This window comes from Staurois parvus, unplaced genomic scaffold, assembly GCF_062004578.1.
Source record: "Staurois parvus isolate SC_StPar_1 unplaced genomic scaffold, SC_StPar_1.0 ptg000163l, whole genome shotgun sequence".
In the NCBI taxonomy this organism is placed as follows: domain Eukaryota; kingdom Metazoa; phylum Chordata; class Amphibia; order Anura; family Ranidae; genus Staurois; species Staurois parvus.
Genome location: NW_028317959.1, coordinates 31,844 through 153,739, shown reverse-complemented (window position 1 = coordinate 153,739; position 121,896 = coordinate 31,844). Strand labels below are relative to the sequence as shown.

General features: G+C 41.6%; 2 protein-coding genes across 2 annotated transcripts; one reads left to right on the top strand and one right to left on the bottom strand.

Annotated features, from left to right (window-relative positions):
* Window positions 1-742: 742 nt before the first annotated feature.
* Window positions 743-49,764, bottom strand: LOC149462973 (uncharacterized). Its single transcript, XM_089676036.1, has 9 exons — window positions 49,534-49,764; window positions 49,205-49,268; window positions 28,737-28,886; window positions 25,531-25,671; window positions 23,090-23,227; window positions 21,755-21,874; window positions 7,177-7,323; window positions 4,709-4,852; window positions 743-1,100 (listed from the first exon to the last, which is right to left on the bottom strand). The coding sequence occupies exons 1-9, from the start codon at window positions 49,762-49,764 to the stop codon at window positions 892-894; spliced, it is 1,344 nt and encodes a 447-aa protein (XP_089532162.1). The 3' UTR covers window positions 743-891.
* Window positions 49,765-112,263: 62,499 nt separating this feature from the next.
* On the top strand, window positions 112,264-120,666 carry LOC149462972 (phospholipase A2 inhibitor and Ly6/PLAUR domain-containing protein-like). Its single transcript, XM_089676081.1, has 5 exons — window positions 112,264-112,396; window positions 113,594-113,722; window positions 116,455-116,601; window positions 118,948-119,091; window positions 120,282-120,666. Exons 1-5 carry the CDS (start codon window positions 112,345-112,347, stop codon window positions 120,419-120,421), a joined length of 612 nt encoding a protein of 203 aa, XP_089532207.1. The 5' UTR covers window positions 112,264-112,344; the 3' UTR covers window positions 120,422-120,666.
* The last annotated feature ends 1,230 nt before the right edge of the window (window positions 120,667-121,896 follow it).

The window sequence follows — 121,896 nt, the reverse complement described above, 5'->3', positions numbered from 1 at the left end:
CCCAATCCCCTCTCCTAGAACAAATCCGCTCCTAATCCCCCTCATCATTCCCATTACCCTTCCCAATACAAATAGACCCCCATCTCCCCTCCTGTACAAACCTCTCATCTCAGCACAAATGATTGTTAGTCCTCTCATCTCAGCCCTCCCCCACCCCAGGCAGGAAACCAGGTGGAGGTGGAGGGTGTGCTCTCACTCCTGTCAGTGGAGCAATCCTCCATACAGCAGATGACACAGGATCGCTCTTGGATCGGGCTGTACACAGTTTGGCTAGCCCACCCCCAACTCCTTCAATGACTGCTGATCTCTCGACTGCAGGGAACCAGGGAATGAATAAAAAACTGAACATGCCGATGTAAGAGGGATCCTGTGTTATTTGCTTTATGGAGTGTCACTCCACTGACAGGAGAAGAGAGCACAGCCTGCACCTCCCACCTCTCTCCTATCATTTCTCCTTTGCAGGCTTCACTGCTCCAGGCTGCTCTTCCCTTGTCCCAACTGGGAGTGCAGGGATGGAGGAAGGCACTCAGTGGTCAGGCATAGTGTCCATGGCAGGGGGGCACAACTGAAATCTACGGGGCATTGTCCACCCCAGCACCCACCTAGGTCTGGCCATGACGGAGAATAGGGAAATCAGTGGCAGTGGCTGCACCCTAAGTGGCAGTGCGCCCTAGGCGGCCGCCTAGTTTGCCTTGTGGTAGCACCGGCCCTGATACCATATCACATTCAGGTATTAACACTCTTTGTACTTAATAAAATTCATTTAATAATGCAATAACGATAACTAAGGTGCATTGATTTGTTTTCATTTATAGCTGCCTGGACTTGGTATTTAAATGCATATATAACTAGATTATATGGAAATATTTTATATCCTCTTGGAGTTGAGGACTATATGTCAACTTTGAAGACACTGAGAGCAGTTACAATACACATTAAGGAGGTGTAAATCTCACTGCGAGGTGTGATCACACTATTACAGATGATATCCGTCTTGATGGTCTTGTAATAATGTCCATTCGGAAGCACCAGGTTGGATCCGGCCTCGCAGATATCATCCGTGGTGCAGCCGTGTAAGCTTTCCGTCACCGTGTACATATCTGTAAGAGGGAAGAGAGCAGGTGTAGGGACAAATATGTCAGATCTTGCACTTCCATGAACTATTTCACTGCCAGAAGCATTTATGCATTCTTGTACACATGTTTAAAAAAATCATCATTTTAATCCTGAAGATTAGTTAACCCCCTGTCACGGAGCTGGTCCTTCCTTCCCCATCCTCCAGGTTTGCTGGCTGCCACCTTTCTGTCCCATCCATGCTGGGACTTCTAGTCCTCTTTGTCCCTGACACAGGCAGACCTCAGCAGCCCCTCACCCCCCTGGCTTGCAGCCTGGCCTCCTGCTGGAGGAATCCACAAACAGGCCATCTCCTCCCTTCCCCCTCATGCTGGAATTCCTGGGCAGGTCTGGAGACCTGAGAGACAGGGCCCGTCGCCATGGTAACCCGATAGGAAGTATCCGGTTACCAGCTCTATTCTTAAGGGTGAGCAGGAAAACCCCCATTGTGTTCTTCTGGCTGTGTGTGTGAGGGAAGGCTGGCTGAGGGCCAGCTTCTCTCATCCGAAAATCCCCCGTCCTCCTCCTCATCTCCTGGACTGTCTGTGCTGCCTGGAATCCCTGCACTGTGGAGTGATCTTCTGCTGTCCCCGTGAACCTGCCTGGATCTATCCCCTGCCTGGACTTAACCCCTTGTTCTCCGTGAACCTGCCTGGACTTAACCCATCCCTGCCTGGAGCCTCCTGTGTGGACTAACCCTGTGGATTACCATACCCCTGTTGTTCCATATTGCCTTCCAGAGAACTGTACTGTGTTGCTGTGTCTGGTGTGGATCTGTGGACTAAAGGAACTGTTGTCTGTGCCCCAAAAACCTCCCCAATAAAAGCACGTTGGGTTCCGTGCAATCTGTCTCTGTGTGCTCTCTGGTTCTCTTGACACCCAACTCAACTATTCATTATTTTCTGAAGGCAGAAATCCTGGAGAGTAAAATAGTTGTAGTTCCTATTTTTGTATGACGCCATATTAATGCAACGGTTATCAAGCATAAATTTCAGTGAAAAGACACTAAGGCTAGGTTCACATCTATGCAGTGTGCATTTGAATGGTTTCTGCAGTGCTTTTTTCCGGTGCGTTTTGAGTCTTTGCACATGTGCCTTCAATGCATTTTGATACTTTTTTTCCAATTTGTTGCTGGGCAGAATAAAATGCATCGAGCAAATAGATACCCAACATATCATGTTTTAAAACTGGGCACGCCCGTAAAATTATGGCGAACTTTGGTACCCTAAATTTTCCATAGACTGTCAGGGCTCCGGGTATGACCAGAGGTGTGTGGACTGACAGAGGGAAACGCAGGCTTCAGATATAGTATAAACAATATAATTTATTTAAGACTAAACAATACATAAACACAGTGCAAGACTAAACATAAACACAGTGCAAACAAACCAAACCAAAACCTCCAACAGATAACAAAAGAACAATACTAAGCGTAGTCGGGCAGGCCAGGTCAGGAACAGTCAGGCAGACAAGGTACAAAGGAGCAGACTGGAGAGTGGTCAGGAATAGCAGAGGTCAGGACAGGCGGAGTTCAATCAGGGTCAGGACAGGCGGAGTTCAATCAGAGTCAGGGATCAAGCAGGATCAGACAGGAAGCAGACAGGATGCAGGTACAGGGGCTCTTGGGAAACATACACCAAGGCCCTGACTGCAAGTCTGGCCATTCCTTATATGCACCTTCTGCAATCAGCCTCAGGTGTTTTGGCTGACTGCAGGAGTGAGCCTCTGGTTGCTGAGAGCACCCGCTGGCCAGTCCTTGTACTGCAACCCACAAGACAGGTGAGTCCCACCACTATTGGCGAGTCCATTCCTGACATAGACAATGCTTTAAAAGCCCCAACAGATCCTAAATTTAGAGTTTACCGATTAATATTAGACCTAGAATTATTGCTCTCACTCTGGCATGTAAGGCGATATGTAACATGTACATCACAAGCAAAGTTTTTGTAAGTAGGTGCCCCCAATGGGTCTGTTAACTTCCTTATGTACATTTGCTTGAGGACAGGGCAGGCACAAAAGTGTGTGGGGTTTTTGTTTGGGGGGGGGCAGGTTAATTGCTTGGCTTTAACTTTCTTTTACATACTCTTATTTTTTGCACTAATTTTATCACTTATTTATATTATATAGGGGACAAAAAGTATTTCTTTGTGACAAGTTCTCTTTATTGAGACATAAGGGGTCTAATAAACCCCTGATGCTTCTTCTTCCCTATATTAGGCTAAAGGAGCACAGTTCATGTTCAATTAGTTTCTTTGCTGGTCACAGCGGCCAGAAACCAGAAGGGACACTATGACTTCTCAAGTGACTTCTTGAGAAAAGGAGATTAAGGGGGGATATGATCAACGTGTATAAATACATCAGTGGGCCATATAGTGAACTCGGTGTAGAGCTACTCACCCTGAGGTCATCACAGAGGACAAGGGGGCACTCTTTCAGTCTGGAGGAAAAGTAATTTAATCTCCAAATACGGAAAGGTTTCTTCACAGTGAAAGCTGTGAAAATGTGGAATAGGTTCCCTCAAGAGTTGGTTCTGGCCAGCTCAGGGGATTGCTTTAAAAAAAGGCCTGGATTCTTTTCTACATACACAGAATTTAACTGGATACTAACATTTATAGGTAAAGTTGGTCCAGGGAATATCCAATTGCCTCTCGGGGGATCAGGAGGAAATTTTTTTTCCCTGCAGGAGCAAATTGGATCATGCTTTGCTGGGTTTTTTTTGCCTTCATCTGGATCAACTGTGGGTATAGGATTATAATTTTTTTTTTTTAATGGTTGAACTGGATGGACTTTTGTCTTTTTTCAGCCAGACTAACTATGTAACTTGGCTTACAGGTTCTTTGCTGCTAGGGGCGATCAGTGAACAGAAGTTCGCAGGTCTCTCTCCCATTTGGCGACACCACCATGCTGGTCCCAGGTCTGCAGGTGGGACAGTGGAGCCTAGGACCAGCATGGTGGTTGCACAGGGAGGGGCAGGGTCACACTCCCAAAGGTTAGAGCCACTTGATTGCTTTGGTCAGAAATCCAACAGTCACCCTGTGTGTAAACCCCAATGCTGCCACCAACATAAGCCTTATTTTTGTGGGGGGGGTTGAATAGAATAGACTTTTGATCTTCTATTAGACTTTTATGGCTGTGGAAATTCACCCTTCTTTCCTGTCCCCAAGAGCATCTGCCACATTTTAGAGTCCAGCCTACAGATAGCTGGTGGGCAGCGCTGGTGCTATGATCATTCTGCATTGCATAGGAAAATACAGAGACCTAGTGATGACATTACTGAGTCTAAAAATAAGGTATGTAATGAGTATGGAAAAGTTTTATTAAAAAATTAGATGGCAAAATGCAAACAGATCATACTTTAACTTCAAGCAAGGAAGTCAATCCCATCTTAGATATACAGATGATCAGCAGAAGGAACAGTTATATATTAGTAAATTGACTTCAATAAACAGCAAGCAGGTAACAAATGGATAATCCCCTACTTAAAAGTGTGACAATAGTCTCACATAAAATGTACAGTTACTGAAAAAATATGTTGATTCATAGGTTCTATGTATCTGTGCAACCATTATCATTTCTCCATATGACATGTTCATACCTTGCTTTTCGGTCCTCATATAGTGTAAGCAGCGTTTCTCATTCCCGATGCATTTTAAATCACTGCGGCCAAGACATCGATCAGAGTTGGGGACAAAGCAGGCCGGACAGATCACCCCATTGTTTTCAGTGTCAGTAGATGGCACTAAAGACATGAGAAGGGACAGTCAATACAATGAAAAATGTATTATTTATTTATTTCAAGTACTTATATAGTGCTGTAGATTACACAGCACTTTACATATATATATATATATATATATATTGTACATTCACATCAGTCCCTAACCCTCAAGGGACATACATTCTAAGGTCCCTAACTTACATTCACACATACACATACTAGGTCCAATTTACCTACCAGCATGTATTTGGAGTGTGGGAGGAAATCGGAGTACCCAGAGGAAACACACACAGGCAGAACGTGCAAACTCCAGGCAGGTGGTGCTGTGGTTGGGATATGAACCAACGGCCTTAGTACTGCCAGGCGGAAGTGCTAAACATTTAGCCACTGTGCTGCCCATGTATTGAAACAGGGACCATCTTCAACTTGAAATAAAGCTCAAATCCAGGAAATCTCCACCTGAACTGCAAGAGCTAACTGCTTGTTTAGTGTAGGAGAGAGGCAGAACTCCTTACCTTTCCTGAACTTCCACTACCTGAGCGGATGGCACTCACCCATGTTCCAGTGGTGGAACCTCCCTTGGCATCATCACATCCAATGGACCCTGACTTGGTCTTGATGACATCAGGATGTTAGATCATTGGAGCATGGGAGAGAAGCTGTGAGGTTCGGTATAGCAGTGCAGAAAAATCAGTAAGTACATTTTTAACAAATATGCTGGACTCTAATTAGTAATTAAAGTAGAACTATAGGCAAAACTTTTTTTTTAACTTTAAATAGAGCAAAGAAGGGTTATAACCCCTGTTCAATTTTCTTTTCACCATATGTGTCTTATTGTAGAGATTCCCCTTCACTTCCTGACCCATAGCCAAACAGAAAGTGAGAGGAAATCCTTGCAAAAAAAAGAAAGATCTAGTGTCCCTATTGGAAGATTTCTCCTCTTTTACTTTTCTGAGGACAACCCAAAATGTGGGATTTTCTTTTACTTTCACTTTCAATGATAATGGTAAACAGGACAAATAGAGAGGGGGAATCTCCTTAATGAGGGCACAGACTTCAATAAAAACTGACAGGCGTTCTAACCCCTCTCCACTCTATCCAAAATAAAAGTTTTGCTTTAGTGATACTTTAGCCCTGCAGGAGCACTGGTGCTTTAATGCTGAACTCATTGCCAAAAACTAAATACACAGATGAAATACGTATACGTGTATGTCAGCTGTTTCAACGTGGTGCCATTCTGTGCAGGACTGGCCACTGCTGGAGGAACAAAAGAGGAGGACCTGTGTTGTCATATAACTGGACTGAAAGCCCATGGAAAAAGGTTTATATACATAAATGTAGTTAGAAAAATTGGTGAAGGGTGCTTCAAGGTGGGTTGGAGCAGGAAACGGTGGAGAAAACCTGGAATTGTGCATAAGGTCCCTCATGTTTGAGGCAGGACTATTAATACTGCTTATCTGCTTATATTTTTTTTATGCAGCAATTATCTTGTATTATATCAAGATGAGAAGTGACTCCTGTCTACATCATCATTACTAACCATGGAAAAGGGTCAACATAGGGAGTTGTTACTCTTGCAGAAGTTTAGGGTCAGGTGTTGTAGGGAAAATCCAAAATGTAAATTGTGCCCAAGCAGTACTCTGAAAATGTACCTCTTATCTACTGAAAAATATTAGTGCACTTCCTAGTGTGTGAGCGTGCCTAGGCATTACTGTTCTGTAGCCTCGTAATGTAGATGTACAGTATATCTGAAGTGTGAGATCTAAGGCACTGCTGCCTCTGACTGACAGTCCCAGGAGGTTTGGAGTGAGATTTGGTGATGTCTCTACTGTACTGCTCACTGATCTCCTGGCTGGAAGCTCTGATATCCAGAAGTAAAGTGCTACGTCTATTAATATGGCAGCCTCCACACAGAGGCAGTAAACGAAAAGTCATGGAAAGTCAGTATTGGGGAAAGATCAGCTGGTAATACTGATGACTAGTCTTTTGTCTTCTGTCTGCATCCTTTTTGGAGCTTCTGAAATTCTGTTTGTTCCCCATGCAAAGTTTTATGGTTTTTAACTTAATAAAGATACATTTTTGTATTAGTATGGTCTCCCACCACCATACTTATCTTAGTTTGTGATTACAGTGGTAAAAAATGTAATCTTTTGTACATTAAGAAGGTTCTTTAGTAGTCCTGACATTGGGCCTGGATGCATTTTTATACCTGGGGTGACTCTTTTTTGGTGGCTCTTGTAAATGCCAAACAAAGACATGCAAATATAAATTCCAAAGGTCCATTGTCATCACTTGACAACAATGTATTAAAAAGAATTAGGCCTGCTTTTATAATGGCTACCTACAGGTTGGCAAAGGTGATGTGCATATATTCTGGTCACAGCAGGTGGTGTTTATTAGGATGGTTTTGGTCGAGCTTCGGATAGTTCCAGCACGGTTGCATTCAATGCTTTTGCCACATCGCTTGGTTATCTCAACTTCATCTCTCCCATCTGAAACAAAAGACCTCACTGTAAAACTTCATCTAGACAAGGGTTTCTCAACCATGGTTTCATGGAACCCAAGGGTTTCTCCAGAGGTTGCTAGGGGTTCCTAGCAGTGAGCAATTTCTGAGACTCAGATAAGTTCCCACTGACACCATTGATCTTTGTAGTTACATTATCTGTAAGGAGGTAATTCTTCCCAATGACCACAAATGTAAGGAACATTCTTCCCACTAACCATCACACTAATGTATCATGAATTGTAGTATATAGTATAGTAATTTTTAGCAGGGTGTTCCCTGAGACCGGAAAGGTTGAAAAGGTTGAGAAAGGTTGATCTAGAATAATATCTGTGCTTCCTTTCTGGATAGCCCTCATAACTGCTTATATATCCCAATATTATGTTCCAAGAAATTTTTAGTGAGTCGCTATCATTATTCAGAAACCTCATGAATTGTAAGCTTTCAATTTCTTTTGGGTTATAGCACCTTAGATTTAAGAGGCACATTTATAAACATTTGCAGAGCTATTCATCCTATCAAACTAGACATGTGCAGAACGAAAAAATGTGTTTATGTTTGTTTCAAATCGTTTTGTTAAGTTACTAATTTCATTCTCTTGCATTCCTAATGAAATGCATTTAGTTTCGGGGTTTTTTTCATTTTCGACCGGATTCAAATTTTTCCAGTAGATTTGAAGTATTCAAATCGAATTTGAATCAAATTTGAAATTAAAATATCGAATGGATCTGAATTCATTGTGAAGAATAACTGATTCTATTCTATTCGTAATTCAAATTTTGGAAGATGGTTATATTGTTTCTATTATATTCTTTTGTATTCTGTTCTTTTTAGTTCTATTTTTTCTCTTCTGTTCTTTGATTTTATATTCTATTTTTTTTTATTCTATTATTTTTTATTCTATTTTATACTATTCTTTCATTTTATATTCTATTCCATTCTTTTCAAAATTTAAATTGTGGAAGATGGCTATATTTTTTCTGTTCTATTCTTTTATGTTTTTCTATTCTTTTTAATACTATATACTTTTTTCTATTCTATTATTTTCTACACTATTCCTTTCTATTCTATTTTTTTTTCTATTCTGTTCTGCTTTATTCTATTCTATTACTTTAATTTATATTCAGTTACTTTATTTTCTATTCTATTCTATTCATTTTTAAAAATTTTCTATTCTTTTCTGTTTTATTCTATTCTAATTTTTTTGAATCTCGGAAGATGGCTATATTCTAACTCTAATACACATAGTCTTTGAAGGAAATCAGCAATAGTCAGCAATATGTTTATATTTCAAATTCGATTTGAATTAGATTCAAATTTTTAACAAAATGTTGTTTCATTATTTCGGATTCATTTACATTTGTTACTATTGTGACTCGGAAAATTTGAATATATCCAAATCTTTGAATAACAGAAAATTCATCCAAATTTTGATTTGGAATGAAACTAACTGCACATGTCTATGTCAAACTGCATGTACATATATACATGCAGTTTTAGAGGATGAATAGGATAGGATGTGATTTTTATAAACATCTCTCTATCGTACTTCATATGAAATGAAATAATGGAAAATTGAATGCCAGATACTTACCGTAATTTTCCTTTCCCGACGAGCTCCATGTCAGCACAGCTGGGAACTAACTAGCCACACAGGGAATGATAATGCTACACCCTTCTCCATTATGGCAAAAAGCAGAAAACAGGATGCCTCTGCCAAGCTCAACTGTCATTAACCACTTCCAGACCAGACACTTTTACCCCCTTCCTGACCAGGGCAATTTTCAGCTTTCAGCGCTATCACACTTTGAATGACAATTGCACAGTCGTGCAACACTGTACCCAAATTAATTTTTTACCATTTTTTTGAGACAGATAAAGCTTTATTTTGGTGGTATTTTTTCACCGCTGGGATTTTTATTTTTTTTGCTATGTAAATGCAAATGTCCAAAAATTAAAAAAAAAAGTGTTTTTTTATAAAATTTTGCAAATAAATAATATTTCATCATAAATCTTTGCCAAAATTTATTCTGTTATATTTTTAGTAAAAAAAAATCCAAATTAGTTTATAACCAAAAATTATAATTTTTAAACATTTTAATTTTATTTTTTTATATTATTATTTTTATTTTTTTTTTACATACTGTCATCCTAGCAGTACAGTGTCACCATGGTGACACTGTACTACTTGTGGGGGGCGATGAAGATTTTTTTTTTTTTTTTACACATTGCTTTTACACCCATATAGGATGTAAAAGCAATCATTTCTCTTTCTCTCTGTGTGCATTCTTGCACTCACTGAGAAGTACTGAGTGAGCTGTGATTGGTCACAGATTGTCACATGGTACAAGGCTGTTGTGAATAGCCTTGTACCATGTGACCTCTGTGATCATTCACAGATTTCACACGTAGTAAGCAATGATGTCACAAGTGACATCTTGCTTACTACTTTGCATGTGATCACTGATTGGCCAATGAGTGATCACATGATCGGGACCTCGTACAGAGGTCCCGTCCGACGATCGGTGTTTCACTGTGTCCGAAGGACACAGCGGGCACCGGATCGCGGTGCTGCGCGCTCCCTCGGACAAACAGGGTGCGGAGAGGCCGTTTTTAAACGGCCACCCGACCCTGCACTGCCACCGTCCGGCCGTTTATATGCAATGGCCGGTCGGGAAGTGGTTAAGACTGCCTTGTAGATAATGTCTCGGAACACTCAGCCTGCTGCAGCTCACAAGGTTGAGACCCTTCAAGTGGACAGTGATGTGATCCCACTGGCACAGCCAACCCTTTCAACTTGTAGGCCAAGTAGATGAGCTTCACCAACCAAGAGGCAATAATCTTGTTGGAAACTGTACACAATCCATCTGGAATGACAAACAAGTGTTTCGACTTCCTGATGCCAGATGTCACATTGATGTAACATTTTAAAGCTTGGCCCACATCTGATGGGCTAACTTCTTGGGTACTCCCAAGAGGAACATAGGCAGGACAACTTCCTGTCTGGGATGAACTTAAGAAACGGTTCTTTAAACCCTAGGGCTGCCAATACGAACACTCTTCTGGTTGATGTAATTGCCACCAGGAAAGTAGTTTTCAGCAAGAGGTACCACAGGGGGCTACTTTGATTAAAGAAATTTGATGCAAACAAGTCCAACACCAATGGGAAATCCCACTTTGCAAACAACAATCCCTTAGGTAGGTTTCAACCAAGCTGCAGTTTGAAGAACAATATTATTGTGTGTTGGATGCCCACTGTATGCTGGTGAAGGCAGACATAGCTGCAATGTGGCCCATATCGTACTTATGCATAAACCTAAATCAAGTCCCAACTGCATAAATTTCAGCATATGACAGACTTGTGAAGAGCCCAGCCTTGGTCAGCATTCTACTATAGGCACTGTTAGTGATGTTCTTCTTTGCTTTCATAAGAGTATTCACAACCTTTACAGAGCACCCAAGAATTGTTAGCCTCTGCCTCTCAAGACCCAAGCCGTGAGCTTGAGCCTGTCAGGTGTTAGACAAATGGGACTTTGGAGAAGATCCGATCTACTGGCAGAGGGAGCAGATCCTCTAACAATCTGGGATCACCACCAGAACTATCACCTGTCCTTGCCACAGCCTCAGCAGAAAGCTGAAAATCAAAGGGAGAGACAGAAAGGCATAAGCTGTCCTGGAGATCCACTCTGAGATCAGCACCTCCACCAACTGCTTGTGCATGCTGGACTCTGAAATAGAACTTCAGCAACTTGGTGTTGTCTGAGGATGTGAACAGGTCTACCTCTGAAAGAAATTACCAACCTGTTAGTTCTTGAAAGACTTGCAGCAGTCTGGACCATTTATTGTCGTCCAGGATTGTCATGGATAAATATTTTGCCTAAAGATTCTTCCGACCGGCACATGGGCCGCGGATAGCTGCAGGATATTGACTTGGGCCAACTCTACAATCGGAGAAACCTCCTTCAGGAGGGAGATACCGAGTTTCCAGATGTAGACCACAATCGTTGTACTGTCTAACTTCACCAGGACTGGTCCACCCTGGATGGGGTGACTGAAGGCTAGGAGAGCCTGAAATTCCGTTCTTAACTCCAGGATGTTGGACACCATCTTGAACCTTTGAACCTTTGAAAAAGGCTATTGTTCTTGAGCCTATTGCTTCTGAATGAGGACTCTCCAAATACTTTGCTGGTGTCTGACTGCACCACCAGCCACTAAGTCGTCAGTTGGGAATGACATCAAGATTCTGCTTCTCCAGCCACAAGTTTTGTCTCGTTTTTATACAGGGCATAATCCATATCTTCTGATGGAGGCCCTCTGACTGCTACCAATCTATAAACTGGACTTCAAAGGGGGTAAGAATACAATGGAGCCTACCTGACCTGCTGGAGTGAGGCGATTTATGTGGCCCAATCTGAGACATGAAGAATGAAAAGATGTCCCAAATATGGCCTGAAATGCTTGCCTTGAGGGGCCATGTGTCCATTACCAAAGCTGTACCCATGTCCAAAGAGGAGCCACCAAGTGCCCATAAGACATGTATGGATGGCACAATCCCCAAAATACCAGAAATCATTCTGACATGAAGCTCTTCACTGACTTCTTGGATTATGTACTGGCTTTTTCTTTGACTCCCAGCCAGAAATGCAGAAGCTACCATTTCTGGGGTAAGTGTGGAAACTGACTCTTGAACTTCAGTCTTCTTTAACTCAACAGACGTTCATCTTAAGGCAGGAAACCAAACTGACCAATAATAATGTAGGCTTCACCTTCTAAGATCAAGAACAATGCAGTGACTGCGTACATCCTTGAAGGCCACAGCATCTTCTAATAGTATCTTGTATCTGGCCAAGCCAATAAGGGACACACAAACCAAAGGGGTGATTCAAATCCCTTGACATCCTGCTGTGACAACATGCTCCAATCACATAGAGCAAGCACTTGATTCAGTCACCATAAAGATTTTGTCAAGCAAGCCTTTGCAGGCACTTTAAATACTTTCACAGCTTTGCTTCTATTTAAAGGAACTTCATGAACCTTACAAAAGGAGGAATCAAAAATGTGGACAAAGATTGTCCTCATCTTCTTGTTCAGAAGGAACTGAAGAGGATTGATTGGCTTGAGAAGGCTCTGAGACCAGTTAAAATGGTCCTAAAAGGAAGACTAGACTAGGCTTAATTAAGTGTGACAACTTGGTCACCATCATTTTAATCACTGTCTACTTACATAAAGCAGTAAATTATACAGTCATGTTCATCCACATGTTTTATGGACAAAGCTGACAAGGGTTGAAGGTTCCCAGACTGCTGATTGGCAGAATATATGAACCCTTCACAAGTTGAGTGGAAGCAACTCCTTTAAAATGTATTAACCACATGGTCACTGAATGTTATAACTTGTTAGGTGTCAACTTCTTTATCCCTGGCTGCTTGAACCATCAGGGCTCATACAGTCATGCTCAACCGAATCTTCTTTTGGAGGAGTCTGAAGAGGATTGTTTGCCAGGAAGGCTAGGAGACTGCTCATTGATAGAATAGATAACCCCTTCACTTCTGTAGAGTGTATTAGTTTAATGTGACAACCTGTTAGGTGTCATCATCTTTTTTCTAGGTTGCTTGAACAAAGCAGTATTCATGCAGTCATGTCCATCCGCATCATCCTCTTTGGAAACTTTGAAGAGGGCTGTTTCGCCTGGGAAGACTATACAGCTTCTCATTGCCAAAACAGATAACCATTTCAAAAGGTAAGTAGAAACTACTCCTTTAGACATATGTTTATTGAATGTGACATCCTGTTAGGTGTCATCACTTCTATCCCTGGCTGCTTAAACCAGCAGGATACATACAGTCATGCTCGTTCACATCTTCCTCTTCATGGAGTATGAAGAGGCTGTCTTGCCTGGCAGGGCTATGAGACTTATAATTGCAAGAACATATAACCCTTTCACAGGGTGAGTGGAAACAACTCCTTTTGAGCATACTAGCCACTTATTTAATGGATATGACAACATGTTAGGTGTCATCATCCTCATTTCTGGTTGCTTGAACAAAGAAAGATCCATACTGTCATGTTTATCAGCATCTTTCCCTTTGGAGAGTCTGAAGAGGGTGTTTTACCTGGGAAGGCTATGAAACTGCTCATTGTTGGAACATATAACCCCTTCACAGGATGAATGGAACACTTACATTCATATACATCATACAGTCATGTTCATCAGGGTTCAGGGTTGTTTTGCTTGGGAAAGCTCTGAGACTGTTCATTGCCAGACCAGACAATCATTTCACAGGGTTTTGCCTGCTGCTTAACAAAGCAACTAAAACAAATATTATTTTAATGAAGTAGAAAATAGCTTGCTAGGTAACAAACCCTAAAGGATTAACAACTGCTAGACGGAGGTTGAAACTGCATCTTCCAAACACAACCCTGAAGTCACCAGCTGTTCAATGAACCAAACCTTGCCCTAGCCGAGGACAGGACATGATGAAAATGTTTTGTTCAGAAGAGCAATATAAAGGTAGGAGAGCACAAACAAATATAAAAGAATGTCCTATACTCCAACAGGAAATGCTGGCTACAGTAGTCATCCACAGGTGACTCCTCTACCTACTCTGGAAATGCTGTTTTTTTTTAGGGGGTTGGCATAATAACACAACAGTAAAGTAAACATGAGAAGCCACCACCAAGTTAATGCCATGTGTGAACAGACACAGTATTACTTTGTGCACCTGTTATGCAGAGTACTATCTGTGGAGGAGCTAAGCTTATGCACAGCAGCTGCAGGGAGCAAGGCACAACAATACCTAGCAATGCAGCATTCATTTGGATACAAAGCATTTTAAATTTAGCTCACCCAACCTCTGCCATCCGACTGCAAACACTGGCACTGCACTGGATCCTAGGGCAGAATCTGCTGACACCGCTGCCCACTTTACATGGACCCAGAGAACCCCAAACAAGGCTGTTAGACATGATAAAAGCTGCAGACCAGCAGAGGGCCCCCCTGAATTATGGGTCACTTAGCCGGTACACCAGAGACCACAACTAGCTGAAACCCACATGCATGGGCGGTCAGCCAGCCCTTTAGACCAGCCAGGTAGAGGTGCACACCTAAGTCCTGAACATGGGATGAAAATAGAGTAACGCCAAGGCTGCAGGTGGGCTCAAATATGAATTAAGTCCTGGAAGCATGGGGCGGGGATCCCGGGCCCTTACCCAGCTATGCTGACATGGATCTGTCAGGAAAAATGTTTTGGCATCAGACTCATTCTAGTTACTTTTTTACATTTACATTTTTAACCACTTCTTTTTTTCACATTTTTATATGCAGATTACCAGTGTATGTCTGTTTTTATTGAAGGGGAAGTGTTCTGTTGTTTATTAACCAAATGAAAACCAAGTCTATTCTGACACTTCTCTCCTACATATACAAATCAGTATTTTTTGCTAGAAAATTAGTTAGAATCCCCAAACATTATATTTATTTATATATATATATATATATATATATATATATTTTTTTTTTTTTTTTTTTTTTTTTTAAGCAGTGGCCCTGAAGATGAATAATAACTGGTGGTTGTGCAGTGTTGCATGTCACATGGTATTTGCACAGCAGTTTTCATATGCAATATTTTTTGGAAAAAATACACTTTAATTTTAATGCACAAAACCACAATATAATACCCAACTGTTTGGTAAAGTATAAAAGATGATGCTAAGCCGACAAAATAAATATCTAACATGTCACACATTAAAATTGCGCACACTTGTGGAATGGAGACAAACTACAGCACTTAAAAATCTCCATAGTTGACTTTTTACAAGCCTTTACAGATTACCAGTTTAGAGTTACAAAGGAGGCCTGGTGCTAGAATTATTGCTCCTGCTATAACGTTTACAGCAATACCTCCCATGTGTGGTCTAAACACAATTTACATATGCGTGCGCAACCTAAGTGTATGTTTACCCTTGCACATGAACACAAGGGGCGGGGGCGCTTTAACATTTGTATTTATTTGTTTGTTTATTTTTACACTGTCCCTTTGTTTTTTTTATCACTTTTATTGCTATCACAAGGCATGAAAACATCCCTTGTGATAGCAATAGGCATGACAGGTCCTCTTTACTGTGAAATCTGGGGTCTATTAGACCCCAGATCTCTTCTCTTTCCCTAAAAGCATCTGGTCAAACCAAGATCAGTTTGACCAAATGGTTTCCCAAGCCAAAAATGGCTTGTTTACATTCTGGAAGCTGGAAGTGGTTTCTTACACCATAGAGATGATCATGGAAGATCTGGTCCCTGGTCAACTCTATGGTAAGCCAGCACAACTGCTGGCTTCAGTCCCAGGCTCCCTGGTGGGATGGGAGAGTTTGGAGATGCAACGGAGGGAAATGAGGGGAGGGGGCATACTCCGCCTGTAAAAGCAATCCAGCAGCCAGTTAAAAACATAATTAAAAGCAATCCAACGGCTCTAAAAAAAATACTGGGATGATGCCTGCAGCAGTAGGCATTATCCTGGCATAAACATTTCAACCCTGCGACGTACTGGTACATCGCAGGGGCTGAAGGGGTAAAACGGATGCACTGGACAGGGCTAATAACACTGCTTGGGATTTCAGTGCAGCAGGGAAACTGTATTCTGAGCACCAGATAATGTCACTCCAAAATGTCCACTCTTCTTTAATCCTCCGGTCTCTATTCGGTGCCTACCCTGAAGCATGTCCCTGTTCAACAACAGTGCATCCAATGTCATCATAGTGCCTAAAAACTTTATTCAGGTAACACAGATGCAGAACAATAACCGCCTGTTATCCACCTTTGCCGACATATTTTGCACAAATGGAGAGTAAGCCCTTTGGAGGGAAATATGTCCTAGTGGATGGATGCAGGGCTGGTGCTTCCACTAGGCAGCTGCCTAGGGCACACTGCCACCTAGGGGTACCTGGGTGCAGTACAAGCCACCACTTTCTCTGTGTGGCCTATGGACCACTTGTATGAACTCTTCATTTCTCTGCAGAGTCCCCCTCTCCTAATACACAGGGAATGATGATGGAATGGTGGTATCTTTACTCTACTCAATCGTCTCACAGCTTGCCCACACACATGATCTTTTAGTACATACAATGAGGAACAGAAGTATTTGAACACCCTGCGATTTTGCAAGTTCTCCCACTTAGAAATCATGGAGGGGTCTGAAATTCACATTGTAGGTGCATTCCCACTCTAAGAGACAGAATTAAAAAAAAATTCAGGAAATCACATTGTATGATTTTTAAAGAATTTATTTGTCTTGCACTGCTGAACATAAGTATTTGAACACCTAAGAAACAGCAAGAATTCTGGCTCTCAAAGACCTGTTACTGTGCCTTTAAAAAGTCCACCTCTACTCCACTCATTAATCTAACTTAGTAGCACCTGTCTGAGCTCTTTAAAGACACCTGTCCACCCCACAGTCAGTCAGACGCCAACTACTACCATGGGCAAGACCAAAGAGCTGTCAAAAGACACCAGATACAACATTGTGGACCTCCACAAGGCTGGAAAGGGCTACGGGGCAATTTCCAAACAGCTTGGTGAAAATAGATCAACTGTTGGAGCAATTGTTAGAAAATGGAAGAGGCTAAAGACGACTGTCAGTTTCCCTCGGACTCACCTCGTGGGGTATCACTGATGATAAGAAAGGTGAGGAATCAGCCCAGAACTACAAGGGAGGAGCTGGTCAATGACATGAAGAGAGTTGGGACCACAGTTTCAAAGGTCACTGTTGGTAGAACACTACGCCATCATGGTTTCAAATCATGCATTGCACGGAAGGTTCCCCTGCTCAAGTCATCACATGTCCAGGCCCGTCTGAAGTTTTCCAATGACCATCTGGATGATCCAGAGGAGGCATGAGAGAAAGTCATGTGGTCAGATGAGACCAAAGTAGAACTATTTGGTCTAAACTTCACTCATCGTGTTTGTAGGAAAAAGAAGGATGAGTTGCATCGCAAGAACACCATCCCTACTGTGAAGCATGGGGGTAGTAACATCATGCTTTGGGGTGCTTTTCTGCGAATGGGACAGGGCGACTGCACTGTATTAAGGAGAGGATGAATGGGGCCATTTATTGTGAGATTTTGAGCAACAACCTCCTTCCCTCAGTCAGAGCATTGAAGATGGGTCGTGGCTGGGTCTTCCAACATGACAACGACCTGAAGCACACAGCCAGGATAACCAAGGAGTGCCTCCGTAAGAAGCATATCAAGGTTCTGGAGTGGCCTAGCCAGTCTCCAGACCTAAATCCAATAGAACATTTTTGGAGGGAGCTGAAACTCTGTGTTGCTCAGCGTCAGCCCCGAAACCTGACAGATCTAGAGGAGATCTGTGTGGAGGAGTGGGCCAAAATCCCTGTTGCAGTGTGTGCAAACCTGGTCAAGAACTACAGGAAACGTTGGACCTCTGTAATTGCAAACAAAGGCTTCTGTACCAAATATTAACACTGATTTTCTCAGGTGTTCAAATACTTATGTTCAGCAGTGCAAGACAAATACATTCTTTAAAAATCATACAATGTGATTTCCTGAATTATTTTTCAATTCTGTCCCTCAGAGTGGGAATGCACCTAAAAATGTGAATTTCAGACCCCTCCATGATTTCTAAGTGGGAGAACTTGCAAAATCGCAGGGTGTTCAAATACTTCTGTTCCTCACTGTATATATATACATAGATAGATATATATATATAGATATAGATATATATACATAACAGTATTCCCTGCAGTAATGAAGAATCAGCTCCCCCTAGAATGGGAAGTCTCTGATTGGAGGATCGGTCCGTAAACACACTGGCACACACGATCCTTCAGCTGTAACAGAGAGCGGGCTAGTGACCAAATGGGGCATGTCCAGTGCTGGCTCTGCCTTCTTCTTCACAGCTAGAGCCAATCAATAGGCAGGGGTGTGCTCTGGTTGCAGGGTTAATCCCATGTGAGTAGGATGATCGGGGCCCGATGTGTATGAGAGGGAAGCGGTGTAGTGCTGGGAGGCCGCTTGTCCTCACTGAGAGCTGCAGCCTGGACTATGTACCCCGGCAGGAGCCATCAGAGGTGAGCCAAGCCTAGGAGGATGGCGGGTTATGGAGGTGACAGGAAGAGAAGGGGGGAGGACCATGGTCAGGGTGCGGGAGCAGATGCCTCATCATGAATGACCTTTCAGCTGAGGGGAGGGCCGCAGAAGGGTTAGGAAGAAAGGACAGAGGAAGTTGCTGGGTGTCTGGGAACAGTGCTCCTTCCAATGTTCCTCTCAGACTCACTCCCTTACTGCAAGCAGGAGGGCGGCTGTTGATCACTAAATACATAAGAGAGCAGCACTTAAAAAAGTGACACAATCATAAGAAAACAGCGAAAAGTGTGTCAAAAAATAGTTCATCCAAAAATAAAAGAAAAGTCCCAGAGGCTGTGATGAAACAAAAGAAATCCAAGGACAGTTGTCATGTCACCAACCACTACTACAGAAGACTTACCAGTAAGGCATGACCCCCCCGGTCAATCGCACTTTGTTAACCTCCCTGGCGGTATTCCCGAGTGTAGCTCGGGGTAGAGTTTTAGTACCAAAAGCGGTAACCCCGAGCTACACTCGGGCTTACCATGCGGCGCTGCATAGGGAGTCCCTGCAGCACTTACCTTGTCCTTCGCTCCCGCGATGTGTCCCCTGAAGCGTCCCCGGCCATCTCCTCCGGCTGATGTCGGCATCCGGCTTCTATGTTCCGGTCCCCGTGACGTCGGGACGTACGGGCGGCGGCAGCGGCGGGAAATTTGAAAATTTTAAAAAATGTCATTTTTTTCAAAACACATTTTTCACAGTAAAACATTGCTGTTTCAACCCATTTCACATACATATTGTCCCTAGTGCTTTGTCCTTTGCCCTGCCTACATTTTGTCTGTCTTTCTGCCTGGAAAAATGTCCCTTTAGGTCAAAAGCGGTTTTAGACCAGCTAGAGAACAGCGATAGTAAATCAGAACCACTTGCAGAATTGAGTGATAATGATTCGTGGGGAAATTCGTCATCAGACACTGAAAACGATTTTGCGACTTTGCTCAGCAATGTACGAACTTGGCGCTCTATTTCAAATTTCAGTGTTTTCGGTTTGATTATATTATTGAATTAAATGTATTATTATTATATTATTATTTTTTATGATTATTTATTAAATTATAATTTATGATTTCGTGTTTCAAATTTTATCATACCCGGGATGTTTAATAGACTCTTGTTCGGACAGATTTCAGTGAGTTATTCCTAAAAATTACAGCCTACAATAAAAAAACTACATATTTCCATGCAAAATAATGGTACCGCTTTCAGCACCAAAAATCTGAAATAATCATACCGCCAGGGAGGTTAAACAATCCAGAAAGCCGGACACTAGAATCCTCCTCCAGATCACCAAACAATGGACCTTTCAGCTCTCCAGACAGGACTTGTTTGATCCCCAAGCCAAGAGCCAGTTGAGTTGGGCTGTTGATCACTGTGGAGTTTTGTAACTCTCTTTTTTTTTTGTTTCTCTATCTGATTGATTAATACAGCTACATTATATTTGGTTAATATACATTTTATCGTTAATACTGGTGCTGGTGGAATCTCATTGTACTTTTTTTTGCAAATTAAAAGACAATTAGTAGTTTTATGTCTTGTTGATTTAATATTTTGTACTGTTTTTAATTTTTTTTTTTGGGGGGTGCAAGATAGTCTAGCACTGGCCCTGGGTGGATCACAGGCGGGATGTCATGTTGAGGATCAGTGCTACTTGCATACATTTTTTAAGTATCGTGACAACTTCAGTGTGTGGCCCATTCACACTGTAGTCGAGCAGGGACGCACTCCAGGACAGGCGCACGATAAAAATCAGAGGATTAAAGAGGACTGGAGATTTTAGAGTGAAAGGGCTGCACAACAATGAAGTCACGGAACGTAAACACTTTATTTAGGTAGCACAAATATAAAACATGACTTCCCCTCTGTCAATCCCCTGCCCCTACGCATTGTTGAGCGGGAACACACTCCTGTGCAGGCAGGCATCACAGACTGGAGGACTAACCGCTTGCAGACCTTAGAACATACCTGTACATCCTCATGTGAAGATAGGTATACCAGGATCATGGCTGTAGCTGCAGAGTTCACTCTTAATTGATAACCTGTAAAGGCTTTTAAAGCACCGCCTATGGAGATTTTGAAGTACCGTAGTATGTCGCCATTCATGGACGTGCAAAATTTAAAATCTTAACATGTTTGGCATCTATTTACTTAGAATAACATCATCCTTTGTATGTTACCAAAACTTTTTTACAGTGAAAAGGCTGCACAGAGATGATGTCATAGTACTTAAAAACTTTATTTAGGTAGCGTAAATATAAAACATGACATCCCCTCTGTCAACCACTTGTCCCAACGTATTTCACTCAATACATTGTTGAGCCAGAACACACTCCAGTGCAGGCACTCAATAAAGACAGGAGGACTAATCGCTTCACACCTTAGAACTTACCTGTACATCCTCATGTGAAGGTAGGTATACCAGGATCATGGCTGTAGCTGCAGTGCTCACTCTTAATTGATAACCTGTAAAGGCATTTAAAGCACCGCCTATGGAGATTTTTAAGTACCGTAGTTTGTTGCCATTTCATGGACATGCAAAATTTTAAATCTTAACATGTTTGGTATCTAGCTACTTAGAGAAACATCATCTTTTATATGTTACCAAAAAAATGGGTATTATATTGTGTCTGTGTGCACTAATTTCATTTAAGTGTATTTTTTCTTGAAAATGTTCATTTGATAAATGGCTGCACAAATATCATGTGACATTAAAAAATGCAACAGCCACCATTTTACTCTCCAGGGCCTTTATGCATACAATGTTTGGAAGTTTGAAGTAATTTCCAAGTAATAGCAAAAAAAAATGGTGCTTTTAGTATGCATATGAAAAATGTCACAACTGGCCTTGGCAGCAAGTAGTTAAAGAGGTGCCGAAGCTTTAGAGCAAAAGAGCCACAAACCAATGATGTCACAGTACTTAAAAACTTTATTCAGGTAACATAGATCCACAACATGACATCCTGTCTGTTATCCATTTGGTCCAACATGTTTTGCCCAAATGGGACAACTCATGGAGAGTAGTGATGGATAAGCTCTTTAGGGGAAACTGCATCCAAGCTGTAGGATGACAGGCAGGATATTGTGTTGTTGATCTGTGTTACCTGAATAAAATTTTAACTTGTGCTGTCATTGACTTGGCCCTTTCCTTCTGTATAAAAACTATGTTGTCAGCTCAAACACAAAGCTACAAGCTCTGCTGGATCACTCTGTATTTTTCTGTAATTATTATTACAAGCTCTTGTTCCTGCAACTTATTCATCATATTAAGTAAATACAGAATACAAATTTACCATATATACTCCTCATTCTTTCGAACACACAGACATCCTCATCGGGCGAGCACAAATATGGAGTGTCCACACAGTTATTGACATTGAAATCATGACATATGCTACACCAAATGAAATGACCTGGAAGAGAAGCAGTTACAAGTCAATTTCTATAAACTATAGGTCAAAGAGAGTTCCAAATGAAAAATCCTTAGGAGTTTAAAGTCTTTATTGTTCAACTGGTTACAAGTGGGGCAAAAGACATCTAACACATTTCGAAGGACACACAATTCTTGTTCATCAGGACTGGGTGAAAATGAATGCTAAATGGACTCAAAAATACTCCTAAGCCTGCCTTTACACATACATGAACTTTAATGAACTTTAGTCCGTAGGGTTCAATATTTAGTTGGCCCCGCCCTTTGCAGCTATAATAGCTTCAACTCTTCTGTGAAGGCTGTCCACAAGGTTTAGAAGTGTGTCTATGGGAATGTGTGACCATTCTTCCAGAAGCGCATTTGTGAGGTACTGATGTTGGACGAAAAGGCCTGGCTGGTGTTCTTTGGGTTAAGATCAGGCCAGTCAAGTTCCTCCACCCCAAACACTCATCCATGCCTTGGACCTTGCTTTATGCACTGGTGCGCAGTCATATTGGAACAGGAAGGGGCCATCCCCAAAATGTTCCCACAAAGTTGAGAGCATGAAATTGTCCTAAATGTCTTGGTATGCTGACACCTTTAGAGTTCCCTTCACTGGAACTAGGGGGCCAAGCTCAACCCTTGAAAAACAACCCCACACCATAACCCCCATCCACCAAACTTTACATTTGGCACAATGCACTCAGGCAAGTACCGTTCTCCTTGCAACCGCCTAACCCAGACATGTCCATCAGATTGCCAGACAGAGAAGCGTGATTGGTCACTCCAGAGAACACATCTCCACTGCTCTAGAGTCCAGTTGCGGCGTGCTTTACACCACTGCATCCGACGCTTTGCATTGCACTTGGTGATGTAAGGCTTGTTTGCAGCTGCTAGACCATGGAAATCCATTCCATGAAGCTCTCTACTCACTATTGTTGTGCTAATCTGAAGGCCACATGGAGCTTGGAGGTCTTTAGGTTTATTGATATATATATATATATATATATATATAGTGTGTATATATATATATATAGTGTGTGTATATATATATATATACACTGTATATACAGGGAGAGAGAGAAAATAAGTGGCATAGTAATGAAGGGATATCACCGGCAGGTACTCAAAGTGATTAAATTAAAATGAACTAAAGTCAATAGGTTTCCCTTAATGCAAATTTCACTTTCATTGTAAAAAAATTGAAGACTTTACTCACCTGGTGTTTGATCAGGGTTGATGTTCACTTTAGTGCAGTAATAGTTTTCTATACCCCTTGGTCTAATTAAAAATCCCAAATCTCTGTCCTTTTTGCAGACATTCTTAGTTGAGCAACCGTTGCTATGAACTGGATTAACTGTGATAAGGAATTATAATATAAAATCGGTCAATCCGCTGATTTTTTTTAAGATGTAATACAGGTATGCAGATCATTGGCTCCTGTCTAATCTGACTCTAGTATCTGTGTGTATGCATGTGAGACAGGGACCTTAGATCAGTGGTTCTCAACCTATGATGAAGGAGTTATTCACAATATGGTGAAGGCTTTCAACTACAAGTAGCGAGATTTTGTCCTATCCGAGAAGAAGCAGGATGGGGACTTTTTTTGAGTGCCAACACATAACCAACTGTAGTCCCCCTTACATTTTTATCATTTGATAGAGTGGGAGAGGATTAACCATTCCTACAGGCCTCTATAGAGGTACAGTGAAGTATGAGAATAGGAATAACAGAATAAGTGAAACCCCCAAAGATATATACCCAATTATTTTATTGGATGTTGTTTTGCAACCATCAATGGCCAGCCCTGGATGTCCATGACCCTCACTCTTGCCCCTCTCTTTTGGTCCTGTGCCTGTTCTGGGGATATTTTGAAGTGATTGTTTCTTGGTTTAGCTCACAGTCATGTGTTTAGAAATAGTTTCAGCTTCTCCTGTCAGCTGAGGGTTAGCAAGTCTTTTCAGATTCCAAGCTGTTCCCTTCAGCTGAGGCTTAATGAGTCTTCTCAGACTTCTAGTTTCTCCCATCTGCTGCAAGGTAAAGAGTCTGGCCATGTACCTCCTATCTGGATTGGTCCTCAGCACAGGAGGCACCTTATTTAAACTTCAACAGCCTGTACCTCTGTGCTTGTGATAGCATTTGCTTCCTGGCTCCATGTTTGCTTCCCTGCCTGACCACTGCTATTATCTTGGATTCTTTTGTTGCTGACTTGTGCCTTGTATGTGGATTATTCTTTGGATTTCCAGCAGAACTTGATCATGAATTGTTAACTGGACAATGCATGCTAGCTACCAGCACAGACCTCAGAACTGAATGTGGGCTATGCTTGCTTGCTACCTAGCTTGGCCAGTCCCAGGATACCACTACCAACCACAGTCTACTTGATACCACAGATATCCTTCCTTGTCTTGGCCTCTTAGTCCCAGTGCCATCTGGCCAGAAACAACAGCACACAAACTGAGAATGTATTCACAGCATGCAATGTAAGCCCCTCCCAACATGTTTTGCTAACCAATGAGCATCGTCAGGAGTTTGGGGTGTGTGTGGAGCATTGGTTATGTACATTGCATGGTGTAAACACATCCTCGGCTTGTTTGTTATATGCTCGAGCCTTCTTGGATCTTGTAAGTACGTCTTTTTTTTATAATACAGTGATTTTAAATGGTATAATACTATTGTGGCTCCTGTGGTTATCTTTGGAGGGTGCCGGTACGACAACCAGTGTCTGTTCATGGTACAAGGAACCACATGGTGGATTGCAGTAGATCTTGTGCAAGGGCACACATACTCAAGCATATATTGATCTCTGCAATTGAGATCTCATCATTTAGTAGGAGGTCATCTATGTGTAGTGGAGGATAACACACTGACACCGTTGTCTATGGATTGATTTTCATTACATCAATTATGTGGACTTTCTTTTAATCACTTTCATAATATGGACTTTTGTTTGTTTATGCATTGTGTATAAATGCAGAGTTTTTAGTTTGTTTCACATGAACTGTTTTTGTGATTGATTCTATATTATATTATGTACTTGGTTTTTTTGAGTAGTGCACCATAATTTGTGGTTGATTGTTTATGGCACTGTTTGGGCTATTTTTGGTTGCAGCTCTTATTCTATAATATTTATTTCATTTCACCAAGCTCAAGGTATTCCCCAAGGGTTGAATTATATACTATGTGCAAATGATAAAACTCCACAATCATGGTAGAGACAGCTTCAATTGTGCTTCTAAAGAAGCAGAATGTATCTGAGAAACGCATTGAGAAAGCTTCCCTCTTCATTGCCACATTAGCAGACAAATGATGAAGAAGAATGATTAAAATGTATAGTATGCACAATCATTTGACTGAGGAATTCAATGTACAAACCTATCAATAGCTAATGGGTACTGGAGGGAAATACCTATAGTATTGAAACTGAAATAAATATTGATGTATCTGAAAGCAACAATTTTTTAAATGTTTTAATGTGATATGCTATCTTCTGTAATATTTCTATAGGCTTCTTCAGTGCCCGAAAAGTCCTTCATCTTTAAATATTTTTTTTTTTTGGCAATACCACACACTAGATGTGGTACCACCTATCTACAGCACATCTTCCACTTAATTTAATAGAGTATGCAGTAAAATTCAGTCTGGTCTGCCTTTACTTACCAAATGCATTTGTTCTTCTGAAAGCCAGGCAATATTTTTCTTCCCCGGTACACTGCATTGAATACTGGGCTGTACACTCTTTTACCTTGGAGTAGCAGGCAGGGCACAAAACGCCATTCTTGGTGGTGTTATCTACTTTTACTTCAAGTAGCAACAGAAGAGAACAGAAAGATTTTTGAAAGTGTGAGAGATATATAATATATAAAGTAAGCAAAACCGTCATTACTGTATATTTGCTCTAACAGTCAAGATCGGTAATCCTCTAAGCATGACTAAAGTATTCTTCAGCCTTGGTCCTTCTACTAACCAATAAAATAATAACAAGGACTGTGTGACAATGGTTTAAATTGCCACAGTAGCCATTTTATTTACAAAATAAAATAAATAGCATAACATTAAAGTAGTATTAAAAGCAGTTAAAAAAAAATAACAATGGTTTTGCACAGAGAAGCCCCAAACCTCTTCTTCTCGGGTCCCCTGCCGCACTCCTGACCTCTCCCTCCTGCCCCCAGAGCAAGCATCTTGCTACGGAGGCACCCAAGCAGGCTCACCACCAAGCCACAACTCTGTCCATTTACACAGAGAGCTGTGGCTCAGCCCCAAACCCTTTCTCTCATTGGTTCCTGGCTGTGATTCACAGAAGCAGGAGCCAATGCCTGTCTCAGTCAATGAGAAGGGAGAGTTCCCAGAGAGATGAAGCTCTTGTGCACATAGCTGGATTGTAATGGGTCTCAGGCAAGTATTGGGGAGCTGGCGGATCTGTTGCACACAGAAGAAATTTTACCTTCATGCATAGAACCTTCACCCTTTACAACCACTTTAACATAAACAATATTCAATAGATGAGTTTGACAATGCAACCAGGAAGGGTACAGCTTATAACTAGTGCCCCATGTCCTCAGATGTGTCCCAAAGGGCTGTAAGATATTACAAAGTCATGTGTACTTATTTTTTTCCTGGGGGACCTAGCTCCTGAAATAACTCCAATAATAAACCAAGTGGAACCACCATATTCCAGATAGGCCCCAAGTTTTGTAACAATTTAAGTATTCGCTGACCCCCCCCCCAAAGACTCCCTCGACCCACCTAGTTGCTGTGAATTTTTTTAAGGTAAGGTTTAATACCTTTTCACAACCTTTGATTTACAATAAGTCTATGACAGGTGAGTGGTGGAACGTCCTCACAGGAACAACCCTTGCATGTACACTGCACATCTGATCTTCAACCACCAATCTGGTAGGGCCTACACCCCTTCCATATTGAATTCACAATTTTTAACCTTTTTCTGACCTTTTCTTCCCCTTAGTAATGCAGGCTTTTCCATCCATTTGCTCTTTTTCCAGGTTTCAGTAGAATTGTCATTGCCTTACTGGTGTTTGTGTTTTCCTTTAATTGTGTGTTTAATTGTTTTTATTTTTTTCTGTCTATTTGCTTTCTCTGTGCAAAAAAACAAAAAAGAACCATTAATAAGGCTAACGAGGGACTCTTTTTTTTTGGAACAAGAATAGGCCCAATATAGTTAAAACAGGTTTAGGTAAACTTCAAGAGTGAGGTTGAGCTTGGGTTCAACTTGGGTTTGGAAAGAAGGAAGCTGTCAGTGCTGGACCAATCAGGTGTGGAAGAGGTATTCCCATCCCAGCAGCTGCACATACACAATGGAACAGAGATGTTCATGACACCATTTGCCTAATAGAGCTACATGGCCATAATAGGCCATAATAGGTCAATATCATTGACCTAATGGGGTTTATTTACTAAAGCTGGAGAGTCCAAAATCAGACTCCCTTCTGCATAGAAACCAATCAGCTTCCAGGTTTCATTGCCAAAGCTTCATTGAACAAGCTGAGGTTAGAAGCTGATTGGTTTCTATGCAGAAGGGAGTCTGATTTTGGACTCTTCAGCTTTAGTAAATAAACCCCAATATGTCCATGTGGCCATATTAGGTAAATCATTGCTCAGCTGGGGAGCAGGTAAAGCCCCATCTGCTCCTAATTGGACCAGCACTGACAGCTTACTTCTGGGTTTGGCTGAACATGTGTTTCAGGCTGAACCCAAGCTCATCCTTACTCAACACCCATTTATAGTCTGTTGCACCACAGAGAAACTACCTAAATGTTGTCTTCCCTATTGACTCAGCCAGTTTTCCTTGAAATATTGAGAAAATGAATACTCTCAGTTTCTCTTATCTTTACCAATCACACAGCCCAACAAAAAAATCTTTTCTTGGTGCCTTGCTTTTTAGACCTGTTTATTGGGGTTATTTGGATGCTAATTCAGAAAATTGTATTGTCTAGACTGCCTCAGTTCTAGTTTCTTAGATATGTTATATACTTTATCGGTAAGTTTTTTAAAAGATCTTGTGTTACATAGTTTGTGTTTTTGAGTACAAGTTAGCAGATAGTGAGAGTGTTTACATACTTTCAACTGTAATTTGGAAAAACTGGAGTCTAAAGAGTGAAAAGCAGGCTACAGATGGTTTGAATTTCAGACGGCTTTGCAGGGTCAGGGTGAGTTTCAATCTATGTATGGGCGGGCTGATTTTACCCAAGTCGATCCACCGATACTCTACAATCAATATAACGGATTTCTAGCATGTGATTATTGTCAGCGGCTATAGCAGCTAACAATAATCACTGTGTTCTCCTGGCAGAGACAGTTCCCCGCACTCCCTGATAGGAGAACACAAAAGCTCCATGGAAGGGATTCTCCCATCAACGCTCAATGTATTCATGGGGAATCAAGCGATTTTCTTTCCAGCTATGGCCTGCCTTAGTTATTAACTGTATTAAAGTTATGATCATATAGGTGTTGTATGTATATTGCCACTCATATAGTTTTATTTTTATAGATCGACCAACGTAATGGTTATGGCTACTTTTTATGTGTTTCCTTCATGCTACAAGGAGATTAAATATAAACACTACATTAAAATAACCTGATTTTGATAGGCGAGAGTGAACAGCGGTATGTGACATTTATGCTGTATCTCAAAAACTAGGGCTGATAGGAAAATATTGGAATGTGGGTCAGATATACCCAGGAACAGGTCTAACATTCAATGCACCAAAATGTTGTCAATATTGTGCAGCAATGTTCAATGTGCCAGAAACTCATTGTTAGTTCACAAATGTCATCCATATTGTATGAAAAGTTTAGGCAAGGAGCATAATATCTAAAAACTTTAATGTTTTAAACTAAACCCTTACACAATGGCTGTACCGGTGTGCAGCCATCTGTATTGCAGCAGGTTGTACTGTATGAAAGCTTCTCCCCAGGCGAAGAAATGCTCTCGCTCGTGTTGCAGTCCTGTATCTCCAAACAAAGCCTTTTAAAATAGACTTCTTCCTCATAATCATCTATGAAAAAAAACAATCTTTATTCAGGAAAACAAACTGTAATATATATATATATATATTATTATTTTTTATTTTTTTTAAAATATATATATATATTTACACAAGTAAATATAAATGAGCATTTATTGTCCTAATATGGCCACATGGACATACTAGGTCAATGATATTGACCTATTATGGCCATGTAGCTCTATTAGGCAAACACAAGTACAAGTAGCTGTTTGCCTGGCGTTCAGCTCTAAAGGTAAGACAAAAGTTCTTTAGCAGTCTAGATGAATACAGCCTACAAATGCTTCTCATATGTTTGCTGGCTGCATACTGAATCAAATTATAATCAACAGTGCAAGCTGGAGCTTGTCTCTTGGACCCAGGATACTGTGGTGGCATACAAATTAAAGAATATATAGTTACATAGGTACATAGTTGGTAAGGTTGACTAAAGACCAGTCCATCCAGTTAAGCCTGTGTGGGTGTGTTCATGGCAAAAATACTATTCTATATCCCTGTATATTGTGTTCGCAAAAATGTCCATCTAAGATTTTTTTGTTTTTAAACCATCAATACTACACTGATTGTAACACTTACCACTTTGACAGTGAAAAACTCCCTACGCAGCTTAACCACTTGCCCTCAGAAAGATTTACCCCCTTTCCTGACCGGGCCATTTTTTGCTATTCAGTGTTGCACTATTTCAACTGGTAATTATGAAGTCATGTAATGGTGTACTCAAACAAAATTTATGTCCTTTTTTTTCACACAAATTGAGCTTTCTTTTGGTGGTATTTGATCACCTTTGGGCTTTTTGTTTTGTTCGCTATAAACAAAAAAACAATGTTTTCTAATTTCTGTTATTAAAAATATCCATTAAACTCAAATTTCATCATAAATTTAGGCCAAAATGTATTTGGCTGCATGTCTTTAGTAAAAGAAAATCCTAATAAGTGTATAATAATTGGTTTATGTGAAAGTTATAGCTTCTACAAACTAATGTATAGATACTGGAATTTACGCCTTTTTTTGCTATACGGCACTGTGTTAATTCAACTGGTAATTGCGCGGTCATACAATGTTGTTTAAATTTATGTAATTTTTTCCCCACAAATAGAGATTTCTTTTGGTGGTATTTGTTCACCTCTGCTTTTTTTTTTTTTTTTTTTTTGTGCTATAAATAAAAAAAGACCGAAAATTTTGAAAAAAAAACTATATTTTCTCATTTCTGTTATAAAAAATATCCAATAAACTCAAATATCGTTATAAATTTAGGCCAAAATGTATTTTGGTACATATTTTTTTTAACAAAAATGTGTGAAAGTTATAGCTTCTACAAATGATGGTATAGACACTGGAATTTACAAAGCTTTTACTTTCTGACTGCCTATCACATTTCTTTAGGTGCTAAAATGCCAGGGCAGTACAAACACCCCCAAATGACCCGTTTTTGGAAAGTAGACACACTAAACTATTTGCTGAGAGGCATTTTGAGTCCATGGAAGGTCTATTTTTTTCCACGAGTTTTTGGAAAACTATTTATTTATTTATTTATTTTTTTACAGAGTTGTCATTTAAATGGTATATTGCTCACACATGACATGAGTATATTCGGAATTGCAACACAAAATATTTTCTGCTACTTCTCCTGAGTATGGGGATACCACATGTGTGAGAATGTTTGTCAGCCAAACTGCATACTGGAGCCCAAAATCCAATGACCCCTTTGAAAGCCTAATGGTGCTTAAATTCCTCATTTCACTTTTCACCACCTATCCAGTTTTAGAGGCCCTTAAATGCCAGGATATCACCCACCCCCCCCCCCCCCCAAAAGACCCCTTTTTGGAAAATAGACACCCCAAGGATCTTGTGGCAACAAAAAAGATCTGCAAAATACTCTCCATGCCTCTTGTCAAATTCCTTGGGGTGTCTATTTTCCAAAAAGGGGTCATTTAGAGGGGGAGGGGTTGTATTATTCTGGCATTCCAGAGCCTCCAAAACTGTGATAGGTAGTCAGGAGGTGTAATGAGGAAATAAAGCGCTTTAAAAGCCTGAAGGTGCTTATTGGATTTTGGGGTCCTGTACTTGGCTAGACTGCCAAAAAGTCTCTCACATATGGTACCCCCCTACTCGGGAGAAGTAGCAGAATGTATTTTGGGGAGTAATTCCACATATAGCCATGGCATGTGTGAGCAATATATCATTTAATTGACAATTCTGTGTAAAAAAAAATGTTTTGTCATTTTCAAAAAACTTTTGGTAAATGATAAATTCTTCTATTGACTCAACATGCCTCTCAGCAAAAAGCTTGGGGTGTCTACTTTCCAAAAAAGGGGTCATATGGGGGAGGGGGCATTTTATGCCCAGTATTAGAAGCTTATGCCACACATCAATCAATCTTCTAACCACTGGAAGACCAAGCCTTTCCTGACACTTTTTGTTCACATGAAAAAAATCTGTATTTTTGCTAGAAAATTACTTTGAACCCCCAAACATATATATATATATATATATATATATATTATTTTTTTTGTTTGTTTTTTTTGTTTTTTAAAAGCATTCACTCTAGAGAATAAAATGGAGGGCATTGCAACTTTTTATTTTATGTCACTTTTTCAAACGCAAATTTTTTGGAAAAAATACACTTTTTTAATTTTAATGCACAAAAACACAATATATTGGCCGATTGTTTGGTAAAATATAATAGATGATGTTATGCTCAGTAAATAGATACCAAATATGACAGGCTTTAACTGTGTAAAAACGTCCACAAGGTGGCACTGCTGGGCAAAATCACGTTTTCAAACGTCATTTTGCAAAACAGGTAGGGGGCGCACACGAGGCGTGCGACCGCCCTACCCATGCCGGTCATTACCCGCCGGGTCCCGGCGATTGCCGGTAAACAGTGACACAGAGCACAGCTGCAGTGTTTACACTGCAGCTCTGCTCCCTGTCAGTTCCTAACACACTGTCACGGAGAGCAGGGATTAGCTTTCTGGGACAGCTTGTTCCCGTGAAGCACACACCCCCGCCTCCTAGTAAAACACTCCCCTCACACAGTTAACCCCTTCCTCCCCAGTGCCATTAGTACAGTGTCAGTGGGTTTTTTTTGCACTGATCACTGTATTGGTGTCACTGGGGATGTCAGTGAGTTCCCCCTCAGTGTCAAAATGTCCGCTACAGTCCCGCCATAAGTCGCTGATCACTGTTATAAATCGCTGATCACCGCCATAAGTCGCTGATCGCCGCCATTATTAGTATAAAAAAAAATCCCAGTATCTTTCCCGCCATTTGTAAACGCTATAACTTTCACATAAACCAATTAATTTACACGTATTGGGATTTTTTTAGCAAAGACATGTCGCAGAATACATTTTGGCCGAAATTTATGACAAAATTTGATTTTTACATTTTTTTACTGGATATGTTTTATAGCAAAAAGTCCAAAATATTGTTTTTTTCTCAAAATTGTCAGCCTTTTTTTTTTATAGCACAAAAAATAAAAAACGCACAGGCAATCAAATACCACCGAAAGAAAGCTCAGTTCGTGAGGAAAAAAGGATGTAAATTTAATTTGGGTGCAGTGTTGCATGACCACGCAATTGTCAGTTAAAGTAACTCAATGACGTAACACAAACTGTTCTGTAACCGCTTATATACAGTATATACATGATTTGTGTTCCCGTGGTTTTCACACCCCTCCCAGATAGCGCCAGATTGCCCGTCAGTACACCAGTCATCACATTTAACCCCTTGATTGCCAGGAACACGTTCATGCACAATAAACCTCCATTGCTAGTATAGTGTCTGAACAGATCAATGTCTTTGATCAGATCAGCACTATACCAGCGTTTACATTAGTAAAGCGCCACCAAAAACACAGTGTTAGCGGGATCAGCCCCGACTCCTGCCAACACCTGCGTTTAGCCCCTATGCTTACCCCCCCACCTTCTCCTCCAGCAAGTGCAGTGTCAGTAGGTCACTGTCACTTGATACATTACACACAAAACCGAATTGTTTGCAGAATCAGGCCTGTACTCTGTTAACACTTGCCGGTAAATTTTGATGACTCTCATATGCAGCAGAGTGCCAGTACTAGTGCTGCGCTACCTTTTGGTGAACTGGTGACACCAGCGGTCTAGTACATCCTGGTCTTTCACATATCTCTTAGATTGTAAGCTTCCAGGATCAGGCCCTCCTAACCCTCTTGTATTGAACTGTATTGTTGCTGTATTGTCTCCCGTTATACTGTAAAGCGCTGAGCAAACTGTTGGCTCTATATAAATCCTGTATAATAATAATACCAGCACTGCAGTATGACTTGGTGACGTGGCAAGTCCCTTAAGTCCAGTACAAGCCGGTGCGGTGGCGAGCACAAGTATTGTCCCGCAGCCACCAAATTTAACTAGTCCCCTTGATTTTTCTGGAGCTGTTTTTCAAGGAATATCTGTATGCGCTGATTGTGGATCAAAGCAATTTATATGCGCAACAATTTATAACCGATAACCCAAATTCAAACCTTGCCAGACCAGTCGCATGGAAACTCATTACGGTTTCCGAATTTAATTTTTTTTGGGCCTAACCCTCAACATGGGCATTACTAAAAGAAATTAATTGCGGTTGTATTGGTCCACAATCCTGATTCATCATATGCCGTGTTCTCTGCTGTCATGGCCAGGCATAGATATGAGACTATAATGTGTTTTATGCATTTCAATGACAATACACTCTGTCATCCTCGGGGTGACCCTGAATTTGATTGGCTCCACAAAATTCAGCCCCTCGCAAATCACCTTAACCAAAAATTTGCAGATGTCTATACTCCCCAGCAAAACATCTGCGTTGATGAGTCCCAGATTAATTTTTATGGCCGCCTTGAATTCAAAAATTTCTCCCCAGCAAGCATGCCAGATATGGGATCAAGATGTAGAAGACCTGTGAGAGGACAACAGGCTATACTTATAAGTTTCGGATTTACAAGGGAAAAGATAGTCACGAGAAGCCCCCCAGATGCCCAGACTACATGGGAAGCAGTGGCAAGATAGTTTGAGACTTGGTGTCATCCTTTTTCCATATGGGGTACCACTTATACGTGGACAATTTTTATTCAAGTGTGCCACTATTTAGACATTTGTACAATCTTGGAACTGGCGCATGTGGCAAAGTGTGACCTAATGTGTGCCCACCATTAGAAGTGGGTGAATGCAGGGCGGTATATTCTAATGGTGGGCATACCACACACTTTTTCTGGCAGAGATTTCTTCTCTTTTTTTCATTCAGCCCACAGGCTGCATACAAAAAAAAATAGAACATAGCATATACACCCAACAAGGATCAGCGACGTACAGGTACATCACTGGACTTTGAATGGTTATACCAGGATGATGCCTACAGGTGCAGGCATCATCCTGGTATCGTTTTTTTCAGCCAGCGGATTGCTTTATCGTTTTTTTCAGCTGCAGGATTGCTTTTACAAGCAGCGGGATATGATGCCCCCCTCCCCTGATGCCTTCCACGGCCTTCTCGGGCAGTCCCGTGCCATCGGGGGAACCTGAGAATGCAGCCGGTGTTTCTGCCAGCTGACCATAGAGCTGATGGGAGACCAGAATGGTGCCAATCATCTCTATAGTCTAAGAATTCGGAAGCTACAAGCATTTCATCACTTCAGTTTCGCAGGATATAAACAGCGCCATTTGTAAATTGGGAAAGCATCTGGTCACACCGATCTTGGTTTGATTAGATAATGTAAGGGCAGAGGAGATATCTAGAGTATGATAGACCCCAGATTTCTCAAAAAAGAATATATGACAATGCCCATTGAAGTTATACGGGATATTTGCATTCCCTGTGATAGCATTAAAAGTGATAAAAAAAAAATGAAAGGTACAGTGTAAAAATAATTCAAAAAATCAAAATAACTTAAAAAAAAAAACTTGCCCCTCCCATGCAGGCACACCTGTGTGCACAAGCGTTGACCCTGTGCCGGTATGTAAACAGCGGTTGCACCATACATGGGAGGTATCACCGTGAACGCCAGATCAAGGGCAGTAATTCTAACACTAGACCTCCTCTCTAAATCTAAAATGGTAGCTTTTAAAGGCAGTTTGTCGCCATTGCGCGGGGCATGCGCAGTTTTAAAGAATGTCATGTTTGGTATCTATTTACTATAGATTACTATTTACTATATACTATATAATGGCATACCATTATATTTTATATTTTACCAAATAATTGGCCAATCTATCGTGTTTTTGTGCATTAAAAGTAAAAAAAAGTATTTTTTAAAACAAAATTGCTTTGAAAAATCGCTGCGCGAGTACTATGTGCCATAAAAAATTGTAGTACCCACCATTGTATTCACTAGGGTGTCTGCTTTAAAAAAATATATAATGTTTGGGGGTTTAAATTAATTTCCTAGCAAAAAATACAGATTTGTTTCATGTGAACAAAAAGTGTCAGAAAAGGCTTGATCTTCAAGTGGTTAGAAGAGTGAGTGATGTGTGGCATAAACTTCTAATGCTGGGCATAAAACCCCCAAACCCCCAAAACGACCCCTTTTTGGAAAGTAGACATCCCAAACTATTTGCTGAGAGGCATGTTGAATCAATAGAAGAATTAATTTTTTTACCACAAGTTTTTGGAAAATGACAAAAAAATTTTTTTTTTACACAAAATTGTCACTTAAATGATTTACATCTCACAAATTCCATGGGTATATGTGGAATTACTCCCCAAAATACATTCTGCTACTTCTCCCGAGTATGGGGGTGCCCCATGTGAGAGACGTTTAAGTACGGGACCCCAAAATCCAATAAGCACCTTCAGGCTTTTAAAGTACTTTATTTCCTCATTACACTTCCAGACTACCTATCACAGTTTCGGAGGCCCTGAAATGCCAGGATAGCACCTAACCCCCCCAAATGACCCCTTTTTGGAAAGTAGACACCCCAAGGAATTTGATAAGAAGCATGGTAAGTATTTTGTAGATCTCATTTATTGCCACAAGTTTTTGGAAAATTAAGAAAAAAAACAAAAAAAATGTTTTCTATTTTTTTTCTATTTCAAAACCTTTTGAGAAAAAAATGAGATCTGCAAAATACTCACCATGCCTCTTTTTAAATTCCTTGGGTTGTCTACTTTCAGGGCCTTTGAAACTGTGATAGGTATTGAGGAAGTGAAATGATGAAGTTACGCACCTTCAGGCTTTCAAAGTGGTCATTGGATGTCAGGCTCCTGTATGTGGCTAGGCTCCCAAAAAGTCTCACACATGTGGTATCCCCATACTCGGTAGAAGTAGCAGAATGTATTTTGGGGTGTAATTCCACATATACCCATGGTTTGTGCAAGAAATAAATTATTTAAATGACAACTTTGTGTAAAAAAAATGTTTTTGTCATTTTCCAGAAACTTGTAAAAAAAATAAATCTTACATGGACTCAATATGCCTCTCAGCAGATAGCTTAAGGGTGTCTACTTTCCAAAAAGAGGTCATTTGAGGATGTTTGTATTATCCTGGTATTTCAGCACCTCAAGAAATGTGATGAGCAGTCAGAAAGTAAAAGCTGTGTAAATTCCATTATCTATACCATAGTTTGTAGATGCTATAACTTTCACACAAAGGAATAAATATACACTTACTGGTTTTAACCAAAAACATGTAGCAGAATACATTTTGGCCTAAATTTATGACGAAATTTTAGTTTTTTTGGATATTTTTTATGACCAAAATGAGAAAATATTGTTTTTTGTTTAAAAAAAATTTTTCTTCAAAAATATTTTTGTTTATAGTGCCAAAATTAAAAAGTGCACAGGTGATCAAATACCACCAAAAGAAAAACCAAATGAAAGTGATACTCGTGAGCTAAAATGTGGTATTCTCTCTGTGCAAAAATCTTATAAAAGTGTGAGAATTAACAAATATCAATAAAATTTTGATGCATCAACACTAAACACATACTCATAAACTGTGTAAAAAAAAAAATTTAAATTATATCTATATGTGTCGCTCTCCACAATGTATATTAAATAAATCATAAACATATAACATAAAGTAATATAAAGGTATAGAAATTAATCCATTAGCTTATATATCCAAAGAAAACAGTAGTGCAAAAAAAAAAAATGTGCTTCAAACAGTGCAATAGCTGTGCAAAAAGCATATAAATATATAAAAATATATAATCATAAAATATTATAAAGTCCACTCTGTGCTTCAAATCTTGCTAGTGCCAATAAAAGTGCCCTGCAACACTCTCGGTGCTAAAGAAAAGGTGTACGCTCACCTATTAGCCAAACTATATGGCTAATAGCGCTTTTGTCCTATCAGGACTAAGTGGTATTTTCCATGCTGAGTACCGTATTTTCCGGCGTATAAGACGACTTTTCAACCCATGAAAATCTTCTGAAAAGTCGGGGGTCGTCTTATACGCCGGTATACGCCGAGCCAGTGTCAGGGCTGCACTTTTTCAAAGGGGCGGCGCGGCGCCGCCCCCCCTCCTCCTCCAACGGACACTAAGTACAGGGGTGGGCAGAGGGGCTACTGTACCTTACCTGGCTCCGGTCCCGGTCCCACGATGATCCGGTCCAGGAAGCACGGCTGCGCCTTCTTTCAGTTCGGCCGCTCGATAGTTGCGCAGCCGCTCGGCTCCGCCTCCTCACCGGTGATTGGGCGTCAGCACTGGAAAGGCACACAGGCCCTGCAAAAATCGAGCGGCCGAACTGAAAGAAGGAGCAGCCGCTCCTCTCCCCCACTGACACTAACGATGGGGCACTATTCCTCCTCCACACTGACACCAACGATGAGGTACTGTTCCACCCCCACTGACACCAATGATGGGGCACTATTCCTCCTCCCCACTGACACCAATGATGGGGCACTATTCTCCCCACTGACACCAATGATGGGGCACTATTCCTCCCCCACTGATACCAATGATGGGGCACTATTCCTCCCCCACTGACACCAATGATGGGGCACTATTCCTCCCCACTATTCTCCCCACTGACACCAATGATGGGGCACTATTCTCCCCACTGACACCAATGATGGGGCACTATTCTCCCCACTGACACCAATGATGGGGCACTATTCTCCCCACTGACACCAATGATGGGGCACTATTCTCCCCACTGACACCAATGATGGGGCACTATTCTCCCCACTGACACCAATGATGGGGCACTATTCTCCCCACTGATACCAATGATGGGGCACTATTCCTCCCCCACTGACACCAATGATGGGACACTATTCCTCCTCCCCACTGACACCAACGATGGGGCACTATTCTCCCTACTAATACCAACGATGGGGCACTTTTCCTCCTTCCCACTGACACCAATGATGGAGCACTATTCCTCCCACTGACACTAATGATGGGACACTATTCCTCCCACTGACACCAATGATGGGGCACAATTCTTCCCACTGACACCAATGATGGGGCACGATTCCTCCCACTGACACTAATGATGGGACACTATTCCTCACACACTGACACTAATGATGGGGCACCATCATTGGTGTCAATGGGAGGAATAGTGCCTCATCATTGGTATCAGTGGGAGGAATAGTGCCCCATCATTGGTGTCAGTGGATGAAATAGTGGCCCCATCATTGGTGTCAGTGGGAGGAATCGTGCCCCATCATTGGTGTCAGTGGGAGGAATAGACCCCATCATTGGAATACCATACTGAAATAGCATACTATATTGAAATCAAATCTGATGTTTTTTCATTTTTATTTGGTGTGTGTTGGAAGAGGGGTAGTCTTATACGGCAAGTATAGCTCAAACCCTATATTTTAACAGGAAAAGTAGGGGGTCGTCTTATATGCCCAGTCATCTTATACGCCGGAAAATACGGTAGTTGTTTCCAAGTTCGGGTGGATAGTCTTGTACTACCAACTTTCTCCCACCGGGGGTCTCCCTCACTCCTTTCTAGCCACACTGAGCCTTAGTGGATGGATGAGGCAAAACTCCCCTCTTCCTGTACAAATCTGTGTATTGCTTCCACCTCCCGGTATTTTGGGATATCATGCAAAAGGAAGTAACAATAGTGCCTTATCCTTTTAAAATTAGGTGCTTTTTATTAAAGAAAAATTGCGCACTCACACATTATAGTGCTATTTCAAACAAATGTAATGTGCCCAAATCCTCTGTTTGTACTTGCCGCAATCCGCATCAGCGTTGTGACGTCAGAGCCCCTCTCCTACGTGTTACGCCACAGGGTCACGTGGCTTCATCAGGGGGATTCATATCTATGCCTGGCCATGGCAGCAGAGAACCTGTGCATATGATGAATCAGGTTTGTGGACCAATACAACTGCAATTAATTTTTCTTGGTAATGCCCATGTTGAGGGTTAGGCCCAAAAAAACGTTAAATTCGGAATAGGTTTCCATGCAAATGGTCTGGCAAGGTTTGAATTTGGGCTGCAGGCGATAAATTGTTGTGCATATCAACTGCTTTGATCCACAATCCATACAGATCTTCCGTGAAAACCTGCTCCAAAAAAAAAAATTGCCTGTTTCCACCTGAATTCTGGGTTGGGCAGTGAATGAGGGAAGTATGGGTGTTGCAGAATTTATAGGCTGCCAATGAGGATTTGCAAGCACATCCGGAAGGACACTATGGGCTTTATGGGCCTGTGTTTGAATTCTTGGTGGCTGCAGGACACTACTTGTGCTAGCCACAGCACCAGCTGTACTTACAGGATTTGCCACGTCACCAAGTAATACTGCAGTGCTGGTATGTAAAAGACCAGGATTTACTAGGCCACTGGTTCTCGCCAGTTCACCAAAGCGTAGAACGGCACTAGTACTGGCGCTCTGCTTCATATGAGAATCATAATGCAATTGTAAAACCTCAGCAACCTAGGAACGGTGTCGGGTATGCCTGACCTTAGCAGGGACCTCTATCCCATCTGAGCTTTCTGTCAGGGTGTCGCTGTTGTCTACAGGTTCATATTCTGGGCCTGATTTTGTCAGTAAGTCTTCCTCTTATCTGACATGCTCAGAATCCTGTAGACCTCTTCACTAGAGTACTTTTTGTTGGACATTTTGGCCACTAAATTTATAGGTTTCTAGTGCGACGCACTGGAAAAAAGAACACCTGGCTGTCAGGGACTACTTGAACTGCTACATAAATTTACCTACTAGTGCTAGCAGAGATCAGGCCTAATCTTGCTAACCCTGCAGTTTTGTTTGCAATGTGTCAAGTGACAGTGATCTACTGACATTGCACTTGCTGAGGGAGAAGGGGGGTGAATCGATCAGCAGGTCCAGGGCAAACATTATTGTTCTGAATCTGGTGAGTGATCAGTGCTGTACCGATTCACAGCACTGCCGGGCCAGCGGGCGCGTGCACGCCCCCTGCCCATGAACACCGCGGGAGAGCGGATCACGTATATATACATTATTTTGTGCAGGAAGTCTGCCCTGTAGCAGTAAAACTGCTATCGGGCAGAGGGAAACTGGTTGAGGCTAAACCACCAATTTCATTGAGTGGCCCCGTGTCTTATACTCCCTGAGACTGAATAGTTTATTTCTTATGTTAAAATCACCATTGAAGCATTTGTTTAGTATATTGCTATCACATCTCCTCTCAATCGTCTCTTCTCCAGGGAGAATATGTTTAATGTTTGTAGTTGTTCCTCATAGCTGAGGTCTTGCATCCCCCCTATTAACTTTGTTGCCCTTCTCTTTACTCTCTCCAGCTCAAGCACATCCTTCCTGAGGACTGGCGACCAGAACTGAACAGCATAATTCAGATATGGCTGAAACAAAACAAGAGTTTTATAAAGTGGTAGGGTTATACTTTTATCTCTTGAGTAAATACCCCTTTTTTATCCATGCTAACATTCTACTAGCTTTGCTTACTGCTGCTTGGCATTGCATGCCATTGCTGAGTTTGTCATCTGCTAGGACCCCCAGATTTTTCTCCATCCTGAAATCTCCCAGAGGTTCTCCCCCTAGTGGGTAACTTGAGTTCATATTTTTAGCCCCCAAGTGCATAACCTTACATTTATCAACATTAAACCTCATTTGCCACATAGTTGCCCAACTGCACAGTGCATTGAGGTCGGCTTGTAAGTTGGAGACATCCTGTAAGGATGTTATTCCACTGCACAGCTTGGTGTCATCTGCAAAGACTGAAATGGGATTTTTAATCCCAGACCCTAAATCGTTTATAAATATATTAAAAAGTAAGTGTTCAACACTGAACCTTGGGGTACACCACTGACGACCCCAGACCATTCAGAGTATGAATCATTAACCACTACTCTCTGAATACGATCTTTTAGCCAGCTTTCTATCCATATACTACATACGGATCTTTCCAAGCCTGTAGATTTTATCTTACACATTAGCCATGTGTGGGGAACTGTGTCAAATGCTTTTGCAAAATCCAAGTATACCACGTCTACCGCCACCCCTCTGTCCAAGTATACCACGTCCACCACCACCCCTCTGTCCAAGTATACCACGTCCACCGCCACCCCTCTGTCCAAGTATACCACGTTCACCGCCACCCCTCTGTCCGAGTATACCACGTTCACCGCCACCACTCTGTCCGAGTATACCACGTCCACCGCCACCCCTCTGTCCAAGTATACCACGTCCACCGCCACCCCTCTGTCCAAGTATACCACGTTCACCGCCACCCCTCTGTCCAAGTATACCATGTTCACCGCCACCCCTCTGTCCAAGGTTTTGCTCACCTCCTTGGCGACACTGTACTACTTGTGGGGGGTGATGAAGATTTTTTATTTTATTTTTTACACTGATTGCTTTTACACCCATAAAGGATGTAAAAGCAATCATTTCTCCTTCTCTCTAGCTGCATTCTTGCAGCCATTGAAAACTACTGAGTGAGCTGTGATTAGTCACAGCTTGTCACATGGTACAAGGCTGTTGTGAATAGCCTTGTACCATGTGACCTCTGTGATCATTCATAGATTTCACATGTAGTAAGCAATGATGTTAGAAGTGACATCTTGCTTACTACTCTGCATGTGATCACTGATTGGCTAATCAGTGATCACATGACGGGGACCTCGTACAGAGGTCCCGTCCGATGATCGGTGTTTCACTGTGTCCGGAGGACACAGCGGGCACCGGTTTGCGGTGCTGTTCGCTCCCAGGGAGCGCGCACAAGCAGGGGGTCGGGAAAGCCATTTATGGCCACCCGACCCTGCACTGCCACCGTCCGGCCATTTATATACAACAGCTGGACGGGAAGTAGTTAAGAACTTTGCCATCTCTTTGTCCCCAGTCACCCACTCTAGTGTATTTTGTAAAGGGCCTACATGCTCGTACTGGGCCTTTTTACCATTAATATATTTGAAGAATTTTTTGGGGTTGGTACTGCTATCTTTTGGAATCTGACGTTCGTTTTCAATTTTTGCGGCCTTTATTTCCTTTTTGCATATTCTGTTGTATTCTTTGTAATGTGTGAATGATGATAGTATTCCTTGATTTTTATATTATATATAAAAGCTCTTTTCCTATTGCTTTTTTAACTTTGGCCATAAGCCACAAATGTTTGATTTTTAGCTTTTTATACTTGTTGCCCATGGGAATATATTTTACAGTGTGTTCACATACAGTCTTTTTGAAGAACTACCGTTTCTGTGTTGTGTTCATTAATGCCAATATTCCCTCACAGTGTAAGCCTTGGAGAGCAGCTCTCAGCCTTGGAAAATTAGCTCTCTTAAAATTGAGCGTTGTTATTTTTTCCGTATGTGCTTGCTGTTTACAGCTAACAATAAATGAAATCATGTTATGGTCACTGCTACCCAGATGTTCTTTTATATGGACATTCGTAATAAGCTCTGCATGGTTTGAGATTACCAGGTCCAGCAGAGCATCATTCCTAGTAGGGGCCTCTATGAACTGTACCATAAAAATGTAGTAGGTTTAAAAATGTTTGCCCTTTAACTGTTCCTTCAGTACCATTACTCCAGTCAACTTCCGGGTAGTTAAAATCCCCCATTATTATCACTGTCCCAGCCCTTGCAGCCCTTTTGATCTGTGCAAGGAGTTGAGTCTCCACCTCCTCATTAAAACTGGGAGGCCTATAACAAACTCCAGTGATTACCTTTGTAGTACGCACCCCCATGTGCAGTTCCACCCATAATGCTTCAGCTTCATCACACTCTCCATCAACTAGGTCCTCTTTCACACTCTCTCTGAGATCACTTCTCAGAGATAGACACCACCACCTTTCCTATTTACCCTGTCTCTCTGAAAGAGAATATAGCCAGGAATATTAATGGCCCAGTCATGTGAAGAATAATCTTGGATATAGTCCCTTATCTCCTTCAATCGTTTACATACCATTGATGTTAAACTGACTGGCCTGCAGTTTCCAGGTATGTATCTCTGCCCTTTTTTAAATATGTAAATCCAACATTTCAAATTCATGATATGTACAATACCTGCCTTACCATGTATTTCTATTAAAAAAGCATTCTGTTCTCTTAGTATTGCTTCCTTTGTGTAAACTCTCTGGTGTTCCTGCAAATCTCTTTGCTTTCCTATTAAAAACTTACCACACTAGGCATGAGAGCACAGCATGGTCAGTTTTCTAGCTCTCCTCTGATGATCAGGCTTCTGCTGACGTGCTCCCCTGCACAGCCATTCACGGAGATCAGTGTGCCACTTTGTCTCCCCCCCCCCCCCCCAGCTCTCTGAGCTTCTTATGCAGCTGAGATCAGAGTTTATGTGATCACTACAAAATGGGAAAAAAAGTATTCATAACGTTTTTATACATACTGTATCCACAAAATTTTGCTGTTAAGTAAAATAAGTATTTGATCCCCTACCAACCAACAATCATTCTGGCTCCCACAGACTGGCTATGTGCTCATGTGGTACACAGATTAGTCCTGTCAATTTAAGACCAAGCTCCTAACGACAACTCATTATTGTATAAAAGACACCTGTCCACAGAATCAGTTTCTTCCATTCAAACCCCACCACCATGGGTAAGGCCAAAGAGCTGTCAAAGGATGTCAGGGACAAGATTGTAGACCTGCACAAGGCTGGAATGGGCTCCAAGACCATCAGCAAGAAGCTTGGTGAGAAGGAGACAACTGTTGGAGTGATTAATCATAAATGGAAGAAATACAAAATAACCATCAATCGTCCTTGGTGTGGAGCTCCATGCAAGATTTTGCCTCATGGGGTAAGGATGATCATGAGAAAAGTGAGGGATCAGCCCAGAACTACACAGGAGGAGCTTGCGAATGATCTCAAGGCAGTTGGGACCACAGTCACCAAACAAACTGTTGTTTACACAGTACGCCGCCATGGACTGAAATCCTGCAGTGCCCGCAAGGTCCCCCTCCTCAAGAACGCACATGTACAGGCCTGTCTGAAGTTTGCCAATAAACATCTAAAAGATTCAGAGAAGGAGTGGGAGAAAGAGCTTTTGTCAGATGAGAACACAATTGGGCTTTTTGGCATTAACTGAACTCGCCGTGTTTGGAGGAAGAAAAATGCTGCCTTTAATCCTAAGAACACCATTCCTACAGTCAAGTACGGAGGTGGAAACATTATGCTTTGGGGCTGTTTCTATGCTAAAGGTACAGGCCGACTTTGTGTTGTATTGTAAAATCTTGGATGAGAGCCTTCTTCCCTCTGCCAGAACACTGAAGATGGGTTGTAGATGGGTTTTCCAGCATGACAATGACCCAAAACATACCGCCAAGGCAAAAAAGGAGTGGCTCAAGAAGAAGCACATTAAGGTCCTGGAGTGGCCTAGTTAGTCTCCAGACCTTAATCTTATAGAAAATTTATGGAGGGAGCTGAAACTTCAAGTTACCAAATGACAGCCAAGAATCCTTAAGGATTTAGAGAAGATCTGTAAAGAAGAATGGACCAAAATCCCTCCTGAGATATGTGCAAACCTGGAAACCAACTATATGAAAGTACTCACCTCTGTGTTTGCCAGCAAGGGTTTCTCCACCCAGTACTAAGTCATGTTTTGCTTGGGTATCAAAAACTTATTTTACTCACTGACTTGCAACTCAATTTATAACATGTGTAGTATGTGTTTTTTTCTGGATTTTTTGGTTGATATTCTGTCTCTATCATTTAAAATACACGCTTCACTCCATTGTAAGTGGGCAAACTTAAAAAATCTGCAGGGGATTTTCCCCGCTGTGTATATACACTGCTCAAAAAAATTAAAGGAACACTGTTTAATCATAGTATAGCATCAAGTCAGTTAAAATCCTGGGATATTGATCTGGTCAGTTAAGTAGCAGAGTTGGTTGTTAATCAGTTTCGGCTGCTTTGGTGTTAATGAAATTAACAACAGGTACACTAGATGGGCAACAATGAAACAACCCCCAAAACAGGAATGGTTTTACAGGTGGAGGCCATTGACACATCCATTGGATTGCCAGACAGAGAAGCGTGATTCATCACTCCAGAGAACAGGTCTTCACTGCTCTAGAGTCCAGTGGCAGCATGCTTTACACCACTGCATCTGATGCTTATTGCACAGGTAGCAACATATCACAGTACCACACTTGAATTTACTGTGCTCCTGAGAGTGACCCATTCTTTCACAAATGTTTGTAAAAGCATTCTGCATGCCTAGGTGATTGATTTTATACACCTGTGGCCATGGAGGTGATTTGAACACCTGAATACAATGATTTGGAGGGGTGTCCTAATATTTTTGGCAATATAGTGTATATATACTGTATTATCCTTTACTCCCTCAAAATTTCCCTGGTAATTATTCCTAACCCGCAAATACTTTGGCAATGCAAAATGTATTTCTCCTGCCAATAAAGCTTATATGCAGTTGAATGATAGATAAGGAAAAAAGGAAGGAAAGAGAAAAGAAAGAAGGAAAGAGAAAAGAAAGAATAAAAGAGAAAAGAAAGAAGGAAAGAAAGAGAAGGGAGAGAGAGAGAACATGAATTGAATAATTTGGAGCATGTGTTGAAAGGTTTAGTGTAGTATAGCTTTATTTTGGGTTTAGAAAGAGAAAGAGAGAGAGAGAGAGAGTGAGGAAGAAGAATGAGAGAGAGAAGAATGAGAAAGTTAAGAGACAGAAGAAAGAGGGAGAGAAGAAAACGAGAAGAATTAGAGAGTGAAAGAGAAGAGATATAAGAGGGGGGGAGAGAGAGAGAAGGGGAAAAGAGAGACGAGAGAAAAAATAAATTCAATAATTTGAGGTATGTGTTGAAAGGTTTAGTTTAGTATGGCTTTATTGAGGGTTTAGAGGAATATGAAAGAAAGAGAGAAAATATAGGAAAAAAGAGAGAATAAAAAGAGGAGAGAGAAAGAAGAATGAGAAAAATGTGAAAGAAGACAGAGAAAAAGAATAATGATAAAGAGAGAGAGAGAAGCTAGAGAAAAGTAGAAGATAAAAAGAAGAGAGAGAGAGAGAAAAAAGAATGAGAGCACAAGAGAAGATAAAGAGAGATAAGAAAGAGAGAAAGAAAAACAGAGAGTGAGAGAAGGCAGAGCGTGAGAGAGAGGAAAGAGAGAGAAAAACAAGAATGACAGAGCAAAAGGCGAGAATATAGAATGAGGAAGAAAAGAGAGGAAAGAGAGAGCAAGAGAACTATAGGGAGAGTGAGAGAGAGAGAGAGAGAGAGAGAGAGAGCGAGTGAGAGAGTGATGGAGAAGAGAGAAAGAGAAAAAGAGACATAAGATAGAGAGAATAGAGAGAGAGAAGAGAGTGAGGAAAGTGAAGAAAGAGAGAGAAAATGAATTCTAGTTGAAAAGTTTAGTGTATTATGGTTGAGTTGTGAGATTAGTGATTGGATTTAGAACAACCTTACCTGGTTAATGGCACAGTTAGTAAAAAAAAGACAATTTTGTATGAATGATACAAATGTCTCTGTAGGCAGAACTCACATTTTGTAGAGGAAACGTATATAGATGCACAGACTTCCCAATCTGAACAATTGTGTTCATAACCCTGGCAGTACAGCTCTGAATGCTGTGGACCATCTGGATTGTAAACGAGTTTTTGGTGATTTTTCAACATCTCCTCGCAGAACATACACCTGAGAGCAGAAACTGACAGAAAAGGAATAAATACAAAGAAGTCTGCTAACACATGCTAGATTGCTGCATAGATTCATCAGCAAAGAAAACTGTATGGAAACAGAAGATAATTGATACACTGGGCAAAGCAATCACATTGTGTAGAATAAATGACTGTGTGGACTGACTTTTGGAAATTAGGGGATATTACTTGGTCACTAATATAATCATTTCTTTTATTATTGTATTAATGTGGCAGTATACCTCTAACATGAAATATGAACAAAGCATATCCCTTTATAGTACATACTTGTCTCAGTCCAGAGCACTAAGTGTAATTTCTGCCTGCTGCTTCGTACCTGCTATCAGCATGAATAAATTCTGACAAGTTTTCCTCACACCAAGAGAAGAATTATAACAGGGGAGGGACCTCCAGTAGATTGCCAGCCTCAGCTCTGTTCCTGTGAGCTGTGTGGAGACGGGGTGTGTCTCTTCCCTCCAATCAGCTCTCAGAGCTGTCCTCAATGAGCTCAGTTTGTCATTTCAACACTCTGCTTCCCTTTTTTCTGAACTCACAGGCAAGCTTTATAAATTCAGTACTTTAAAAGGATGTAGAAATCAGAACACTGCAGATAAACAGGTACAACTTATGTAGGATGATTTGTTTCATCTCTGTGTATCAACTGAGACCAGTCACCTCACTGTGTATATGTGAGAGTTCAACACCCCTTTAAAGCTGAACTCCAAGCAGATATAACTGATCCTAAGTAATGCAGCTCCCCTTTAATTAACCCTTTCACTCCCTAAGTAATGCAGCTCTCCCTTCATTAACCCATTCACTGTCAGAGCTGTGTTGTTTCAAACATACGTTTAACTGCCTAAAGACTGGACGTTTTCACCCTCTTCCTGCCCCAGGCTATTTTTTTCAGATTTCAGAGCTGTTACACTTTGAATTAAATTACTCATGCAACACTATACCCAAATTAAACTTTTATCATTTTTTGAGACAGATAGAGCTTTCTTTTGATCATATTTAACCACCACTTTTTTTTTAGCTATATAAAATGGAAAAAGACCAACATTTAAAAAATAAAAAAAGGTATTCCATTATAACATTTGGCAAATAATTAATCTTTCTTCATAAATTTAGGCCAAACTGTGTTCTGTTACATTTCTTTGGTGAAAGTAAATCAGTGTAAATTTTGAAGTTGTAAATTTTTGTCAAAATTGTTTGTAAAATGAAGAATTTAAATATTTTGTTTGTTCACAAAGTCATTTTAATTTTGTTATAATGGGAAAGTGCAGCGCTAAAACATGAAAATTAGTATATAATGTCCCCAATAATATAGGCATATCAGTGACAGTCTATATGGTGAAGACAATATGGTATAATGATCCAATCCAGTGGCGGTGCTCCCAGTGATAAGGTAAGAATCACGCATTCACCAGAAGCGTAATTCAAATACGCAATGTGTAAATCAACACGGATCTCCTTCACAGATATAGGTCCGGACTGGAACACAGGATAATTCTCCCTCAGGGTGGTAAGGTTATGAGCCCTCAGAGATGTATGATGATCCAGCTGGCCAGAGGTCCCTTTAAGGGATAGGTGGGTACAGGTGCCTGCTTACAGGAGCTTTCCTCTCTGGATACAGTGGACAGATGACTGGATCACAGCAGGGCTCTATAAATAACATAGCTCCTTGTCGATTTTCAAGATGGCTTCCAGCCAGTCTTGCCCAGCTGAAAGATGGCCACTGGAGGAATGCTTGCCCAAACCAAAGATGGCCATCATGTGAGCTCTATCCAGTTCACATGTTCAGCATTATGTAGACATTCAGCTTTTCCTTCCAAAATGACCACTAGAATGAACACTGGAACCCAGTGCAGCTGCAGCCCATCTAAGAGAAGATGTAACACATAGATTATGAGGACATTCACAGATAAATTAAAAAAAAATGAGAAAATGTACTTGTCTTGGAAATGCGGTGTCACAGTTCAATGGATCCACTCAATCTGAGATCACTTCTGAGGAAAATAGCACTGGCTGCATTGCTGTATGTAGGGCTTGTTAGCGCCAAATGTTTCACCCCAAAAGAGCCACAGAAGGGGTTGCCTGCCTTATCAGAGTATTTAGCACCCTGAGGTCAGGGGCTGCACTACAGGAGAGGCTGAACGTGCACGGAAAACCACTAAAGACGGCAGGTAAGGGTTTCTTCCCTCTACACAGGCTGTGAGTTCATTGAAGTCAAAAAGGAAAATTTTCTTTCTGATTTTCCTTTTTGACTTTTTGACCAGTAATGGGAATCCATTACTGCAAAGTAACTTCAAGAGAGGACGCAAAGCTCTTCTGTTATTTAGGATAATGGGCGAGAGGTCCTGGAACAAGGTCACCATATGTTCATTAAAAGTAATCAAGTCATTTTGATGAGCTTTAGTGAAAATCTCCTCTTTTAATATATGTCTGTAGGGAACAGATAATATCCCTTGGGGGTGCAGGATCAACAGGGGGAGCTCTCAGGGCCCTGTGTGCTCTATCAAACGAGATATGCGTGTCAGCCGGACTTTCTAGGAGATCATTGAAAATCGGCCGCAGGGCCAACTCCGTTTGATCAGATGTTCTTGCCTTTGGGACCCCCCTGACCCTGATGTTGTGTCTCCTTCCCCTGTTATCAAGGTCCTCTAAGTAGAGATTGATCGCACTTAGATGATCAGAATGAGAGTCAGTCACTTTCTCCAACCTGGCAATTGCCTTATCCCTTCTTATGCCAGCTCTTTCCATGCCCGCCATCTTCTCCGTAAGAGCCAAAATATCCGCCTTCAGCTCGGTTATAGCAGAGGAGAAGGTATTTGTGTCCGCTGCTGTTTTGGTCATGTCGGAGAGCAATAGAGGGTGGTCAGGGGTGTCTGTGTCTCTTACCACATCCTCCGGGGCGGACTGGGATTCCTACCTGTGGTATTCCTCTCTCGGATCCAGCACCATCATTTTGTCCGAGGCTTCGGCTTGTCTGAGTGTCGACTGAGATTTTAAGATGTTGGGCATGCTACGAGCACTGGAGGTAGTGGAGGATCGGCGAGGACAAGAACCGGAGTGGTATCGGGTGAGTTTGCCCACTGTCTACTGGGGTAAAACCGCCAGAGGCAATGCAAAGCCGGGGTTGTACGGAGCTCCTCTAGTGTTCGTCTATCCACTCTGCACGCCAAGCCACTCCCCCTAAATTTTTTAAGTTATTTCTCACACACAAAACACAATCTGCTATGCCTTCCGAGTATGGGGATCCACATTTGTAAGACTTTTCACAGATGCACAGGGAAGTCCAAAATCCAAGGAGCACCTTCAGGTGTTTCAGGAGCATAATTTTTCTGACCACCCATCATGTTTTTGGAGGCCGTGGAGCACTAGAATAGTGGGAAAACCTACAAAATGGCTCAATTTTTTAAAGAAATCACTCCAAATTATTTTCTGAAAGGCATTTTAAAATTGTTCTTTTTTGCAACAAGTTTTTGGAAAATGCAGGAAAGAAAATTAAAATGTATTTTTACAGACAGTTGTGAATTAATAAAATATTTCTAACACAGATCATAGGCTTGCTTAGAATTACACCCCAAAACATTTACTCTAAAAAAGCCACGTGGGTTAGGGGCGTAAGATGTAGGGTGGAGCTAAAGTGATGTCACTACCGGTCCGGAGCCAAAAAGCCAAAGTCTCTGTTTGTAATGCTGGTATAGAATACGTGACTCATACTTATACTATGAATGTGTTTCTAACTTCGGTTTGTGCTATTTCATCTTGATTAAAGATTACTAAACTATGGGAGGCTTCCTTTTTCTTCCTTAGTGAGTCATCTGCAGAGTGGGTGGAATGGTGCTGTTTATTTAAAGGGGATGTGCTGCCACCATCTAAAGAGTACCTGTTACACTATTTATTTATATAGGTCCAGGAGTCAGGTAAGCGGGCATTCCTGACAGTGGTACAAGTTTTTAGTTTATGGTGTAATTGTATATGGAGCACTAATTCAAGTATTCAATTTCCTGTGAAACACTAGATATTTTATCACAAGGTTTTTTACATGTTATAATTATATCCAATTGATGATCATATGTCGCTGGACTTCAAGTGGTTGTACCGGGTTGATGCCTGCAGCTGCCGTTTTTTAAAGCCGATGTATTTAACTAGCCTCTGGATTGCTATTACAAGCTGCATTTAGTAGTGCACAGAGTTTTATTTTTATTTATTTTTCTACCCCAGGGAAATTTTTTTCTTGCTGTAGTACAGTTTAAATTGCTGGCAAATCACATTCTTTGCCAGCTTATTAAAAAAAAAAAACAGCACACAATTCGCCCACACACAAAGATTTCCCAAAACACATAGCAAACCCTTGAGAGTGGGGTGTTTTTTTTAAATCAATTCAATACTGCGCACTTTGACCCCCCTTAGGCTTGGTTGACATCTGTGTGGGTGGTGCCGCTGCGGATCCGCACGAAAATCCGCGCAGTCGCACCAACCGCACAGAAGAGTGCGGACCCGCGGGCAGGTGTCATTAGTTCTAATGGAACGCCACCCACACTGGAGAATAACCGTACTGGAAACCGAGGCGGGCTGCGCTTTAAGAAGAAGTGCAGGGACTTCTTCCCTGTGTGTACTGAGGCACGGGAGTCCATTCAAATGAATGGGCTCTCATGCCTGCGCAAAATGAGGCCCGCACGGCCGCAGATATGTGAACCATGGCTAAATGTCCAGGCCAATTTTCAGCTTTCAGCACTGTCGTACAATTGTGCAATCATGCAACACAGTACCCATATGAAGGTTTTATCATTTTGTTCACACAAATATAGCTTTCTTTTGTTGGTATCTAATCACCACTGGGTTTTTTTTTTTGTTTCTGTTATAAAATTTTGCAAATTAATGATTGTTTTTCATAAATTTAGGCCAAAATGTATTCTGCTACATTTCTTTGGTGAAAATAACCCAAATCAGTGTATATTATTTAGACTGTAGGAAAGTTATAGAGTCCACAAACTATGGGATATATCTGAAAATCGATGTCCTGGCGGCCTATCTCGTTTCTCAAGGTCCAAAAATGTCAGGACAGTACAAATATCCCCCAAGTGACCCCTTTTTGGAAAATAGATAGTCTAAGGTATGCAGTAAGAGGCATGGGGAGGTTTCTGAAGTTGTAGTTTTTTGTTGTCATTTTATTTTAAAAAGAAAAATCACAATTTTGTTTTATACACTGTCACCAGTGCAGTACAGCGTCATCATGTAACTGGTGTGATGGTGATCAGGGACACTGACTGGTGACAGTATAAAAAACTTTTAACACACTGTGACAAGAGCAATATAGTGATACTATAGTAGCATTGTACTACTCTGGGGAAGTAGTACTGAGGATTTTTTTTTTTACACCTGGTTATGATTGCTTATAGCAGTGAATTTCACTGAACAGAGAGCAATAAAAACCTGACAGGGGTTCTAATCCCTCTACTCTATCCAAAAGGAAATAAAATGTTTTGCCTTTAATTAAACTTTAAGTAATGCCAAAGTAATCACAGAATATCAGAGTAAAAAGGTCTTTGCAGAAAAATAAATATTGTTCTGGTCTATAAGAGGTAGGTGTGGGAACAATGTGTAATGTGGTTAAAGTGGTTAAACTAATCTTGATCCTAAATTTGCTAGAGTAAAAAAAAATTTATATATATATATATATATATACACAGTATTACACACATACATATATTAAAAAAGTGGTTATTAAATACTATCAAGCTCTATCTGTCTAAAAAAAAGCTACAACATTTCTTTGAGTACAAATATATATATACACACCCTGATCAGCCATAACACATGACTATATCATCACAATGGCATCTGAAGTGGGCGGAATATATTAGGCAGCAAATGAACATGTTGTCCCTGAAGCTGATGTGTTGAAAACTGAAAAATAGACAAGAGCATTTGAATGACTTAGTCAGAACAACTCCAAAAGTGCAGCTCCTGTGGGAAATTCACCCGGTCTGCAGTGGTCAGGACCTACCAAAAGTGGTTCAAGGAAGGAAAACAGGTAAATCTGTAACAGGGTTGTAAGTGGCCAAGGCTCATTGATTCACATTGTGGCGAAGGCTGGCCAATGTAGTCTGATGCAATAGAAGACCTACTATAGATCAAATTGTTGAAAAAGGTAATGCTGGTTCCAAAAGAAAGGTGTCAGAACACAGAGCATAACAGTTTGTTGTGTATGGGGCTGTGTAGATGCAGACCAGTCAGGGTGCCCATGCTGACCCTTGTCTACAGACAAAGGTGCCTACAGTGGGCACATGAGTGTCAGAACTGGATCACAGAGCAATAGAAGAAGGTGGCCTGGTCTGATGAATTCAAGAATGGTTTGAGAACCACAAAAATTAGTTTGAGGTGTTGACTTGGCCTCAAAATTCTCCAGATCTCAATCCAATTGAGTATCTGTGGGATGTGCTGGAAAAATAAGTCTGATGCACAAAGGCACCCCACCTCACATTTTACAGTACTTAAAGGATCTGCTACTGATGGCTTGGTGCCAGATACCACAACATACTTGCAGAGGTCAAGTGGTGTCCATGCCTTGATGGGTTGTGGTGGATGGTCATAATGTTATGGCTGAATGGTGCCACAATGCTATGGATGAATAAAGAGGTCTTTCAAGCGTGTAAATATTGTTATAATCTATGAGTGGTATATGGGTTTGGTAGCAATTGATTGAAGTAGTTCCACAGATCTCCTGCCCACACGCTCTCAAGTCCCAAAGCAAGCAGTCATTCAAAACCTCAGAAAGTCTTCACTTACCTGTAGATAAAAGGACAGTGATGGTGCACAGGGCAAGGAAGGTCGCTTTCATTGTGCTGATATACCCGTGAGAAGGAGACCAGCTTTCAACACTTACAGAGCACAGACAGTGACTGAGAGCAAGTGACTGAGACATTCTTGAATAAGAAAATATGACAGCTCCTAAGGGACCCAGGCTCATTGTGAGTGAACATAAACAGGCGATAGAGTAAGAGCACCTATAATTTACACCTACATATGCAGATCTGTGCTGCAAACCTTGCTTCTCAATCAACTACTGCTCTAGGTTTTACTTATTTTAATAGATTTGACATAATGAAACGAAAGACATCCCACAATGCCAAACTAAATCAAAATCATTTCTCATTGCCCTAACTAATCGATTAATAGATTTCACTATGTACAATATAAAAATAACACAACATACAAATATATTTTTAAATTGTTGGTTTAGTCGATATTAAGCCAAAACACTAAATCAATTAATAAAATGTCAAATCTAACAGTACTGGTCCCAAAGTCAGGTTATAAAATAGTGCAGTATTAGTTAAATATATGTAAACCCCCAATATCAAAATCTTAACAATAAATATATATATATATATATATATATATATATACACACACACACACTCATTATACAACAAAAAGTATTGGGACGCCTGCCTTTACACGCACGTGAACTTTATTGGCATCCCAGTCTTAGTCCATAGGGTTCAACATTGAGTTGGCCCTGCCCTTTGTTTGCAGCTATAACAGCTTCAACTCTTCTGGGAAGGCCGTCCACAAGGTTTAGGAGGGTGTCTATGGGAAGGTTTGACCATTCTTCCAGAAGCACATTTGTGAGGTCAGGCACTGATGTTGGACGAGAAGGCTTGGCTCGCAGTCTCTGCTCTACTTCATTCCAAAGGTGTTCTATCGGGTTGAGGTGCAGGCCAGTCAAGTTCCTCCACCCCAAACTCACTCAAAGTGGAGATTGTGACATCCCTGCCCCACCAGTGGTGTCTTTAGGTTTTGTGCTGCCCTGGGCAACACAAAAATTGTCCACCCCCCTCCCCTGCGGAGAGAGCTTGACACCAACCAACACCCCCCCTCCCCCACCCGAGAGAGCCTTGCACTACCATGAACCCCATACACCAGCTGCCCCCCCTGTGCCGGAAAGAGAGAGAAAGACACTCACTTTCACAACTCCGGACATCCCCAGGAACGAGAGGCTCTACAAGCAGTCCATCAAACAGTCCGCAGTCTCTCTCGGTTTCCACCTGGTCCCCATGCGGCATGTGTCCCTTCTTCCATCTCTTCTTCCAGGGGGCCGCACTGCCCCCCCTGAAAAATGCCACCCTAGGCAAATGCCTTGTGGTAAATACGCCCCTGTGCCCCACCTCTTGTCCAAATCAGAGAATGCCTGGTATTCATTGAGAAATAGCGGCCATTCCAGGCCAGTAACCCCCATTGTTGTTGCTATGCATCAGGGCGTGGGACCCGGAATACAGCAGAGATCACTGGTAGTAGTGGCGATTTTGCACTTCCACAGACGTCCCACAGGTACGGCATCAGCATGAGTACATTGGACTAAGCTGCACCAATATACAGGTAAAACTCGAAAAATTAGAATATCGTGCAAAAGTTAATTTATTTCAGTAATGCAACTTAAAAGGTGAAACTAATATATGAGATAGACTCATTACATGCAAAGCAAGATAGTTCAAGCTGTGATTTGTCATAACTGTGATGATTATGGCTTACAGCTCATGAAAACCCCAAATCCACAATCTCAGAAAATTAGAATATTGTGAAAAGGTGCAATATTCTCGGCTCAAAGTGTCCCACTCTAATCAACTAATTAAGCCATAACACCTGCAAAGGGTTCCTGAGCCTTTAAATGGTCTCTCAGTCTGGTTCAGTAGGAATCACAATCATGGGAAAGACTGCTGACCTGACAGTTGTGCAGAAAACCATCATTGACACCCTCCATAAGGAGGGAAAGCCTCAAAAGGTAATTGCAAAAGAAGTTGGATATTCCCAAAGTGCTGTATCAAAGCACATTAATAGAAAGTTATGTGGAAGGGAAAAGTGTGGAAGAAAAAAGTGCACAAGCAGCAGGGATGACCGCAGCCTGGAGAGGATTTCAGGAAAAGGCCATTCAAAAGTGTTGGGGACTTTCACAAGCAGTGGACTGAGGCTGGAGTCAGTGCATCAAGAGCCACCACACACAGACGGATCCTGGACATGGGCTTCAAATGTCGTATTCCTCTTGTCAAGCCGCTCCTGAACAAAAAACAACGTCAGAAGTTTCTTACCTGGGCTAAAGAAAAACAGACCTGGTCTGTTGCTCAGTGGTCCAAAGTCCTCTTTTCTGATGAGAGCAACGTTTGCATCTCATTTGGAAACCAAGGACCCAGAGTAAGGAGGAAGAATGGAGAGGCACACATTGCAAGATGCTTGAAGTCCAGTGTGAAGTTTCCACAGTCTGTGTTGATTTGGGGAGCCATGTCATCTGCTGGTGATGGTCCACTGTGCTTCATTAAGTCCAGGGTCAACGCAGCTGTCTACCAGGAGATTTTGGAGCACTTCATGCTTCCTTCCACAGACGAGCTTTATGGGGATGCTGACTTCATTTTCCAGCAGGACTTGGCACCTGCCCACACTGCCAAAAGCACCAAAACCTGGTTCAATGACCATGGGATTACTGTGCTTGATTGGCCAGCAAACTTGCCTGACCTGAACCCCATAGACAATCTATGGGGCATTGCCAAGAGAAAGATGAGAGATTTGAGACCGAACAATGCAGAAGAGCTGAAGGCCGCTATTGAAGCATCCTGATCTTCCATAACACCTCAGCAGTGCCACAGGCTGATAGCTTCCATGCCATGCCGCATTGAGGCAGTAATTGCTGCAAAAGGGGCCCAAACCAAGTACTGAGTACATATGCATGCTTATACTTTTCAGAGGTCCGATATTGTTCTATGTACAATCCTTGTTTTATTGATTGCATGTAATATTCTAATTTTCTGAGATTGTGGATTTGGGGTTTTCATGAGCTGTAAGCCATAATCATCACAATTATGACAAATCACGGCTTGAACTATCTTGCTTTGCATGTAATGAGTCTATCTCATATATTAGTTTCACCTTTTAAGTTGCATTACTGAAATAAATGAACTTTTGTAGGATATTCTAATTTTTTGAGTTTCACCTGTACCTATGCAATAAAATCCATACCTGCAATTCTGCATTACAACTTAAGAAAAAAGAAAACATGAAAAAAAACACTATTTTAGTGAATAAAGAAGATTGTGCCACTGCAATAAAAAGTGAGTTGAATGTTGTTTAGCAGTTTACATGCCTGAAGCTATAAAACTAATCTTCTCTCTCTTGGGATTGGATATTGGTACATATTGCAAGCTACACCTGCTTCTTATGTTTTTGTTGGCTGAGCTGTGACGTGGATATTTGCAAGCTGATAAAGCCGAACTCCAGGCATGCATAATATACACAGAATAATGCAGCTCTGCATTCATTATTATTATTTTTTTTTATTTATATTTGTAATGCAAGGAGTATACATACCTGAATATGACCTGGTATATTTCCACATAGACACAGAGTAGGTAGTCCCATTGGTATGGGTGACACCAGCCTATACTCTCCTAGTACCCCTTTAGGTGAGTGGTCTACATCATTGGAGTCTTCCTCAGCAGATCTGTTGGCTGTGGTTGAGTCTCCAAAGTGTGGCTCATGTGGCAAAAAACAAAATTCCTGGCTGTGATTTTAACCATTCTCCAAGATGAAATAAAATATTTTGGCTCTAGGTACACTTTAAGGTACAACTATTAGCTCCAGCAATGGTACAAAAATATACAAAGGCTGAGAACATCCCTGCCTAGGAGTGGCCTCAAACTGCGATGTGGTGAAACAGGTCAGGACTAAGAGGTTGGAGATTAAAGAATAACCTACTGTAAATTTACAGATAGTTTGTAAAAATCATCAGATTTTCAAACTGTCTGTAAATGTCCATTACAGGCATCATGTGCCCGTAAAAAAATTGCTGCAAGCTGGCTTCGGAATTGCATATGCACTCCCACTGCTGTCTCAGCCAATGAAGAGAGCGAGTCCCAGGATAGCCGAGTGCACATTGCTGGATCGAGAGGGGGTTTAGGTGAGTATTAGGGGAGGCTGGAGGGATGCTGCACAGAGAAGGTTTTTTACCTTCAGGCATAGAATGCATGAAGGTAAAAAACTTTGAGCCTTTACAACCACTTTAAGAGTACTATAGGTAGAAGAGCACATGCGGTTTGAAGTTCAAGGGCACCACATCCCAATCAAATATACCGATTTGATCTCTCTTATATTAATTTTTTTGCACTAGAACATGTACCACCTCATGAGAGAGGTGGCAATGTAGATAGGACACTGTTACAATGTGAAACCAAGTGGATCCATTGTTTTGCTGCCGTTTCTGGGCCTCAATGATAACATTTGTTTTAAACCATTTTTATAATTATAATATCTTCATAAGTGGCTATTTGTGATAATTTGCCCTTGGAATCTTTGTTGTACCTTTGATGTACCTTTGATGTCTCTCTTCGATGCTTCTCTGCTTTTGTTTTTTTTGTTTATGGTCTTGAAACATAGAACATACATATATATAAGTGGCGTTTTCCATTTCATGTATATTTATTGTAAAAATCCTCTAGAAATGATCATTTTCCCTGTTTGATGGACAGGTGCAGTAAGGGAATTTGATATGGTTAATTCTATGGTTCCCTTGACCTACTTTATTTGAGCTTTCATAATCTACATAATGATAGTTTGTTTAACTGTCATATTTTGAGAATGATAACTTTTCTTCACATCTGATGGCTGATTTCTCTGGTGTGCGTGGGGGCACCATGGTGAGGCATTTGGTCTATGGGTATATGGCCCTGTGATAAAGGTTGCCAAAGATTGATGCCCTCATAATTAGTCCTGCCTTGTTGCCCTTGACCAAGGAGTAGAACAATTGAGCTATGGTTAGTGCCTCATTGTTTCATCTTGAGGTTTCAATTTCCCGCTGTCATCAGCTCAATGACTGATATGTATTTGCTTTGCTCAGACCATTGGTCAATCTACTCCAGTATGTTAGATGTATTTTCCAATATGGCGGTGATGGAGTCGCCCCGCATGTGCGGTGACATAGTTTCTGGTTTGGTCAGTGTGCATGCGCGGTGACATCATATGCGCCTGCAAGTATACAATCCAAACACACATGTCCCTACATTAAAAATGGCTGTGTATATAAGTGGAGCTGCAGAGACTGTCGACTGGAACTGAACAGAATTGGCAAGGGAGAATGTCACAAGCACACCAAGGATCACCAATATGGGTCGAAAAGTTTTAATGAACGATCACATAGTTACAGCAAGCATATGTGCCTGCATACTGCCGGTGATGTCAGATGCCTCTGTGGATGGGAGAGGTATAAACTGGCGGTCTTGGTGGCAATTAATCGCTGATGCATGGCACTGCTTGAATTGACTCCTTTTATTTGACCCAAACTTTGCTGACTTTACTGGTGAGTTATTAGGGAAATTATTTATGAGTGTTTTTTGACCTCCTGTAGTGCAATAGGAATACCCTTTTGGGCTTAGTGACTGAATTGTTTCTCTTTATATTTTTCTGGGTAGATTACTCCGGATACTACTTACCTTACAGTCTTACCCATTGCTTGACAATGGAGGTACTTATCTTGTTTTCACCAAAAGTTTTTTCTTCCTGGATATACTTCCTTTTTACATCCTTACTTTGGTATGTGTATAGGAATTAATGATTTAGTATACTGAGGAATAATACTCTTTCAGTCATTTGACACTAGTACTTATCTTTTTAGATGAATTTGTGCCTCTCGTGTCCACCAATATACCTCATTTTCTGGGATTTCTGTCAATTCATGCATGAAGCAAATTGGTTTAGATTAAAGGCAATTAATTCCATCAGTAACTTTGTTTTGATAAGTGACTTTCCAGAGGATTTAATTTTCAAACTTGTTGTAGTATTAACATAAAATTTTGGAAATTGCTTGATGTTTAATTAATCTATTTCATATGTGCAAATATATTAATTGTGTATGTTTGTAGATTTTTTTATTTTTTTGTTGTATCCTTGTGCTTAAAAATATTTTTCCTATAATTTACTGAAGAAGCCATGAATGGCGAAACATGTTGAGAATGGAAGATAACGTACTTGTGAAACATATGGATGCCTGTATTTGTTTTTAAATTTTCATCTTGCATAACTTGCAGAATTTATATATTCCGAAAATAAACAATATGTTTTATTGTAGTTTGGTATATGTGTATTTGATTTTGGCACCCTAAAAATCCCTTATTATTCAAGTTTTGAATTGCATTTTTAAGAGCGGTCAGCTTTGATAGTCTACTTATTTCTATCATACAACATACTATTAATTAATTGAGTTGTTGGGAACATGATAAATGACATCGACTTTGCTTTGGCATTTTATTCATAAACATCTGGAGAGGAAATTCTGTTCAAAATTCTGATACGTCACCACTTGAAATGAGCGATGCCACAACATTGAGCATAGATTCAAACTGGAGTTTGAACTTCTTCATCAGTTTTTTAAACTTTTTTTATGCTTGTTTGTGTTTTTCACATGTCTTCAGGCTTGAGCATGTTTGTTTTAGCTAGTTACTAGGAAAAAGAAAACCAATTACTAGGAGACGGATAATCAAGAAGTTGTACAAAAAAATATTTGTTTTTATGTGTTTTTCCAGTGCTCTCATTGAAGCATATGGGAACCATAAATGTGAGATCCTGCCCCAAAGAAGCTCCTGTACTTTTTCTAGCAACTGGCAAAATTCTTAAAGGGACACACAATTGCAGTGTGAGCAGGGACTATTGACATGAGTGGGATTTGGGACCTGTTGAGTGTTGTCCTAAGCAAGACAAAAAGGTTGGGTGTGACCAGTGAAGACTCAAGAAGGCCAGTAAACATTAGGACAACTTTAATTGTACATGTTCTTTAACAACCTGCTTATGTTCACTAACCATTCTCTAAGCTCCAGTCCCTGAGGACGAGCCATAAGTTTTCAGCTAAAATAAGGCTCAGGCTGATGTTCTCAGTCATTGTCAATGCTCTATACGGGATGGAAAGCTGACATATTTATCACAAGCACATCAGCACAATGAAAAGGAGCTTCCTTGCCCTGTTCATCACCTCCTTCCTTTTATCAACAGGTGAGCAAAACCTATATTAATGATTAACAAGGATTGATAAAAGGCTTATCTTTCTATCTGCAGGTTACGTATTAAAGTCTTGATATTTTTCATTGAGTAAATAACAATGGTTGATTGGTGAGAACTAAAGCTGAAATAAAAAACCCTAGAGGGAACATTTTATTGTAGAGGAGACATTGTAAGTGTGTTTTGCCAAAAATTGGCTTTCCATATTCTTTAGCATGTACATGCCGAAGGAATGGTCCCTTACCAGTCCTGAAACACTGCACATGAAAATGTGATCATATAACAATAAAGAATTTTGCACTTGAAAACAAGCTTGTTGGTGTACCGGTAGCAGATTTTGTCCATGTTGCTCCACTGACAAGTTGGGAATCATCGCAGCACCATTTTAACCACATGGTCAATTCCAGTATGGTGCGTGAAAAGGAAAATAATCCATGTACAGCACCTGTGGTATATGTGCCGTGCATTGTACAGTCTACTCAGTGTGATCCTGGATAATGGTAACTTCAGCAAGCATGTACTGGAGTTACACCTAAAAACTCCCCAATGGCCAAACAAGCAAGATGCCAGTCCAGAAGAAGAGAAGGACAAGATGGAGACAGAACAGCCTCAGAGAGTGTGGAGCAGTGGTCAGTGGAGGAGGGGAAAATGTGTAGTAGGTTGGCCATTAAGTACAAGTGCACTGTGAATACTTGCACAATATGCGACAAGTGCCATTCCATTCTTTACCTCAACACAATTTAGTTCCTATTTAAGAGTCAAGGCCACCAACTGTCCAAAGAAGTATGGTGCGGTATAACTACTCACTTCAATATTCCCATCCTACAGTATCTACCTGTTGATTTTAATAGTAACACCACTACCTTCTAGGTCCCTTAATAATTCAAAGATACCCAAAGTCTTGCAGGATATGGCTTCACTATACTCCTCTTTCATTGTTTAAGATTTTTACTGCATTCTTTTGGTGGGCAAAGTAGATGGAAGTTTCACAGCAAAAGCTCTGTACTAATCATGGTGCTGCAACTTAGGTCACTAACAAGAACTAATCTTTTTTAAGTGTAGGAGCATTGGTCCTTATGTGTGGTCCCTTTGTGATATAAATACAATTATAGTTAAAAAAAGTGTAAAAAATGTAAAGCACTAAGAAAAACCCTCCAAAAATGTTGAGCCTGCAGCTCCCCACGTAGAGTACATACATATGTCACTGCACACATCAGGGGCACCTATGCACCAAAAAATACATTGCTCTAAACATGTTACATAGCACCACACACATTGGAGTGAGAACAATAATTACAAGGATATTATGCATAGTTACAGCAGAGCTCCACCCAAAAGGGGAAGTTCTACTTTAAGGCTTTGTCCCCTGCTCTTCGTTAAGGAGTGGCACCTTTGGGGAGCAGGTACCCGAATTTGACAGGTATCTGCTCCCACTTCTGGTGTGATCACGTAAGCGCACGTTGTCCTCCCCCCCGCCCTCTCCATAGTCTTCTGGGACACATGACAGAAGACTACGTGATCATTCACAAAGCAGAGCGCTACTCACGCATGCACAGTGGGCACCCAGCTATGAAGCCACAAGCTGTCAAAGCCGGGTGCCGACATTGAAGATGATAGGGAGAGCAGACAGCCAGTGAAAACAGCCATGGTGAGGACACCGCTGGACCGAGGGACAGGTAAGTGTTTGTATTTTAAAAGTCAGCAGCTACAGTTACAATTACTCTAGAAGTGAAAGTGTTAATAATAATAACTGGGTCTCTGGTGTGGAATTTACTCTATATAGCCCCATTTGCTAATAAGACTGATGTATAACACAGAGGTTATTTCTTATCCATTTTTATCTCTTTTTCTTATTTCAGTACAGGGGCGGACTGACAACTCATGGGGCCCCCGGGCAATAGGGGATCATGGGGCCCCTGTGTCCTTGCCCAAACTCAAAAAAGCCTATGAAAAAGGTACCAGGGGCATCTCATGGGGCCCCCTACTGACCCCGGGCCCTCGGGCAGTGCCCGAGTTTCCAAATGGTCAGCCCGCCCCTGTTTAAGTGTCTTCCTCCGGTTGCACTTTCTGCAGTGTGAGAGAAATTCCTAAGTACTGTATGACATGCCAGATGTTTTTTTGAGTAATGCTTATTGCCAAAGGAAAGTATTACCTTGTCCATCAGAGGATGTCTGTGAATCTATCTTTTCATTTTCCTTAGCATGTGAGTTTACATAGAAATCTAAAAGAGTGATGGCAGATAAAATACAAAATGGTCCATCAAGTCTGCCCCTTTTCCCTTTATTTTTTTTTTTTACTTTTTTGTCTGAGTATACATCTATATTTGTACCAAGCATGCTTAAGTTCACTTACTGTAAAAATAACATAATGCTTCCAAAGGTTAGATTTGAACGTTCTTCTTACTAGTTTGAGGTCATGTCCCTGTGTTCTTGATCGTAGATTGATATTGAACAAAGTTCACATGATTCATAAACATTGACATCCCTTTTTGGAGGTCTTCTTTTTTTTCCATATTTTCCAATACCTGGATACATAACCATAAATAGGGATAAGCTGATGCGTCTGGGTTCAGTTTGCAGGCCCTTTGTAAAACTTATTGTAAAGTCCAAAAAATTATGGACTTTAAATCCTACCCCATTGAAGTCAGGGGGACTTTCTATAATAGAGCTAGAGATAACAATAACAACTTGACAAGGGTTCTAACCCTTCCCCTATCATATCCAAAACTAAAAACTTTTTGGCTGGTGATCCACTTTAAGAACAAATAGGACCCTTGATATGCCATCAGTAGTGGGCCCCTTCACTGCCATTTTACTCACCTTTTCTTATTTTCAGAACATAAGTAGTATAACACAAGAACAAATGTAGCTAGCCAGCACTGGAAATTATTTCACACTAAAATTCAAAAGTCAAAACAAAATAATAGAGCACCTATGCCTTAAACTTGGCAAAACATAAAGATACATAAAAACGGTGTCATATATTGTATTATTAGAATTGTAGTGCTACTTTCATGAGGGCCATTGTGTTGTGGAAACCCCTAAGCTTTTTTCTGCACAGCCAGACAACAGGAATTTCTCACACAATCTTGCATCCAGAGACAGTGACCAGTCCGTGACTTGGTTTTGATGTTTTATTAAGTGAAATCAACTTGGATAGGGAAATAGGAAATATGGGCTGCCCAGTCGGCTTGAATCAATGGAAGTGGGACACTTCCTTTCTAAGTACAAAGGCAGATCCTGGACTGTTCTTTTCTTGAAAGCCTTCTGTCATGGCGGATCAGTAGCAACTGCCCCTTATGGGCAAGGAACTAGCAGCCCCTCAAAAATCAGCTTAGCTTCTCTTGACTACATGCAGGGATATGTCTTCTCCCCCTCTAGATCTGCTCCCAGCTCCACGTCTGCAAACACCATCAGCTCTCCTGGCTTCTGGGAAGATCTCTCAGGGCAAGGGTAAAGGATTAAGCCAAATGCTGTCCTTAGAAAGCTTGCTACATGTGGCAGTCTTTACTCTTGTGAATCCAAGAGAGTGCTGCTGTACTCACTCTGTCCTCCTTGCTCCCTGCTGCTCCAGAACTCAATCCCATTTACACCGCACTGTGGAATGTATCCTCCTGAGCCAGCCTGACTCCAGCCTGGAGGCCACCCACCTCCTAGTCCGAGGGGACCCCTCCCAGGCACCGACAGTCTCTTCAGCACTCCATCTTCCACCCGACTCCCCTGTCAGCCTGACTTTCCCATATTTATGGGCCAATCCACCACTCTACTATTAGGTCTTCACCCCTTCCTGATTACTGACCTCAATCCCAGACTCACACAGTTACCATGAATCATACACCTACAAAATATTACACTATTCTAGCAGCATACTAGAGGGTGCTACATAATAGTCCTAAAATACAAAAGTCTAAACCATTCGAAAAATGTCTTTAAATTCTATCATTAGTAAGATTCCCACCACATGCGAGGTACAGTAGGTGCACTCCCAAATCTGTGTGACTATATCGTTCACCTTCATAAATAGACATCTTACAACAGAAAAGGTCTTTAAGTGCATTTGTCATCAAGAAACATCTAGAAAGAATTCTCATTCACTGTTTCTTTCCATGATGGCAATAGCTCAGGAAAGAAGGATAAATCATAGTGTTCAGTGTTGTTATATAAAAATATTTCTAAATAAAATAATTGCACTCAAAAAATACAGTGCTTCATACAACAAGAAGTACAATCAGGGCCAAATCTAGCCTGTCCGATGTGAGGGTGCAGTAAAAAATGTGAGGGGGCAGAGGATGGGAGGTCAGCAGGGCAGAAGGCAGAGTTCACTGCTGGCAGGGCAGAGGACAGGGGCACTCCTCCTTCTCCCATCTCTGCACTGCACACAGCCTTGGCACAGGCAGCAGAGCTCCTATTCCCTAAACAATGAATACCTGAGATCAGTATAGTATCAGTCAAAGACAAAGTAGTGTCAGCCTAGGGCAGTAGAATGTCAAACTAGGGCGGAAAAGTATCAGAATAGGGTAGTATTGTGTCAATTCAGGGCAGCGTAGTGGCATGTTAGGACAGCATCGTGGCAGGTTGGGGTTGGCTTTGGGGGTGGCACAACTAAAATCTGGAGGTGCATAGCCCACCCCAGCACCCCCTAGATCAGGCCATGAGTGCAATAATCCAAAGTGTTCATCAAAGTACTCTCCACATCATACAGTAATCCAGTGTTCACATTCTTCACCCAAGTGCATCAAATCTGTTCACCTTTAGTAAATGCCCCTTATATTATAGGAGGTCCAACAGAGCTTCCAATGTATAAAGAGAGGTACAGTATATCTTCCAATATAGTTACATAGTTAGTCTTGCTGAAAAAAGACAAAAGTCTATCCAGTTCAACCATAAAAAAAAAAAAAGTTATAATCCTATACCCACAGTTGATCCAGAGGAAGGCAAAAAAAACAAGCAAAGCATGATCCAATTTGCTCCTCTGGGAAAAAAATTCCTTCTTGATCCCCCAAGAGGCAATCGGATATTCCCTGGATTTACCTATAAATGTTAGTATCCAGTTATATTCTGTGTATCTAAGAAACAATCCAGGCCTTTTTTGAAGCAATCCACGGAGCTGGCCAGAACCAACTCTTGAGGGAGTCTATTCCACATTTTCACAGCTCTCACTGTGAAGAAACCTTTCCATGTTTGGAGATTACATTTCCTTTTTTCCTCCAGACGTAAAGAGTGCCCCCTTGTCCGCTGTGATAACCTCAGGGTGAATAGCTCAACACTGAGTTCAATATATGAAACGCTGATGTATATGATGTGAATGTACAATATATATGTAAAGCGCTGCGTAAATTGATGGCGTTATATGAGTACCTGAAATAAATAAATACATTTATACATGTTGATCATATCCCCCCTTAATCTACTCTTCTCAAGAGAGAATAAATTCAGTTCCTCTAATCTTTCCTCATAGCTGATCTCCTCCATGCCTCTTATCAGTTTAGTTGCCCTTCTCTGTACTTTCTCAAGTTCCCCAATATTCTTTTTGTGGATTGGTGCCCAAAACTAAACTGCATATTCCAGTTGAGGTTTTACTGATGATTTGTACAGGGGTAATATGATATCTCTCTCTCTCTGGAGTATATACCTCTTTTATTACAAGAGAGGATTTTGCTCGCTTTAGAAACCGCAGCTTGGCATTGCATGCCATTATTAAGGTTGTGATCTACCAGAACCCCCCCTTCTCCACCATTGATTCCCCCAGTTGTACCCCCCTAGTATGTATGATGCATGCATATTTTTAGCCCTCCAATAATCCCCACAACAGGCACCTCAAGGGTTAATCATTTCACTCCTTCCTTGCAAACAACCATATTTCGTAAATAGACTTCTTACAAGAGAAAAGGTCTATAAGCATGCTTGTTATCAAGGAAAGAAAGGAGGGTTTCATCACTGAAAAAAGACAAAAATCCATCCAGTCCAATCAGCTTGGTATTGCATGCAATTATTAAGCTTGTGATCTACAAGAACTCCCAGATCCTTCTCCACCATTGATTCCCCCAGTTTTACCCCCCCTAGTATGTATGATGCATGCATATTCTTAGCCCCCAAGTGCATAACCTTACATTTATCAACATTAGACCTCATTTGCCACATAGTTGCCTAATTAAACAGTGCATTGAGGTCGGCTTGTAAATTGGAGGCATCCTGTAAGGACGTTATTCCACTGCACAGCTTGGTGTCATCTGCAAAGACTGAAATGGGATTTTTAATCCCAGACCCTATTTTGTTTATAAATATATTAAAAAGTAAGGGTCCCAACACTGAACCTCGGGGTACACCACTGACAACCCTAGACCATTCAGAGTATGAATCATTAACCACTACTCTCTGAATATGATCTTTTATCCAGTTTTCTATCCATTTACATATAGATTTTTCCAAGCCCGTAGACTTTACCTTACACATTAGCCGTTTGTGGGGAACTGTGTCAAACGCTTTTGCAAAATCCAAGTATACCACGTCCACCGCCACCCCTCTGTCCAAGGCTTTGCTCACCTCCTCATAAAAAGAAATCAGATTTGTTTGACAACTTCTGTCTTTCATGAATCCATGCTGTCTGTTGTTTAAAATATTTTTTTCCAGGAAGAACTCATCCATGTGGTCTTTTATTAAACTCTCCAGTATCTACCCAACTATAGAAGTTAAACTAACAGGTCTATAATTACTTGGCAAAGATTTTGACCCCTTTTTAAATAAAGGCACCACATTGGCCTTACATTAGTCCAGTGGTACTATGACAGTCATTAATGACTTATTTTCTTCCCAAAACAACAATAGTGAGTGCAATAAATAAAATAATTGCACTCACAAAAATGCCATGCTTCATGCAGCAAACAAGCGCAATAATGCAATGTTCATCAAAGTGCTCTTCACACCGTGCAGTAATCCAGTGTGTTCACCCTGCACCCAAGTGTACCAAATCCGTTTTCCTTTAGCAAATAACCCTTAGATCACAGGAGGTCCAACAGAGCTTCTGAAGAGTAAAAAGAGATATCCGTAACTTTCAATTGGCTAAATCCTCCCCACACAAGGAATGGAGGAGATCAACTATGAGGAAAGATTCGAGGAACTGAATTTATTCTCTCTTGAGAAGAGGAGATTAAGGGGGGATATGATCACCATGTATAATACATAAGGGGGGATATGATCTCCATGTATAATACATAAGGGGGGATATGATCAACATGTATAATACATAAGGGGGATATGATCAACATGTATAATACATAAGGGGGATATGATCAACATGTATAATACATAAGGGGGATATGATCAACATGTATAATACATAAGGGGGGATATGATCACCATGTATAATACATAAGGGGGGATATGATCAACATGTATAATACATAAGGGGGATATGATCAACATGTATAAATACATAAGGGGGGATATGATCTCCATGTATAATACATAAGGGGGGATATGATCAACATGTATAATACATAAGGGGGCATATGATCAACATGTAAAATACATCAGTGGTTCATATAGTGAACTCGGTGTAGAGCTATTCACCCTGAGGTCATCACAGAGGACAAGGGGGCACTCCTTACGTCTGGAGGAAAAGAAAATTAATCTCCAAACACGGAAACATTTCTTCACAGTGAGAGCTGTGAAAATGTGAAAAAGACTACCTCAAGAGTTGGTTCTGGCCAGCTCAGTAGATTGCTTTAAAAAAGGCCTGGATTCTTTCTTGATACAGGGAATATCCGATTGCCTCTCAGGGGATCAGGAAGGATTTTTTTTCCCAGTAAGAGTAAATTGGATCATGCTTTGCTGGGTTTTTTTTTACCTTCCTCTGGATCAACTGTGGGTATAGGATTATAACTTTTTATGGTTGAACTGGATGGACTTTTGTCTTTTTTCAGCCAGACTAACTATGTAACAGACAGTTCAAAGGTTAATCATGCCACTCCTTCCCTGCAAGCAACCATACTGAAAGAGAATGGAGAAGAGGGCCCATAGTCACAATCTCCTCCTCCTTCTCCTGACCTTTCAAGGGTTCAGGTGTTGAGAAAAAATGGAAATCAATAGTTAAGTACTGCAGATGAAGTTTATTAAAAGTCAAAATTCTACTTACAAAGTTCCAATGTTAAAATTGCATGTAGTATCAAACGCTACTGTTGCTGGCTCCAGCAGGTGTGGGTCATGTCAGTTTTGGAACGTCATATTTATTTATTTATATATTTTGGTTATATAGGTGATTGGATACACAGCACAACATATTTGTTAGTTAAGTATAGTACACAATTGATGTTTTGAGTATAGCTGTAAATTAATTGTTTATTTAACACTAAGCACAGTGAATAGAGATTTTTTGCTAACAGACCCTCGTTGGGAGGTACACTAACTGGTTAACTGACACTGACATCACTTGTGACACAAATACAGAGACCAGATATAATACTGTACATTGTCATTGCACTTATGATGCTGACTGGGAAGGAGTTAACATCAAGGGCAATCAAGGGGTTAACTGTGTGTCTAAAAAGTGTAATGTGTGTAATATATGCTGCTCTTGCTAAGAGATTTGGCAGTTTTTTCTCCCTGTTTTGTAGGGAGAAGAAGCAGCCAGATCATTGATCTGTGTACAGAGCCCTGTGTGTTTGTAAATACCGGACTCTGTGCTGTGATTGGCTACAGCCTATCAGCAGGTTAATGACCAAAATCACTGGCCAGGACCCCCTGACAAAATCACACTGTAGCCAGTAACAGAGCAGGTCAGCAAGGGGTGCGCACATGTTCACACCAAACCCAGAAGAAGCTGTAGGCATGCATGTTCATGATCCAGGCTGGCTGTAAATGGACTGAAGTCGGGTGGCAAGCATTTAAGCTGTCATCTGTAATCTGCACTGACGAGTCTGAAACTTTTTGAGATCATGGCCCAGTGAATTCTTCCAAAACCTTCCATGCCCCAGCTGAAAAAAAATAAAGCTTATACTCACACAATGAAAGTATGAGAATGCAAAACATGCATTGAAATGCTGGATGGTTCTGGATGGGGCTGGTTGTCACTGTGGTGGAAGATGGAGGTTGTGAATTGGGTTGGGAGACTAAGCAGCAGACCTGGTGGCCCTGTAGGGGATGAAGCTGGGGGGCACTGTGGGACACTGTTAGAGATTGGGGTCACTATGGTGGACTAGAGGCACTGTGGAGTCTGAGGGCTCTCATGGGGCTTGGGAGCACTATGCGGCACTATGAGAGGTTGGGGGACATTGAGGGAGCTTAAAGGATCTGCAGCTGGCTGGAGGGCACAACCCAGACATGGCCCAGTGTTCGAGAACCACTGATCTACACAACCTTTCTCCCTTGTGAAAAAGACATAAAGAGTGGGGAGGTGTCTGTTGTCCATATCAGAAAAGTAATTTAGGATTACAATGCTGCTGCCCCATGGATACAGTACGGTGAGTAAACATCATCAAGCTGGGCCAGGAAGTGTTTTACTGGCAGGATCACCAGATGGAAGCAAAGTAAAAAAAAAAAAGGAACCCCAACATCCAAGGACTGGTAATCTGCAATATATTACATTTTAGTTTTCAGGTATAGATTAGATACCCTTTTAGATTAAGAGGTGGTATAAAAGGTGGTACTCACCTGTAGACAGAATAAGGCAAAGGTGCACATGATACAGAAGGTTCCTTTCATTGTGCTGATATGTCTTTGAGAAGGATTCCAACTTTCCACACACATTACTAAACATGACCAGAGGCAACCAGCTCTGACACTGAGCTGAGAAGCTGGAACAGGTCTTCTGGGATTCGAGCATATAAAAGGGTTAGTGAACATAAGCAGGTTGTAGAAGAACACCTATAATTACTACCTTTGCAGAAAATTGCCTTTCTAAGTGAAGCGCGTCCCTGTTATGGCAGCCTGCAGTAATGGATGGCGAATGTTATCCATGCTAATAAAAGCTAATACTGTCCAAAGAATTGTCCAGTGCCCATGTTAAAGATAAAGTCTGGATCTTAAAAATCTTTTATTTGACTATAATCCTTAATCGCCACAAGGGATATGCAGTGCTCAGCATAAATGAGTACACCCCTTTTGAAAAGTAAGATTTTAATCAATATCTCAATGGACACAAAAAAAATCTCCAAAATTTTGACAAAACTGAGTTTTATAGAACATTTGTTTAGCTCATTACATGAAAGTAAGGTTAATAATATAACTTGGAATACAAAATCTCCAGTTTTACTCAAATTAGTTGATGCAAAAATGAATACACCCCACAACAAAAACTACTACATCTAGTATTTTGTATGATCTTCATGATCTGTTAGGACAGCACCAAGTCTTCTAGGCATGGAATGAACAAGTTGGCGACATACAGTATTGCAACATCTATTTTTTTAAATTTTTCAAAAACAACCTCTTTTAGAACCTGGATGCTGGATGCTCAACTTTTCTCTTCAGAATTCCCCATAGGTGTTCAATTGGGTTCACATCCGGAGTCATACTTGGCCACTAAAATCACTTTCACCCTGTCTTTCTTCAGAAATGCAACAGTGGCCTTAGATGTGTGTTTTAGATCATTGTCATGTATGTTGGAAAAGTGCACGACGACCAAGGGCACGGAGCAATGGTAGCATCTTCTCTTTCAAAATAGAGCACTACACCTGTGAATTCATGATACCATCAATGAAATGCAGCTCCCTGAGACCAACAGAATTCATGCAGCCCCACAGAAGGACACTGCCACCACCATGTTTCACTGTAGACACCATGCATTTTTCTTTGTATTCCTCAACTTTGCAATGCCATACAGTTTTGAAGCCATCAGTTCCAAAAACATTTATCTTGGTCTCATCGCTCCAGAGTACAGAGTCCCAGTAGTCATCTTCTTTTTCAGCATGGGTCCTGGCAAATTCTACACTGGCTTTTTTGTGCAAAGGCTTTAGGAGAGGCTTCCTTCATGGATGACACCCATGCCTGACATTCCTCTGCAGTGTACGCTGTACTGTGTCACAGGAAACAAACACGCCAGTTTGGCTTTCTACTTCTTTAGCTAACTGCAGTGAACTTGCATGGTGATTTCCTTCAGCTCTTCTCATCAGAAGACGCTCCTGTCAATGTGTTAACTTCCGTGGATGGTCTAGACATCTCTGTGAGATGGTTGCAGTTCCACCTTTGTTGAATTTTTGTATCACTTTTGCTACAGTATTCTGACTGATAAGTAAAGCTTTGTTGATCTTCTTGTATCCTTCACTTATCTTGTCTAAAGAAATTATTTTCTTTCTCAGGCCTTGTGACATTTCTCTTCCAAGTGATATCATTGCTGACAGCATGAAATGGGAAGGGGCTTTCTTTGTTACGCAATGCCCTTTTATAATCAACTTTCTGCTGGACACCTGTTTAACCACTTGAGCTCCAGAGGATTTACCCCCCTTAATGACCAGGCCTCTTTTTGCTACTCGGCACTGCACTAATTCAACTGATAATTGCGCGGTCATGCAATGCTGCACCCAAACGAAATTTATGTCCTTTTTTTCACACAAATAGAGCTTTCTTTCGGTGGTATTTGATCATCTGTGCGCTTTTTATTTTTCACGCTATAAACATAAAAACGCCAAAAATTTTGAAGAAAAACAATATTTTTTACTTTCAGCTATAAAAAATATATAGTAAACTCAAAGTTGGTTATAAATTTAGGTTAAAATGTATTCTGCTACATGTTTTTGGTAAAAAAAATCCCAATGAGTGTATAGTGATTGCTTTGTGTGGAAGTTATAGCGTTTACAAACTATGGTATAAATACTGCAACTTACGCCATTTTTCTGCTATACAGCGCTGTGCTAGTTTAACGGACAATTGCGCGGTCATGCAATACGGTACATAAATGAAATTTACATCCTTTTTTTCCCCACAAATTGAGCTTTCTTTTGGTGGTATTTGATCGTCTGTGCGGTTTTTATTTTTTGCGCTATAAAAAAAAGGCTGACAATTTTGAGGAAAAAAAAACAATATTTGGGACTTTTTGCTATAAAACATGTCCAGTAAAAAAAAAAATGCAAAAATCAAATTTAGTCATAAATTTCTGCCAAAATGCATTCTGCGACATGTCTTTGCAAAAAAAACCCCAATACGTGTAAATTAATTGGTTTACGTGAAAGTTATAGCATTTACAAATACAGATACTGGGATTTTTAGTTTTTTTTATACTAATAATGGCGGCGATCAGCGAATTATGGCGGCGATCAGGGACTTATGGCAGCGACCAGCGACTAATGGCGGGACTACGGGACTGCGGCGGACATTCTGACATTGGGGGGTACTGACTTGGGTCACTGACATCCCCAAAAACACTAATACAGTGATCAGTGCAAAAAAAAAAAAACTGACACTGTACTAATGGCAATGGGGAGGAAGGGGTTAACTTTATTTTGCAGGGAAGGGTTATAGGAGTGAGGGGAGTGTTTTACTAGGGGGCGGGGGGGTGTACTGGGCGGGACAAGGCTGATGGAGAAAGAGAAACTGTTCTTTCTCGATCAGCTCATCCTCGAGCTGACAGGGAAGTGACAGACAGCACAGCTACTGCAGCTGTGCTTTCTGTCACTGTTTGCCGCCGATCACCGGAACATAGCTGCTAACGAGCGGCTGTGACCCGGCGACTGACATCTGCGGCGGTGATCCGCAGGACAGATAGGGCAGCGGCGCGCTTCGCGCACGCCCCCTATTTGTTTACAAAACACACGTCTTAAAACTTGGTTTTGCCTGTGAGTGCCGCCCTGCCGCCGTATATGTACAGTGGCTGGGCGGCATGTAGTTAATAAATAATTAGACTTGCCTGTATTTGAATTCTTGTTATTTAGGATTTTGTTGTCTAAAATGCAGCTTTACTCCTAAGACTTTCGTTGGGGTGTATTCATTTTTTGCAATATGGCCTTGAAAATACTTTTTTGTGTTTGCAAATTAACAAATCTTGTTTTCAATTAATGGCCAGCATTTGTGGCAGTATTTTGTTGTATAGTGTCCCACAGAAAATGTGGATTCTCAAAGGAAAGTAAAGTTTTTTTGACAAATCTGTTGGGGTGTACACTTTCACTTAGATTTATTGCACAGATCTGGAGGAAATACACAAAGTACACCAATATTCAAGGAAGAATACACATGGCTTTATCCTGAGTGACTCATAATACTGCTGCATCTGGGTGAAGGTTTATCTGTATTCAGGTGTAGCCTAGTGCTGGTTAACTTATCTGTGCCACCACCAGACATTTATAATAAGGACTTTGAATTAATGCCCCCTCTAGTGTCCAGCTGTAATAGTGACATTGTGTGTAGTGGCACTGAGAGAGAGGAGGAGGTTTGAGTTCTAGCAAAGTGGTTATTACCAAAAAAGGTATTCTCATAAATGTTACTTACTGTTTGCTGACTGAATAATTCTCAGTAAATACTCAACTGCATTACTGCATTCAAGTGTCTGTGCAATTGTTTCCTGTGTGCATTATGTCTGAACCCAGGGTGTCAGAGGTGTCAGGTGGCTTGCAAGGTCAGGGCAACCTTTGCAAGTCCATGTCTTACAGTGGCCCTTTATAAGGGCAGCGCTGCACAGCCAAACAAGAAAGGTTCTGGGTGGATAGTATGAACCAAACAGGTGAGTAGTATGAATATGGATGCAGCTCCAGCCAATTAAAGGGAGTAGTGCCCCTGAGGATGCTGGGTGCTAGTATTTATATTCAGTGAGCACGTGGAATCGAGGTTCTTCAACCTTCTTCAGAAGGAAGTTCCAGCTAGGGAGGTGGCTGCCTCCACTGGCACATGCTGTCAGGAGGCCTTGGGTGGGCGACCTGAGGGCCTGAACACTGAAACCCAGGTTGCTTTTGAGAGCTGACTGAGGGGGATGTGTACAGATTGTGTCTGGTATCACGGAGGAAAGTGACCTTCAGCAAGGGCCTTGTGAGTACAAACCGTTCGAGAAGTCTCTAGAACTCACTGGGTGGGGGTGAGGAATGACTGGTCTGTATGCTTAATGGATCTCAATCAATCCCCAAGCAGGAGGCTTGGCAAGGGTATGGGACAGCCTTTAAGCATTGCTAAGTCTGCTCAGTAGCAGGAAGACTTCAGGTGGAATTAGCCCCCAGAGTGTGGGCCACCTGTGCAGCAGAGAAGGAGAGACCCAGCAAAAGGCCTGGTAGCAGCCACCCAATCACCAGCTCATAGACAAAGGACCGAGTGAGCAATCCTACACCCCCTGGGCCAGTTAAGGGGAGAGAGGCACTGGATTAGCTTTTTACCCAAGACTGTACACATTAAGGTGGCAAGCACTGAATCCCCTGCCAGGGATTACTTCAGACAGCTGGGTGAGGAGGAGATATCATCTGGGGTCTGAGGAGGAACTCAAGGAAAGGCTGGCTAGCTTCTCTTATAAGAGAAAATTATTTTTTTGACTACGTGTATATGGTTCTAGGAAAGTTGTCCTTATTGTCACAGTTCCTTTTGCATCCCATGTACACCTTCAATCCTTTAATAAAATCCAAAAAAACAAAGCTCAAGGACTGTTTTCTGTCTCCTGGATGCAAGTCTGTGAGGAATGCATGTTGCCTGGCTGTGCAGGACTATAGGGGGACCCAAAATTTCAGTAACTCCTAAGGGGGTAGTGCTACAAATGCACTAGGGTAAAAAAAAAACCTTGTGCCTTTAGAACCACTTTAAGGCTTGTACACACTATAAGAAAATTGTACAAACATTTCCATATGAGGAACGATTGGTTGATTATCTGTTCGTTAGTATAGGGCTTTCGAAAGCTGACTGAAAAAAAGGTGCACGCTAGAAAAGTGTTATCACATGTGAAAACATCACTGTCATTCACTCGATGTATACAATAATTGTATGGAAATATTCAAATAGAAACAAACATGAATGATCAGAATCAAAGAACGGCCTGTAAGAAGGTGGCAACGAACATAAAAGTCATACACGAGAAAGGACATTTACCTACGTAGGCTGAGAATTTTCATAAAAGTTAATATTGTTGATCACATCATGATGATAATCTTTGTGGAAAATCTGATGATCATTCATTGTTTTCTCATAATGTGTACTAGGCTTAAGTCCAAATATCATGGGCACCTCTCTGGACTCCTATGCACATAGTGGCCAAGATGCCCCATGCTTAGGGTTGCCACCTCATCCCTTTAAACCTGAACACATGTTCTGTGGCTGATTAAGGTGGTAAATAAACTCACTTAGTGCCTTATCTGCATTAAATTAGCCTCAGTACCTGTGTAAAAATTATGTCTTCGGTTTTAAAGGGATGAGGTGGCAACACTACCGATGCTGCCAGTGTAATGGTTCAATGAACAACGAGAAGCACTTCTTTCTTATGGTACACCTTACTGGAAGAAGTCGCTTCAAGTGCGCTTCTCATTGGTCAGCATGTTCTTTTGGCTGTGTTGACCAATCGGTGCTTGCCATTGTTAGCCCTATGATGGATACTCACTCTGGGTCTGGGTATTGCAATGTATGGAATGCTACACTGGCAGCATGGGACATCATGGCCACTACGTAGCATGATCCACAGGGGTGGCCAAGATATTTGGAGTTAGCTTATCATTTAATTTTTCATGAAAAGGAAAACATAGCCTTTAAAGACTTTCAAACAAAATGAGTTGACTCAATAGTGGCAAGGTCCAATGTTTTGAATGATAATTTTTCACAATTTTGAATGAATGTTCAAATTAAATTCTACTGGTTTGTGGTCAACATGATCATTGCATTGCATTGTTAATCAACCCCCATGTCATAGTGCAGTCCTGAGAGCCAGTACACAGTTTCTGTCATTCCCTTGTGAGGAGCATTGATTGCCCTCACCAACGCAACCTGTGCTCCACCATGATAAGTAGAGGGCTGCTCTTTTCCTGCTGTAGCTAATGTGAACCTGGTGAGCTGTGCTGGGTAAGTGGAACTGGTGGTCTCAGTTTGAAAGGCTGTGTTGATTAGAAGACAAAACTAGCAGCTTTTGGCAAAAAAAAATTAATTATAGTAAATGCCCCTTTTTGAATGCAGGTGAAAAATGTGTATTTGTTATTTTTTGTTGCAGGAGCCTGTGATCAGCAGATTGCTGGTCCCATGAAGGTCTCCTGCAGACCTGCCAGTGTATCTGTATTCCCATACATCCTGTACAGGCAAGCAGATATACTGACAGGAAGAATCTATGAACTATCACATTGAGAACTACTAGCCGACAGCCGCTAAGACTGTTGGACTTGTATTTCTTTTATTCTCAGAACTCTGTGAATGAATGATTTGGCAGTGTTCATGGAGCTGGCTGTGTTGTTTTTAAAGAAATGACAGCTTGTATGTGAAACTTCTCCCTGTACTGCTGTCAGGAATTGGGCAGTGGCTGCAGCATTGGGAACATGTTACACCTGTTTAACCTTAAAGTGTATAAACCCCAACTCTTTATTTTTATTTTAGATTTTTCCATGCTTTATTATGGAAATGGGAACACTAAAGGCTCACTTACACTTGCTGTTTGGGGGGGGGGTAGTTAAAGACAAGTTTTTACTGTCCCCTATCCGCCTCCCTTAAAATGAAGATGGGATTGTTCCACACCTTCCAATTTTTTTTGAGATACGAAAGAGGGACACCTGCTAGAAAAATGTATGTAGGCAAAGGACACCCCCACCCCATTACATGAAGAATTATTACACAAAACCACACAACTACAGCTTTATATTTTGTTTTTTGTTTTTGTTTTTTTTTTTGTTTTACAAAGGTAACCATTTAGAAACTAGCTGAAATTTGTTTAGCTTTGTAAACCACTATTTTGATATAGTCCGTTGTTTTTTTTTGTTTTTTTTTTTTTTATATACAAGTAAATTCATCCAATCAAGGAACAATTGAGGCTAAAGGGACAGAGGGACTTTGTTCAAAAGGGAGGACAGTCCCTCCAAATTGGGAGCTATGGTTGTAGACATGCCACAAGCAAAATCTGTTTGATTGACTTTTTTTTTTTTTTTTCCTCCCTTCAACGCACCTCAATGCATGAAAATATATAGTAGCTGTCTGTGCTTTTTTTTTTTATGCTTTATAAGGCACCATTCACACTAGTGTGATTTCTCTTGCATGTGCCGTTGTGCATGGCAATGTACATCCTATTCTCTCTGGTGCTGGTTTACATCAACGTAAAGTGGTACAGGTGCTTCTTTTGGGGCAGCAAAGTATGTTTTTAGCTCCATAGACCTCAATAGCCACACCTGAGAGAAAAAGAGTAAAGTAAGGCTTGCCATAGGTGTGGGGTCCCCCCCCCCCAGCCAGTAGTGTGCTGTATTAAGAAAATCAGATTTCTCCATCCATACAGGTGAGGAATAACGTCATGGGGTGTTGATTGGTTGCAGATCAACAAGTTTTTCCATTTTTGTCTATTATAATGAAGTCGATTTTGAACAATCAACTTCTGCCAAACACGGATGGCGCCATGCTGACTGAAATTCAGCTGGTCCCAGCTGAACTGTCTGACTTTCGATCCTTCTAGCACCAGCTTAAAGCGGACCTTAATCAGAAATCTAAGACCTGTTTGATAACTTCAGGCTGGCTCCCTTTTCCAGGTATAATGATGTAAAACATTAAACTTAAGTCCCTATACTGTTTAAGATCCAGTAATACACGGTTTCACCCTACTCTGCACATTCTCAATTGCTCAAATTTAGTGCTGCTCAGGACTTCAGCAAAATGACAACCTCCAGCAAAAGGAAACAGGAGCAATGCTGGAGGCAATTTATAGCACACGCTAGTTTTGGCAGAATCTTTTATAAAATTATTGCTATAGAACACTTTTATAAAGTTATGGTTAAAGTTCTGCTTTACGCTGGGTCCACACTAGCCTGCAGGCTGGTTGCGGGTGCAGGAATCTCATCTGTTCACCCACCTGCAGATGAATCGTGCTGCTCTTGTGAGATCCGTGGGCTGTCATTCATTCTGAATGGCATCCCAGCCCACAGCGTGGTCGTGTTGTGGGATCCCCAGGCTAACCGCATGATCAAAAAGACCATGTGGTTTCCCTGTGGCCTTGTCTTCAAAAAAGGCGCGTATATGCGGCACAGCAACCTATTCAAATAGGATCTCGCAGCCCGCAATAGTGTGAACCAGTGGGGGAAGCAGGCGTGCTGCAGTGCTCCATGGATTTCCTGTTACCCTAAATAGTAGGTAACCAGTACCTGTGCACCATGCTTTGATGATCACTTGTAAACAAAGAATTGGGTTGGAAAAGACTGGTGACAAACATCTTCTACAGTTGAGCATCTTTAGTATAATATCTGTAGCACTACCCTGTGAGGGCCACTGTCTTTCTTGTGTAGCACCCTCCTAGTTTAGGGGAGCTAGAGTCCTGATCCTCAGTGAGGAGTAGCCTGGGTGTAATAGCCAGAAGGTCAAATTGCGGTCAGGAGCTGAGAGGCTCTGCAGGCTGGCCCCGCTGGAATTTCCCCTGCTCTAGGGCTTTGGAGGAAGGCCCCGGAGACAGTTTGTGGATCTGAGGAGTGGCTGACTTGCACTCTTGAGGGATCCTAACAAATCCCCTAACAGAAGGCTTGGCAAGGGGCTGGACACCTTAAGTGTTGCAGCCTGCTCAGCTGCAGGAGAGTTCGATGGAAGATATGAGGCTGCGAGGAGTCCTAGTGAGATGAGGCCTACCTGCAGGCCTGAACCTGTAAAGGGAGAAGCTCAAATTCACTGGCCCCCAGAGCAAGGACCACCTGTATGGCAGGGAAGAAGCCGCCCAGCTGGAAAGGCCTGGAAGAAGCCACCAGTGGTACAGCAGAGAATCTTGAGTAACCCTGCACCCCCGGGGTGGATAGGGGAAGGAGCACTCTGGTGGGAAACCAGACTTTCCACCTACCAGTGACTGTACATCGCTTAAAGTGACAGGAACTGGATTCCCTGTTCAGGGATACCTCCAGATTGCTGGGTGAAGAGAAGTTCAAGGGTCTGGGGTGGTAATCCTAAGGAAATGCTTGCTAGCTCTTCAACAAAGACTGTGCTGCAGAGAAGTATTGTAAATTGTTCCAGGAAGTTGTTCTCAGTTTATTAGTTTCTTTGGGCATCCTGTACACCCCTAACCCTATCCCAGTTCAAATCCCCTAAATAAAACCACAAAACCAAATTCAAGGACTGATTTCTGACTCTGAATTCCTATGCGGAAGTGTGTGTTGTCTGGTTGTGCAGGACTACAGGGGGACCCAAATCTTCTAGCAACTCCTAAGGAGGTAGTGCTACACTTGGTACCCCTAAGCTCTGCACAGCCAGGCAACATGCATTTTCTACACTTTCATCCACAGCCGGTGAACAGTCCATGAGTTTGGTTAATTAAGGAAATAAAACTTGGATAGGGTATTGGGGATTAAGGGTTACCCAACTTAATTGAATCAAAGCATGAGGACAACTTCCTGTTTACAGAATCAGATCAGTAGCAACAGCCCCTTATGAGCGAAGTACTCATAGCCCCTCTGAAATCAACTTGACTTCTTGTAAACTATATGCAAAGATGTCTCCTCTCTCCTGTAGAACTGCTCCCAGTTCCACAGCCTGTAGACACTACCAGCCCTCCTGGCTGCTCTGAAGAACTCCCAGGACAAGGATAAAAGATTAAGCACAGCGCTGTCCTTTGAATGCTTGCTACATGGGACACTCTCCTTTTGCGAATCCCTGGGTGTGTTGATGTACTCGCTCTGTCCTCTTTGCATTCTGTTCAATGTTGTACTGCTGAGGATCCTCCTGAACCAGTCTGGAGGCCAGCCAGCCCGTCCCATCCTGACCTAGGGGACCGTTCCCAGGCCAATGACAGTCTCCTCAGCACATCTTCCACGCAACTCCCCAGCTGGCCTTACTAGCCCATATTTAGGGGCTGGTCCACCACTCTACCAGGGCCTCCAAAGCTGGGATTGGCTGGACTCCCACAAACATGCTGATTAGGTCTCCACCTACTGGCTTCATGGTCCTCCTGAACCTTTGGAGGCGATGGTCTCAACCTGTTAAGTCACCCAGCTTGACCTGCAGTAACCTGACCTAATTGGACTCACGCAGTTACCGATATATTTGTATACAATGTTCTAGTAGCATACTAGAGGGTGCTACATGTATACTGTAACGTGTGTAGTGTGTTCTTGTTTTTGTTAAATAACTTGCTGTTTTTTTTTGTTTTGTTTTTTTTGTTTGCTCCTTTCTGTTTTTTTAGGTAGCCGTGGCCTTTTTCTGAACTGAATGTCTCATTTCATTATGTGTGGTCTCCTCCTTATCTGCATTGTGTTCAGCATGATTTCTACAGGTCAGTTCAAGTGTTTGTAATGGATCATGGAGTTGCTCCCCACCCCCATCAATATTTTGCCCCATTTTTCTCTTTTAGTCCTTAGGTCTGCTAAACGCTCTCAATCAAAATTAACTATTTTTAATACTTCTGCTGCTAGCATTAATAAACTGATGGGAAGGTATAGTATATTATACGTATTTTAAACTTTCATTTCTTCAGTTGCCTTCTGGCCAAGGCCAAAATGTCATGTATCCCAGGTGTCTTCATGGGCATTCTTTTTCTTTCATCTGGAGGAGGGTTTTTCTCCGCTTGGCACTCCCACATGCCTGAAAGGGCAGATGGATTCTAGGAAGTAAATACTACATGAATGGGAGGGAGGGGCTATTTTTTAAAGTGATTTCTCAATAAAATAAAGCATGGAGACATGGATGGGTTTTTTTTTTTTTTAATTAAAATTTAATTGTATTTGTTCAGATACAGTTTAAAGTATAACTGAAGGCAAAGTGTGTTGTGTGGGGGGTTTTTTTTCCAGCACTTTGATAATTGTGCTGTCATGCAACACTGTACCCAAACCAAACTTTTATCTTTTTCTTGGAGCTTTCTTTTGGTGGAATTTAATCACAGCTGGGTTTTTCTTAGTTTCTGTTCTAAACATTTTGTTAATACGTAATTTTTTTTCACTGTGTGCTGTCGAGGCTGCACTGATAGGTGGCACTGATGGGTACTGATAGGCATCATTGATGGGTACTGAAAGGTGACACCGATAGATAGCATTGGTGGGGCTACACTGATTATCAGTATGGACGTCCCTTCTGAGGAATGCCACTTACCAGCTCTCCTCTCCTCATGTCAGCATGAGGAGAGGACTGCCGATAACTGTCATTTTCTGTTTACATGTGATTTTGGGGGCGGGAGGGGGGAGTCATATGAATTCCTCCTGCCCGTCCGTAATTTCCCTATACAGCAGGTGGGAGGTGGTTAAGGTAGTAGAGAGGTATTAGAACCCCGGTTGTGGCTTTTATTTTAGCATGTTCTCCATTAAGGAGACTCACCCATTTGTTGTCTTTAGTGTGACCATCAAAAGCGAGAATCTCAAATTTTGGGTTGTCCCCAGACAGAGGGGAAATCTTTCAATGGGGACACTAGTTCTGGTGACAAGAGATTCCCTATCCTTCCCAGTTTGGGCTGTGGAAATTTACCCAATGGGGCACAGATAACAAAAATAACCCAGCAGGGGTTATAAGCTTCCCTTTATCCAAAATAAAAAGAATTTGCCTTTTTGGTTTTACAGCTTTTTTTATTGCTTGACAATATTGCTTAAAAATACAGGTAAAAGCAAATTCAAGTATATTAAATGCTTGCTTGTGGCTTTATTTTTTTTATTCTGGAAACTTTTTTTTTTTTTTTTTTTTTTTTTTCTTGCACTGTGCTTTTTGAATGTGTTAGGAAAATATAACTTCAATTTCCTAGAACAGCACCATCCCTCCGTCCATGTCATAGCCCTCTCCTCCTCCTCTGGAAGGGTCTATGCTGGCCCAGATCCTTTGCCCCTCCCTTTACCTCACTACCTTGTGTATAGTGACTGGAGAGGAATACTATAAAGTGTCATGTGAGTCTGTTGGGGCTGCTGACATCACATCCAAGATGACACCCAGCAGCAGTCTCGGTGGCTTTGGATTCCCATACAAGTGGATTTTACAGGTAAATAACAGGAACATTTAATTTACTTAGGCTGTTGGGGGGGAGATTTTTTATTAAATTAATAGGTTACAGGATTCAATTGAAGTATTCTTGTAAGATGCTATTATTGCTTTGTACTTGTCCCAACATTGACAAGCTTGTTCAAAAGAAGATGAATGTGGTGAGTGTGGTTCCCCCCAAATCAATAACTCTTTAACTCTGTTTTTGTCTCCTCCAGGATTCTCTCTGTTCTGTGTTCACTGTTCAAATAAGGTCAATGCAAGTTGTACAGGAGTGTTGAAAAACTGCTCTGAAGACCAGCACTGTGTATCCACAATAAAACAAACTATCTTTTTCGGTAAGAGTCATTTTGATCGTTTTACAAAATGCACTCAGTAGCACAACTACAATTTTTATTGTCCTTGATCAGATAAGACAAGATGTGGTGACTAAGACTTACGGTCATAGATCAAAGACTCGGACATGGTGGCTATGCCTTGGTCATGATCAAAACAAGGTGTGGACATGACTACTCTGACTTGTGGTCGTTGATCAGATTAAAGACGTTGCCACTACTAATGGCCATAGATCAGATAAAGACGCAGTGACTACGACTTATGGTCATGATTAAAATAAGATGTGTACGTGACTGTCTGGTCGTAGTTCAGATAAAGGACATGGCGACTGACTTGTGGTAGTAAGACAAGATGTGGATATGGAGATGTAGCACTACCTCCTTAGGAGTTGCTGAGTTATTTTCGGGCCCCCTGTCACACTGAACCCCACTCTGAAAGCCCAACCTCTACTGACACCACAGTACTCTTCTTCTGACCAGAGTAAATTATCACCAGAAAATACTCGTACATAGACTAGAGTGAACTGGTTTGTTAAACTTGACTGTGAGCGCAGTAGAACAGCATGAAGTAATATGTGCACATAATGGCCGTTCTCACCCTTAGCAACTATAAACAAAGAAACAAGACCTACAGCAAAATCTCAATTGGCACTGCAAGGCCTGCTATTCAGTGTTTTAGCCCAGAGCCTCAAGTCTGAGATTTCTTGTCCCCAGTGAAAAACTACCAAGGGGTAAAGCTAGCTTACTTCAGGCCCTCAGAAGCTGAGGCCAAGGTTCAAGTCTGAGATGGGGGGGAAAGCTTTTTTTTTTTTTTTTTTTAGGAGGGTAAATGTCCCTTCACTGTAGTGAAAGATCTTATGTGCTCTCATTTGGGCCTAGTTGGTGCGCTACAAAAATCCAAACCTTTTAAGTTGAAAGGGGGGAAAAAAGTGTTGGTCCCTAAAAGGATTAATACAAGAAAAGGATGAAACAAGTACTAGTCGTTTAGGTGGCACTTTATTTGGGCAGTGTTCCTTTAATGCACTCAGCAAGATACAGATTTTTAGGCAAAAAAGCGTCATAAGTTGGCAGAAGCAGTTGGCAAGGGGTAACTCCTCCAGGCTGAAATGGCGGTGAGTGTCCCTTTTTATAAAGGGGAGTCAGTTGCTAAGGGAGCAATTACTTGGTTTAGCCTGCAGAGGAGTTGCACTGCAGCAGGCTCTGATTGAATTATTCTGAGAATGTGTATTGACAAGTAGGCTGGGGGATCTAGGCCGCAACATGTATTAACTGTACTCAATGTCCACAACTGTATGAAGGCAATTTGGTTGATTTTTTTTTTTTAAACTCTTTCCCGCTGCCCTATAGCAGAAATACTGCTACATGGCGGCAGGGGTGCGCAAAATCGTGTATTTACAGGCAGGGAGCCCTACCCGTGCTGCCGTTGGTGGCCACACCTGTCGATTACTGGGTCCCGGCCAGTGATTCCCCACCAGTGATCACCGTGTATCACTGACGGGGGAGAGACCTGTATTGTAAACAGGTCAGCAATTTCATTTTGTTTCTCTCCTCTCAAACTCTGCAGCCTCGTCTGGTACTTCGGCATTCTGCAGAGCCCTCTCCTCACTCCTGCTTTTGCAGCTCTCTCCACTCACTTCCTGTTCCAGTCTCCCAGGCATTCTGTATCTAAATGTCACTGCTCACACGCCAGCTTCTCTGGGAAATGTAGTCCTCTGATGTGCTGCTCCCCAACAGTCCTGCATTTCAGTATACAAGTCCATGAGGCTTTTCAACACTGCGTGCCATCGAGTTGCATGACACTGCCATCTTGTGTTTCTTTTAACATCTTGCATTATAGCAGGGTCTTGCAGCTACTATGATTTTATAGGTCAAATAAGACAAGACATGGATGCGACTTAAAACTTTAAGTGGTCCTCGGTGCTCCCCTTCCCCAGCTTGGCCCCACTACTTAGTTTTTATTTATTTTTTTTCTCCAAATGCCTATCTTCATCTATGCCTACATACAACTGTTGTAAAGTGTTAGTTCCCTTCAGTTGTAGCTCCTCCTGCAGTGATGTAGTGGGTGGAGTTTGTGCCCCTTTATATGCTAGCTGTAGGTGGTGCACATGAGGTATGGGAACAGGACCTCCCTGATCTACAAGCTTTAATATGTGAGGAGCAAGAGGAAAAGGTCCTTCTCCAGGGCTGAACCACTAGCGTGATGATCGAGGACCCATGGGGAGCACAAAGAGAAACCTGGTGCCCCTTGCCTAGCAAAGCCTCTGGGGAGTTTCATTTGTGTATGAGGAAGGTACATGCTGAGCATAGAACATCTGAATAAGACTGCAACATCTAGGGAAGATGTCTATAAGGTTCTGTGACGTATGGGAGCAACCTATGAGAGGGACCATTGTAGAGCTGTCTTTGCATTATCATATTCTACCCATTTTTTTTTTTTTTTAAATTGGGGGGAGGTCAAACAAAGTTGAGACTGCATTAGCAAATAAGGTTGTGTTTGTGGCACTCAGATTGGAAAAACTCTTTAGGAGCACTCGTTCACCATTGGTACAAGAGTGGAATGAAAAACTCAAGAGCTTTCTCTCTAAACAGGGAAGGAACAGTTATGTCCCCTCTCAAAAATTATTTTAGTTTTTATTGTGTTAATCTATAAAAATAAACACATTTATACAAAAATGTATATAATATTTATCATTCACTCTTCTAGACAGGGAAGTTGTCTTTCCTCCAAATGGCTTTCTTTCCTCTGTATTTCAGGGGGTATGAGGGCTCGGGTATTTGAGAGAGGCTGTGGCCCAATAGATGAATGCAATTCTTCAAGCAGTCTTTCAAGCATGGTCCGCATATATTCCCGTAGCAGATGCTGCAGTACAAACGCCTGCACTCCAGCCTTACCAGTATGTGAGTATACACACCCTAAAGCAGGGCTACATTCTCTTTCTAGATTGACTGACTGGTACTCAAAATTTTGGCCCTTATAGATTAATGTTTTGGACCCTTTGCGTGCACACTCTTTCTGATCAGGTCCATATGTCTATTTTTTTAGATGGACCTACCTGAAGCTCTATGTAGCTCTGTGGACAGGCAGCTGTATATGGACATGGTGTCCATTATATAATCTTTTCAGTGTCGTCCAGGTCTGGATAGGGAAAAACCTAATGTGACCCATATATTAGTTTTATATCCACTGCCCATAGAGCAATCTGTATCTATCTAGTCATGGGTTGTCGCTCAAGCTGGACTGCCTTTTGTTAATCTTCATGAAGTGATGGAATTGATTATTTACACAAGGGGGGAAACTATTTTCTACTTTGTTAGCTCCCAGGATGTAACTAGGACTTTCTGACAAGATCAACATGCATTTTCTGCACTAAATGTAAATGTATTCTTAGCTTGATAAAAGGAAAGCTAATGCAGTCACCACATCTAGGGACTGGTAAGTTGCAATATAGATTCTGGGTTTTGAGCTTGAATATGCTTTAGAGGCTATCTCTAGTATAATCCCTTTTTTTTTTTTTTTTTTTTTTTTTTCTTTCCTCCAGCATGCCCAACCTAATTGCAGGTGTCTGGTGGGAAGTTTCCACTAGTGCATTGAATGGCATCTATGCTGTCACATGTGAGTGCTATCCTGTTAAATGCAAGCACAGGCCAACATGATGCTGAACCAAATGGTGTGACATTGTGGGAAGTGGTTGAACAAACTGGGCATTCTTCAGGATCCTGATTGCAGAGCTGGACTGTTGGGAGGGTGATAGCAAAACTTGTGTTGCTTGGAGACTACTTTATTTTTAACAAATGTAAACATGGGGGACATTGATAGATTGTCACGGTGTTTAAAGTTGGTAATATCAAAATAAACACCTTGAAAATACTTATTGTTGAGCTGGCCATAGATGGATGGCTTGAATTTTGGTGCAGCAATGACCAGCTGTACTTCAATCCATAGGTGGATGCCACTGTTTGAAAGAAGTCAATCAGCAAAATGACTAAATGGGGAGAGAGGGAAACTCAATCTATGGCCAGATTTGCTGTGATCAGTGCTGGGGCAAAGTAATCTAGCGCCCAGGGCAAAGATGCCAAATGCTGCCCCCCCATCAAATGTATGAGCGCTGTCAGCAAAAATCCCCTCTCTAACCCCACCCCCAGAACATTAAACACTACCCAACACTTGCCCCCTATACATTCCCTCTTGCAAGCCAAAATTCTCCCCCTTGTCCAGTACTAATCCTCCCTCCCCAAATCCCCCATCCTAACACATCCCTTCAACACCTCAAATTCACTCCCCACCGTGCTCAAGCAGCCACCCCTTGTCCTGGTCCTGCCTGTGATACACAACAGCCATGTCGGTGACCCCCCCCCCCCCCCCCCCTTTTTTTTTTTTTTTCTCCTCTCTGTAGTACAAAACTGGTTACTGTCTAAACAAAAATGTCTCTTTATGTGTTTGGTAATGTGGGATGGTTTTCATGGGCACTGTAAACTGTTAAAGAAAATACAAGATTGGGAAGGATGGCTGCCAGAGTTGGCAGAATACAAGCCACCATAAGCAAAAGAAAAGTATACATTTTTGTAGTTGCTGATTTATTTATTTCTTCTTTTAGTGCCAAATGTGACCAAATCATTGAACCTTGTTCAGTGTCCTGTGTGCATGTCCCATGAGCATGACTGTTCTGCTTCCAACCTGAAGAATTGCACCGGAAATGAAATGTACTGCGTCTCACATGAAATAGAACATTTTGGTGAGCAGGAGGTCAACTAATAGTACAAAATTTAATTGTTTTACACTTTTTTTTTTTTTTTTTTTTTCCTGGTACTTGGTAGGATCACAGATAATAATAAACAATAACCATAATCTGAATTGTTTGTTTTTTTGTTTTTTGTTTTTTCCCCCTTATAGGAGGTAAGGAGAAATGGGAGAACCATGTGACATGGAGCTGATGGCACAATCTGCTGGTTGGATATGAAAACCTCATTTATATAAAATACAAGCATTTTACTATAATACATTTTCACTGTAATATTCCTAGACTAGGCAATACAAAACTTTGGATTGTATTCCCACATGACAAGTGAGGGGGAAAACCCTCAAGTCTAACACTCCACACAAATGCATTCTAAAAAGGCATATGAACAGGTTTTATCAATGCATTATGCTTGCTGTAACTCCTACTCTTTGTGTTTTTTTTTTTTTGTTTTTTTTGTGTGTGTTTTTTGTTTTTGTGCATTTCAGAAAAAACCTTCATCAAAGGCTGTGCCACTGAATCCTTCTGCCAGGGAGCTCAAGGTGAAAGGAATGACAGCAGCAAAGGCTTAAGAATATCAACAAACTGTCTTCGAAGTTCTAGCCATTATCCAGCTTACCCAAGCCTTGTGTGGCTGTTTGTATTGCTTTTTGGGGAAGTCAACTGCTTAATATAAAGTCAGCTGTATGTAACCTCCAGGAAAAATGCCTGCAACTAAAACATGTTTTCTTCCCAAAGGATTCGAAATTCTGTTCAGCTAGTCTAAGTATTTCTTCCACTATACAGTATCATTCAATGGAATTAGCTTGATTTCAATGCTTCCAGGAAATATTCCTAATTGTTGGCCATAAGTGATGATGCTCATTGTCCAGTGAGCAGGCTGGTGGCACAGGGAGGTGTATTTCCGAACCAGGAAAATTATCACCCACATAACTAGGTAGGTGGAGGGGTGGGGGGGAGGGGAGTGTGTAAATTTACAATACTAGCTGTAAAGAACAAAAAAATCCTTTTGCCAGAAAATGACTGTATCTTGCATGATTTGCCTGGAGGAAACAAACACTGAGGTGATTTTAACGCATGACAATAACTTAAAGGACTCATAACATAATATAAAATATGACAAGGTCCACAGTGGTTTTTTGCAGAACCACTTGGAATGCGAAGGCTGCAGTCCAACCCCAAGCAGCACTAGAGTCTGATTTTGGGGTTTTACTTGTCGGTGTCTTGGAATTATTTTTGTTATGTATGTTAGCTCTAAATTGAATATATTATAAATCTGTTTGTTTGTTTTGACTTTTTGAACAGTGTGAAAAACACTTCTAGAAATTTAAATTATTTTTTTATCTTAAATCTATATATTAAATTTTTTACAGTATAAATTTGAAAAAGTGGGTGTTTTTTTTTTTTTTTGTTTTTTTTTTTTTTTGTTTTTTTTCCCCCTCTAGCAAATTTTGATTAAATAACAATGCATATGCCGCAGGAACCGTAGTAAGAAGAGGTGTGTTTGTGGCAGAAGGCTTGCAAAAGGTTTCTTCCAACAACATTTTACTGTGTGTGTGGTGTGTTTGTTTTTGTTTTTTTTTTGTTTTTTTTTTTACAACTTGCTTACTGGGCACTTTTACCACCTTCCTGCCCAGGCCAGCTTTCACACTTTGACAATTGCACGTGTGCTCATGCAACACTGTACCCAAACAGATTTTATCATTTGAGAAACCATTTTCCTTTGGAATTTAATCACCACTGGGTTTATTTGCTAAACAAACTAAAATAGACTGGCAATTTTGGAGAAAAAAGTCTTTGTTTATAAAATTTTGTAAATAAGTAATTTTTTTTTTTTCTCCTTTGCTGTGCTGATCAGCTCTTTACTGTGATCGGCTGTGTCCTAGGGACACAGCGCACCAGCAATGCCCATGCAGCTAAAGTGGGAGGATGTCCTATGCAGGAGCGGACTGACAACTCATGGGGCCCCTGTGTCCTTTCCCAAACTCAAAAAAGCCTATGAAAAAGGTACCGGGCATCTCATGGGGGCCCCCTACTGACCCCGGGCAGTGCCAGAGTTTCCTAATGGTCAGTCCGCCCCTGGTCCTATGACTTCCTCCCAGAACAAGAGAACCACCGCCCTTGTTGGCAAGTTGTGGTGGTTTTTGTTTTTTTGCTTTTGGTGGTGGTTTTGGCAAAATATGCAAGTACAGAAAAAAAGGATTGATCCTTCTAGAAATTCGGTCAGCTCATAACTACAGTGGTCTGCTGCCAAAGCAGCCATGTAGCATAGTTCTTGCTTGTTATGCAGGCAATAGATGGTTCGTTTATCGGCTTTTTTTTTTTTTTTTTTTTTTCATCCGAAAGACTAATCGGCTGATTTTCGCACTGTTAGTGGGGCAATGACATCGGCTGCTTTTTTGAGGTTCCTCATTTCATTTATAGGTCATGCTGGAAAATTTGTGAAACGGCCAATTTTTGCAATCATTGGTGGCAACATCAGTTTACAAAAGGAATGATGTTTCATTTTTGAAAAATCAGCCGATAAATGAACTGTCTATGGCCTGCATTAGTTTTTAACACGGTCTCCTGAAGTAGTAAAACATGAAACAGATGCCATGTTCCTTGAACACCACCTCTTATGTTATGAAGGGGAAGCTGTTGCAGGAAAGCAATTTTAAAGTGGTAAAGGCTGAAGGTGCTTTTTAACCTTCATGCATTCTATACATGAAGGCAAAAACAAAAAAGCCTGTGGGTGGGGGTCAGCACCCAGTGTGGGGACCCTTCCATGAACATGCTTGCTAATGCCCTGGGAATGTGGGCTTGTGGCTGTGGTCAGACTGAGTTTTAAGCTACGGTGGCACCCCAGCTTGGAAGTAAGCCATTCACCTGTGCACAGTTCAATGACCGGTTTAGACATTCTATGGTTAAAGCACTTTTTCCTTTTGTACTTTGTACAGTTCCTTCTGAATGCAGAAGTTATGAGGGGACACAGCGGAGCTAATGTCCTGCTCACGAGCAAAGTTGTAGACTGACACCTTGCTCCCAGCTCCAGAAGCAGTTCCCACCAGTCCCATAGTGTAAGCTCCATGCTACTGAGCTTGACCTAGTTCTTGGTTCCATACCCTCCGGCTAGGTCCCTGAGCAGAGCCCAAATTTGAATAGGAAAACACAACCTGTTCTAACCCCTTCCCACCCGGGCAGTCTGTACTAACTACACCTAGCACACAGTAAGCACCTGCTTACAAGCCCTTCTAATACTTGTGTCCCATCTCGATCCAGTGCTGTGCACAGAAGCAGTGGTTCACCTTGGTCTTCTCATTGGCTGAGATGCAGCCAATGGCTCTCGCTGCTTTCAGTCACAGCCAGTGAGGAGGGAGTGGGGGGCAGGTCTGATCCACATTCTGTGTCTTATGGACACAGCAGGGCTCGGGAGCAAACATGCTTGCTCTGGGGGTAGGAGCCAGGAGTGCTGGTGGGGGACCTGAGAAGAGGATCGAGGTTGCTTTGTGCAAAGCCACTGCACTGAGCAGGTAAATGACATGTTTTAAAATGACCCATTACTGTAACTTTTTAAGGCAAAATATTCAATGGGTAGAGCTGTACTGAGTTTGTTGGTCCCCACGCTGCCGCCACCACCACCAAATGTTTTTTAATATGTTTTAAAAAAAAAAGAAAAAAATGAAGCAAATCTCAAATGGAGGGAGAACAAGACTGTTTCAGTAAGTGCTATTCAATGCTGCTTTTTCAATTTGCATAAAAACTAATCCTGAATTCCTCTATTGGCTTCCTTCATCAGTAATTCAACAGCCGCCCTTGTAATTGTCAGTACAGTTAAACTGACCTATTTCCAGCTTGTCAATGACACAAAAAACAAATCTTTGCATTTAAGTGATGTTGGAGGGCATTAGCTGTTTTTATTGTATATTTTCATTGTAAAGGTAAGTCAAGAAGCTGTGAATTTTGTTTAATTTTCTTCCTCACGGCCTCCTTTTTGTAATAGTCACCACAGTCGTGCTGCTGCATTGCCGTAAGGACCTATGGCATCCTGTAGAAGACTCCTCAATATGCACTCCCACCCTCTGCTACATTTCTACATGTAGCCATTCAGAGCACCATGCACACATTCAGAAAAAGGGGCACAGAGCCACCATCAATTCCTGCTGTGGAGGAACATGGCTTTTGCTCTGTCCTCTCACACTGGGTTCTGAACAGATTCATGTAAGAATTGAAGTGCAGAGTGGAAGCCTACATCTTGAGACTTCTACAGATCTCCATAGGTCCTGCAGGAGTCTCCTCAACATGTGTTCTTTTGCTCTGTGCTACAACTCTGCGAAGCTGTGATGTCTGCTTTTAAAGTGGTATTAAGTTCAAGTTCAGCTTTAGCAATTTTTATTTTTGTCTATCGGACTGGTGGAAACAGAAGTATTATTTCAAACTGTTTGATGGATTGCAGATCTGCACTTCAGCTGGGACTAGGATTTATATTGGGTATTGCATGACTGGCTACCAGTAAATTGTACATATCCCAGACAATACACCGTAAGAACTAACAATTGGTGAGTAAGCTTAAAAGTAAATTTCTCACTAGCCAAGTTTTTTTACAGCTCTACCACTGACTTGGGTTGGGTAGAAGTAATTGTGGTGATGAAATTTGCAACGTCACCTATTGGAGAGATTTTCTTACAGGCTAGTGTTGGAGAAAAGGATCTCCACTGTACCAATGTCTCCAAGGGAAGACAATCCTTAGCAGCAGGGAAGGAGTCGGCCCAGGGAAAGGCCTAAAGGCAGCTACCAACCTATTTAAGCTATACTCTTACACACCCTGTGCCAGATAAGGGTAGAGGGTGGTCAGTGGAGAACCCAACTAGCTTCTCCTCTGGGGCTGCTGTGCTAAATTGTCATTTTTCTAGATTCCCTTGCCCATGGAATACCCTCAGTAAAGCTGGGTGAAGAGGGGCGTTCATCTGGGGTCTGAGGAGGTACACCAGAGAGCTAGAATGTTCTTAAGCCTCCATGCATACTGGGCATTTTACTAACGCTGGTAACGTTGGCTGTGTAAAGGCACGTTAAAAAATGAGTTTTGTATTAGAGGTTTGCATTTTTTTCCCCTTTTTTCATTTTTCAGGACAGCACCTTGAGACCTCGGCTCCTCCCCACCTGAGGAAATGCCTATATCCAAAATAAAGCCTCTGACACTCCCCTCCAACCTCAGATTTGGTGTTTCTTCCGGTAGGGAGACATCTGTGGAGGCCTGTCCAGGTGCTGTCAGGGGGCCGTGTGGTGTGTGTGTGTGTGTGTGGGTTTTTTTTTCCTTTAAATCTGAGAATTTGGCATTGCCCCAGGCCATGCCCTGCTCCCCCTTGCGGCAGGTACTTCCTTCAACTAGTAGAGGGACAAAGTCAGGAGGCTGCAGAGTGCGAGCCATCCCTGGGCTCCCAGTCCGAGGAGGATTCCGAAGGGGAGGGCCCCTCACATGACCCCAGAGGTTCCTCCTAGGTAGAAGTTGTCCCTGGAGGAGGTTGACTACTTGTTGGGGGCAATCTATGCCACTCTGGACATTAAAGAGGATAAAAAGCCCCTATCGTTGCACGACCAGATGTATCTGGGCATGGAAGAGCAAAAACATAGGGGTTTTTCCCATCCATGAGGTATTAGTAGATACAATTAAAAAGGAATGGCAGGATCCTGAAAGGAAGCCTTTCTTTGGTAGATCCCTTAAACATAGGTTCCCATTTGATGAGGACCCGTCGGCTTTGTGGAATAAGAATCCCAAGTTGGATGCTGCATTTTCCCAAATAGCTAGGAAGATGGACTTGGCCTTTGAGGCTATGGGGGTTCTACCGGACATTATGGACAGGAGGGCAGATTCCCTCCTTAAAAGTCCTGGGACTCTACTTTGTCCAATTTAAAGCCTGTCATGGCCACTATGGTAGTGGCCAGAAATATTGAATACTGCGCTCATTGTGGCTGATTCTCCTAAGGATAAGATCCTGGCTTCTTTTCAGATGTTACTGCAAGGGGTGGGCAACATTGCAGACGCTTCTGCGGAGTCAGTGAGAATGTCAGCTAGGTCTGCGGCCCTTACCAATTCGGCCTGTAGGTCCCTCTGGCTCAAGACATTGCAGGGAGACATTGCCTCTAAAATCAAGTTATGTGGCATTCCATTTTCAGGGGATCTCCTGTTTGGCCCAGGGCTAGAGCTGGTGCTAGATTGCACGGCGGATAGGAAAAAATGCTTTTCCCTTAAGCGAAAGCTGCAGGGGCGGGGAGGAAGACGTTTCGTCCCCAAAAGAGGACCTTAGGCCAGAGGTTCAGAAGAGGCCCTGGGGGCAGAGAGGTAGGAGGAGCGATTTATTTATTTATTCCCCCCCCCCCCCCCATATCGTCCTGCGCAGCCCCAGAAGCCGCAATGACTCTTTCCCTGGTGGGAGGAAGATTGGCGATCTTCCTCCCACAGTGGGAAGCGGAGATCTCCAGACCCTTTGTACTAGGCATCGTGAGAAAGGGGTACCGCCTGGCGTTCTCAAAGCCACCACCACGCAGGTTGGTGGTAACGAACCTGCCAAAGTGTGCGCAAAAGGCATCAGCTTTGCTCGCTTCACTACAGGAGTTAGAGGAGCAGAATGTGGAGGTAAAAGTCCCCGATGCAGAGGTAGGTGGGGGGGTTATACTCGCATGTTTTTGTCATTGGAAAGCCATCAGGTGCTTACAAGTTAATTCTAAACTTGAAGCCCCTGAACAAAACTATCAGGTACAAGAGGTTTCGGATGGACTCAATTTTTTTTACGGTCAGATCCCTGCTTCCTTCGGGCTCATTTCTAGCCTCGATAGATTTAAAGGATGCTTATCTGCACGCACCCATCGTGGAAACGTGCCAAAAGTTTTTCAGGCTAGCAGTACAGATCCGGGCGGGGGACACTTCACCTGCAGTTTCGAGCCGGGCTTTTTGGACTCTCCTCCTCTCCAAGGATCTTCACGAAGGTTATGTCCGAGGCTCTGGTTCCACTTCGTGTGAAGGGGATTTCAACTGTGGCCTACCTGGACGACCTCCTTTTTGTTCTCTAGGTCGAAGGAGCAGTTATCGCAGGACATAGCCGTGGTGAAGAAACATTTGGAGGGTTTGGGCTGGCTGTTAAACCTGGCCAAGTCAAGTTTGGTTCCGGCCCAGAGGATGGTATATCTGGGCTATATTCTAGATTCTACCTGTCAGAAAACTTTTCTAACTCCAAAGAAGCTCTATAAGTTGGACGGAGGAATCTGGCAGTTACTAGAGAGCCAGGGGGTATCTTTGAGGTTGGTCATGTCAATGTTGGGTCTGCTGACCTTGTCCATTCTGGCGGTACAATGGACGGGGTTACATCTACGGCCCCTCCAGCTGTTCATTTTGAACGTATGGGATCAGCAGCAGACGTCTTGGGTGCGGATACCCTCCAGGGTAAAGCGATCCCTTTGGTGGTGGAGGAAGGCAGCCAGTTTGACCCAGGGGTTACTTTGGAACTTTCTGGTGGTCAGGGAGATCACAAAGAACGTGAGTGCCCAGGGGTGGGGAGCGCACCTGGGGGAATCTGTGGCGCAGGGCTCTTGGTCTCAGGAGAGGAAGGAGTCCTCAAACTGGAAGGAACTCAGGGCAGTCTGGAGGGCCCTTCTTTCCTTCCAGGATTTGATTCAGGACAGACACGTTTACCTCCTTTCGGACAATTCGACCGTGGTAGCCTATGTGAACAGGCAGGTAGGATGGCGAAGCAGGTCCCTATGGGTTCTGACAGTGGTGCTGCTGTCATGGGCAGAGGAAACTCTAGCCTCCTTATCTGCCATCTACCTGAAGGGGGGAGATGAATCGGGTAGCTGATTTTTCTTAGCAGGAGGCAGCTGAGAGAATCAGATTGGGTTCTTAATGGGGTGATCTATCAAACCATTGTAAGGGAGTGGGGGTCTCCAGCCATAGACCTGTTTGCGTCAGGTCAGAACAAAAAAGTCCCAGTGTTCTTTCTAAATAGGTGGGACAGGGCGCAGGCAGTGGATGCTCTGGTGCAGCAGTGGGATTTTCCCCTATGTTTTGCCTTCTCTTTCCCCCCCCCCCCCCCCCCACGTTGCCTTGCTGTCCGCTCGGTTCTGATTTTTCTGAATACTGCTGACTTCTCTGATTTTGTTAGATCCATATTGGCCCCGATGAGCGTGGTTCTCAAAGCTGGTGACCTTAGCAATTTGTCCACCTTGGGTATTACCGTTTCAGGACTTGCTATCACAGGGCCCAGTCTTGTGTCCCAGGGTGGAAAAATGGAATTTGGCGGTGTGGTTTCTGAGGAACAGCTCTTGCTAGCAAAGGGGCTCTCAGGTAGGGTGGTGGCCACGCTCCTAGATAGCAGAAAGGAGACCCGGGCAATCTATTTGGAGGTCTGGAAATGCTTCAGTAGTTGGTGTTCCCAGGCCTCGATGGCCGTTTATAGCCTGGTGTCGGTCCTAGAATTTCTGCAGCCTGGGGCCGATATTAAAGGGTTAGCAGTCAGTACACTTAAGAGCCAAATATCGGCTCTAAGTGTGTGTGTGTTTGTGTTTTTTTTGTTTCCCCCCCCCCCCAACAGTGTTACATCCAGGACGGACCTGGCCTTTGTACCCAAAGTGGCCTTGAGTTTTCACAGAGGTCAAGACATTATTTTGCCTTAGTTTTGAGCTAATCCTTCGTGTGACCAGGAGGTAAAGTTTCACACGTTGGATGTGAGGAGGTGTGTGCTCTTTTATTTGGATAGTACGAAGGAGTTTCGTAAATCGGATTCATTTTTGTTTCGTTTTTCTGGGGTAAGGAAGGGACAGAGCTTCCAGATGCACGTTAGCTAGGTGGTTAAGATTGGCAATCGGGCAGGTGTATCGGGCCGAGGACCTAGAGATTCCAGAAGGCATCATGGTGCATTCTACTCGTGCCATGGCGGCCACACAAGCTGAATATGCAGGGGCTTCCCCAGGGCAGATCTGTACAGCAGCGACTTGGTCCAGTTATGGTAACTTTTTGTCAGATGTTACAGACTCGACCTGGGCTCGGTGCAGGAGCAAGCCTTTGGACATGAGGTTCTTCAAGCAGCAGTCCCGCCCTAGGGGTGAGAGCTCGCTTATCCTCTCAAGGTGCTGTCCTGAAAGGGAAAAAGCAAAGTTACATTTACAGAACGTCTTTTCCAGTAGTCTTTTGGGACAGCACCGGTTGTTCACCCTCTGTTGTATAATGCTTAAGTGATACTTTTTATTGTGTTTTGGTGTCTTATGTTGTGTCTCCCCAGGTGACCAGAGGTGCTTAACCCTTTGAGGACCAAGGGACGTATTTGTCCCATGTTTGTAATTGCGTGTATTATCTGATTAAGAACTTAAAACTTTTTTTTTTTTTTCCAAAAGTCCAAAAACGCTGGTTTGCTGTGTTTTTCAGTGTTAGCGTTTTTACAGCTTAGAAACCCACTAGTCCTGGGGTTTTTTTGCCAGTCAAAAAACATCACTGCCAAAAAATGTTGATTACAGTCTGTGTGCATGGACACATAGAATAACAGGCTGAGGATTTTACTGGCTGTAGGGAAAAAAGTCAAAATCCAAAAACTGCCACTGTAAAAACATCCAGTGTGCATGAGGACTAAAGGAGAGACTATTTTTGTCCACATCTGTACATAGTTGCTATGGAGTTTTTTTTTTTCCTTAAGTTTGCAGTTTCCTTGGGCATCCCATATACTTTTCAAGCCAATCCATGTTCTAAACCTGTTTAACCACTTTCCTACTGGGCACTTTCACCCCCTTCCTACCCAGGCCAATTTTCAACTTTCAGTGCTGTCACACTTTGACAATTGCGCAGTCATGCAACACTGTACCTGTGACATTTTTTTTTTTTTTTTGACAGCTTTCTTTTGGTAGTATTTAATCACCTCTGGGGTTTTTATTTTTTGCTAAACAAACCAAAAACAACTGAATGTTTGAAAACTTTTTTTTTTCTTGTTTATAAAATTTTGTAAATAAGTGATATTTGTTCTTCACTGGTGTGTGCTAATGAGGCTGCAGTGATGGGCACTGATAGGCTGTACTGGTAGGTGGCACTGATGGGCATTGCCAGGTGTCACTGATGGGAACTGATAGGTGGCACTGGGCGCCGCTGACTGGCAGCATTGATGGGTGGCACTGAAAGGTAGCTCAGATGGGCACTATGTGGCATTGATATGGCACTGATGAGCACTGGCAGGTGGCATAGATGGAAACTGACAGCTGGCACTGCTGGGGCTAAACTGATCATCAGGGCACACTGATCATTAGTACCCTGATGATCCATGTACATGTCCCCTCTGAGGAATGCCGATTGCCGGCTCTCCTCTCCTCTGTCAGCGTGACAGCTCGTGAGGAGAGAAATGCTGATAACCGCCATTTCCTTATTTACATCCGATTAGCTGTGATTGGACACAGCTGATCACATGACCAAGCCGACGTCTTCGGCTCTTTCAGTTGATCGGTGATCCACTGTGTCCAAAGGACACAGTGCAGCATCAATTGCCGCGCTCCCGGAGCCGCGCACATGTGGTTAGAGTGGGAGGAAGTCATATGACATCCTCCCAGAACGAGAGAACCACCTTGTGCACGTCATTACCTTTTTTATATTAGAAATTCTGAAGGGCCCTCTGCACACTGGTATATACCCTTTCAAGCAGACTCTGCAATAAATAGGGGTAGTTAGTTCACACATTGCAATATATGTTTAAGCCGGCCAACTGCGCCAAAGTAATCCCTCTCTGGTCAGTCCTACTCTGCCTAAGCAAATGCTACTATGGACTCAATGCCAACATAGGGGAAAAGACAAAGTGGGGGAGAGCTACCAGGTTCAGGTCTGGCTACTGACCCCAACAACAAACAAGATATACCTGTACTCAAATCCTAACAGCTAGTGCTTGCATTTATCCATCAGGTGCTAAAGCGGTGCAACCACATATTAACACTAGAAATTCTGAAGGGCCCTCTGCACACTGGTATATACCCTTTCAAGCAGAAAAGGGTATATATCAGTGTGCAGAGGGCCCTTTATAATTTCTAGTGTTAATATGTGGTTGCACCCCTTTAGCACCTGATGGATAAATGCAAGCACTAGCTGTTAGGCTTTGAGCACAGGTATATCTTGTTTATCATTTCCTTTTATAAGGCAGGTGGGAGGCGGTTAATAAAATCACAAAACTGCACTCTTGAGTTAGTAAAACAGCCCTTGAGCTTAAACTGTGGAAGGAAATGTGTGTTGGCTGCCTGTGCAGAGCATTAGTGGGATCCAAAACTCAGCGACTCCTAAGGGGGTACATAATAGTATAGTCCTCAGCAGTATCAAAGTGAGGGTTGTTCTCTCTTCTGCATTTGTGAGGACACTTGTTACTAAAGTAGTTTGATCATATCAAGACTTATGAAATATGATTGGATTCTGGTCTGGCATTGAGAAATACCCAGACAGGAATGCAGATTGGATTTCTGTTTCTGCTAAGGTATTTCCAACCTGCAATCAGTTCTGTTACTGGAGAATTGTGATGACTAGTAGGACTCTTAGATTAGGAAATAATGAATTTAATTGTTTGGGTCACATAAGAGACCCTGTAAACAGGAATGCTTTAATGACTAGTTTTAATATGGGTTCATTAAAGGTGTCAGATTTTTCGATTCTGTAAGACTTGTTCATAGATTAGGTTTCTCTGCTCACAATACTCTACTCCCTGCTCTCCCCAGCCACTGGGTGCTGGCTCTGAGGTCATGCTGGGCGCTCCATTATCCCTTCTCAACAAAGAAAAAGAAGGTGCTCTCCATAGAAGCCTGATGTAAGCATTTATCAGAATTATCTGGTATAAAGGCTGCTGCTTTGCCCACTATCACATTGAACTTTGTTAGCAGCTTAATCATAGATAAGAAAAGAATCTTATGCGGTGCCTCGGAGAAAAAAAAAAACTAAAATACAGCTGCAGAGACCAAAATGTTCCACCACTAAAAAAAAACAAAACCAATAAATGGTGTTGCTCTATATGTCCAACATAAAGTGCAAGATATTCTATGGATCAATACTTGAGTATGAAAATTTTAAATAATCCTCCATGTACATCACAATTTTACGAAATAACATATATGCTAAAATAAATATCGCTCAGATTAATTAAGTAAAACACCCAACAGGGCCAATTTGCTAAATGGTGCTACACCCACACATTAAGTATATGTTCAATATAAAATAATAAAGCTACTCAGGCGTAAGATAAATTTAGTGAAAAGGAAGTGGGCACAATATTAAAAGATTTTGGCAGTAAATACCCAGCCGACCATAACACCCAACTGAGCATATAGTACAATTCATGTACAAACTGATTATTATAGGACAAAAAAGAATATTTCATGTAAAAATTAAAAAGTGAAACTTAACAGTGATACAATCATTAAATATTTAAATGACAGTCCTCAGTGATAATTAAAAAGTTCCCGTTAGTAAACTACTGTGTCCACCATCACCCAGCATGCATGCTCAGCTCCAGGCATTGACCTATGAGTAACAGGTCAGAAAATGCTCAGATCCATATTCAAAATTCCTCCACATGTCAGGGCTGATGGAATTCCACTCCAACCAATCTCTTGGGGTGTGCTCAGAAAGAAGGGGGCTTCTCATGGTACAACCAGTTTTATTAAATTGTATTATAGCATAAAAACTGCACTCACATATATCAGAAGGGCAAAACACTCTTAAAGCAAATCGGGGAATATCAAAGATGGTGGTGGCCATCACTGTACCAGAAATGACACCACCACGCTTCCATTCAATGTGTTACGTCACATATCACATGACTTCTTCAAGGCTACTTAATCAGCTTGGCTTAATCAGTGTCTATTCATGATGGCCATTTAGCTGTTTTTGACAGGTTCATTGACAGCTGTGTAGTTTCTGTTAATCAAGATTTATATAAACCTTGCCCTGGCTCAAGCAGTCTCAAGGGAATTTCTAATACCTTTTGCATGTGAAACCTGTTCCTCTGCTAAACCTTAGTGTTACATTTTGTCCACTCTGTTAAGGTTTGTGAAACAAGCAAGTGCTGCTAAAACTAGGTGCATTAACAATCCTGTGCCTGCCTTCCTATCTATCCAATCTTTTCAAGGAAGGAGCATAGTCCACCAAGCTAACTGGCCTTGATTTATCACAAGACTAGAGTAATTACCACAGGTGGTAATGCCCAATTTTTAGTAAATTCTTCCACAAAATGTTAACATAATGTAAAAAATTTTCATGCTCCAATAGTTGGATGAGGTTTTTAATAGTTTTGAGTGGCGGTGACACTCCAGCTGGTGCTGCGTATGGCTGCCATGCATATAGAATGAGCAGTAGACCACAAGATAATGACCAGGCCAAATGGGTATACTTTAGGAATTCACAAGCCAGCAGAGTTGGCATTTGTAGCCTTTGGGAGCTTTGTGTCAATATGGTGGGCAACTCTGAGTTGGAAATGATCAGTATTGGGCTGCTTTTACACTGATCTGTAGCAAAAACGCTTGTGTTTTTTGCCACATTTTTAGGTGCGCTTTACACACACCTGCCTCAAAAATGCAGTGCAAGTGTGCTTTTGATGCATTTTTGCCATGTTTTCCATGCATTTCTGTTTTGGTGTGTGTGCATGCGTGACTGTGTGTGCTTGGGTTTTTTTTTTTTTTTGTTTTGTTTTTTTTATACCACACCAAAAGTGCAGCAAGTAGGATTTTACTGCAGTGGACCTGCAACGGATCAGTGTAAATAGTTACATAGGCTTACATGTTTTTCTTCTGTGGGTTTTTTTTTTTAACACAAAAGCAGAAGAAAAACGGGTCGGTGTGAAAGCAGCCTTAAACTATTACTAACAATATAACAACAAAGCCTTACTTAGTTCACACCTCTGACCTAAATTTCTTCATCGCTCTCTGTGATTGTTGGCTTCCTTCCATTATGCATTTCATATTTTATCATACTGTTGATGGTACATTCCAGAGAGCGTCGTCACATTCCCGAAAGGCTAAGCTCTAACCAGCAGGGCCCTCTGTCTCCTCTTGTACCAAATTTGTATTGTAACTGTAATTCATTTTGTAAAGCAGTATGCAAACTGTTGGTGCTATATAAATCCTGTATAATAATAAGCTAATAAAATTTTATGGTATAGGCAGAAAAGTTAAAGTTTAGATCTCCTCCTCCAAAACCACAACCAGCCTCCCACCCCCCCCCCCCCTTTTTTTTTTTTTTATTCTTTCCACAACAGCAGCATTAAACTATTACTAGCAATATAACAACAAAGCAAAGCCTTACTTAACTCACACCTCTGACCTAAATTTCCTCATCGCTCTGTGATTTTTTTTTTTTTGCCTGTCTTTCAATATGCATTTCATATGCCAAATTACTGACTTTACTTCCTTCAGTATGTATCTTCTGTGCCATATTTTATTATAATGTTGATGGCATATTCCAGAAAGAGTCATCACATTCCCGAAAGTCTAAGCGAAGTTAATTTCATGGTATAGGCAGAAATGTTAAAGTTTAGATCCTCCCTCCAAAACACACACTTCTTTTTTTTTTTTTTTTTTTTTTTGGGGGGGGGGTGCAATGGGGAAGGATTAAAACTTTTTGTCAGGTTTTATTGCTGTTTGCATTTAAGTGATGTTTTCCCTTAATTCCTGCATGATCACCTATACAGAGTGTGAGCATAATCTCCCCAACAAGGAAGCAAATATCAATTTATGTAACCATTTTTCCTACATCTCCTAGAAATGCAAATGGTTCCTTAGTCTGCGCCCCAGCCTTGGCAGTAGGGCCCTTCACCCTCCTTTCTTTTATTTTTAATAATATTATTTCAAAAGGGATTTTAAAGCATCCCAAATGGACAGGAACGCTCAACACTATTCTACAAGAAGGAACAGAGGCAGGACATATGGTAGGGGTTTAGCTACATGAGATAAACGAGGTTTCTTTGGGTTATTTAAATTATCCCCAACTAGGCTGTATAGTATACAGTCATAAAACCCTTTTACTGCCAAATAAGCATTTTTTTTCTCATTTATGGATGTCCAAACAATTGGAGTTGTAACAAATCCATCCTTCTAAAGATGGGCTCCTCCACATATTAGTTTTGAGGTGATATCAATTTTAATATTTAATTTCTCTTAAAATACTGACTATTTTGTGTAATTAAATGCCACTTTTGATTGTGCAGGCCTTTAAAGACACTGTCACTTTACCCACTGATACTCTCCAGGGCTCTCCCACCGCTCCTTAGTTGCCACCAAAAAACCCAATGTTTCTAGGTATGAGGGAGAATGTGAACTCCCATGATGAAGTCCCCAGGCCTAGCTGCCAATTGCTGGACCCAATGCCCTAGTGACAAGCGGCCCCTCACCATGATAAAAAGAGGGTGATGCCACTGCTCCCCCTAGGGCAGGGGGTCTCCAAACCTTCAAAACAAGGGGCCAGTTTACTGTCCTTCAAACTTTAGGGGGTGGTTATTGAGAGTAGAAAAGTTCCCCACATCAGGGGAAAAAAAGCAATAACCCATCTTTGATGTCAGTGGGAGGAATTGTGCCCCTTCACTAGTCATTTGGGGGGGTGTTAATGCCCCATTGTTGGTATCAGTGAATGAAATAGTGCTGTAAGGGGCAGATAAAAGCCGACAAAGGGCTGCATCTGGCCCCTGTGCTGCAGTTTGGAGACCAGTGCTCTAGGGTTCAAAATCATCTGACACCAAGTAGTTTGATATCAACTGCAATGGAGAAAAGAAAAGAGGAGGTTTACTGGAGGGGTGAGTATTGATGGGTCAGGAGCTACACTTTAAATACATACTGTTATTTGTTTCTTGATTAAACAACTGTCTGTGGTTTTGTTCACTGGCCTCTACAACACTACAGGACACCGTAGTGATATACAGGCCAGAAGATGAAACTGCAGAGCTTGGAGGGAGACCAGACATCTGACACTATCAGAAGTGTTTCCTTGGAAAATCATAGAAAATGTATCCTCACAGCGCTGTCTACAATTTATCATTCATAAATACAAATAATACATTTGCAATTAAAACTTGAAAAAGTCTTCATAAAAAAGTGCTCAATGCTGTAAACATGCAAATATCTCATAGTGCTCTGAGCTTAGATATATATATAGTATGTGCAAATCAACCATTATAATTTTATGCAAATCCGCTACTTCCTCTTTACATCATCCACTGTGCAGTGGCCCCCTTGGGTGTTCCCACACTCACCGAAGCAAGTTAACTCCCTGTTATATAGCTAGAGAAATCATGCATGCTTAAAAATAGGACAGATGGACTTAGAAGATGTCTCCCATTTAAGGTTCTTCACTCCTCTTCACCATTTTGCCCCTTTAAGTCGCTTCTTAAGAGCCACTTTGGTCAAACTGTACCTCTCCACATGGGATTCAACATTCACAGGAGGATGGTAGGGACAGGTGCCTTGGATCTTGGGGCACCAATGCAGTGCTGGATTAGCAGCAGTGCTGACACTAGGTTTGGGGTCAACTGTAGCGATAAAACAGTGTCACCCCCTCCTGGGGGAGTGACATTATGTTGTCCTGCTGCTGTGGAGTAACAGCAGGACAGAGCAGTAGACATTTGGCAGGCTAAAGCATTGGGTTTTCTCCTGTTTAGACTGCCACAGAGCCTTGCAGGGCCCTGGGCAGGGTAGTTTTGGGCCGGCACTGCACAGTTACAGTGCGTACCCCAAACTGGCTCCTGTAAATGTTATGGTTGGTGCCTGGTGCTCCAATCTGTACACTGTCACAGATGAGGGTGACACTATCATGGTCAGATATCACTTCCTACTTGATGGTGTCACTGTCACCCCTCTGGCAGGTGTCACCGAGGTGTGGTCCGTACCCCCATAGTGATGCCACTGATTAGCATTCCCCCAAATCAGATCTGGCAGCAGCAAGGGAGCTGGATAAGGAACTTTAGATGAGAATTGCTGGCTTCACCAGATAAGACTGTCAGCATAGGTTTTAGGAAGGGTTGGGTTTGGTAGAAAAGAAATCGGATGAATTTCGATCCATGTATGACTGTACCTGTTCATGAGAAGTCAATCTATTGAGTGAATGCTCCAAAACCTGCTGAAAAATGTCAGATTGATCAGTGCTGCAGCACTGATCTGTGTATTCTGATGGTGGGGCGGTGGAGTAATTTCCTCCCTGTGATAATACAGTGACTCAGTGGGAAGGATTCCCATCTCCACACCAAATGTGTGGATGGGGGAATCTCTTCAGTTTTTTGTTTTTTTTGTTTTTTTTTTAATCCTATAAAGGGAGCCTAAAGGATTTTTCAGAGGAAATATAGCAGGGAGGAGCCTACGGGAGAACAGTCAACCAGTGGAGCATTGAGGAGGGCCATCTCCAGTGGAGCAAAGGATCAGGTAAGTAAAGAGCTTACTGTATTTAAGGTGTATTTCACTTGCAGAGCCATCAGTTTTCATTGCGCACTGCAATGATCTTTATACACGTTGCAAATTCCTGCGCAGGACAAAATCTGCATGTGATACTAGTGCTGTGGTGTGAACAGGGCACATAGAGAACAACTGATTTTGTTGTGCCCTTGCAGAACACGTACAGAAAAACTGACTGCTCTGCACCATGGTGTGAATGAGCCCTTACTGTTCCGCTAGACCAGTGTTTCTCAACCTTTTTCCAATCCAGAGACCCTTTTAAAATTGTGCACAATCTTGAGACACCCCATTCTAAAATATAAAACCGAATTAAAAAAACTAAACTAATAGTGCAGGCTCCACAAATGTAGGACACCCAGCATTAAAGGAGATTTGTGTTTGGGTGTCTAACTGGTATTCCAGCATTTCTTCTTCTTTATTCCCCCCATTGCTATTGGGGGAGGGGTGGGGGTGTCAAACAAAGATGCTGTGCAGGTGCCCAATTTCCTCATTATCAACCATTGATGTCAGCGGTTGTTAGGATTCTGGTGGCTGGAATGCACAGCATCCAAGGCAATAATGTTGCACAATGGAAGCTGCGGCTTTGTGTAACAAAAAAAATCAGGCCTGATCTACCCGCTGACTTGTACACAAATTTGGGGCAATTTTTAGGCATTTTAACAAAGGCACCTGTCAGGGATTCCAGGGCTCGCCGCGGCGCACGGTTCTGCGCATGTTCAGATTGCCTAGGTGCACCAATGTGCAGGCACTAGGACCTGGGCGTCCGCGGCAGCAATTGTGGCCGCACATGCGCACGGGGGCGCCTGGCACCAATGACGCGCAGGGCGCACTATTTAAACCAGCCATGCAATGATCAGGTTGCCATAAGGTCTAGATCCCTGTGCATCTGTTCCTGAGAGAAGTTACCTTGTTGCCGACCCTGCCTGATCCTGATTCCTGTTGACCATCTCCTGCTCTGACTCCCGGCTCGTCCCTGACTATTCTCCTGCCTACTCCTATGCTGTTTGACCTCCTGTTGCTGAACTCCAGCTCATGACCCGTTTACTCTTTGCCTGCTGCTCTGTACTGATCTGCCTCCACAGTTACCGACCCGGCTTGTCTGACCATGCAATACTCCATACTGTCATCCATCCATCCCGCACGGATCCAGTCACTACTGTCCGGACCTGCCAGCCCCTTCACATCAGGCTCTCCTCCGGTACATACCCTCGGCGGACCCCTCTACCACAGTTGGGTGCACTCAGGGGCCGCGACCTGGTCTCAGTCCTGCGCCAAGTCCATCCCCACCATCAGGGGCTCTGGTGAAAAGGCAGACTGGGGCTTAGACTACGTGCCCTGGGGAATCCCGTTCTGTGGGTCACTAGAGATCCCGCCGGGCGGTGCCTGACAGCGCCCCTGAAGTACCCAGAGGGAAGCCTGGTTGAAAAAGGCTGCGCTCGACAGACACAAGTATATTACTCTTGCAGTTTGAGGGCACAGCCCCGCTGCATGGGAGCAGTTTTAGTTTGCAAAAGCACAACATGCAGTACTCCTGCCAAACATTTATTTTTGTGCTGATCCCTGTTATAGTAAAATGGAAAATTGTATCAAATACTAACAGTAATTTTTCTCTCCTTGTGCCAATCTGCCATACTTCATGTATGCTGTAGAGTTGGTGCCAGGAAAGTAAATTCTAATTTTAAGTTTTTGGACCTTTTAAAAAATAAAAAAAGAAAAGCTCTAGCCTGCAGCAATTTACATTTTACACACCCTTGCATGTTGTGCAGCTTTTCCCCCATATGTTAAGTCTCTGAGATTTTCTACTTTAAAAAAGCAGGGTGGAAAAAGGGCACATTGCCATCCTTTAGTCTTTTTTCTTTTCTCTCCACTGGCCTGTGGGATGAGTCAGGTGGACCTAGCACATCACTTTAGTAGCCCAACTCTGTGAAACTAAAAAATCATCTCATGCAGTTGGGCTGTGCCCTCACTGTAGGGTTAACTGCTTGTTTAGGTCTAATAGACTAAAGTAGATTTACTTACCTGATCCTCCTGATGCCATCAAGACCAATCCAGAGTCCATAGCCTTGCATTGGACAAGATGACACCAAGGGACAGTCCACCGACAGTGTGTTTGGGAGTGCCATCTGCTTAATCTGTGCAGTGCAGGTGCAGTCTCACTGCAAGGGATCATTTTCTACTTTCATCTTTTGAGCTTTAACATTTTTGCCACCAGGTCCATACGTCGTACTGACCTGACAGCAGGGGGTTTATACACAATAAGGTGGCTACAGCCAACAGGATTGCGTATAAAACTGACAGGCAGATTCCTGTCAGGTGGAAGCAGCTGCCCAATTGCTTCCACAACTCCCAGTACCGCGTGCTTCCACCATGTATCTGGACCTCACTTGCCTGTCTGCAGGCCCAGGGAGTGCCATGTTGGGTGGAGGGGAGAGAGGAGAGTGGACAATGCCTATGTGTGAAAATACTGAGATATGTTACATATCGCCACGCATACTGAAGTGAGAGAAATAATTCTAGAACAAGACCTCCTCCATAACAAAATAATTGATGATCTATAGGGGCTTTTAAAGTGTCGCATATAGAAAATATAGGGTACTACAGTTTGTTGACATTTCATAGGTACACACAAATTTAAAGTTTGACATGTTGGGTATCTGTTTACGTGGCACAACCTTGTCATTTAGATTTCGCCAAAAATTTGGGTAATTTATTGCTTTTGTTTGCCCTAAAATTAAGTGTTTTATTTTTTTTTAACTGAAATGTTGCGTTTCCTAGACTTTTGCGGTGCCATAAAAAGTTGCAACTACCACTATTTTATTCTCTAGGGTGTCTGCTTTCAGAAAATATATAATGTTTGGGGGTTTTATGTAATCTTCATGCCTAAAATGATTGTTTTAACCCTTTTGCTGCCAGAGCTTTTTTTTTTTTCTTCATTTTTTGCACACGTTTAAAAGACATCATACCAATCTAAAACATTCGTACAGTTTGTCTAAAGGTGAACATTTGAAAAGCGAAACCAGATGCTGTGTGTCACATATATTTGCCATCCAGACCACACTGCACAGCATAAAACACCAGTCTATAAGTGGATATTACAGCACATATTATGACATTTCACAATAAGGAATGCAATCATCTTGAGTTGGTTCTGGCCGGCTCAGTGGATTACTTTAAAAAAGGCTTGGATACACAGACTATAATTGGATACTAACATTTATAGGTAAAGTTGATCCAGGGAATATCCGATTGCCTCTCGGGGGATCAGGAAGGAATTTTGTTTCCCGGCAGGATCAAATTGGATCATGCTTTGCCTTCCTCTGGATCAACTGTGGGTATAGGATTATAACTTTTTTTTAATGGTTGAACTGGATGGACTTTTGTCTTTCTTCAGCCAGACTAAGTAACTAACCATGGGGCTCTACTCGCTGAGCAATGACACTTACAGTACATTGTTAGCTGCAGTTTTTGAGTCCTAGGATTCAGCGTGCATAAGGGGTGGTCTCTGCAGTAATTCTTCCTCATCCAGATGAAGCTGACTCCATGGAGGTTGTGTGCATCACATAGGGCAGAGCAGCTGGGAATAACCCTTCACGAAGCATCTAGCACAGTCAGTGCTTCTTGACGGAGCGTCTGCACACTAAGGTGAGGGGCTGTTGACTGGCTAGAAGCATGGCAGCTCTAGTTGGGGGGGGTTCCCCGTTTACGGTCTTAGGTGGGCTTGCTCAGTGTGGCACCTGTGGATGGGAGCATGTCCTCCTTGGACTTCGGCTCCCACATGAAAAGCTCCCACCCTCCCTCCAAGTTACATTGTTGATCAAGAAAAAAAAAATTCATTAACCTCTCTTGTATTCTCTGTCACAGCTTTATCAACTCTACTTGTCAGAGTATCACCTTGCCAGCTACAAATGATCTGGCTAATAACCTCAATGGTTGGTGTAAAGACGGTGAACTGGAAAAAAAGGCGCTGTGGAAAATGCTCTCAGACAAGCACCTTTAGTGAAGGTGCATCTTTATTGGGTGAGACAAAGTAGCAAATATAATAAAATTGACCAGCCTGAAGTGGACAGTGTGACTCCAATGGACGGCCCGTCCGCTCTGAGGGGAGCTGAGATCAGAGAATGCTCCTGTTGACTTCAAATCACGTGGTGTCAGCGTACCAGCGTCCTAGACTTGACAAAGCGCAACTGCGCGAAACATGTCAGCTTGGTAACCCTACATATGCTCCCAGCTGAAGCCAACGCCGGACACTGCTTTCGCTTGCCATGGTGACACCACCCAAGACACTGGTACGCTGACACCACTTGATTTGAAGTTGACAGGAGCATTCTCTGATCTCCGCTCCCCTCAGAGCGGACAGGCCGTCCATTGGAGTCACACTGTCCACTTCAGGCTGGTCAATTTTATTATATTTGCTACTTTGTCTCACCCAATAAAGATGCACCTTCACTAAGGTGCTTGTCTGAGAGCATTTTCCACAGCGCCAATTTTTTCCAGTTATCTTCATCATGCAAATGATTAACAAGGCAGCAGTGGTGAGCTCATGATTAACTGTTCACATGTTTCCACCTGGAGTGGCCTCTCTGCGCTCATTTGTAGGTGTAAAGACAGTGCCTGTCCTGAACTGCTGGTTAGGACAGGCGTCTAGGCTATGTTAATGTATTTGGTGTTCACAGCTTTGCTGTGATTGGCATGTTTATCTTCTGGAAGCTTATGTTAATGTTGGAGTTATTATTGATAAATAAAGCTGTGGCCTTGCCCTTCCAATTTAACATCAGTTTCCGTGTTTTATTGATTATGAAGGTGCAAGGTTATTGGTTATGCCTATGCTTCTTAACAGTCATGTGGGAGACTTGGCATCTGCCAACAGGAGGTGTGTCTGCCACCTTTTAGGCTAGGTCCACACTTGGACGGGTCAGGAACCCATGCATAATTACATGCGTTCCTGACCCACAGGCACAACGTGCTGTTTTTTTTTTAGCAGACACACAGGGGTGTCGTTAATTGTTAGTGACAACCCCATGCATTGGGAAAACATGGCACTTTTCAAGGTATGTGAAACTGCATGGTCCAGCTACATTTTTAAAAAGGGTCAGGAACATTTTCCCCATGTTTCCTGCAGGTTCAAATAAATGGACTGCTGTGACCACACAAATGGGGCAAGCAAAACCCTCAAAAGAGCGAACCTCGACTTAATGAAAGTTTGGAGGCTCACAGTTTTCCACCAAGCCTCAGGCAATAGTAGGTGAGGAAGAAAGAAAGAAGTGCAACAGCAGTTCCTCTTTAAATTTCTCATTGTTGATTGAATAATCTCAACAACATTCGGCCTTTTTAATCACCATGGAAAATTATAGCTTGTTACATGCTTACATTAAAACAATGTCATATTATACACTTAGGTACACAGTATAATTAAAGTGTTTCTAGAGGTTTTGTCAGCATAGTTTAAGTCGATGTATCAACGATTCTGTACAATCCGTTCCCTCTTAACATATTAATGTTATGTCCAATGGTCTTATTTTTTTTTTTCTTGTTTTTCACAAGCTTTCTTGGATGGTGGTAGGAATATTGAAGAAATATCTGATACTATAGACTGCTCTAGTGTAGATCCGTTTCCAGGAAAAAGCAAAATGGCAAGCACATGCTGAAACTCATCATTTTCACTCCAGTTCCCATATAAAAACACAGGCTACATGATCATCATCCTCTGTTTCTTTTGCACAAATGCAAAATTCCCCAATGTTCATCTCACTATCCAGGTGAGACAAAATCCTGATATTTGTAGAAGCAATATACCATGCCAAGGTGCCCTTTATTGTGCACTGTTTTCTAAAAAAAAACAAAACACCAACACTAAGCAATCTATCCACTATGTAGCCAAAAGTATGTGGACATCCCTCCAAATTATTGAGTTCCTGTGAAGGGTACAGGTAATGCCACAGGAAATAGACACTGATGCAATTGTTCACTTTCAACCTTGTTATACCAGTTTGGGGGAAGACCCTTTTCTGTTCCATCATAACTGTGCCACTGGGCACAAATGCAGCTCCGTGAATTTATCCTATGACATAAATTGGAAAACTGATTTATGACTATTGTCCTCTAAATCAGCATCTGACCTCATAAATGCTCTTTTGGCCAAATGGACACAAATTCCCACAGAAACAAAACCTTTTTTTTTGGAGAAAGCCTTCCCATAAGAGTGTTTTTATAGCTGCAAAGTGGGACCAGCTCCACATGAATACCTATTGTTTTGCTTTTCCCTCAGCAAATAAAGTTCCCCTATAACATTTTTTAAGATGAATCGTTCCTAGATACTTGTCCAAGTCAAAATAGGGGAAGATATTAGCCAGACACATTCGCAGTATCACGTTTGAGTGGGATGACCCTTAAAGATGAGCAGATAATCATTGTGTCTTGTGGGAAATTTGACATCCAGAGAAAAAAAGTATGTCTGCTGCCCTTCAAAGAAAACTCAAAGGCACATAGTGAGGACCAGAGGCAGAAGCATATAAGACAGGAACAGGTGAGGCTAGACTTCTGCTTTAAAGTTTTTTTCTTTTTTTTTTTTTCTTTACTTAAAATCTCAGCAGCAATTGTCCGTTTATTAATCATTCATTACAACCTAATTAAAGAAACTGCCTTATGTGATCTGGATTAGCCTTCTCAAAATGCCATTCAATATGTACGGTATGTCCTCAGGACAATTATAGTTCTTTAGATGCTTACATTAAAACAATGGTACATCATAAACGTGGATGCACACTATAATTAAAGTTCTTATAGAGATTTTGTCAGCAAATTTCCAGTCATTGTATCTACATCATCTTCCTCGTATGTTAGCATAAATACTGGTGAAGCACGACTGAAGAGTCACATCGAATCAGAGACTCCAGCTTCTTCCAAATCATATCCAACATGAAGCTTGTACTAAACGTACTACTAATACTCTCCATCTCTATCGCTACAGGTGAGAATATTCAGCTATCATGACTGGTAATGGGGGGAACCGAAAGATTTCATCTAAATTGATTTAGGGATATGGGGATGCCACAATTTTGATGAAGCATTATTAGTTTATTAGTTTAATTTATTAAGCAGCTTAGGCAAAATTTGCTTGAAAAAAAATCCACTTTTATGCATTTTTTTTTATTTAGAACAGAGGTCTCTGAACTTTTTAAACAAAGGGCCAGTTTACTGTCCTTCATACTTTAAAGGGGCTGGGCAGTGGCTAGTAATAGAAGAAAATACCCTAGTGTCAATAGGAGTAAACAATGCCTCAGGCTTCGTGTTCAGTGGGAGAAAAAAAATACATAGTGCCTGTGGTCATAGGAGATGAAATAGTGCTTTGTCACTGGTATTAGTTGGAAGAATAGTGTCCCCATCATAGGTATCAATGAAAGGAATAGTGCCCCATCAGTGGTGTCAGTAAGCGGAATAGTGCCACATCATTGGTTACAGTGGAAGGAATAGTGCCACATCATTGGTATCAGTGGAAGGAATAGTGCCACATCATTGGTATCAGTGGAAGGAATAGTGCAGTATCATTGGTGTCAGGGAGAGGTATAGTGCTCCGTCATTGGTGTCAGTGGAAGGAATAGTTCCTCATCATTGATGTAAATAAGAGGTATAGTGACCCATCACTATAGTGCACCAACATTGGTATCAGTGGAAGGAATAGTTCCTCATTATTGGTGTCAGTGGGAGGAATAATGCCCAATCATTGGTGTCAAGGGAGGAATAGTGCTTCATCATTGGTGTGAGTGAGAGGTATAGTGCCCCATCACTGATACTAGTTGGAGGAATAGCGCCCCATCATTGGTATCAGTGGGGGGAATAGTGTCCCGTCATCAGTGTCAGTGGGAGGAATAATGCTCCATTATTAGCATCAATGGGTACAATAGTGCCCCATCAATGCTGTCAATGGAAGAAATAGTGCCCCGTTATTGGTATCAGTGAGAGGTACTATTATTTGTGTTTTTTTTCCCTTATTTTGAGTATTTACTTTATGAAGTTTTGCTTTAATTATTCTTTTCTTTTTCAATTTTTTTTTTTTTTTACGTGTGAAAAAAAATAACTTTGCTAACTGCCTCTTACCTACATCTTCCAATTTAGATTATAAGACTGAATCTGCAGAAAAAAAATATATTTATTTTCTATGTAACAGGGACCTGCCTTGTGTGTGAGAAATGCGAGAATTTTCATGGAGACACTTGCAATGAGACTCAGACCACCACTGAGGTCTGCGCCGATTACGCCACGCATTGCCGGAGTACCATTATGGTTGAAACATTTGGTAATTTTCTTTAATTACATGCTCCATTTATTGTTATATTTAACCACTTCAATACCAGGCACTTTCACTCCCTTCCTCTACAAGCCAATTTTCAGCATTCAGAGCTGTCACACTTTGAAGGACAATTGCGTGATCATGCAATGCTGTACCGTTTATTAAATTTTTATCATTTTTTCACACAAAGCTTTCTTTGGTGACAGTTATTTACTACTGAGTTTTAATTTTTTTTTAGCTAAATTAACTATAAAAAAAACAATTTTTCTATTTTTTTTTCTCGTTTCTGTTATAAAATGTTGCAAATAAATAATTGTTCTTTTAGGCTTGTATTTTGCTTAATTTCTTTGGTGAATTGTTTCGTATGTAGGAAAGTTTTAGAGTCCACAAACTATGGTGTATGCATATATCTTAAAATCGATCAATCCTGATGTGCTGACGGCCCATCTCTTATCTTGATGCCCAAAAACACCAGGACAGTACAAATATCCCCCTTTTATGAAAGTAGACAGTCCAAGGTATTTCGTAGGAGGCATGGCAAGCTTTTTGAAGTTGTCATTTTTTGTCACAATTTTTTGGAATATGAAGAAATTTAAAATAAAAATGTTTTTTTTCCTCTTTTTGTTTTACATACTGTCACCAGTGCAGTACAGCATCATCATATAACGGTTGTGGCAGTGATCAGGGACACTGACTTACCATAGTAACATTGTACTACTCTGGGGACATGGTCAGGTTTTTTTTTTTTACACATCATGATTGCTTATACCAGTTAATGTCATTGGTATAAGCAACCATTTTTTACTGAATGCAATTGATTGGTTCAGTGTTTACTATTGTGGCTGGATCATGCACAGAGCAGACAGAAGCTTGGAATACACACTGGCCAACAGGGACAGTGCAGCGAGACAATTCACATACAGTCTGTATAAAATGGTGACGGTATTATAGGAACTGTAACATGTGAATGTTACTCTTATCATTTTTGCTTCATTCGTATTCAATAAATACTACACTAAAATGCTTTTAAATGGTTATCTCCTGCTCTGTCACTGAGTGTGTCTGAGTGAGCCAAGGGGATCATCTTAAAGAAAAAGAACGCTTTGGAGATGTAGCGTTGTTTGACCTACCTGTAAAATGGGGTCATAATCCTCTGGTGAGTGTGCATTCTTTCTACTAGCACAAGTGGTAAAGAAGCTGAGACTTTGTTTTGATATCAAGTATTCACTCAAAGGATCCACATGTCACAGCGTGGTGTGGGGAAAATGCATATCATTGGACTAGTTTAAGTTTTTTAAGTTAATTGTATAACATTGATTGATGTTTGTCAATTCAGATATCATAATGGATTAAGCAAGCGCCTTATCTTTATTTATCTAATAAGTTTACTATTGTGGTTAGCTGTGATTGAACACAGCCAATCACATGGTACTGATGGGCTGTGATTGGCCCTGTCTGTACCAAGTAATCACTGTGACCAATCACAGAGATCAACACAATAGTACACAAAGGATGGCATGAATGAACCCCATCCATTGTGTACAATTGTCATGTGATCTGCTGTGATTGGTCAGTTATCACATGGTACTGGCAGCTGCTGTTACACTGATCGGTCATCAAATGTGTTCAGTCGACACAGCGGGTGACAGATCTCACTGCAGCATTGGCCCGTGGGGCACATGCGAGGCACATTCCAGGAGGACATGATGTGAAGTGGTTAAAAAATAACTTGCTATAATACACTGTTTGGCTGAAAGTATGTGGACACACCTCCACTCTATTGAGTTCAAATGTTTCCAGTGAAGGGCTCTGATAATGCCACAACATACTAAGACATTTTGGACAATTATGCTCTTCCAACCTTGTGATAACAGTTTGGGGGAAGGCACTTTTCTTTACCAGTATGACTGTGTCCCGGGCACAAATGCAGATTCATAAAGACATGTTTTGATGAGTTTTGTGTGGAAGAACTAGAGTGGCCTGTAGGGAGACCTGATCTCCACCCTGCTGACCACCTTTGGGTTGAATTGGAAAGCCGGTTGAGAGCCTGGCCTCACAAATGTTACTTTGGTTGAGTGAGCATTCATTCCCACAGATGTAGTCCAAAATCCTGTGGCAAGTCTTACCAGAATAGTGGAGACTGTCATAGTCATAAAATGGAAGGAGGGCACAAATGAATATCAATGGATGTGGTTTTGGAATGGGTGTCCAACAAGCCCATGTAGGTGTGATGCTTAGTTGTCCATAGTAAATGAAAGACACAAAGAAAGAATGGAGTGTTTAGTCATAAAAATGCCTATGTGTACTCTCTAGAGCATCTCTAGCAGTCTCATGTAACATGTCCCCAGTCTCCATCTCTTCCCATATGTTTCCAGACGATAATAAACACAAATAACCTGTCCTTAGTAGGCATCTGACAGTCTTTCATAGAATTACATACACTGAATATTATGTGCAGTCCTTTGGTGCTTTCAGAAGCCACATTTGATGTACTCTATACCTTTACAAGTCAACTACTGTCCTAAAGGCATAGAGACCCCATAAATGACTATGGCATACATTATGCTGCTGTTTCTAGATACAATTAGTGCTCAGTTGAGTTTTTCTTTCCTCAATTCTAAAAAATATCCTATGGGCCGTATGTACATTACCATCCACTCCTATTTTGTGTTTACGCTTTCTGTTCATTGTGTAACATTCCTGCTTGTTTTACTATGTCATTCATTGTATCTCATCAGGGAATATATCCTATTGGCAGACCTGGAAGTCCTGTGCCAACAACCCAATTTTGTGCAGAGACACATTCAACATGTCAGTAGGATATGAACTTTTCAAAAAAACAGTGTGCTGTATGGGGGATCTCTGCAACAAAGGGGCAATAAAATGTAAGTCATAATGAAGACAAGATGAAAATGCATTTACTTAGTAAAACTATTTCAAATCAAACTCTGGGGTGCTGAGTTTAATTCCTACCATGATTATTTCCTGCATGATGTTGTTGTTTTTTTTTGTGTTTTGCATGTGTTTCCTTAAGATGCTCCAATTTGTTTCTACAAACCAAGTATATTATTGGTAGAGTAATTGCTATCCATGCCAGTTGTCCCCAGTGTACGGGTGACTGTGGCAGTTCTCTGTCCTCTGTTGAGTCTCAGAAAATTGATTGATGCTAAATAAATAAGTGAAATCATAGCTCTCAAATGTCCCTCTTGTGGAGGAACAGTGCTTGCAGTGCAAAATCTTAGTTCTTCTATCCTCCTCAGTTGTGCCTTTTTGGGGGCTAATGGATTGACTTATATTTGTTATTTATTTTAAATTGCTAGTTTAAAGGAAAAAAATCTTGAATTAACCAATATTCATACTGTATCTATATAAATTCTTTTTAGTATGCTTGACTTTTGCCTACACACTTTATGCCAGTTAACAAAGGTTCTAACTATTCCCGCATTAAATAGTTAAAAAGGAGGTTTGGCAGGTGTTGGGTTTAAAGTGACCCTGCTACCAAGTATAACAAGCCGGCACCTACAGGTTACTACACAAACCTCTAGCAGCTTTCATATGCTCAAGTGATGAGTTGCCATTTTGAACCAGCATAGCTACAATGCAGGTGAGATGTGCTGGAGTTTTTCACTGCCTATTGCTCCCAGACATTTGTATTCACTCCTCACTATGAAGATCTGCCCAACTGGCCAGTAGAAATGTGGGGTCCTAGAACCATTGTCACTCAAGTTATGAAGATTGGGGGGGGCATTTCAACAGCAAACTGTCTTCAGGACTACAGGCATGCCATGCTTTGGCACACTGTCCTGTAGCTCCTAGGTAGGATACGGGTGCCAACTGACCATGCAAGGGTGGACCTGTTTCCATTTCTCTTTAGTAAGAGAGGAGCAGGAAGGTGATGCTTATGAAGGGGAAATTTTTCTGTTTTACTACGTCTACAAATATGAAAGGTAACAATAGGTGCATTTTAAGAGACGAAGGAGGAAGTCCCCAGCTATTGATTTTATGGTTGACATTAGACATGTGCATTTCGTTTCATTTTGATTTGTTTTTTGGACGAAAATATAATTTACAGAGATTCAGATGTATCTGAATTATGAATGGAGACAAAAACAAATGGCAATGAATCTGAAAAAAAAGCTATAACGAAAGTAACAAAATCATTTGTTTAATTCGGATGCTGCAATAGTAGTTCAAGCCCATGGGGAAATTACTTACATTTTCAAATTTCTTTGATAATTTGGATTAGGAAAACGAATAGATCTGAATTTCATTCCATTTGTTAATTGGGATGCAAATGATGCCAGTCTACATTGTCCATTGAGCGCATGCCAATTCTCTTTGGTGGGTTGCACTAGCATTTGAAAATATCCAATCTGTCCGATTCGACAACATTTTTCAAAGCCACCCGGACCAACAAATAAACAAAACGAATGCCGAAGATACAAAACAAATTAGGTCAACATAACAAATGTGACATAAAATTCTTCAATGAACGAATGCATCTGAAACTAAATGAAACAAAAATTTCTGACGTGCACATGTCTAGTTGACATACACTAAGGGCTAAGAGTTATTATTAGTATTGTCTATAAAGCTGCTGAAACCGCTAGATATAAAGATGGAGAGCTGAATAAAGCCATTCCTGTTAACATTAAACTTCATATTCCTGGGAAGAAAGGTACTATGAATAAAAGTATGACCTAATGAAAGTTATGCTCCAGCCACATTTTTCTCAGGTTTTTTTCTGTCTGTGACCCCCTTTGGGGAGGTTCTCCCTCACTTCCTGTCCCTGTGAAAGCCCTAAGAAATGGGGCATATGGCTGACATTGGGACAGGAGTATATGTATCTGTTGGGAAGATTTTCCCAAAGTTCTCCAATGAGTACACAATGTCAATTTACATATTGTATCAAAGTCAACTACGGCCATAAAATAGCTTGGCTGTAGTTGACTTTGGGACAATATGTAATTGACATTGTGTACTCATTGGAGAAATTTTGGGAAAATCTTTCCAACAGAGACCAATCAAAAGTTGACAGTGCCTCCAAACCTTCCCTGCTCTATCCAAAACAAAATAAAATATTTTGATTGGAATTGGTATTTCCATCAGTGTCTATCACTGGTGCAATACATTAAACATTTCTGGCATATTTCTACCATCAATACAAATGACAATATCTATGTTTATTATACATGTAATATTAAAACAGATTTTGTTTGTATGCACACTAGTGGATTCTATCAACAGGACGGAGAACGGGGTGGTGTGTCCATCTTGCTATGCCAGAGATAAAAGCTGCAAGCCTAATGAACTCCGCAAATGCCAGGGACCCCAAACAGCTTGTCTCTCATTTTCTGGGAGAATCTTTAACTCAAGTAAGTAAATAATTTTGTAACTATAACAAAAGGGACTATATATATATATATATATATATATATATATATATATATGGAAAAAATAAAGACAAGGCCATAGCAGCCATGCACTGTCAACACAGTTACAGAACACCTTTTCCTTATATTATGAAGGCAAGAAGGAGGGGTGTTCTGGAGTCCAGCAGGGGAGAACTTGTCAGTTTTGGATGAAATTGCAGAACAGGCACCATTTTCACCTCACTGGCAGAATCATCAGCTACATGCATTGTTTTCCATGAGTAAAAAAATGGGGGAAATGTGCATGTATTGCAGAGATATGCTGCATCTGCTGGGTTTTTTTTTTTTTCTTTTGCTCAGACATACACTTAGGGATTTATTTATAAAAAAATGTAGAGCTATTTGTCCTGCGCTAGATTGAGCTGGCAATCATAGTTAATTTGTATTTATTTCCTATGATCACCTGCCCCATCTAGTGTCCATAATTAGGTATTGACTTGATTCGCTCTGTTATTTTTGAATAAAGTATATTTGATATTTGATCTGGATAGAAAATAGCCAAATAATTTTCAATTTTGCCCTAATTTGCAAAGAAAAAATGTATATGCAGTTGTACAGGATGAATAGGGCTGCAGTTTTTTAATATACATGTTCCCTAATAGCTGGCCATCCATGACAGTAGTCTGACCTATAAAATGCAGTTTAAGAGCCTAAGTGGATTTAAGCAAAATAAATATGTCTGTTGAACTCAGATAAGCAACAACAATCCTCATCTCAGCTAAAATATTCATTAAACTACAAAATAGACATGCTATTCTGAGTAATAAATGGTTTTACATGATGGGATTTGCGTGTTCCCTACAGCTCTCTTGTTTGGTGCCATTGCATTGCTCTGGCCAACAAATTGATCCTGACATCTATCACACCTGGGAGAGCCTTAAGTATAGATGCAATTGAAGGTGCTCGTGCAGTTGCCCAATACCATGCCATCCTTCCATAGTACGAAAGCCTAGGATACTGAGTGTCCAAGGACACTTCTTATACTGCGCACTTTTCTTGTTAGCCCTCATGGCCTCCCACACTCTGAAACCTTTTCCGGTTATAATATATTTGCCTTTTTCAGGTTTTTTTTTTTTTAATCTTTTTTCCATATAATAATGTCAGTTGATAAATTGTGACTTCTTTCTTTACAGCTCAGTTTGAACGTTGGGCCTATCAAGGGTGTACGACGGAGAATACTTGCCATTATCATCCTCCACCATATCCTGACACTTTGTTTCAGCAAGGTTACAGAATGTCCTGTAATGGCTGTGAAAACAAGGTCAAATCATGAAAAGACATTTTTAGAAAGTATTGCACATAGCAAACAAGAATCATCTGAGGGGTAGAGCCAAGAAGAATCAATTTTTTTCTGAGAAAAATGGAATTTGAAGGCACTTTCCAGAAAAGAAAAATTGTTTGCAAATGATAACATGTAGAGGTAAAGGACTATAAAGGTATGCAGAGTCAAGTCATCGCTCTGTAGAGTTTTTTTTTCTTTTTTTCTTATATTAATAAACCACTTATATTAAAGCTGAATTTGACGGATTTTATTTCACATCTCATAAATGGACATTTCATAGAAAACACTAAGGTTGCAGGGGTATTTTTCTTTACTTGTTAAAGAACTGGAAAGCTTTGGAAACTGATCTGTATAGCAAAATATAAACTTGCAGGTAGGTGTATACATGTTAAATGATAAGTTCACCTTTAGTAAAAAAAGTGGAAGGATCCTCATTGAGTACACCATACAATAGAAGGGAACAAAGGCATCAAAACACGATTTTGTGAGGTAGGAGGATACTTCACCTCTAGGGGTAAGTTAGTCCACCAGTCAGAGCAGGCTGAGAAATGAAAAGAGAAGTAAATATGTGGTATAAAGAAAAGAGAGAGGCAACGAAGGCAGTGAAAAAAGTAGAAAATAAAAAAAAGATGGGTCGTGACTGCGGTGTCATGAAAGCCCTATGCTTAAAAAAAAAAAAACACTTTTTGGTAAGTCAAAGAAATTCAAAGGACGAAAGAGAGCATTATACTAAAAGAGGATTCATGCGGTCCTTGTAGGAGAAAATTGGGAATGTCAGTCATACAATTAGGCTGTAAGCTCCTCCATTCCTATCAGGAAGTTAAGTTCATCAGTCCATTCCTTTGTGGAAGTAGAGGTTATCATTTTTCCAATGACTGGGAATGCCATCCTTCAGGAAGGAAGAAATGGAGTACAGTCTTCTTTATAATGGTAGATTTTTTTTTAAATACTTTTTTCTCATTCTCCTGGGAGTTAAAAAAAAAAATAGTTAAAAAAGCACAAGGTTCCTTCTCCATGTTTCAGTGCTGCTTTTTCTGGCCTCCACCTCTGGTCAGCACCCCTCTTCTGGGCTGAATGACACCCAACCCCTTCCTGTTACCCCATGCTGTCACATCGCCTTGATTAGCATCATCAAACAGCTTAGGGTCACAGAGTTGTACAGAATGGCTCTTCCCCATGTAACAGCAGTTCAATGCTGCTTTGGAGATTGCCCTCCAATGGAGATAGAGAAGAGAACTGCACTTTGTCAGATGAGCTCCTGCACATCTGGAACTAAGATATGTAAGATTTCTTCTATTAAAATTCAGGTGTGGTGAGCAGTGAAGGGAAAGGGGTGAAGGACTGGGGAGGGTGGATTTTATTATACAGTATACCTATTTAATAATGTATACCTTTAATTTTGGCAGAGCAAAAACTGTGTTTTAAAGAGGAACTACAGCCAAAATAAAAAGACATGTATGATATAG

Bases quoted from the DNA above. Each gene is read 5' to 3' on its own strand.
- LOC149462973 (XM_089676036.1), bottom strand. From the start codon at position 49,764: ATGACCAAAACAGCAGCGGACACAAATACCTTCTCCTCTGCTATAACC. The intron at 28,887-49,204 runs GTAATGGATTCC...TTTTTTTCATAG, and splicing joins TCTCTTGAAGTTACTTTGCA to ATGATTATGAGGAAGAAGTC. The intron at 1,101-4,708 runs GTATGAACATGT...TCCCTCTTACAG, and splicing joins TATGAGGACCGAAAAGCAAG to ATATGTACACGGTGACGGAA.
- LOC149462972 (XM_089676081.1), top strand. From the start codon at position 112,345: ATGAAGCTTGTACTAAACGTACTACTAATACTCTCCATCTCTATCGCT. The intron at 113,723-116,454 runs GTAATTTTCTTT...GTATCTCATCAG, and splicing joins CATTATGGTTGAAACATTTG to GGAATATATCCTATTGGCAG. The intron at 116,602-118,947 runs GTAAGTCATAAT...TATGCACACTAG, and splicing joins CAACAAAGGGGCAATAAAAT to TGGATTCTATCAACAGGACG.